General features: G+C 40.4%; 5 protein-coding genes, 1 long non-coding RNA gene and 1 pseudogene across 10 annotated transcripts; 3 read left to right on the forward strand and 4 right to left on the reverse strand.

Moving 5' to 3' along the window:
- Positions 1–605: 605 nt before the first annotated feature.
- Positions 606–6,938, reverse strand: LOC136711566 (zinc finger protein 3). The gene is made up of 2 exons (XM_066687901.1): positions 6,827–6,938; positions 606–3,049 (listed from the first exon to the last, which is right to left on the reverse strand). The coding sequence occupies exons 1-2, from the start codon at positions 6,918–6,920 to the stop codon at positions 1,626–1,628; spliced, it is 1,518 nt and encodes a 505-aa protein (XP_066543998.1). The 5' UTR covers positions 6,921–6,938; the 3' UTR covers positions 606–1,625.
- A 47-nt stretch (positions 6,939–6,985) lies between these two features.
- On the forward strand, positions 6,986–12,080 carry LOC136711570 (uncharacterized). 2 transcript variants are annotated; one of them, XR_010804746.1, is made up of 3 exons: positions 6,986–7,156; positions 7,587–7,846; positions 8,752–12,080. It is a non-coding gene; the product is annotated as an uncharacterized LOC136711570 (long non-coding RNA). The 2 variants fall into 2 exon arrangements; XR_010804745.1 differs by having other exon boundaries at positions 7,064–7,846.
- Positions 12,081–30,063: 17,983 nt separating this feature from the next.
- LOC136711569 (zinc finger protein 180-like) lies at positions 30,064–31,811 on the reverse strand. Its single transcript, XM_066687904.1, has one exon. It carries the CDS (start codon positions 31,694–31,696, stop codon positions 30,482–30,484), a length of 1,215 nt encoding a protein of 404 aa, XP_066544001.1. The 5' UTR covers positions 31,697–31,811; the 3' UTR covers positions 30,064–30,481.
- A 7,935-nt stretch (positions 31,812–39,746) lies between these two features.
- Positions 39,747–61,483, reverse strand: LOC136711564 (baculoviral IAP repeat-containing protein 1e). 2 transcript variants are annotated; one of them, XM_066687898.1, is made up of 14 exons: positions 61,362–61,483; positions 56,054–56,699; positions 55,529–55,628; positions 52,839–52,920; positions 52,095–52,152; positions 51,283–51,408; positions 50,028–50,127; positions 48,197–48,242; positions 47,555–47,612; positions 45,193–47,154; positions 44,328–44,498; positions 43,748–43,909; positions 42,426–42,590; positions 39,747–42,337 (listed from the first exon to the last, which is right to left on the reverse strand). In XM_066687898.1, the coding sequence occupies exons 2-14, from the start codon at positions 56,619–56,621 to the stop codon at positions 41,928–41,930; spliced, it is 4,008 nt and encodes a 1,335-aa protein (XP_066543995.1). In that variant the 5' UTR covers positions 56,622–56,699; positions 61,362–61,483; the 3' UTR covers positions 39,747–41,927. The 2 variants fall into 2 exon arrangements, with proteins under 2 accessions (XP_066543995.1, XP_066543996.1); XM_066687899.1 differs by having other exon boundaries at positions 42,136–42,332.
- On the forward strand, positions 58,681–59,551 carry LOC136711332 (general transcription factor II-I repeat domain-containing protein 2A-like; the record flags this gene model as incomplete). Its single annotated transcript, XM_066687495.1, is given in 2 exon segments — positions 58,681–59,179; positions 59,466–59,551. Coding segments are annotated over 2 exon segments (585 nt in total), but the record flags the coding sequence as incomplete, so codon positions are not given.
- Positions 61,484–61,516: 33 nt separating the features above from the next.
- On the forward strand, positions 61,517–90,064 carry LOC136711562 (baculoviral IAP repeat-containing protein 1). 3 transcript variants are annotated; one of them, XM_066687895.1, is made up of 15 exons: positions 61,517–61,811; positions 63,642–64,230; positions 64,758–64,857; positions 65,392–65,473; positions 67,559–67,613; positions 70,292–70,423; positions 70,850–70,967; positions 71,281–71,347; positions 73,305–73,359; positions 75,253–77,364; positions 77,609–77,773; positions 80,145–80,303; positions 82,464–82,550; positions 83,515–83,679; positions 86,132–90,064. In XM_066687895.1, the coding sequence occupies exons 1-15, from the start codon at positions 61,791–61,793 to the stop codon at positions 86,494–86,496; spliced, it is 4,272 nt and encodes a 1,423-aa protein (XP_066543992.1). In that variant the 5' UTR covers positions 61,517–61,790; the 3' UTR covers positions 86,497–90,064. The 3 variants fall into 3 exon arrangements, with proteins under 3 accessions (XP_066543992.1, XP_066543993.1, XP_066543994.1); XM_066687896.1 differs by having other exon boundaries at positions 61,530–61,811; positions 75,253–75,339; XM_066687897.1 differs by lacking the exon at positions 75,253–77,364 and having other exon boundaries at positions 61,530–61,811.
- A 46,754-nt stretch (positions 90,065–136,818) lies between these two features.
- On the reverse strand, positions 136,819–138,332 carry LOC136711334 (E3 SUMO-protein ligase KIAA1586-like; annotated as a pseudogene).
- Positions 138,333–144,179: the final 5,847 nt, after the last annotated feature.

The following is a 144,179-nucleotide window of genomic DNA, read 5'->3' on the forward strand; positions in this document are numbered from 1 at the left end:
TTCTCCATGTCTTGTTTTCGTAGTTTAGGACTACTTATTCGTATAGGCTTAAACCTAAACCCCTACTACGAAACCACAAACAAACACTGGAAAACATGACAACATGAATAAACGTTCAGTTCACAAATTGTTACATGTTATCAACAGGTTCACCACTCCATTTTGGGTACAAGGAAGTAGCCTATAACTCCATGCAAACCCTATACAATTTATATAATTGTATGATACAGTGATGATAATGATACAATTTGTCATTGCTATTCATTGTCACCTTGTATGGTAATAGGCCGCTGCCATTGGCTACTCTGGTGTGTGGAGTTGGACAAGGGTTCAAAAGACTGACTTATCAATGATGTCTTCACATTAGTTTTGCCTTGCTGTACCCAATGTACTTATACTGTATATTCTTGACAGATGGGTTTTTACTGGAGCAAACTAGGTAAAGTACCTTGCTCAAAGTGTCCTTTGTAGTGTCCCCCACCTTGGATTGAACCCACAAACCTCCAGAGCCCTAACTACTACTCCACATTCCTGCCTAATATATTGCAGTTTCAAACAACATTGTAAGACACACAAAGCCAAACAAATGAAAAAGGAGGACTATGAATGCAAAACTGCTGCTTTATTCATATACTGTAGAGTGGAATATACCTGTGTCCTGCAAAAACAAAAGAAACAGGAAAATATACCAACATATTATGCCTTAAAATATGGAGAAATAGGTCTTCTAACTATAACAAAAATGACCAGACTCTTAGTATGAAATATAACCTGTTTTTATGATATAAAAGGAACACTTAATGTCCTCCTTCAAAGCTCACAGTACAGTAAAACAAAATTACACTTTTCATAACCAATCTTCAATTATTAGTAGGTTACACTTGTATAATACAAGGGTTTAAGAAGAACATAAATCTGTCTTTCAAATTGTATTGTATTGTATTGAAATAATAGATGGGATGAATAAAACAATATAGCAATTATTATTTGTATCCCTTATATTTGGTGTCACAATTTTTTTGTATTAGGATTGTGTAGTGTCAGTGACAACAAATGAACTATATTTGCAAACCGGGAGTTCCTTAAATCAGTAGAGCATGTTTTATTTTCATTAAATGAACCCAGACTAGCAAAATAAAATATTTTATGGAAGCAAGAAGTAAACTTGTAATACAAATGGAGAGATACTAATAATATATATGCCCATAATAATAACCTAAGGACACTTCACTAGCACCCTGATCGTGCTGGCAATGGTGGAGGACCACAGCCTGCATAGAGGGGGTACAGTTCTCTCAGTAGCAGAAGCCAGAAGGAAAACAACACAAGGATATACTACATTGAGACAGGCAGTGAAATGAACAGATTTCAACAGGACTGAAATAGTTGCCTCCTCTGAATTTTTGAAGTGAAATGCTATGATAGCCATGAGGATAATGTGTAATGCAATTACAACAAAAATAGTATTCACAACAGAAGTATGACACAATCCGATGATACAATTGATATACTGAAACACCACTGAACACAACTGATCACAGTTATACTTTTTCTCTTCTAACAGTTTTCTGCTGTATTGGAATGGAAGTATCTTTTCTGATATTGATCACAGCAATATGGCTTCTCTACTGTGTGGGTATGCAGGTGTGATTCAAGGTAGATTGAATAAATGAAACATTTTCCACACTAAGCACAGCTGTCAGGTCTTCATCCTTCTCTGCTATGTGAATTCTCTGGTGTGTCTTAAGGCCCCATGCTTGGCGGAACCTTTTCCCACACTGAGCACAGCTATATGGTTTTTCTTTTGTGTGGGTGAGCAAGTGACTATTAAGCTTTGTTGAACTGAAGAAATTCTTCCCACATTTACTGCAGTTATATGGCTTCTCTCCTGTGTGAATTCTGTAATGAAGTTTCAGGTGGTGTGATCTAGTGAAACCCTTCCCACACTGATCACAACTGTGAGGTTTTTCTCCCGTGTGAATTCTCTGGTGTGAATTAAGATGTGCAGCCTGTACAAAACTCTTCCCACACTGTCCACAGCTGTACGGTTTCTCTCCTGTGTGGATGCGCACGTGTGATGTAAGGGTGGATGATCTAATGAAACTCTTCCCACACTGAATGCACTTAAATGGCTTCTCTCCTGTGTGAATTCGGTAATGCACATTCAGGTATCCTGATCCGGTGAAACTCTTCCCACATTGGTCACATGTGAAAGGTCTTTCTCCTGTGTGAATTTTCTGGTGTGATTTAAGGATGTCTGGCCTGCTGAAGCTTTTCCCACACTCAGTACAGTAGAATGGTCTCTCTCCTGTGTGGATACGCTGGTGTATTTTGAGATGCCGAGATCCTAGGAAGCTCTTTCCACACTGTGCACAGTAATTACAGCCCTCAGAGTCTCTAGTGAACTCTGTTGTGTTGTTGTTCACTGCCAGTGGACTGCAAACATGGACGCTTTTATGTGTGTGTTGTAATGATAGTCTCTCCACTCTGACCGAGCAAGGCTTCATAAACTCCTGAAGAGGAATCCTTTGATCTGGCTGTTGTCCCAAGTCCTCTCTATATTGTTCCAGCTGGGAGATATCTAGTTCAATTCCTGTGTTTTCATCTTTAATACTCTGTGGCTCATTCTCTGTCTTATAAGTGATACAATCCAATATAGTATATTGTGTATTCATGTGAAGAGATCTTAAAGAAGGATCATGCAGTTCATTATGAAAACACTGGGGTCTAATGTGGTGAGTCTGTAGGTCAGTGTGCTGTTCACTCATCTCTACTTCTATTTGCTCCAGCTTAATGACAGGTCCAATTTCATCAAGACTTTCTGCAATGTTATCTGGATCTAGATTACAGAGTCCCTCACTTGTATCCTCAAATCCTGCTGGATTCTGTATGTGTGTGCCATGCTCAGATCCTGGCTCTGCCATGTGAACAGGCTCCAATCCACTGAGCTCCTCCACACACTGACTGGAGGCCCACTCCTCCTTGCAGAGCTGATGGCCAGTGGGAATTGTTTCCCCACCTTCATGGAGATCACTGGGCCCTACATCTGCTGTAAGAGATGGAAGACAAGATACTTATAGCAGCTCCAGTACAACAGTGAAGTCCAACAAAAGTGCCAAATTACAAAAGTTCCCTGCTCTGAAGAGACTACACAAACCACATTTCACAAAAGGAGTTTGATATATCTCTCTCTCCTCCAAATAATGTGACAAACAGATTGCGTGAACAATAGATATACTGACACTTCAATAAATCTGTTAATAGTCAACTTAATTTGTGACCAGGAATGTGTAAGTTGTGCAGGGAAAAAGTATGGTATAATGGTATGTATAATAATTTACTGTGCAACATGTAATGGTAGATCCAGTAAGAGGATGATCCAGATACTGTCAACAATTCCCAACATCAGCCTAGCTGTCCATTTACATTAATTCACCCACTACTTGTCATCCTGGCTATTAGTTGTGTCCTAAATTTATATTTCCCAACAATGTTCTTATACAATACTAAGGTAGTATTGTATAATCTACTAAACTAATACAAATGTATTAATTTAGTCAACTAGACAAACACATGGTTTTAATTAACTAAATTATACTAAATGTCATTTATATAGTAATGACAATCATACAGCATATCACTACCTGACATACTTACATGACATTCCCATGGGACCAAAAAAATGCTGACTTCGAAGTGTGTACCTACAGTGCCAAGCAGGGCAGCACTGTCAACTACAGCAACAGCCCCATACAGCACAGCCCCTCACTGCTTTAACAATTAAGCTGCTTTTAAATGCTGCTGCTGCTGCTGCTTCCATTTGTCCATCTTCCTCTTCATACAATAGCAGAACAGTAGGCTGAGCCACATCGAGACCATCATTATTCTGACTGCCAGGTTACAATGATGAAACATATAGTCCCTGTAGCTCAAATAGTTTTGGGGGTATTACAGCACCTAAACTAAATTACCCAGAAACACCATTCATCCCAAAATTCAGTATTAAAAAAAATACAACTTAATTTGTACTTTCCACTCTAATTAGATATCACATGGGCAGCAACTAACACTGAATCTGACCCTCCCTCACCAAGTACTCGACTCGACAGTTCAAGACATTGACCCTCACCTACCGCTGTCTCAACCACACTGCACCAAGCTACCTGCAGTCACTCGTCTCCCCATACATCCCCTCCAGACCCCTGCGGTTTTCCGGTGCCAGAAGACTAACTCTGCCTCCTCTCCACTCTCCTTCCTCCAGAGCTGCTCCTTCTCATCCCTGGCCCCTAGGTGGTGGAACGACCTTCCCACTGAAGTCAAAACAGCAGAGTCCTTGACCCCCTTCTGGCGCTTACTCAAGACACATCTTTTCAGACAGTACTTGTAATATTAGTCCTTTACTCTCCTGTAAGATAGCACTTTGCGTTTTATCATACTTCTTGCGTTACTAGTACTCGTATTATTTTGATTTCCCCTATGCTCCCTTTCCTGTGGCCCTTGACTGTGGCCTAACATCTTGTCCACAATTAGCTTTTACAATCCAGGATGTAAGACCTCATTTATTGTATTCACTTGTGTAAATTGGAATTTGTAAAATGTATTATGCTTTGAATTGCACTTTATTATGTACATTGGAATTTGTAATGTTTTATGCCTTGTACTGAACTGTATTTTTGCACTTTGTATTGCACTTATATTTTGTAAGTCGCCCTGGATAAGGGTGTCTGCTAAGAAATAAATATTATTATTATTATTATTATTATTATTATTATTAATAATAATAATAATAATAATTGCTAGTTGTATGTTATGGCAGCATAAGCCATGCAGAGGCATCTGCAAGCTCTTCAAACAAATTGAAATTAGCAAACCATATAGCAGAATCTACAGCACATTACCACAAAGAGCTGCACAACGATGGTGGAAAGCTATTTTGTAGCTTATGCAATGAAAATAAACAGTGTCTACTGAAGAATTAGACAAGGTACATTTTTTTCCTTTTTTTTTTTACAAAAAAGATTGTGATCTGATTATTTGTGCTCCTTGTTTTTTAGTATTTTTTTGTTGTTGTGTTTTTTTATCGTTACCTTCCTGATTGTTTTGTAGTATATGTACATTAACATTGTAGCCAAATAAACCAAAAGCTGCCTCAGGTTGAATGCTGGTTAATATCTTACTCTGCTCTGTTCTAAATGCTTTTCAGTTTCCTGGCTATTTCTAGGTGCTGCATTGATTTGGATATGTTTTAAAATGTAAAGAACTTGTCCGCCATATACAAAGAGGGGCCAACAAGTGGAGAGATCAAACCCATAAGCCAAGTTACAAGACACTAGTTAGAAGACAAAACAGCTGTTGGGGTTACAGGAGTGTTTCCCATTGTTTCCTGCACAATGAAATTTGGATCTCACTGCTGATAGTCATTGATGGTCATTCTGTAGTATACATTTGGTACTGGCTGTGAACTAATCTTATTAATATACCAAGGCTAAATCAAACTACAGTAAGATAAGTCTACTGATAACGTCTATTTGGAGACAGCTGAACTAACTGATAATTAGGGGTTAACATGTTGATGTCTGCAAGTGCAAGTTAGTTGTAGCAAAAGGGATTGCACACTAACAATCAGGGGCATCATGCAGCTAAATATTTTGGGGGGCACAATCTGAAAACAAATTATTACAAATGGTTGGTATTTAATGATTTTAACTACATCTATAGGGCATCCTACATTTTTTTAAATGCAAGTGTACTTTAATGTACTGCTCTACATAGCTATTCAGTAGTATTGCTCTGCTGTTTTTGTTGTATTCTAGCCAATGGTATTTCTGATACCAGTCACTGTAAACAACTTTGCTTGGTTCCAAACAAAGTGTAAGAGCATCTAACACTGGTTGAGTGGGACCCTTTCATGGAGGGCAATTTTCTATTGCCAGTCAATCTCTTGGCATGATTAAACTTGTGTGTTTCGGATTGAAAAAATAAATAAAAAATGGTGTGCATACTGTATTGTACACACTATCAGAACAATCGGGTAAATAAATATTATTGCAAATGAGTTTTTTAGTCTCACTTGGAAGCATTAGTAAAGCATTTATTTGATCTTGTTGAAATATTTTAAAACAGTAATCACTCTTAATACCAACTCCTACCTCTCTGAACCTCACTTTATTTTTTAATAGGAAAAGGTGTAAAACAATTATGTCACATCTACTTGTATTTCCACACAGTTGCATATCACTAATTGTAAATGTACAGTGCCCTTCAGATTTATTTATACCTGAAATGTAACAAAAAGTAGATTTTAGAGAGAGAAAAAGTTTGTGCAGTCAGTTTAGATTTTTGGGGGATAAATACATGCAACTATGAAACACCAAGACGATCAGCGATAGATATCCTAAAAACATTTCGGTCCAAATATTATTGGATTTGAACGTTTAGGGTATGAAAACGTTTGAACCTCGTTTGTGAACAAATATGCAAGTATGTTAGCAAACCTATGTGTTCAAGGCCAACTCTGAATGACTGAAAATAGTTATGTGTGAATGTTTCAGGTTTGTGTGTGTGTGCAATAATAATAATTCCTAAACGGACCCTCACATTACTGGACGGTCTTGCACACAACCTGCAACATAATAACTAGCGGCGTCTGCAGGTACACAGTCTATGACGCATGCGCCGCTTAAGGGACTGTCGCTAAATTGCATAGTGTAGCTGAAGTGGCGAGGGATCATCTAAGAGAAATCAGATTTACTGAAATATTTCTACATAGGTTTGACATTTAACAATGAACAACGGCATGACGTTACTGATAACAATAACAAGTTACCAAAATCGCCTCTCCTCGGTCCTTCAAGTGGAGCCTCACAGGAAACCCGAGATTCAACACAGCGACTGTTTGCAGATTTCTCCTTTTCCTCCATGTTCGTTCGTTCGTTCGTTCTCTCTCTCTCGCCCTCCGAGATCTGCAAACAAGTCTCGCGTGGTTTTGTAGCCACGCTGGAAATGAAAACTCAAGATGCTGAGCTCAGATCTGTCTGATAGACTACAGACAGGCAGACAGACAGACAGACAAACAGACAGAGAGAGGGAGGCGGCGGTCCGGACAGCTGTGAACGACACTGCGCGGAGCGGACAAAAGCATGATGGGAGCCCCCGGGTAGCTATTCCGCGTCAATTCCACTGAAAATGTGACTGAAACTATAGAAATAAACGTAACGATTTACATCCATTTCTTTTGAAGAGAGCGGGTTAAATGTAATTGGGAAAAGTGCATTTTCAGCTTCCAGCACATTCATATCTATTAAAGGTACAAATTATGCAATAACCGTCATGTATATCATGCAACAGTGAAAAGTATTTCAAATGTAGACCGTTATAAATATAGATACAATGTTGTGATTGTGTTACTAAGGTTAGTTTGCCGATAGAATACGTAGCGTATACTATAAATACGACTGTTAAGTTATTAGAATGTGATTAATAGATTCGATCTTTTAAATGACTGAATTAATTAAAGTATTATGACTTGCATAAGATCGTCATATTATATATATATTTGTTATAAGCCCGCAGTCGTGTCTGTGCAGAATTTGGATCGTTCACGTGGCGCCGATGTCCGCAGCTCTGCGCGGGTCTGCGCTGCTCCACCAATGGGATCTGCGCACTTCTGCAGATCTGCGCAAACGTGCGCTACAAAACCTCGGCAGAGTGTGCGTGTCGTGAGCGTTGAGCTCGGCAGCGCGGCGCTGGAGAAGCATCTACTTTTCTCATGTCCGCGTTTATTTCTGATGAGATGACAACACATACGTGTCTAATCTCATTACTTTGAGTGGTGTTGTACAAAAAGGTAAAGTGAATGCTGTAAATCTAACAATAATTGTCCCAAATATATCAGTGTATTTTTGTTAGTGAATATTATCACATTTATTTATCATATAATAAAATCTGCGCTGTGTACAATCAAACTTAAGTCTTTGAAAAGTTGAAGTGGGTTACATTTATTAAAGAACCTAAATAATTAAACTGTATATTTTCTCCACACTCTGTGACCTTTTCATTTAATATATGTATTTATTTGTAAATTGTATGTAATTTTGCCCAAAAATTAAAAGTAAAAATGTTTTTAATAAATTAGAAAGACGTTTTAAATAGTGAATGACGTTAATGCATTTATTGTCTAAAGTTCTTACTACAGCAAATTGTTTAATATATATACTGTATATCTAAACTATAAAATACTTTAGGCTACTAGTACTGCACGTATTGCTCAGAAATATACCAAGCTTTAAACCATACAATTGGATGGACATGATGGGAACTTTTAGTCTCTTAATCTTAGCAAAGTGAGCTCAGTTTTGCATCTCTACACATGCACCATGAAGTTGTGTATGATTTGAATGTTAAACTCAGTTTGATGTCAGTCATAACGAGACAAAGGACGAGATCAAACCATTGCATTGACTCGCAAATTGCAGATATTTACCTGATCATGGTGTAATTTATTTTCAGAATCTACTTATTGCATTTAGCAAAATCAAAATGTGACTTTTTATAGCCGTTTGTAGTTTGCAATTCTCTGTCAGGTCAGAGTTTTGAATTGGTCTTAGCCAAGGCACTGGTGAGCTGTAAAACATATTTAAATATGTGTTGTCAAATTCCAACATGTATTCTCACTGTTTGTCCAAATGTGTTAGGTAATAAGTTCCTGGATAGCAGAAAAACTATAGAATTACCTCTCTTTCCCCTTTTCAGGCACATCAATACTTTTGGACTTTTGTCTTTTGCTTTTGTATTTGCCATAGTTGTGGTTTTGTATATTAATAACAAGAATTGCTGACAGTAATCACACTGGGAAGTAGCAGCACTGGGAAGGTGGATGGGGCTCCAGTGTGATGCAGGATAAAGTGCCCACAGCCAGGCACTGGGAAAATCAGTGAGAAGCACAGGAAGGAGGAGCCAGTCCACATGGCAGAGCCAGGACCTGAGTATGTCACACAAAGACACAATCCAACAGGATCTGAGCACAGAAGAGAGGCACTCAGTAATCTGGATCCAAGGAACGTTCCACAAAAGCTAAACAGAGCTGGATCTATCACAAAATGGGAGCACACAAAAATGCAGTTGGATGAAATGGATACTGTTTCAGAGCAGCATAATGACCTAGAGACTCTTAACATTAAACCCCAGTGCTACATTCTGAACAAAAAACACAGAAGAGTTAATTGGAGACCCTGTAGTTACTGTGCACAGTGTATAATTACTGCTCGCAATGTCAAAATACACCAGCACATCCACAGAGAAGAAAGGCTATACAGCTAAGTTCAGTGTGGAAACAAATTCAGCCAGTCAAGGAGCCTTAAGTTAAACCAGATAATTCACACAGGAGAGAGACCTTACAGCTGTGTTCAGTGTGGAAAAGGTTTCATTACATCAGGAAATCTGAGACTTACCAAACTCACACAGTCTCACCATATAGCTATACTCTGTGTAAAAAAGGTGAATTACTGCATCTGAGCTTAAGAAACACCTGCAAATTCACACATCACATGGCTGTTCTCAACTGCAAATGTATGAAACACATGTGCGGGCACATCAAAGCCCACTGACAGACCCACACAGGAGGCTGAGGATGAATAGCCAATAATGTGAATCCTAATGAAAAATGAAAGTACAAGACTGATGGACTTGTTCTCAAATTGTTAGCTTTTTGAACATGTTAATAGACATTACATAATTTAAGGTAATTAAGAAAAAAGTTTTCAGCTGTTGGTGCATTAACAAGGCAATGTCTTAAAACAAGAATATATTGGAGCAGAGATTACATTTTAATGCAATTAGTTTTTTTTAATGTTTTTAAAGACAAACTGAACTAAAGAGCAAATGTTTTATTTTCCATGTAATTGTAAGAGCAGGTAAATGTATATAGGTGAGCTGAATGATTTATTAAGCTTTGTTTAAATCTGATGGGTGAATAAGGATTGGTTGTATTATCCTTTCACTTTAAAATAGATCAGTCCTTTTGTCAAGAGAAATAAACTATTATAGAAAATATTGTGTTGTGTGGAAGGGGTACAGTTAGTTTGATCAAATGGAAAGCATAGAACTTGTGACTATTGAAAGCATATTTTTAGTAATTATTGGCAACAGTGCATTTTTGTGGGTGCCTTTTTCCACAGATTTAACTTTTTTTTTTTCAAATGTATTAAATAATCATTTTTTCCATGTTTATAAATATTTTAAAATGAATATTTAAATGTTAAATCTCAATTTAAAGAAAAAAAATGCTGTTATACTTAACTTATTCCTAATTCTGGGGTTTACACACTACATTTCTCACTTTGAAATTACTTAAATCATAAAGCTCTGATTTAATACATATTTAGCTTTTTAGAATAAGTTTAGCTTAAATCTAAATCTTAATTATGGGGTTAGCAAAATAACAATGTATCTGTTGGCTGTGCTCTTTAATTAGAGCTGGGTTGTTGAATTGTTGTGATTATGGCAGTTACTGAAAAAGTGGTTCAGAAAAGTAATCCAGTAAAAACTCTCAACTGCAGGGGTGGTGAAAGGACCAGTACAGCCATGGTGTCAATAATAAACTCCTTGAGAAATTTTTCCTCCATTGGTACCCTGGCCCCTAATTCCACCAGCCCAGTGGGAACTCCAAATAGTCCAGGCCAGGCGTTCCCAAACCTGGACCTGGAGTAACTCCTACCCTACTGGTTTTTGTTCCAACTGAGCTCTCAATTGCTTAATTGAACCTTAATTGAAGTAACACTCTACTTAGAATTAAATTTGGAAATAAACGAGTTTGTTCTTTAATAAGTGATTTATACAATTCTTTACTTAATTAAACCCCCCTACTGTTTGAAATAATGAAAAGACTGATTTAGTAAATTATAAGTTCAATTAAGCAATTGAGACCTCGGTTGGAACGAAAACCAGCAGGGCGGGGGAAACCCTGGTCCAGTCCATCACTGGTGCACTGATCCAATGAGCAGGGGTTGTGGCTGGTTCATGGCTGTACCTGAAGTATTGTGGGTACTTAAACACTAACAAATATAAAACATTTTAGACCACACAACACTGTGTATTTAATCTATGTATTTAGTCAAATTAAAGAACTCAAAAATTATAATCTTTAAAAATGACATATAGGGGGCATATGGGAAATCACAAATAAACAACACGAGTACTAGCAATGTAAAAGTAAGCAGTATAATGAAACAGTTATATAAAGTACAAAATTATAGGAGTGTGGAACCACTCAGGGAAATAAACTGCTAAATTACAAGTACAGTCTAACCAGATGTCTTGATTCATAGCCATAATAGAAAATGTTCACTTATATATAGAAGACATGCACATTTGCAGTTCATTATGAATAACCTTATGACTAAGACTTTTTTTCCCTCCAGAAGTGTTGTACAAAATATACCAAATTCCTGGATGTCACGTGTAATGCAGTTGTTTTATAAAGTCATTGAAAAAGATAATGGCTTGATAATTGTTTTGTAAAGGCGGAGTGGAACGTAAATCTCTTTCATAAAAAAAAAACTGACACTACTTTTCAGGAAGTTATACGGTAGTTGCGGTCTCTACGGCAAGATATAGGATCTTTGACCCCGTTCACACTTATTAGGCCAGCCCTGGGCCGCCTCAAATTTAGTCTGGCTTTTGTAAGAGACCCCGTTCACATTTGCGGTTTCCATTCACATGTGTGGGCGAAAAGGAGGCCTAAATTAAATGCATGCCGGGAATTAAACAAATCTGCTCAAACAAACCAGTAATGCATGACATTAGGAATGCTTACAGGTGTATGCGATGTATTTATAATCACAATGTATTAATATTGATATATATATAGTAATGGACTTTGAACCCCTTAATTGCTTGATTAAACATTGGGATAGCTGGACACGATTACTGATGTGCACTTTAAAAGGATGGGCAATGGTGAAGACAGGAGGAGTGTGGTGCTCACCTTGAGACATTGACAAGAGATTGACAAAGGGGTAGACGCTAGGGAAGCATCTCCCTTTCTTTTAAATTATTAAAGAGTAACTAGAACATTTTATATTCTTAATTGTTTATTCTTAATTGTTTATTTTAAAGCTTCTACGATTTATAGTGTGTTGAGTTGTGCGATCAGGAAGGAGCAGACACATCCAGATTGTGGTGGGGTTTGTTTCTTTTATATTGATTTGTTGTGGTTTTATTTGGTTTATCTTGCTTGGTTTGTGTGCATATTGGTTGTTTTATATGGGTGATTTATTGTATTTGTTTTATTAAGAATCTGTTGGATGACATTTGATTTAATGTTTTCTTGGTTTGGGAATGTACTTGGGTGATTTGTGTTTGCTCCTTCCTGAAGCTGAGATCTTTGCACCGGTCCGAATGCTTGGCTTTGATTTTAATACTTGATTTCTCGATGATAAATAGTTACTACGACTTGATGCTGCTGGTGTCCTGGAGTGAAATTTCCCTCCTCTCCTTTAACTATTAATTTAATTTATTCCGGACCCACTGGGTGAACAAAATTAATGCTACTTATTGCATTAATTTGTAGCCCCTTTAACAAAGGTCTGTTACTATATATACCGATCAGCCATAACATTATGACCACTGACAGGTGAAGTGAATAACACTAATAATCTCGGTCTCATGGCACCTTTCGGTGGGTGGGATATATTAGGCAGCAAGTGAACATTTTGTACTCCAAGTTGAAGTGTTAGAAGCAGGAAAAATGGGCAAAAAAAAAAAATGGGACTTTGAGAAGGGCCAAATTGTGATGGCTAGACGACTGCGTCAGAGCATCTCCAAAACTGCAGCTCTTGTGGGGTGTTCCCAGTCTGCAGTGGTCAGTACCACTCATTGATGCACGTGGGGAGCGAAGGCTGGCCCGTGTGGTCCGATCCAATAGACAAGCTACTATAGCTCTAATTGCTGAAAAGTGAATGCTGGTTCTGATAGAAAGGTGTCGGAACACACAGTGCATTGTAGTTTTTTGCATATGGGGCTGCGTAGCCGCAGAGCAGTCAGGGTGCCCATGCTAACCCCTGTCCACTGCCGAAAGCACCTACAATGGGCACGTGAGCATCAGAACTGGACCAAGGAGCATTGGAAGAAGGTGGCCTGGTCTGATGAATCATGAGTTCAAGGTGTTGACTTGGCCTCCAAATTCCCCAGATCTCAATCCAATCGAGCATCTGTGGGGTGTGCTGGACAAACAAGTCCGATCCATGGAGGCCCCACCTCGCAACTTACAGGTCTTAAAGGATCTGCTGCAAATTTCTTGGTGCCAGATCCCACAGCACACCTTCAGAGGTCTAGTGGAGTCCATGCCTCGATGGGTCAGGGCTGTTTTGGCGGCAAAAGGGGGACCTACACAATATTAAGCAGGTGGTCATAATGTTATGGCTGATCGGTGTATATAGGCTATTGATCGGTTCTATATTTTCTTTGAAAGTAATCTTTACCCTTTGCAGGCAAAGATTTCTAATATAATTTTAAAATGTGCTTGTTCAATGGGGAATCAAATATATTTCCCTTTTCAAATGTCTGTCTTTGGTTCTGCAAGACTAAAAGTGCTGTTATACAATTCACCCGAAAGCGAAGCACATTTAGTAGGACATCTACATTAAATCACACGAAATCATATCCATTAGTTATCAAGAGCCTATTGAGATTTATAATCTGAAAATGTGTATTACATACACACAAATAATATATTACAGTAGTACTTCAGAAGTGTCCGTCTCTTTGGTGCAGTTTGCTGCAGGTCGATGTGTCCCATGCAATCCAAGCTGCTGCTCAGAATTTCTTCTTAGTTCCTCGGAAAAACGTGCAACCCTTTCTCTGGACTCCACTGCATTTGTTGTCATTTTAAAAGTCTGAACTTTGCATTTTTATTTTCCTTTTAACTTGGTCAGGCGAATGATTGATAGCCGTTGAAAGAAGTCTCTGATCGCTTCTATAGTTATATACTCAGACAGCAGCGCTCATACTTCCTTTGGTTTATCTTCCATCCACGTTGTAAACAGTGCTTTAATTTCTGCATCGTCCCAGTTGTTACCTCCAATGCCGGCATTTGTGATTGTACTGCTCAGCTCAATATAATCGCATTTCGGTTTGGATAGTAAACAGCTGGTCGTTTTAAAAATGCATTGATTGGAAAGGAAACCTGCTTCGGTTAAATTTATATCATTATAATGCACAATTCAGATAATCAATAAAGTTACCTGGTCTCGTTCACAATGCAATTTTCAGGTGTGAAATGGATGCTGTAAAATGTCAGACTTCAATCATACTTAGTACAAGAAAGGAAAAAAAAAAAAAGTTTAGCAGCTACGCACACTTTTATTTTCATTGACTGAGCAGTTTGAACTCATCAGCCGGAGCTGGTGCTCGGCTTGGGAACCAGCTGAACTTTTAGCGAACCGGCCTTAAATCACCGGTTTGGGTACCGAACGCTGACGTCACTGGATGTGGGCGTTCCCAAGCATGAAATAGAAGTCGAGAAACACATGGCAATAATAATCACCACCATGGCGGACTATGTCCTTAATTTGCAAGCTTTACTGCTGTATTTGAAACCATATTTAACCATCAAAATTAAACTCATTCAGCATCTACATACAGCACAAATACATAGTAAAAACAAAACAAAAAACGCAAGATCACATGTAGACGAGCAGAAACTAAAATATAACTATACGAATATGCAAAGATAACAGCCTTTTTTGTTTATAAGCAGACACAAAATAATACGTGTTTTCCCCCTCATTCCTCCATTACGAGGATGTTAAGATGCTAGATTAAATGCTAGATTAAATTTCACATTCATAATCAAAATTTAAAAAATACAGCCTATATAAAACACAGCCCGGAAGTGCCCCGACTGTCCACAGTACAGACAGAGGTGCTGCTGGTCTCTCCTCCGTCTCTCATCGGGGGGACAGGCGCCTTCTGCCCAGCAGCATGGGCTGCATCTCACACACAGAGCTGGGTGAAGGGCTGAGGCTGGCAGGCGGAGGAGACGCAGTAGGAGTAGACCAGGTTCCCCTCGTCTTCATCAGATTGTCCAGTCTGACTGCCAGCTGGATGAGTTGCTCCACCGTGAAAGCCTGGTCTTGGCAGGCAAGCTCAGCTTGCAGGTCCTGGTCCAGTCCTCAGCAGAAAACGGTGAGCCGAGACCGGTCACACCATCCACTGCTCGCTGCCAGGGTCCGGAACATCAGGGCGTAATCTGCAGCAGACAAAGAGTCCTGACACAGTGCAAGGAGCTGTTCCCCGGCATCTCTCCCTTCTACTGGGTGACGGAAGACATCCAGGAAGTGTTTTAGCAAGGCAGCCATGGACCTTGTCAGCTCACCCTGTTGCTCCCAGACAGCAGCAGCCCATCTGAGGGCTTTCCCAGTCAGGAGGGTGACAATGAAGGCAATCTTAGCCTCTTCATTGGGGAAGGACATGGGCAGGTGGGCAAAGTACAGCTGGCACTGCAGTACAATGCCCTTGCAGTGGTCGGGGGAAGAGTCAGATTTCCCAGGGACAGCCAGCCGGACCAGCTCGATAGCAGCTGCAGGGGCGGCAGCAGGAGCCGGATCAGCCATCACCGAGGGGGCAGGCTGCTGTTCGGTCCAGAGCGGTCACAATCTGCCGGAGCATCCGCTCATGCTCCCCTAGCATGGCCCTCTGGTTGGCGAGGGTGGTCAGCATCGCTGGGTCCATTTGGAGGCGAAGTTCTGTAACATACCACGGGGCACGGGAACAGGGGGACCCAGTTATGGTGTGTGGTAGAGGTGGTCAGACAGGTGTGGGTCAGATACCGGCAGGACAGGGCAATCAAGTGCAAGTGTGACATGGTCATGGTCACAGGCAAGGTTCGGACGATCAGGCAAACCGAGCGATGAGGAAAGTCCAAAGTTGTAGTCAGTAGGTCAGGCAAGGAATCCAGGGAACAAGGCACTAATAAGACACAGGGCATAACACTCAACAATGTAGTGGTAAACTGACAAAACTTCACAGTGACTGGGAGTGAGTGAAGGGTTTAAATGTGGAGCAGAAAAACAAGATGAGAGGTGCAGGGGCGAATGGGAGCAGGGGGTGATCACAGAAATGCACAAGGGTTCCTGGAATGTTAATTGAAGGATTGAAGGGAGCTGGGAGGAGTGACTGATAAGGAAAGGTGATGGCAACATCTAGTGGGGAAAAGTGGAAGTGCTAGATGGTAGCCATGACAGATACTTTTTTTTTTAACTATCTGTGATTCTTCATTACAGAATAAACACAAATTATATACAAAAACATACAGGACTGTGTAAATACAAGACATTTCAAGTTTGGCATGTATACACATTAAATGTCGTCATACATTTTATACTTTTTTATTAAATTTTTTATTGAAATCAGACACATTTACAAAAAACAGGCAACAAAAAACAGATATTAACCATAGGCAGATACTGAGCATAACCATACAGTATAAGTGACAGTAGAAAAAAAAAAAAAAAAGTAGGATACAATAGTTCCTGGCCATACAAAACTTCCCACCCAAGATGAAAACTCTTATGAGCATACTTCATTTCCCAGCGGCAACTGCGTATTGACCTCGAAACTCTGGGAATACTTTGGAATACTGGAAGGAGACTTATAATAATATTATGTGTTAAACTAATGTTTGCACCGCAAAATAGAAGATACATTCGTTTCCCAGTGGGACTTTTCTTTTCGTGCTTTTGTACTTTTGTGTGAAAAGTACTTTTCTGAAATCTTTAATCCTATGTTCCTTAATAACATACCAAATACTGTAAAACACTGTACTATTCTATGCAGTGATATGTGGACTTTATATAAAATACAAATTTCAAAAATCGATCATATATTTATTTATACATAACTGTTTTTTTAAAACAAGGATTATGTTGCATAATACAGCATTGGAATTCATAGAAATGTGGCCAATGTAAAACAACTTTTAATCTTTTAAATAGATAGTGATACATTTAAATCGAAATAGAAAGACAGCCATTACCTAATGGCAAGAGCCTTCTGACCTGTCAATCAGTGAAAGTATGTACCAAAGCTGCCCAATAGGGGCCCTGCTTGGCAGGAGGGAGACCTGCCCCTGCCATCTGTTAAAAGTCTCCTCCTGACTGCAGCTCCCTGTCATTTCTCCATCTCCTCCACATCCGTCATAGATCAGCGCTCCCTCAGGAATCCCGTCAGGATCCTATGTACAGGATTAAGATCACCTGTGCGTTATTGGCCAGAACCGCTGAAGTTTCTGCTTTCTTCAGTATAGCGTCCATTGTTCTGCATTGTTTATTAGGGAAAAGCGGTTCTTGGCCTAATATGGCATCTGCCTGAACCAGCCTGGACACCGAGTCGCCTATTGGTGGGAAAAATCCCAGTCCCTTTTTTTCCGCCCCCACCAATTGGTACATGGCATCCGCCTGCCTAGAAGTCGTAGGAGCAGATGCCAGCTGGCTCTACGTGGATTGTACAATGTCCACGTAATCATCAAGGAGGGGAAGGATCTCCGCAGGCTTAGTGGTCTTCTCCCTCATAAGCTGGGTTTTCGAAACCTCTTCCTGGGGCACCAGGGAATGTCCACTGCCAAAGCCGCACGTCTCATCAGGGCTTTAAATTCCAAACTCGGCCCTTGAAAATGTTCCGATGCAGAACTTGCCACCTCGGTCTCCTCTGTAAAGGATGGAGGATCCAATATGTCCGAGCGCGACACCACGTGGGACAGCACTTCTTCCGGTGGAGGTGGCAGCTGAGGAAGACGGGAAACATTCTCTTCCGCCGGACGTCGCGGCGCCATAGAGTGCAGCATCTGTTGCTGGGAGTCTAGCCTGTGTGACAGTTCCCTCACTGTTTTAATCAGAGACGCAATCCCGTCCGCTTCCTGTCTCCTGCACCTTGGAGGAGTTCGCGGAGCAGACCATCTGGCAGATCTGGAGCAAGAGCGCCTTGGTCTTGGGGACCTCTCCTCCCGGGGGAGCACCTGGAATTAGGTGGAGAGGGGGAGACAGACTGCGCCCTCGCCAGTGAAGCTCTGGAGGAAGACAAGCGCTGCCTTCTTGGAGAGACACTCGCTGGGGGTCTGTGTGGAGCCGTGCCCACAGAAGAGTGGCGGGCAGAGCTTGCGCTCTGGTGGCTGGCTGATGGGGAGTTCCTGGCCCTCTTACGACACATGGCCTCCGTAAATGCTGCACAGTGCATGCAGCCCCCTTCTCCCTTCAGTGCGTTCTGGGTATGCTCCTTGCTCAGACAGCGCACGCAAGAGTCGTGTCCATCGTCCGAGGGTAGCTTGCCCTGGCACCCGGAACAACGGTGAAAAGCCCCCTTTGGCTTCATCCCGGTTAACAGATCCGTGTCTGTGTCTCCTTCATTCAGACTCTCTAAGTAGGTCGACAGCTCTTCTGGCAGATGGACTTCGCCAAACTCCTTGGCTCTGATACTGCCCCCTTCGATGTTAAAGTCGAGGTTGTCGAGGTCGAGAGGTTGACATGGGTGTCCAGAGGTCGAGAGCAGGTCGTGATGTTGTCGAGAGGTTGATGGAGCATGAAGGTCAACGAGGTTGGTCGATGTCGACAGGGGATTGACATGGGGAGGAATTCCACAGTCGATATCAACAGAAAGTTCGAGAAATCGACAGGGTAGTCTATATTGACAAGGGGGTCGAGGGATTGACAGTTCGTTGTCGACAAGGTGTTCATCGATCGTTGCTCTGGACATATCGAGTGGTTTAAAATCCGGTGACAGAGGTTGAGAGAATCTGGAGGATAGAGCAGGGCGGTCACCGACCAGCCACAGGGAGGCTGCTCCAGTGGAGTAGTCTCCGTCTCTGTCCTCTCCTACACCACTCGAATCTGTAAGAAAGAAAAATGGTACAAGAAGGTCAAATCCATGCAATAAATCTCCGTGGAGGGACTGAGGCCGGCTTCGATCGAGACTCCTACCACACACTTACGTCCCAAGAGAAGCAATTAATAATAATAATACAATAATAATAAGGAGGACTATAGTCCGGGCTCCGAAGAGACAGGAATATTATAATACACTCTGAAGAGGAAGCAGGAATTCAAACCGCACTCCGAAGAGCAGGTGAGCCCCCTATCAAGCTTTAAGTGTAAAGCACATTCACTGGCAGGTGAATGCCAGCAGGGCCCCTTTGGCAGCTTTGGTATGTACTTTCACTGATTGACAGATCAGAAGGCTCTTCCCATTTGGTAATGGCTGTCTTTCGATTTGAAAGGGAATGGCTTTTATTCCCCACTTTGCTTTTGTGACCAGTGCAGTGATATTTTGAAATTGACCTATTTCCAATGAGAAAACAGGTGAATGTGTGTCTTTTCATTCACATAAAGTCACAAAAAAACAATATATGAATCCAAATTAACATGTATTTATACTAAAGTAATGCAAAAATTACTACAAAAGATTTAGAAGATGACCCTGTTCACATTTGATTTAAGGCGGCCCTGGGCTGGCCTAAATCTCAAATGTGAACAGGGTCTTAGGGCGCATTCTTGCAGCGCAGACTTCCGCATGCCAGAACAGATCTGCAGAATTCCATCAATCCCATTGGTGGAGCTGTGCAGATCTGTGCACAACTGCGGATATCTGTGATACACGGACGCGACCTGTGTGTTTATGGCCAAGGAGAATGGAAACTCTGCTTGCATGAGAAAGGTACCATGAAATGTCCCTGTCAGGACTATCCCTGCCAGGACTCTACATAAGTTCAATCTGATTGGCAAAGAGGAATTGAATTACGATTGTTTCTCATTCTCGCCCTGCTATTGGCTGCTTGAATCACCTTCTGTTTTAAATGTGTTTGGCAGACTCTGCTACATCATTAGACTGCTAGCGGGTAGATAAAGATTATAAACTGTCGTTTTAAACAAAAGTAGTTAATTATAGCGCCAGAGCACCACGGTGCCCCCTCCCCCGCCAGACAGTGCTTGATTTGTAAATCAGAAGGTGCCGGAACACAAAGTGTATATGAGAGCGGAGGAGTGACAAGGCAGGCGCTAGTTAGAGCAAGTGGTGGTGACGGGGGTGGGGGGTGGTGTGAGAAAGAGGGGGGAGGGGGGGAGGCGACGGTCAAAAACCATGAGAGCGGGGGGGGGCATGGTCAAAAACCATGAGAGCGGGGGGGGGGGGGTGGATTGTGCCGCCACTTTAGGTACAGGATCGGCGTATATACGTACCGGAACACAGACACTCAAAAGAGAGATCCAGCAGGATCCAGCACAAATTAAGCACTGGGGATCCCCCAAGACAGGTGTCGGATCTAAATTCGGAGGTATCGGATACGGATACGGCTTGTTCCGACACAAATTAAGCCCTGTCCCCAGAACAGGGAGGTACTTATAGTAGGAGACTCGATTCTTAGAGGCGTAGATCACACAGTGTGTTCTAGTGATAAGGAGAGCCGCATGGTATCTTGCCTGCCTGGTGCTCAGGTTGCAGATATCCCTAAACTAGTAGATGGGCTACTGGCCAAAGCTGGGGGAAGTCCATTGGTCATGGTCCACATTGGAACCAATGACATAGGACAAACTGTTCGGTCTACATCTAAACAGAAGGAGGGCTAATGCATTGGGAGAGTGTATGTGCAGAGAAATTGAGAATCATTTAAACTAGGGACCAGGTGGGCAGGGAGCTCTGACAATGAGACATGTACCCTTCAGAAAAGAAAACAGGGAAACTGCTAGTAGGTAAGTCCTGAAATGTTTCTCCAGGAGTATAAGGAACAAAATGTTAGACCTAGAAGCTACAGTGCAGGTGTGTGACTATGATGTTGTAGGAGTGACAGAAACATGGCTTACAGAAAATTATGTGGATGAATAAAAGTTGAAAGGATACACACAGTTTAGGAGGGACAGGCAAAATTGAAGAGGTGATGAGGTAGCATTATACACTCACCTAAAGGATTATTAGGAACACCATACTAATACTGTGTTTGACCCCCTTTCGCCTTCAGAACTGCCTTAATTCTACGTGGCATTGATTCAACAAGGTGCTGAAAGCATTCTTTAGAAATGTTGGCCCATATTGATAGGATAGCATCTTGCAGTTGATGGAGATTTGTGGGATGCACATCCAGGGCACGAAGCTCCCGTTCCACCACATCCCAAAGATGCTCTATTGGGTTGAGATCTGGTGACTGTGGGGGCCAGTTTAGTACAGTGAACTCATTGTCATGTTCAAGAAACCAATTTGAAATGATTCGACCTTTGTGACATGGTGCATTATCCTGCTGGAAGTAGCCATCAGAGGATGGGTACATGGTGGTCATAAAGGGATGGACATGGTCAGAAACAATGCTCAGGTAGGCCGTGGCATTTAAACGATGCCCAATTGGCACTAAGGGGCCTAAAGTGTGCCAAGAAAACATCCCCCACACCATTACACCACCACCACCAGCCTGCACAGTGGTAACAAGGCATGATGGATCCATGTTCTCATTCTGTTTACGCCAAATTCTGACTCTACCATCTGAATGTCTCAACAGAAATCGAGACTCATCAGACCAGGCAACATTTTTCCAGTCTTCAACTGTCCAATTTTGGTGAGCTTGTGCAAATTGTAGCCTCTTTTTCCTATTTGTAGTGGAGATGAGTGGTACCCGGTGGGGTCTTCTGCTGTTGTAGCCCATCCGCCTCAAGGTTGTACGTGTTGTGGCTTCACAAATGCTTTGCTGCATACCTCGGTTGTAACGAGTGGTTATTTCAGTCAAAGTTGCTCTTCTATCAGCTTGAATCAGTCGGCCCATTCTCCTCTGACCTCTAGCATCAACAAGGCATTTTCGCCCACAGGACTGCCGCATACTGGATGTTTTTCCCTTTTCACACCATTCTTTGTAAACCCTAGAAATGGTTGTGCATGAAAATCCCAGTAACTGAGCAGATTGTGAAATACTCAGACCGGCCCGTCTGGCACCAACAACCATGCCACGCTCAAAATTGCTTAAATTAGCTTTCTTTCCCATTCAGACATTCAGTTTGGAGTTCAGGAGATTGTCTTGACCAGGACCACACCCCTAAATGCATTGAAGCAACTGCCATGTGATTGGTTGGTTAGATAATTGCATTCATGAGAAATTGAACAGGTGTTCCTAATAATCCTTTAGGTGAGTGTATGTCAAAAATGACATTGAGGCAGAAGAATTCAAATTAGATCCTAGTAACGAAACAGAATCTTTGTGGGTTAAACTTTTGAACAAGAGATCTGGAGGATTAGTGGTAGGAGTGTGTTACAAACCACCCAACTCAGATATTCAGCAAGATGTTGCATTGTACAGTGTAATCAGGACTGCATGTAGCAAGGATGTGGCTGTTATAATGGGGGATTTCAATTTCCCAAACATAGACTGGGAAAGCCCAGTTGGGACTCCAGAAGCAGAAATAGAAATGGTTGAGATGGTAAATGACTGCTTTCTAACTCAATTTGTCAGGGAACCAACCAGGGAGAGCGCATGCATTTATTTGATCTTTTCAAATGACCAAGATAGAGTCAGAGGGACACTAGTGAGCAAAGTGTGATCACAATATGGTTAGCTTTGAGGCATACTTCCAAAAAACAAGGACCAAGTCTGAAACAATGGTCTACAATTTTAGAAAAGCAAACCTTGAAGGTATGAGGCGGCACTTAGAAGAGGTAGACTGGAGCACATTGGATACAGAGTCAGTTGAAAATGGATGGGTATATTTTAAGAATATACTACTTGAGGCTCAGGAGAAATTTGTACCAAAACTTTGCAAATTGAGTACCAGAAAACATTGGCCAAAATGGTTTAATAGAAGTATGCAAAAAAATATCAAGACAAAGAAAATGTTCTACAGCGTGTACAAAATGGATAGAGATGAAACAAAATACAAAGAATATGTTGAACTGCAAAAAAACTAATGCAAAGAGTTTTTTTTAAATACTGCAACAGGAAGAGGTCAATAAAGGAGGAAGTGAAACAGATAAAGGGAAAAAAATGAAGTTTCTTGTAAAATGAACAAGATGTGGCAAATGTTCTAAATGAGTATTTCACAGAGGTTTTTACAAAAAAAACAGATAACATGCCACAGGTTAACAATCAGTTCAGTCAAACCCTAAAAGAGATTATGATAAATGAGGAGGAGGTACTAAAGGGACTAGCAGAATTAAAAACAAACAAATCACCTGGGCCAGATGGGATATTTCCAACAGTAATTTGGGAAATTATTTATAGGCCGCTAACTAAAATATTCCAAATGACACGGGATGTGCCAAATGATTGGAAGATGGCAAATGTCATGCCAAAACTGAGCCAGGAAATTACAGACCAATCAGTCTCACCTGCATTACTTGTAAAATGTTGGTCAGAAAATAGAGGATGATCTTAATGAAAACCATATTCTTGGAGATAGTCAACATGGGTTTAGACGAGGCAGATCATGTCTTACTAATCTATCAGAGTTCTTTGAACATGCAATTGCAGCTGTAGATCACGTGAAAGCATATGATATGATATACTTAGATTTTCAAAAAGCTTTTGATAAGGTTCCACACCAAAGACGGATCAAAATGGAAGCTGTAGGCATTCAGGGTAATGTAAGTAGATGGATTTTGAACTGGTTGATGTATAGGAAACAGAGGGTGTTGATAAGAGGTGTTGCTTCTAACTGGAGTGAGGTTGTTAGTGGAGTGCCTCTGGATCAGTATTAGGGCCTGTGCTTTTTCTAATCTACACTGCTCAAAAAAATTAAGGGAACACGTAATCATCACAGTATAACACCAAGTCAATTAAACTTCAGGGATATCAATCTGTCCAGTTAGGAAGCCTAAGCGATTGTGAATGAATGTCACCTGTTTTGGTGCAAATGAAAGTGACAACAAGTGCACTGGAGAGGCAACAGCAAGACAACCCCCAAAAAGGGGATGGTTTAGCAGGTGGTGGCCACAGACAATTGCTCTCTCCTTATCCTTCCTGACTGATTATTTTCTAATTCTGTGTTTTCCTAGTGTCCTTGTCACTACTGGTAGCATGAGGCGTTATCTGCAGCCCATTCAGGTTGCACAGGTAGTCCAGCTCCTCCAGGATAGCACATCCATACGTGCTGTCACAAGAAGGTTGCTGTGTTTCCCAGTACAGTCTCAAGAGCATGGTGGAGATACCAAGAGATGGGCCATTACATGAGGAGAGCTGGACAGGGCCGTAGAAGGGCATCAACCCAGCAGCAGGACCAGTATCTGTGTGATACTTTTGTGTGAGGAGGAACAGGAGGAGCACTGCCAGAGCCATACAAAATGATCTGCAGCGGGTTACTAGTGTGCATGTTTCTGACCAAACTGTCAAAAACAGACTCCATGAGGGTGTAATGACATCCTCCAGTGGGACCTGTGCTCACAGCCCAGCACCGTGCAGCTCAATTGGCATTAGCCAGAGAACACCAGAATTGACAGGTCTGCCATTGGCGCCCCGTTCTCTTCACAGATGAGAGCAGGTTCACACTGAGCACATGTGACAGACGGGAAAGAGTCTGGAGACGCCGTGGTGAACGTTATGCTGCCTGCAACATCATCCAGCATGACTGGTTTGGCGGTGGGTCAGTGATGGTCTGGGAAGGCATATCCTTGGAGGGTCGCACAGACCTCCATGTGCTAGCCAACGGTACCCTGACTGCTGTTAGGTACCGGGATTAAATCCTCAGACCCATCGTCAGACCTTACGCTGGTGCAGTGGGCCCTGGGTTTCTCCTGGTGCAGAACAATGCCCAGCCTCATGTCGCCAGAGTGTGTAGGCAGTTCCTGGATGACGAAGGCATTGATGCCATTGACTGGCACTCACATTCCCCAGACCTGAATCAAATTGAGAACCTTTGGGACGTTATGTATCGGTGCATCCGACACCGCCAAGTAGCGCCACACACTGTCCAGGAGCTCACTGATGCCCTGATCCAGGTCTGGGAGGAGATCCCCCAGGACACCATCCGCCGTCTCATCAGGAGCATGCCAAGACGTTGTCAGGAGTGGATAAAGGCACGTGGGGGCCATACACACTACTGAGTCACGTTATGAGTTGCCGTGATGAAATTCATGCAAGTTGGAACAGCTTGTGATTTCAATTGTTTACTTTGATTTTCGGTGTGAGTTTGAATACAGCCCTCAATCGATTTTGGTTTCCATTGACCATTGTTACGTCATTTTGTTCTCAATGAATTACACAATGTACAGTAAAGATTTTGATCTTTAATATATTTCGTTCATCGAGATCCGATGTGTGATTTAAGTATTCCCTTATTTTTTTTGAGCAGTGTATATTAATGAACTGGACTCTAGGATAGTTGGCAAATTTGTCAAATTTGCAGATGATACTAAAATAGGTGGCTCAGCAGATACAATCTTGGCAGCACAGTTTATTCAAAGGGACTTGGATAATATTCAGTTGTGGGCTGACACCTGGCAGATGAAATTCAATGTGGACAAGTGCAAGGTATTACATGCAGGTAACAAAAATGTCCACTATAATTACACTATGGGAGGAATAGAACTAGATGAAGTAACGCATGAGAAAGACCTGGGAGTCTATGTGGACTCCTCACTTTCTCCATCCAAACAATGTGGGGAAGCAATAAAAAAAGGTACACAGAATGCTAGGGTATATTGTCAAAAGTGTAGAATTGAGAACAAGGGCAGTGATGTTCAGACTTTACAATGCACTAGTTAGAGCTCATCTGGATACTGTGGACAGTTCTGGGCTCAACACTTTCAAGAAAGATATAGAGGCAGTTCAGAGGAGAGCAACCAGACTTATTCCAGGTCTGAAGGGAATGTCCTACTGAGAGACTGAGGAACTGAACCTTTTCACCCTGGAACAGAGGAGACTATGTGGGGACTTGATTCAAGTCTTCAAAATCATGAAGGGCATCGACCACATCAAACCAGAGGAGCTTTTCCAGATCAGCAGGGACACACGCACCCCGGGACACAAATGGAATTTGGGCATCCAAGACAGAAAACAGGAGACAGCTCCCCAGCGATGTGGTTGAAGCTGAACATTTGGGATCATTCAAAAACAGACTGGATAGGATCCTTGGATCACTTAGTTATTAATGGACACCAAACAAGCACGATGGGTCGAATGGCCTCCTCTCTATTGTAAACTTTCTTATGTTCTTATCGACACCCTCTGTGTCCTATACATCAACCAGTTCATAATCCATCTTCTTACATTACCCTGAATGCCTACAGCTTCCAATTTGATGATCTGTCTTTGGTGTGGAACCTTATCAAAAGCTTTCTAAAAATCTAATTATATCATATTAGTTATTAATGGACACCAAATTAGTTATTAATGGACACCAAACGAGCACGATGGGTTGCCTGTTCAAAAACTAGTAAGTAAGTAAGACAAAATTAGTAAGACATGATCGGCCTCGTCTAAACCCATGTTGAGTATCTCTAAGAATATGGTTTTCATTAAGATATTCCTCGATTTTCTGTCTAATAATGTCTTCCAAAAAGTAATGCAGGTGAGACCAATTGGTCTGTAATTTCCTGGTTTAGTTTTGTCCCCTTTCTTTTGGATTGGTATGACATTAGCAATTTTCCAATCAGTTGGCACATCCCCTGTTCTAAGTGTCAAATGCTTCTAATCAGCAGGGACTGGGAAGATTGTCAGGACTGAGGGGATGATGCAAAGTACATGCAAATTCTAGAGTAAAACTGGCCCAAGTATTTGAATATTCTAAGTGATGTTAGTATTTGACAACTTGTAGTAATTGAATTCTTGGAGTTAAAAAAAGTTTAGGCATATATATATATATATATATATATATATACACTCACCTAAAGGATTATTAGGAACACCTGTTCAATTTCTCATTAATGCAATTATCTAACCAACCAATCACATGGCAGTTGCTTCAATGCATTTAGGGGTGTGGTCCTGGTCAAGACAATCTCCTGAACTCCAAACTGAATGTCTGAATGGGAAAGAAAGGTGATTTAAGCAATTTTGAGCATGGCATGGTTGTTGGTGCCAGACGGGCCGGTCTGAGTATTTCACAATCTGCTCAGTTACTGGGATTTTCACGCACAACCATTTCTAGGGTTTACAAAGAATGGTGTGAAAAGGGAAAAACATCCAGTATGCGGCAGTCCTGTGGGCGAAAATGCCTTATTGATGGTAGAGGTCAGAGGACAATGGGCCGACTGATTCAAGCTGATAGAAGAGCAACTTTGACTGAAATAACCACTCGTTACAACCGAGGTATGCAGCAAAGCATTTGTGAAGCCACAACACGTACAACCTTGAGGCGGATGGGCTACAACAGCAGAAGACCCCACTGGGTACCACTCATCTCCACTACAAATAGGAAAAAGAGGCTACAATTTGCACAAGCTCACCAAAATTGGACAGTTGAAGACTGGAAAAATGTTGCCTGGTCTGATGAGTCTCGATTTCTGTTGAGACAGTCAGAATTTGGCATAAACAGAATGAGAACATGGATCCATCATGCCTTGTTACCACTGTGCAGGCTGGTGGTGGTGGTGTAATGGTGTGGGGGATGTTTTCTTGGCACACTTTAGGCCCCTTAGTGCCAATTGGGCATCGTTTAAATGCCACGGCCTACCTGAGCATTGTTTCTGACCATGTCCATCCCTTTATGACCACCATGTACCCATCCTCTGATGGCTACTTCCAGCAGGATAATGCACCATGTCACAAAGGTCGAATCATTTCAAATTGGTTTCTTGAACATGACAATGAGTTCACTGTACTAAACTGGCCCCCACAGTCACCAGATCTCAACCCAATAGAGCATCTTTGGGATGTGGTGGAACGGGAGCTTCGTGCCCTGGATGTGCATCCCACAAATCTCCATCAACTGCAAGATGCTATCCTATCAATATGGGCCAACATTTCTAAAGAATGCTTTCAGCACCTTGTTGAATCAATGCCACGTAGAATTAAGGCAGTTCTGAAGGCGAAAGGGGGTCAAACACAGTATTAGTATGGTGTTCCTAATAATCCTTTAGGTGAGTGTATATATATATATATATATATATATATATATATATATATAAAAAACCTGAACTTAAAAAGCCTGTCTAAATTAAATATAAAAATAATCTATTGTGGCATTTGTATATATTTCATTATAAATCAGCTCCACACTAAGGTTGCCACCTTTGAGATACGAAAATACAGGATGAACCCTCCCCCACCCGCCAGCACGCATGCTCATACTCGAACATACAGCAGTGAGTACATAAGAAAAACATCACAGTACAGTGTTTTTTACCTCAATCCCTTGTTGTGCAATAAACACACCGCTGGGTGAATTTCACTTATACAAGCACAACATGTTATATTAAATTGCTTATTGTATTTAATTACACATCCAATGAATCAGAATGCTTAGAATAAAAACAACAACCATATTCGCTAATTTTCTTGAATAAGAATGCTTAGGCATTATGCATTTGTGAATTTTCATTTTCTTACCAATACTTATTTTCAATGTAACTTAGGCTATTTATTTATTTTGCACAATAATTAATGTATTTTTCAAGGTGTGACATTTAGTTTTCATTAAGGACACTTACTGTGTTTACATTCTTTATCCTTTTTTTTTGGCAAGTTCATCTTTTTTCCTCGCATGTCCAATAAAATTATCTCTAACTTGTTTCCTTGTGTTTCACGCATGTTTTCTTTATTTAATCAACTAATAGATGAGTAACAGTTGCAATGGGCAAAAATTACAGCAAAAAAACTAACAGCAGTAATATGTGCCAAAGGTGCTCCCTCCAAATACTAACTTAAGGGGCTGAATACTTAAATCAGTACATTTCAATATACAGGGAGGTCTCACGTAACATGGTAGATGTGTTCCTGAAAATGGCCATCCAATCTGAAACTGTAAAATGAAAACCATTTCTCCATAGGAATACGTTATAAGAGAAGATCTGTTCCAATGGAAGCCAGTGAGAGATACATATTGGTAAATGAGTGTAGGAAATGGAAAAGTTAACATATTAGCCTTCTATATAATGTATGTAATAACTAAATTAATAATAAATGTTGTAAGATAATTTACTTTAAAAAATACAAGTGACTATTGTTGGTGAGGGGAAAGGGTCATCAATGTGACACAGTGCACAGTGACACTCACTCCCAAACCACATTGCTCTGAAACCTCTGAAAAGTACATTTGTTCCTTAATTATTTCAGAGTTGTTCTGAAACTGTGGTAAATTAAAACGTGTTAAGTGCAATCTCCCAGTATATATTATTTCTTAACATATTTTGATGGCATAGGGCCTCCTTAACACATAACAGTCATAAATTGCATAAAATTATAATTAATTTACAAAAAAAATTACAAGCAATTAATCAATGTGAATGTTTTGGTAGGGGGGTGAAAACTTTTGAAAGGCACGTGATATGGAGTTAATATAACATATATACGTATTGATAACCTCTTAATTGTCTTCAATAAACTCATATATTAGCACTAAACCTAAATCAGTCAATACAATATTTATTCATTGAAACTAATTAGAAAGGAACATTGGTTCAAATGAACGGTGCCAATACTTTAGTCTGCGATAATTTATGAACATATATGTTAGATTGAGAATAGTAACCTCAGCTGCGGTTAGTGCTGTTGATTTACAGCTCCAGGATTCAAATGCAGCTCACAGTCTGACTGTGTTGAGTTTACATTTTCCCCCGTGTCGACATGGGTATCCTCTAGACCAGCTGTTCCCAAACCGGTCCTGTAGGACCCCCTGTCCTGCTGGTTTTTGTTCCAACCGAGATCTTACTTGCTTAATTGATTCCTTAATTGAACTAACAATGCAATATAAGGCTCAATTATATAATTAATTGCTCGGTTGAAATAAAAACCAGCAGGACAGAGGGTTCTCCAGGATCAGTTTGGGAACCCCCTGCTCCAGGCACCCTGTTTTCCTCCCACTTCCCAAAGCCATACTGGTAGGTTAATTGCACATTCTCCATGGCCCCCTGGTGGGTGGGTGGGTGGGTGTGTGTGTGTGTGTGTGTGTGTGTGTGTGTGTGTGTGTATGTATGTATGTATGTATGTATGTATGTATGAGTATGTGTGTATGAGTGTGTGTGTGCGTGTGCATGTGTGTGTCAGTGCACGTGAGCCCTATGATGGCCTGGCAGCCTGTCTGGTGGTTCCTGTCTTGCAACCTATTCTCCAGAGATAGGCTCCAGATCCCTGGAATCATGTAAGGTTATGAAAAATTGACAGATGGATCGTGTTCAATAATTCCCAAGCTAAACAAGGTAGAGTGTGATTCCTCCCCCACTGTCCTTTAGTTTAGTGCTTTGTGATCTTGGTTAATATCAGTTTACTGGCAATTGTTCCTCAGCCTCCTGTGCAAGTTTGTCAGTGGATTTTGCAGATTTAAGGTGCTTCAGTTCATTAAAACATTTCCCACACACAGCATAACTACACAATTTATCCTGTATGGATTCGCAGATGTACATTAAGCTTGGATGATACAGTGAAACCCTTCCCACAGTGTACACAGCTGTAAGGTCTCTCCCCAGTGTGAATTCGGTAATGGTGTTTCAGTTGTCTTGATGTAATGAAATCCTTCCCACACTGATCACACCTGTATGGTTTATCCCCTGTGTGAATTTTCTGGTGTGCGATAAGATTCCCTGAGTGACTGAAACTCTTCCCACATTGGGTACAGTTATATGGTTTCTCTCCAGTGTGAATTCGGTAATGGACTTTCAGTTTCCCCGATGTAATGAATCCTTTCCCACACTGACTACAGTTATATGGCTTCTCTCCTGTGTGAATCCGGTAATGGACTTTCAGTTTCCCTGATGAAATGAATCCCTTCTCACACTGATTACAGCTGTATGGTCTCTCTCCTGTGTGAATTCGGTAATGTTTTATCAATTGTCCAGATGTACCGAAACTCTTCCCACACTGATCACAGCTGTAAGGTCTTTCTCCTGTGTGAATTTTCTGGTGTGACTTAAGGTTGTCTGGCCTGCTGAAGCTTTTCCCACACTGAGTACAGTAGAATGGTCTCTCTCCTGTGTGGATACGCTGGTGTATTTTGAGATGCCGAGATCTTTGGAAGCTCTTTCCACACTGTGCACAGTAATTACAGCCCTCAGAGTCTCTAGTGAACTCTGTTGTGTTGTTGTTCACTGCCAGTGGACTGCAAACATGGACGCTTTTATGTGTGTGTTGTAATGATAGTCTCTCCACTCTGACTGAGCAAGGCTTCATAAACTCCTGAAGAGGAATCTTTTGGTCTGGCTGTTGCCCTCTGCTTCCCAAGTCCTCGCTATATTGTTCCGGCAGCGAGTCATCTAGTTCAGTGCATGTGTTCTCCTCTTTAATTGACTGTGGCTCAAACTCTGTCTTATAAGTGATACAATCCAATATAGTATATTGTGTATTCATGTGAAGAGATCCTATTGAAGGTCCATGCAACTTATCATCAACACATTCAGGTTTATTGTGGAGAGTCTGTAGGTTCAGCTGTTCACACAGCTCTACTTCTGTTTGCTCCCGTTTAATCACTGACCCAGTTTCATTGAGCGTTTCGATAATGTTTCCTGGATGCAGATTACAGAGTCCCTCTCTTCTGTGCTCAGATCCTGCTGTATTGTGTCTTTGTGTGCCATGCTCAGATCCTGGCTCTGCCATACTGACAGGCTCCAATTCACTGAGCTCCTCCACACTGACTGGAGCCCCACTCCTCCTTGCAGAGCTGATGGCCAGTGGGAATTGTTTCCCCACCTTCACGGAGATCACTGGACCGTACAGCTGCTGGAAGAAATGGAAGACAAAATACTGTTAGCAGCTCCATTACAATAGTGAGGTGCAACAACAAGTGTTAAATTCACAAGCGTCAATTTACAAAAGTTTAAGCGGCGCGCCCTACACTTTTATATCTGAGTGCAATCACAGAAATGTTTAACATTAACCACTATATACCAGTAGAGCATGGTTTCAGCAGAGTGCCAGACTGATAGTGAAAAAAATGGTGCACTGACAGGGATCAGACAATCCATGCTGAGTAGGTTAGGACATCTATCAAATCAGGGTCAGGTGACAATGTACAATGAAGTTTGAGAATGCACATAGAGTGCAACTAAACGGAAAAATGCAACAGACTCACAAATGATTCTACAAAAACACAATGTTTTATAATTTGTCAGAGTCCTGCAGTTCACACCATAGTGCTACAACCCCAGTATATTTAGTTGTTTTAAAAACAATCCGCCTCACAAAATGAATTTTTACTAGGGATGTTATTTTTTTTTTTTTTCTTCAACTTGAAAAATTAAAGGCAAATAGCTGTAGAAACTGAAGGGTAAAAGATTGCACACTATTAACTGTTGTTGCACCCTTTATTTTCCTGTGAGATTTGTATTGGATGTGTTGATCAAAAAACAAACAAACGCTGATACAATTAGGATATGAGATGGTGTTTCCCATCACATGGATATTCATTTCCCAATATTCCACATGCTTTTAATCATGATTTGCAATGTCTACTTTGGGAGCAGGATTAAGCGACGTGTTGTCTGTGCGTATTTTGACAAGCAAGACCAAAAAGTGAAATGCAGAGCTTAGTCATAGTGGAGCACAGGAACAATGCTGAATCATATGAAAGCATCCCTTGGAAACATGTCTGTTACTACAGCTGGGGCAAGATCAAACTCAGAGAATGTGGGGCTCAGATAAACAACTATGCAACCATATGCTGGCAGGAAATGTGACAAAACTCAGGCTGAAAACATTACTTGGTTGATTGTGGTGATTACAGTTTTACTTATTTTACTTTTAAATTTTAAGCAAGAAAATGTCTATGAAAAAAGTTATCACTTTGTAAACTGTAAACTTAACAGAGAGAACTTGAAATTACAGGGAAAAATTCAAGGCAGATCCTAAAAGGAGGGAGGCAAACACACACACACACACACACACACACACACACACACACACACACACACACACATTAACTTGTTTTATTCACTAGTATTGAAAAGCAGAATGAATTGCTCTTGATGTCAGTTTTCTATTAACAAAATATTTACTACATTTTTGTTTATTGTGTGGTTTTAAAAACTATTTGTAATGAAGTATTACATTGCTATTAAACTGTCAAAAATACATTTATTTTTTGGTTTGGTCATTCATTCAGTGTGAAATGTAGTCCTTTTGTGTGACTGTATTTTTCCCTGAATAATGTAAAAAGAATAAAGAAATAAGAATCTGCAAAAAATAAAAGTGGAACAAATAGGTTTTCATGTTGTAGACTCACATGATTCATTATATTATTAGACCCAAGTCAAGACTTATGCAATACATATAGTCTACCCATTTCAATAGATCAACAGATTTCCTTAGTTTTTTCTAATGCATGTACAGTTTAATATTTCAGTGTGTGTCTGATCAAACTGCAGTTAAAATGAAATATCCACAGTTCAAACATGGATTAAGAACGCGAATTACAGCTCTAAAAATAGACATGCACAGATGAAAACCACGCAATTTCTTTTCAATTTTAAGTTTGTATTTTTCATCTGTAATAGGAGAACACCCAGCTGACACACAACGTGAATGACGCTGCTACAACGTTGTGTCAACAGCGTGTGTTAGCGGGGCAGTAGCACGTTAGCGACAATAGGAAAACGGGCAAATACTGATTCTCCCCCATCAATTTGAAATGACTTACAATCAATGCATACAATCTGGATGAAACCTATGGTTTCGCTTACCACGCGTAGTCTCACAGGAAACTTGGGTTTCAACTCTGCTGGTCTTTCCCACGCAATCTCCAGCTCAGAAAACACAACTCGCTTCAATCAGCTTTGCAAACCTGAGAGAGAGAGGGGCGAGCTTGCTGTAAAAACGACCACAGACAATAACGCAGTCCGCCATTACATCCTAAGCTATTCAGGCACCCCCTGGGCTGTGTCCCTCTTGTCCCCTCCCTCAGGGCCGGCTGTTTGTGTGGAGGCGCATCTGGAGGGGGGCTATTGCTCAGATGCTCAGGTGATCCGAGACTCAAAGAAACGCAATGCAGCAGCTTAGCTTGTATCCATTAAAAACAAGCGCACAGTACTGTACATTACATCATTTGTCATTTAGCAGACTCTCTTATCCAGGGCGACTTACATGTGTACCCATTTATACAGCTGGGCATTTTACTGGAGCAATCTAAATGAAGTACCTGCTCAGGGGTACAACAGCACTGCCCCACCCGGGATTTGAGCCCACATGAACCCAGAGCCCTAACCACTACTCCACAGAGCTGCATGTACTTAGATAGCTGACACTCCTCACATCTTTTAGCTCGGTCATTCAAATTAAATGTCTGTTCCCTGTAGCCTTTCCCTTTTGTGGTCCATCTCTCATTCAGGAACCAAGATCTCCCTCTAATCCTTTAAGTTTGAAGTATAGTCAAACCATGCAATAATTAGCATCCTGTATACACCACCACAGTTACTTCAGATCCATCAGCCCACAATGCCACCAGTCAGTCCTCAGTCCTGCCAGCTCTCCTCACCTCAGCTGTTGATCTCTGGGTTCAGCCCTGTTTACATCTGAACGTCAGAAAAGGACTGCTACAGGGACTTACAATCAGCTCTCAAAGCAGAAACAGGAGGAAGCCTGTTGCTGAGCGAGCTGTGAAGTCTCAATGCTGTACGCGCAGCCCCCTGAGAAAAGGACAACAGCCAGGATCATGTGGTATGGATAGCTCTACTGACAGGATGGACTTTGTCTTTATAGGATGGCTTGGTTGTGGGATCAGATATTTGTGAGTATGCAGACGAGGCTAACAGGGACCTCTATGGTGCTGTCTTTAGGCCAGAGTACACTGCTCAGCTATTGTAGCTGCTCCAGTACTTATGTGGGGAAAGGGGGGGTTGAAGCAGTCATTCTCTACAATCCCTATACACCTTTATACCCATGTGACATATGATTAATCCCAGAGCCATCATTTAATTCCCAAACAAACTCTTACAATAACATTACCTAAATCTATGGTATGGGAATTAACTTTGACTGCAGATCCATCAGGAACTAGTAAAGAAGAATGTAACTGCACTGTTTTATTCTAAATCTGTATTATTTTAGAACACAAACTAATTCTGTTTTTATTTTCATGTGTGTGTATTCGGTGTTCAAGGCAGAAGTTGTTATTATTGTTATTAGATGTACAGTCCATTGCGGGTACTGAGGTGCATGCTAATTCTGAATATATCCCCAACAAGCAAAAAGTGCTTTCAATACATCACAAAATTGCCCTTTCCCTCTTTCCTCTTTTTCTCTCTCTCCCCCTATCCTAAATTTCTCCCAGCATTCTTCAGTATTATTATTATTATTATTATTATTATATTATTATTATTATTTATTTGTACTTCTTGGTAGATGCCCTTATCCAGGGCGACATAAAACATAAGTGCAATACAAAGTGACAAAGTACTAGATAATACAAATTAAGTACAAATTACATTTTAATGAAATCTACTATGCTGTTTGGACATGATGCGCTTTCTGTAGTGAGATTGGATTGTGGCAGCAGGTGACTTAGAGATACTCCCTGGAGACCAGCTCAGGATCAGATCCCCTCAGCTGGACAAGCCTCCCTGGTCCAGCACCAGGAGGGATTAGATATAATTCTGTCACCTTAGCCTTTGACTACCAATTCTCACTACCCAGATCCCAGGGCAAGACAAGGTTTAATAAATCACATCAATCAATCAATCAATCAATCAATCAATCAATTTTTATTTGTATAGCACCCTTCGCAGGGTAGCCACAGAGCGCTTTACAGACAGGTAAACATACAACAAACGTATAGCAAAATAAAAAACAAATACAATAAAATCAAATGTAGACCTGTAAACATTTTACATGATCTAGAATAAAGTGAGTGAACATTTAAGTAAATAAACCATTTAGGCACGGAGGAGAGAAAAACAAAAAACTCCTATGGATGGCATGTAGGAGAAAATTAATCTCTGGGGGTCCACGGCTTAGGGCCTAGGCCTAATGGTTGCCTCCCTTCCAGGCAGTATAGTTATTACAGCAGCAAGGAGATCAGAAAGTTCTTTATCGGTGCTGCTGGCTGTGGTCTTCCCTCTGGAGGAGGCCTCTCGCTGGCCATCGGGGGTGGATGGTTTGGACCATCAACAGGCTTTGGGTTGCGATGGCTCGTCAAAACTTGGGTGTGGATGCCCCGTTGACCCTCCGTGGTGAGGTGCTTCTGGGATGGGTTGTGCCTCATCAGACTTCCATGGTGGGGGACGAGGTGCCTCGTTGGACCCTCAGAGGAGGCTGTTGCTGGAAGACAAGAGGGCAGTCGTGCTCAGATACTGGTCATGCAGTGCAGGACATTTCCAAAGACAGTTGTGCAATTGCATGTCCATGGCACACCGACGGCACTATGGGCTAGAAAAACAGAGACTAAACAGATGAGTCTTCAGCCGTGATTTAAAGGCTAAAACAGAGGGGGCATCTCTTACATTTGCTGGAAGATCTTTCCACAGCTTTGGGGCCCTATAACTGACTGCTCTAACACCTGCACTTTTCTTGTGTATTTTAGGGAGCGCTATGTAACCGGCTTCCTGTGATCTCAATGGCCGACCTGGAGTGTATTCCATAAGGAGATCTTTTAGGTAGGGAGGTGCCAGTCCCTTTAGTGCTTTAAATGTTAATAAGAGCACTTTAAAGTCTATCCTGTAGCGCACGGGCAGCCAGTGAAGAGAAGCCAATACTGGAGTGATGTGTTCATGTTTTTTTGTTTTTGTTAGGATTCTTGCAGCAGCATTTTCGACTGAAGTGCAGAAATAGCTCTGTTTGTGCTGCCTGACAGAATGGCATTGCAGTAATCCAATCTAGATGTAACAAATGCGTGGATCAATTTCTCCGTGTCCTGTAATGAGAGGAATTGTCTTAGTCTATCAATGTTTCTAAGCTGGAGGAAAGAAGATCTCGACACATTCTGAGAAGATAGATTATGATCACAGATGACACCCAGGTTTCGTGCCATCTCCTTAGGGGAGAAATTAAAGTTACCATTACTCAGTTTTGTTAGTGCATGATGAACAGTTCGATTTTTGTCTCCTAAAATTATGACTTCTGTTTTGTCAGAATTAAGCATAAGACAATTTTTTGTCTTCCAGGTTTTAATCTCAGACAGACAGCACATTAGTTTTTCTAGGTCTATGGTATTTAGGATTTACTGACAGATATAATGGTGTGTCGTCTGCGTAACTGTGAAAGTTAATATTATGTTGTCGAATGATATCATCTAAAGGGAGCATGTATAATGAAAAAGTATAGGTCCGAGGACTGAGCCCTGTGGGACTCCGTACTTAACCTCATTTAAATTTGAGTGGTTCTCGTTAATCTGTACATATTAGAGTCTGTTTGACAGATATGATTTAAACCATGAAAGCACATTGCGAGATAGGCCAATAGGGTTTTCTAAGCGGTGTAACAAGATTTTGTGGTCTATTGTGTCAAAAGCCACACTTAAGTCTAATAAAATAATAACACTGGCGTGCCCTACATCGGAGGACTGAAACACAATACTTTTAACAGGGCCGTTTCTGTACTATGGCCAGAACGGAAGCCTGATTGAAGTTCTTCATAAAGATGATTATCGGTTAAAAAAGCTTGCAGTTGGTTTGCAACTACTTTCTCTAGAACCTTAGAAAGGAAGGGAAGGTTTGACAGGTCGATAGTGTTTAAGCTGGTTAGGGTCGGCACTGGGTTTCTTAAGAAGTGGTTTAATTACAGCTATTTTAAATGAATCAGGAACAGATCCTGAGGATAAAGAGACATTAATAATATTGTGTATTCTGTGAATAATTAATGGCAGAGATTGTTTTAGCAGTTTAGTGGGTATAGGGTCTAGTGCTCAGGTTGTTGTTTTCATTTTAGTAATTAAGGAGACCAATTCCTGGTGATTTACTATGTTAAATGAGTCCAAGGTAGGCAGGGGCTGTGAAGGACTGCATGTGTCGGCTATAGTATCTGTGTATGTTTCCTTTCTATCTGTTTTCTAATGCTGTTAACTTTGCTATTGAAATGATCCATGAAGTCACTACAGGTGAAATTGGGGGGGATAACCTCTGAAGGCTTTAGCTGCTGGTTAGTAAGTGTCGCTATTGTATTAAAAAGAAAACGCGGGTTATTCTTATGCGACTCTATTAAATTGGAGTAGTAGACAGGCCTAGCAGAGGGCAGGGCCTGCTTGTATCTTATTATACTGTCATTCCATGCCATGTGGAAGACCTAGTTTTGTTTCTCTCCATTTACGCTCACATCTACGGCTCACATAATTTAATAATTTAATTTAATAATTCATCTGCAGATCCTGTTTTGATAAAGCTAGCATTTGGCAACAGGGTAATGAATTTATGAATAGCAGTGGGATTTAGGCAGCGAGTTTCTATATTCCTCTCCTGTGTGTCTGATTCTACTCTAGGCAGCTCAAATGTAATAAGGCAGTGGTCGGAAATCGTCTGGTTTTGGGGTGATATTATTAGGTTGTGAATCTGTACCCCACAGGTAATAACTAGATCTAGTGTGTGATTGTGATGATGTGTGCGTCCAGACACATGCTGAGTGAAGCCTCCAATAGGGACAAGAAACTAACAATGAGGGGGTCGTTTTTAATGTCAATATGTATGTTAAATTCCCCCCAAATAATGAGTTTATCATAATGTATGGCTAAGTCAGATAAGAGATTGCTAAATTTGGTCATAAAAAAGGAATAGGGGCCTGGTGGCCTATAAATAGCTATAAGCTGAAGAGGTGGATTAAGCCTAAATTCTACCTGGTGAATTTCAAAAGATGCGAAGCTGTCTAATGGCTTAGTAGACAGGCGCAGGTCTGTGTGGTAGATGGTGGCCAGCCCCCCCCCCACGGCCTGTTGCACGGGCCTTCTGGCAGTAAGAGAAGTCATTAGGGGAGGCTTCTACTAATGGAATAGTGTCGTCTGGTCTTAACCAGGTCTCAGTCAAGGTGAGCACATCTATGTGTGTGTCAGTTATGGTGTCATTTATTAAGGCTGCTTTGCTAGGTAGTGAGCGGATGTTTAAGACAGCCAGCTTATACATGGGAGGAGTAATGTGAGCAGGTAGTTTCTGTCTTGTAGTTTTAATTTTTATTAGATTGTTGAAACGAGGGCCCCGAGAGGAAGGAATACATCCGAGAGTATGACAAATTACTGTTTTAATAGGATAACTATTGATTGTGTTTGTATAAGATTTAATCTCAGGACTATGTACTTTATTGGATGCCCCCAGGCACGGATCTAGGATCGGGGTCAGGCTATGCTGGGAGTTACAGGCAGACTGCAGTGTAGGACTGCGAGCCTGCAGCCTGACCGGTGCTCTGAGGAGTCATGTTTTTAAACAACTAGCCATATTATCAGATAACATTAGCGCTCCTCTCCAGCTCGGATGGAGCCCATCTCTTCTGTATAAGCCAGGCCTTTCCCAAAAACAATCCCAATTGTTCACAAAAACGAAATTATTTGATGCACACCAGCTTGTCAACCAGCTATTTAGAGAGGACAGCCTGCTGAAGGCCTCATCCCCTCTGTGTAATGTTGGTAGTGGGCCAGAGACAATTATATGGCAGGTGATAATCTATGGTCCAACAAATGTTCAGTGGGATTTTCCAATGTCACACCAATGAGATTTTTTTTTCAGCGTAATGAGCAGTGTTCTGGAGAAATTTTTATTTTTAGTTCAACAAATGAGGTATCAAATATGTCAATACAATACATTAATTCACTTGAATGGAATAAAAAGCAGTGAGACAATGTGTCTCCAAGACCAGGGTTGAGAACACCAGGTACAGGGGTCAGGGTGTAACCTTAGGACTGGAGTTGGTGGGCTGGAATCTAAGCAGGTGGTAGTGCCCCTTTAATTCTGAATTAATTCTTAATTAGAGATGGTACCAGTCACAGTGGTGTCTGCCATCTTTCTGATGCAGAAGATGCTCTCTGAGTCTTCCAACCTTTAACCTGGCCACTACATATATCAATATTCAATATTAATTTGCTGAGCTGAGAAGCAATCAGACAAAATAACTATACCAAGGGGACACCAATCGAGCCTGCTTAAGTTCTTGTAACCTTGTGGTGTTGTCATTGAGAGTAATGTCTTGCTGTTGACAATTTGTCTTTTCACAATTTTGCTTTGAAGTTGCAAGTTTGGAGTTTTGGAGTTTCTCTCGAACCTCAGCCTCAATCCCCAGCACCCTGACCTGGATCAAGAGGCGATAGACTGCAGAATCACCCTCCATGGAAACACAAAAACAGTCTGCACTGGACTGGACATCTGGTTCTCATACTGCTGAGTGGAGGACATGTCTGCTACAAAGCCCTGCACACTGACCTCCACTAGCACTGACACAACCAGAGAAAGTGAGTGGGACAACAGTTAATGATACACACAAATTGACTTATGCTTACACAAACAAACACAGCGGTTATTTTAAAGAGAGAGTGAAAAAAACAACTCAAGCTAAGTTGTTGGCTGCATTCAAATGTTGTGAAAATCTCTGTTATTTAGACCAGTACAGTATTTTTCTTTTAGACCTAAAGGCTGAATTATGCTTCTGCGTCTGCATCTCTGTGAACATGCACGGGGATCATATGTGTCTGCCAACATACTTGCACGTAACGTTAACACATGCACAAGGGGGAAGTGTCACATTTACCAAATCAGAATCTACAGAAAACTAAGACAAAACAAATAAACAGAAACCTGTTTCTCAATAATAAATTTGTAGTAGTATTTTCTGTGCAGCTTGACGATTGTATAAAGATAGAGACATGGGGCTGTTGTTTCCCAAGGTACAACACACCACACTTTATTATTTTTATACCAATACTGTGTGTGGTTTACATACTTGTTGGTTTGTTTGATTTGTGTTATTGGATTCTACAGTTACATAATTAAATCTTGTTTTAAATCTTGTGTTGTTTTAAACACATGCTTGTTCAGTTACTGACTTAATTCTTAGTAGAAGTAGTACTCCTGTAGTAGCAATTTTTCCAGTAAAGGAAGAGGTTCACACTATTAGTGTTCTCAGAATTGAATTGATTTAATTCATTTTGGGTAACCACATCTCAACATGGTGTGTTTACCAGATATATTTCCCTGCTCAACCAATCAGCATTTGTTTGATGCACAGGACCGCAGACACACACGACCCGTAGTTGAGATTTTGGAGATGTGCGTGTCGGCTCCTCTGTGAGCTATGCTTACCCAGAAACCCATTCTCTGCGTCACTATACAGAGATTTATCGTTGCAGAAGCATAAATCAGGCTTGAGTCATTACAGGGCAGTGTTGATCAAATAATTTATAATAAGAAGGTGTCATTTATTTTGTTTGTACATCTTAAGTATAATGAAAGAAATATGGCTATTGATGACATGATCCTTTTGCAACGGTACCAATCATTTATTTATTGCAACAACAGGCATCTGATTACTTCTTTTTACAAAATTAAATTCCAGTTCATGCCATATCATAACTCTGAATCTCCAACTATCTGTCTTCCCAGTTCCATCCTTATTTGTTTTATTTGTCATGCCCACAGCCCACTTTGGCTGCATTTATAGACTGGTTAGCACAGGTTCTGTAACATCCTGCTACAAGGAACAAGAGACATAGACAAACACACAGGTAACTCAGCTGCTTAACTCACTGCAGTGCACCATTTAATATTTGATTTAATCCAGTATAACTGTCCAGTCCATTTATAGGCCAGGAATGTATCCACTGTTCCTCACCATGGGATGAGCCAGCGTCATAATAATATCATAGAAACATACTTTTTTTACTATATATAAAAATGGTTAACAACATATAAAGATCCTGAAGGTGCATCTTTTATGTAAATGTAGAATCGAAAACAGATCTGATTCCCTTTAATATTAAGATCTTAATCTGATCTGGGGGCTGAAAATCAACGACATGCAGATCAATGCCAACCAGAGAGGAGTGGCTTTCCTCCAGGGCTCTGACCAGCTTTGTGTCCTCCTCCTTTGAAAACCATCCAACCAGGGAGAGGAAGCGAAGGCAAGGCATCCGAGACACAGCCCTCACCAGAACCTGGATTGTCTCCTCCCCAGGATCCACAGGAGACACTGAGTTCCTCCGGGACAGAGACAAGCTGCTCAGCTGTCCTAGGTTGTCGAGCCCTTCAAAGAACCGCCTCCAGCCCAAATCAGTGACGGTGTAGTTGTCGTTGAGAAGCAGCTTGCGGAGCCGAAGCAAGTGGCCGGCCTTCGCTGCCTGTGCTGAGGATGAGAGGGAAGGAGGCTAAGCATCATTCTCAAGGTTCAATCACACCAAGTGTATCAGAGCTCAAGAACTGCTAAGGCCTACCTAGGATGTGCAGAGAGTCATTATTGAGACAGGAGTCCATCTGCAGAGTGTGCAGGCTGGGGAAGCTGGGAAGCAGCTGCACAATGAGGTCGCCCCTCTGGGTCATCTCACTGCCTCCAGACAGCTTCAGACACTCAAGATGTGACAGAGACTTCAAAGACTGGGCTGCATGGGGAGAAGGGGCAGACATTCAAGAGTGACCTTTCACATGGAACATGGAGATATCAAACCCATTAGTAAAGGTTCAAGAAAACATTGGGGAAAACTAGGCCTGCATCACTTTTTGCAATTGTGACTTCTTGTATCTCGTACCTTGACCAATGGGTCTGATATCTCCACACAGGCAAAGTTTATCCTAATTATTTTTTACTAATTTACTAAACAAATTGTTAAATGTCTCGACATGAAACTCCGGAGTTGTAGATTTGATTCCTGCTTTTCTTTTTTCTTATATTATTTTGTTTGCCAACACATTTTCTATTTTAAAACTACTTTTACATATCATGTAGCAAGTCAAAATGTGTCTGTTTCCTGGTAAATTTTCTTATTGTCAAATAAGTACAATGCCAGTTGCTTTTCTATTTATTTAGATCTACCACTCCAAAAGTCCTTGGAAATAATCCATCTATCCATCCATCCATCCATTTTCAAAACCGCTTATCCATGTGTGTCACGGGGCCTTGCAAATAATAACATTCTGAAATAGTTTTGTATTTAAAGGCAAATGGCCTATTTTAAAACAGAAATAAATGACTTGAAAACATGCCAGGCAGCGACATAGGTGCTGGAAAGGTGCTTTTATTTACAGTGCTATACATTCACTGACACAGGTTTACTGTGGAAAATCCAATTGGAAATACAATCAGCAAATTCAACTAATACTTCCGCAACAGTATTAATTTAATAAGAAGCTGGACGAGGCAAAATCCAAGGTAAAATGCCCCAAGAACAAGCAGGAACTAAAGACAGCTGCAGTGCAGGCCTAGCAGAGCATCACCAGGGAAGAAACCCAGCATCTGGTGATGTCTATGGGTTCCAGACTTCAGGCAGTCATTGACTGCAAAGGTTTTGCAACCAAGTATTGAAACTCACAATTTAATTCATGATTATGTAAGTTTGTCCAAATACTTTTGAGCCCCTAAAATTAGGGGGACCACATATACAAATGGGTATAATTCCTACACCCTTCAGCCAATTTGGATGTAACTAACTTGATTGTTTCCTTTCAAATCCATTGTGGTGGCGTGCAGAGCCAAAATGATGACAATTGTGTCACTGTCCAAATATTTATGGACTAACTGTGCATATAACAGAATACTTACTCAAAGTGATGATTTGCTCTGTGTTTAGTTTGAAGATCTCCAGACTTAACTCCTGTAATTCTTTGCAACAAGACAGTGCCTTCACCAGGTCTTCAAAACCAGGACAGGATATACATTTTAGGTGGAACACAGCCAGACTGCTGAAGTGTTTGATAAACCAAGCTGTAGACAAAAAAATCCTTAAAGTCTATGTCCGTATAAATAATCACAGATTATTCTTTTATCCCCTCACTATGGAATCCGCCATTGTTAATATGCTCAGCCCACCTGTTCCCAATGAGATGCATATAGTCAAAACACTTTTTCTGGTCTATGACAGAAAAAAACCGAGCTGGGGTCAATTCCATTTCAATTCAAGTTCACTTCTGAATTTGGACTTGGAACTGGAATTGAAAAATGCCATAGGTACAGAATGGGAAATGGAATTGATCAAAAGAAATTCACCCCAAATCTGCACTAAAATACTAGATTAGAGTACTACATTACCAAAATATATAACTATTTCTGTGTTAGGCACTGTATTTATCAAAGGATTGAATACACATTGGTATGTATCATAGGAAAGGGTAAGTCACCTTACCTAAACTGGAAGAATCTTCTGAGAGGTCAATATTGTACAGTTTGATACTTTTCATGTTGACCAGCTTCCTGAATCCAAGTACTATATTTTCAACAATCTGTGATGCAGGACTGACAGACACGCACAGCTCCTCCAGGCTGGTAAACTTGCCCAAGCTGCACAGAACATATTCTGGAAAAACAGTGAATTATTTAATTTAACAAATATGCTGCTTTACGGAGACACCGTTACCACAATAGTAGCCACACTTATGGCTTCTGCTTGTTTTTGGAACTAAAGCTACTAGCAGTAATTTCCTTCTCCTCTTTGGACATATAAGATCCAGGCTTTAGCAAATTGCTTAAGGGTTGTCATATGTGTAGGAAGTTAATTCAGAGCATTTTTGTTATATTCCCAAAATATATTGTTTACAACTTTTTTCTAAAATATATTTTGACATAATTATTAATACTGGGGTTATGGATAGACAACATTTCTGCCCACAAAATAGTTATGTTAAGAATTGCACTAGGTTTGTTAATTTTGTTTAATTTATTTCATCTTACAATTCAGTGAAGCCACTTTTATCTTTGGATTTAGATATCCCAAAAAGAAAAAAACACATATTTCAGCAGGGTAATTGTATTTTCAGCCATCTTTGCCATTTAAAAGAGTGAATAGGCTTGTGAATCAGCCCTGTTGTCATTATTTGTTGTTGTTATTTTGTAGTATTTTAAGTACATTTTAATGGAATTTGAATGTTGCAAAACTAAGAGCAATCTGGAAGTATTTCAGAGGATGTGATGTATTATCTCTTTTTGTGCAGTAAATTTAATGTGCTGTTTATATCATTCCACAAAATAAGTTTGAACTGAGGAAGGATTACCAGGCATTCCTTCAAGTTCCAAAACTTTAAGTGCTGAGTTCGAACACAGAAAGTGCCTGTCCTTCAATGTCAGGTCAGACCCAACTATTTGGCACCTCTCCCAGTTTTCTTTGTACTTTTCAAGGGCGCTCTCTATGGCTGAGAGGAAACCTGGGCTGTTGTGCACTTCCACTTCAATCCTCCTGAACAGAGAAAACAGAACAGACAGATAGAAGATGTCGTTCCTTTCCAGTGTGGAGACATTCTGTGCAACCAGCTGCAGTGTTTGCCCGGTGATGTTCTGCCGCTGTGCTGGCTGGAAGGCAGCAATGAACTCCTTGGGAATCTGCACAAACGTCCATGAATAAGGCTGGGAAGGATCTGTCTCCACACATTCCAAGCAGTCGGAGAGGGACACACGAACACATCGCAGCTCTGACAGGCATTCTGGACAGTCTGCCATGAACCGCAGCACAGATACACCCTGTGGAAGAGGAGGGTCGAACTGCAAGGTCTTCCCTGCCAGGTGCTCCCGAACGAGTGTCAAGCCCACTGCAGTGCTGTGGCTTTCATAGATGAGTTTGAGCACCCACTCCACGCTGGTCAAATGGAATGTCTGTCTGTCCACCACCCAGGTCCTCAGCTCAGGGTTCCCTTTAACAAGCTGGTCCCAAATTTTAACAAATTTACTTAAAACAGAACTGCCTACAGTAAGAGAGCTGAACTGTGCATCTATTCCCTTGTCTGCATCAGTGGAGGTCCAAGTTTCTATATGGCTGTACTGTGCCAGCAACTGGGGGATGATGACTGCTGCAGCTCTGGCAGAGAGGTGGCAACAGTGAACGAGCAATAAATAGTGGAGCCCTATTGCTTTAGGAAAAGGCATGATTTGGCTCAGACATGCCATAGCAGTCTCTGGGTTGTCCGCATTGAAACGTGTTGCTAAATATCTCCCTGCCAAGTACTCCTGGAAGGTCTCATCTACAAAGCGCAAGAGGGGAGGCCCCCCTTTCCCCTTCACCAGTAATCCCTGATCGGTCAGATGACTGGGGTTTAATCCGGCTTGAGCCAAGTCCTGTTCAGAAAACTCAGACCGATTACTCATCAGCCCTTCCCAAGCCAACATTTCTGTTAAAAGCAGCTCCTCATCCTTAGCCTGACCCTGCCTGAGATGCCTCAGGTAGGTGCTGTAGAATGAGGAGCCTGGGGTCAGAGCCTGCCCAGGTTTTTGCACCAGTGAAACACAGAGAGCCAGTGCACAAAACGGTATTTTCAAACTCTTCTTGAATGAAGGGCTGCATATTTTAAACAAAGACTTTTTCATCAGTTTTAAGTGTGGTGCCATCACCCTTTTAACCAGGTATGCCACCCTGGAGGTAGGTAAATTATGTAAAGTGATTTTGTGCCCGGGGAAGCCAAGACTCGCCATCAACAAAGGACGTAAGGCAACGACAGCAGAGAAGCAACGAGATCCTTCTTGGGGCTTGGCTCTCTCAGCCAGAGTCTCCAGTAGATGGTGATCTTCCTGTTCAAAGTCATCCAGGAGAAACAAGGATGTCTCCGCATGCATCCTCATCATCCCTGCAAGCTGTGCTCTCAGGGAAGGGTCTGCGTTGATCTCGGACAGAGAGGCATAAAACACAAACTGGAAGCGGCTTAGGACAGGGCAGTGCTCAGATGCCCAGAGGATGGCAATCTTCTTCAGCAGGGCCGTCTTCCCCATGCCTCTCTCTCCTTCCACAAAAGTCAGGCCACTCAAGCTCTTCAGTATGTCAGGCAGGGTCACCATCTTTATCAAATTCCCCTCGGCATCGGCCAGAGTCATGGCAAGGTCCATGAATGTTAATTTCAAGTCAACGGCGAAGTGACTGATGTCTCCTGCCACAGGTGTTTTTCGGAACTCAGGACTGTTGTAAACGGTTTTCAGGAAGGTAGACAGTCTCTCCTCATATTCTTTCAAGTCCTCGTTCATATATTTAGTTTCTGAAGGGGAAACAGATAGAAATACAAGGAAAATAATTCTAGCTAAACATTCTTCATGAATGGGAGCCTACAATATGAGACAACAAAGAAGGATCATTATGTTACTTCATAAATTTAAGCAATACATTTATTATTTTTGCTGTCATTTCAATGTTTTGATCTTTGTGTAACACAACAGCATTTAAACAGTCATGTACAAAATACATTCAAGAGCAGAGGTCCTCAGTCCTGGTCAAGGAGTGCAGTAAATGTTCCAGCTCTTTAAAACCCAGCAATATTACAGTTGGGAAGACTGAGTTGCATTAGCTCTATTAATACAACAATTAGTGTAATAAGGTAATTAGATGTTCAGGTGTAATTAATCCCATGATCCATGAACCAGAGTACCTGAAACATATACCTGGAAATACTGCCTGCTTGGTGATTGGGATTTCCTTCTTGGATGCTGATTCTGATTTCTGGAAACACAGGATTTTCATCATGAAGTCAATGAATGAGTTTTACCAACTTGCTCTGATGTCTTGGACTGTATGTTTGGTTTACCTGTGGGTGACTTTCTTATAAGCACTTCACTTATTTCCTGCTCCTAAAGTTGACAGGGCAAATCATAAATAAAAGCATGTGGGATATTGGGAAATTAATATCCATGTGATGGAAGTATACAATTTTAAAACACCCTTCCATGCCCTAATTGTATCAGCATTTTTTTTTTTTTTTTTGAGAGACATATCAATTCAAATCCCACCGGAAATAGTGTGAATGAAAGTCCAAACATAGTAAGAAAACTTTTTTACTCATCAGTTGCTACGTTTATTGTACTTATTATTTTTCTTTCAATATTAAGCAAAAGTGTATGTTATAAGAAAAAAACGTATCAATTTGTTAACATTTAAACGTTTAATCTGTAAACTATTAACATCCCTAATATCTACCACAATTTCATACTCTGAAGCTGCCTCACCAGTTATTTTGTATATTATATAAAAATGTTTTTTTTTGTTTGTGTGTTATAAATAAAAACAGTTTAGCTTTTCCTACCTACCAGAGTGTTTTCTGGATGTTGCAGCATCTGTAGAACATATGAACACCTAAAATGATATAAAAAAACTATTTTGATAATTACTTATTTCTGCACCTCTCATAATAGTCATACGTACATACATACATACATACATACAGACATAAATACATACAGTGAGGGGAAAAAGTATTTGATCCCCTGCTGATTTTGTACATTTGCCCACTGACAAAGAAATGATCAGTCTATACTTTTAATGGTAGGTGTATTTTTACAGTGAGAGACAGAATAACAACAAAAGAATCCAGAAAAATGCATTTAAAAAAAGTTATAAATTGATTTGCATGTTAATGACGGAAGTAAGTATTTGATCCCCTATCAATCAGCAAGATGTCCGGCTCCCAGGTGTCTTTTATACAGGTAACGAGCTGAGATTAGGAGCACTCTCTTAAAGGGAGTGCTCCTAATCCCAGCTCGTTACCTGTATAAAAGACACCTGTCCACAGAAGCACTCAATCAATCAGATTCCAAACTCTCCACCATGGCCAAGACCAAAGAGCTGTCCAAGGATGTCAGGGACAAGATTGTAGACCTACACAATGCTGGAATGGGCTACAAGACCATGGCCAAGCAGCTTGGTGAGAAGGAGACAACAGTTGATGCGATTATTCGCAAATGGAAGAAACACAAAATAACTGTCAGTCTCCCTCAGTCTGGGGCTCCATGCAAGATCTCACCTCGTGGAGTTTCAATGATCATGAGAATGGTGAGGAATCAGCCCAGAACTACACGGGAGGATCTTGTTAATGATATCAAGGCAGCTGGGACCATAGTCACCAAGAAAATAATTGGTAACACATTATGCCGTGAAGGACTGAAATCCTGCATCGCCCGCAAGGACCCCCTGCTCAAGAAAGCACATGTACAGGCCCGTCTGAAGTTTGCCAATGAACATCTGAATGATTCAGAGGAGATCTGGGTGAAAGTGTTGTGGTCTGATGAGACCAAAATCGAGCTCTTTGGCATCAACTCAACTCACCGCTTTGGGGGTGTTTTTCTGCTAAGGGGACAGGACTACTGCACCGCAACAAAGGGACGATGGATGGGGCCATGTACCATCAAATCTTGGGTGAGAACCTCCTTCCCTCAGCCAGGGCATTGAAAATGGGTCGTGGATGAGTATTCCAGCATGACAATGACCCAAAACACACAGCCAAGGCAACAAAGGTGTGGCTCAAGAAGAAGCACATTAAGGTCCTGGAGTGGCCTAGCCAGTCTCCAGACCTTAATCCCATAGAAAATCTGTGGAGGGAGCTGAAGGTTTAAATTGCCAAAGAGTGAAGAGAGAATGAAAAGACATGGGAACAGTGGTGACCTCTAAAGGGGAAGGAGGGTGAGGGCTAGGGAACCGTGACAAGTAGTAAGGTGCACAGAAAGAGCAAGATGGAGAGACAACATGCTAAACAGTTTTTGCTTCAGGGCTGGCAGATAAGCCAGAGCTGACATTCAACTGAGCTCACACTTCAGCATCTTAATGCATTTTCCTGAGATTTTGAATATCAGTAGTGCTAAAAACAAAAACAGACCATGACATGACGTTGGTGTCCTCATAGCCAAGAAGAGATCACAATTAATCTGAATGTATTTTGCTTTCTCTGTGATGGGAACAGCTGAGCTTAAGGGGGAATGCAAGTTAAATTGGGTTGAATGTGAATTCTAGGCTTCTGACATGGTTTAGCATATGGGTAAAGGTGGCGTGATGCCGTGAATTACATTTCCCCATCAGCTTTCAGCCCTTACCATTAATTAAAATAATGTATAAATAAACAACAACAATAATTAAGAAGTAACTCACTTTGGAGAATATTTCCTGTGGTATTCAGAAGGAACGTCTCCCTCTTTTAACTGCAGGTCCTCAATGCCACAGATGAAGCACTTCACCATGTCCTGTGTGCCTGGAAAGAGCAATCACACAACATCTATGGGACCAGCACGTGAGTGTAAGAAACTTTTTCACGCATTGCAAACTCACAATTTCCACAATATGAAGTCCTTTGCATATGTTTATAAATACAACTCACCCCATGTACAGTGGATCATTATTTACTACGCTTTTAAAACAATGTCCAACTAACAATGATGAATAATAGATGTGCTGATCTGAGTAATTATTATAATATAGGGGTGAGACGATACATTGTGTATTGATGAAAACAATACAAACACCATTTGTGTTTTGTGCATTGTGATATGTCTAAAATCAGTTTACTATAATATTTAAAAACTGCCAAACATGATAAGTGGAAGGTATACGGCACCACCCAGAATCTGCTTAGAGCAGTCGTCCTCCCTAACTGAGCAGCCAGGCAAGAAGGGCATTGATCAGAGAAACCACCCAGAGGCCAATGACAACTCAGAGACCTACAGCATTCCATGGCTGATATGTGAGAAACTGTTCATGCTCAAATACCACACAAGTCTGGACTGTATCGAAGAGTGTCAAAAGGAAGCCATTTCTGGAAAAAGGTCATATAAAATATCGCTTGGAAATTACATGGTGATGGCAGCATCATGTTATCGGGATGTTTTGTAGTGGCAGGGACTGGAAAGCTGGTCAGGGTAGAGGGCAAAATGGATGGTGCTAAATATAGGCAAATCCTAGAGGAAAACCTGTTTTAGTCTGCAAAAGACTTAAGGAATATTATTATTATTATTATTATTATTATTATTATTATTAATAATAATAATAATAATAATAATAATAATAATAATAATAATAATAATTAGTATTAGCAGAATTGCCACAAGATATACACATTGCACAAAACATACAAGAATATTTTTACAAAAATTAATAAGTGCAATTAATAAATTAATGGATTGACTGATCAGTCATGCTGATTGACTGCTGCTATCCAAAATCATTTCAAAATGCCAAACTATTATACTGTATATTCTGACTATTGATTTACTGTAGCAGGTTGTAAAACATCTTTGCATTTCTCAGAAGGTGGGTGATTAAATATCTCTTCATGGCGTTCTGACATGTGCAAACGGTAGGCATGGCAGATGGAGGGTTAAAGTGCACATCCCTCATGAACTGTGTTTACCAGTATAGAAAAATCCAGCTCTGCTGAGGTCTTTTGGGTCTGTCGGGGAGTCTGCTGGCCAGTGCAGGAAGGACTCCAGACGAAGACGCTCATCTTCAAATATATTCTGCTTTTCCCCCAAAAGAGCTAAAACACAGAATACATGTTACTCAGCCCAGAGAGGAACTCAAACGGTTTTGTGGCTTCTTTTTGTGCCAGAGTCAGAGGGGGGTTATATAGAGAACATTGGACACCTTAAAAACATTGGGGGGAATTTTCAATGCCGTATTTCCAATTTTAAATGTACCTCCCTTTGACCTCCTATTTTCATAGGAATTAATAGTGTAAATGCTAGAAACTGAGAAACATGGAAGTTGAATTTTTATTTTTATTTATTTTGTAGTTGGCAGATTAATTAAAATTGGAGGGAATGTTTGGAAACTATATGAATGTCATCTGTATTGACTAAGGCACCCTTTTCCCTAAAATATTGACTTAAGGTAGTAAGGTAGGTGTGAGCAACGTTCATGTAGGTAAAAGGGAGAAGCTCAGTGAAAATGTCTGGACTATACTACCCAGATTTGATACATTGCTGTCTGAACTATACAGCTCAGGTTGTGCTCACAGTGCTTTTACCTGCTGTGAGAATTGTCATAGAGGCAGCAGCCTGACCTGTATGGCATCTGAATTCTTAAAACTGGTTGCATTGGACTCATAATTCCTTTGAGTAAGGACCTTTATTGATATGAAGAACTTAAACAGTATACAACATTACATTTTTTGAAATATTTAGCTCTATAAGATGACAATATCAATTTCATATTCAGACTTACTTGGGAAAATGAACTCTCTTCCCACTGGAGTGTTTATTACATTATTATAATTAGAACCCTGTCAAGACAAAAATAAAGCATTCAGATATTTAATCCTAAACCTTCAGTGAACAGGCTAGGACAAAAGGAAACATTGGCATTGAATTACATTTGGTATGTTGGGAGATTGTAATCATGAACAACCAAACATTCAGACAAACAATTAAATTAATTAGACAAAATCTATACCAGCTTAATAATAACTTCTCTGGAAGTGCAGTTAAATACAGTGTATGTCAATCACTGTCATGTCAATAAACTGGGCTGGCCTGAGATCTCCTTGAAACTGAATCTTGCCTTAAAAAGGACAAAGGAGTAGTAGCCTAATAACAACCTATCCCTTAATGCAATATATACTGAAACAACACATTGCAAATTTCAAATATTTTATACCTGTAATCTCAAATTTAGTTTTTTCAGAGGATAAATCCATTTGACTTAATAGGCCACCTGGGACACTTTGATCACATCTTAGTTCTTGATGAATTAATCAAGTACAATTACTGATTAAATTAATACTCTGTTCCTTCTGGACTGAAGGCTATAATTGTGTTTTTTCCAAATGTTCTCTTTGGTACTTTATTTACCAAAATAACATCTACTACAGAAATCAGTGATACATGTTTCCAAATACATGATTTAAAGGTGACCTACTGAAGAGGGCTCGCCAAGACCAGAGACCCCTGCTTTTTTCAGGATCTTTACCTTTACTCCTTTGAACATATCATATGTGTTGATGTAGTCCTGGATTTCTTCTCTTGTTTTCTCATTCTGAAGGTATTCACACCTTCATAAAGCAGCAACATAAACATTTAAATGACAGATAAAAAATAAACCATAATTTACATGAATTTGAATCCTCTATCTACAGTTTTAAATTTCTCAAATATATATATATATATAACTCCGTTTAAATCAGTGGTTGGGAAGCCGGGTACTGGAGGGCCATTCCTGCACATAACCTGTAAACGAATCTTAACTGATTTATTTGAACAAATAAATAGTTGTGTTTATTTCCCTCAGGATCGGGAAACCCCGATGGTCACCCCAAGTCCCAGACAAGAGCTCTGCAGGTTTTAACAAGAACTTCAAACAGTGGTGATTTATCACGATAAAGAACTTTCTGATCTCCTTGCTGCTGTAATAACTATACTGCCTGGAGGGGAGGCAACCATTAGGCCTAGGCCCTAAGCCGTGGACCCCCAGATATAAATTTTCTCTTACATGCCATCCATAGGAGTTTTTTGTGTCTAAATGGTTTATTTACTTAAATGTTCACTCACTTTATTCTAGATCATGTAAAATGTTTACAGGTCTATATTTTATTTCATTGTATTGATGTATTTTATTTTGCTATACGTTTGTTGTATGTTTTCCAGTCTGTAAAGCACTCCGTGGCTACCCTGCGATGGGCGCTATACAAATAAAAATTGATTGATTGATTGAACTGATTTAGAGCTGTGTTTTTAAATCCTGTTCCTGGAGCCCCACTTCCTACTGGTTTTTGCTCTCAATTACATAATTAAATAAATCTTTAATTGCACAAATTTAACAATAATGTTGGACATTTCATTTCACATCATTGTCAGCTAAACAATATAAACAATCAAATTAAGTTTAAATTATTAGTTCAAACACCATATCAATTAAGCAGTTAAGTGATTCTCTGGAACAAAACCCAGCATTACATTACATTCCCAGCATTGAAAATCACTGATTTTGATTATTAAAGTTTCTATTAAGTCCCTACAATCTTAGATGGAACAGAATCCAGTATCACTGCATCCCCATCTGGATGAGCGTCAATAAAATACATTCAATATTTATAAAGTTTAGTCATGGAATGACCTCAAGGCAATGCGTGTAGAAGCCAACTCAAATAGATATGTTTTGAATTAAAAAATTGGAGACTCTCAAACCCATTAACAGGGATCCTGATAATTTAAAACACCTTCCATCTTCATGCAGACGCTGATATTGTTGCTGGATCCAAGAGTCCCTTTACATTGAACTATTAACTTTGTGAGTTTTGCAATTAAGTGCTGGGTTACTGTACTATTTCAGTGACCAACTGTCTGGAATTCAAGCAATTAACGAGACAGTGGTCTTATCTTATCATGACAGTGTTCAATATGGTCTATGTCCTTCCTGTGCTGAACAACATTAACTGGAAACCTATGTACAGTTCTGTAGAAGAGAGTTTCTCAGTTCTTGTCCTGTTGGACCCCTGTATCTTTTGTTTTTCATTTCAACCAAATATGTTATTGTGTGTAATTATGTAGCCTTTATTTTTTTTCTTAATTATCCCTATTTTACCTTTTGTCAGACAAATACAATTATGTAAAATTGTGTCCTATTTGTTTTTATAAACTTATCTCTCTCAAACCCATTTAATAATAATAATTCAGAAGCAGAGTACTTACTCTTTCAATAATCTGAAAATTGTTTCTCACACACAAAATAATATTATATTAGGTAAATCCATGTGTATCTTACCTCAAGAAAACCAACTATACAGTAAAAATGTCCATAGTTATACTTAAATATTTGTATACTTGTAAAAATTGAGTGTATAATAAAGAAGGACCTCTGTGAACCACAGACCCACGCAGTAGTGACTCCATAGCCACTGCTGCCATGCCTACCTAACACTTATGCCAATATATCTTGCGCAATGTGCTCAGAAAATGGGACGAGGAAGGGGGTGCTATGGTGTGAGAGTGTGATTTGTTGTTATGGTAACAATCTGAAACCTTAAAGAACAACTATGGAAGTTTGTAAACATTTTTATGATGTCCTCATGTGCAGGTAGAAAATAATAATTAACTGTTCACTTCTACTATATAAGCAACTTATAACGCTAACAAGTTTTACACTCAGCAAACAACTGCGGCTTTCAAACAGACTAAAGGAGTGTGGTTTCCAGGTTTCAGGAAGTGTGATGTCATCATCTCCAAATAGTGAAAAAACTGTTCTATGAAACACTTGTTTGTGTGATTTATTTTAATGACGCTCAACAATATGCTACATGGAACAGTAATTAATCTCTGTTGAGTTCCTTTAACAAATCTCTACTTTTTGTCTTTCCTTTGTGCACCTGATCGTGTTGTTTCCTGGCAGGTAAGCCTGTAAGTGTGCTTAATGCAAATGGACCATGCAATAACTCACCATTATACACCTGTTGGTTTTCAATTTGAAACATGGTGCCAATCAGGCAACACAGATCTGGGGAATAATACTCAGCATTTCAACACCTGGGTAATAAAATAACCCATAGTAATGTGGCTGATTGAAAATTAAAGGCTTCCACTTAAAATTAAGTTGTCTGTTCAGTTTTCACAAAGCCCTAGTCTTCACCTTTACTCCCACATGACCCCATATTTATCATGACTTACTCAGGAAACCACTTGGCGTGCTCTCTCCAGGGATCATCATCCACTTCCCAGTGACCCAAACACCCTCCACAAGAGAAGCACAGCACATTGTCTTTCTGTCCTGCAAAGTTGATGTGGAAATTGTTGAACTTGTTGGATTTCTGGTTTCATACTTTTAACATCTCAGCTACTAAAGACTGTTTAGTAATGTACAATATTTGTGTTCATCTCTATAATTTGTTATTAGAATAATAATGACTGTTTCATTCTACAGCCCCATTTGCCTATGTTGACTAAGCAATTTATTTATTTTTGTTTTATGGAAGTAGTATTTCAAAAATATTTGGACAAAGTTCAATGTTTGCATTCACGTTTACAATTGGAAATTGTAACTGCTGTAAGGCCTAGACTGAATGCCTTTAACTTCAAGCCTGCTGGAATACTGCTTTTGAAAGTTACCATACTGTCAGTTGAGCACTTAACTTAGGCTTAGACACTCCTGTATTTCAGCATGGCCAGGTATTCCAGCACACAACACGGCCATACCTGTATAGACAAATCCAGCATCTGCAAACAAGACAGTATCAATCTGGGTGTAGAAAGGCCAGTTACTGAAGGACTCCAGTCGCTTCTCTTTGGTGTCAAAGGTATCTGGGCTCATGTAGTCAGATGCCTGCACACGTGTGTCATATTTGGGTATATTCCTGACATCCTTTCCTGTGATAAAGCCACATCCTGGCTCCCGTTCCTCATGCACATCCAAAGGTGACCTCTGCGGTGGCACATAGCACACTAGTATGCCACAGCAGAAGCACTGCATCGCTTTGTGTTCTGCAATGGAGTAAAACCCGGCCTCCGCCAGTTCTGATGGGCTTCCCCACACATCCTCCCATTGGAACGATCTCAACCGTTCCAGCTCGCTCCTCATCCTGGGGTTGTACCGCCGTGGTGTCTGTCTCCTGAGCATCTGGAAAGAGTTTTCCATGTCTTCTATAGTTTTCACTGCTCGGAGGTTGAAAAGGGGTAAGGGGTAGTCGTAGATACTGATCTCTTTACGATTATAGTAAAATTCATCCTTGGGGTCTTGTGTTGCACTGGACTGTTCCACCGCCATGCTGAATTACACAGGCCAGTTGCACCCTCAGTTTGAGACGATTAGTCTTTTTTCGTTACCCAAGATAGATCAAAACATCTGTGGAAATCATGGTGCACAGCTGGTTAGTATTTCAGTGAAGCTAGTTCAATATATAACTGCAAGAAATGTAACTGCAAAAAATCTACATAGAAAAACAAAGGGGTGTTCAGCACAAACTACCTCCAACTGCTCATAATCCCAATTGCACCACCCGGAGACCTAAGTGTTAATAACAGTAAATCTATAGCAAAAGAGTCTCCTGCTCCAGCCTTTCTTATTTTCTGGGTTGCTATTTGAGGAAGAGCACTCCTCTCCTCTCCTTCCTTGATATTGTTAAATATGTAGATCCGCCTCCAGAACCCAGACCTCCTTTCATCAAAATCATCATCGAAGTGAAATATTCAGTTAATATGATAATGTCAATTTGCTTTTACACCAAGAGCTTTTTGCCATTTGCAATAATGTATCTAATGTATGGTGAACTTTGTAATTGTAGCTAATTGTTTATCGTATATAGCCTATATGTATAGACAGTGTTAGCTTTCTTTTGTTGAATTATCGAGCCACCCCCTGTAAGTTACAACCTAGAAGTTTTAGACTTGCAGAACTGAAGATAGACATTTGACAAGGGAAATATATTAATTCAATTCCCCATTGAACCAGCATTTAATATATATATATATATATATATATATATATATATATATATATATATATTAGAAAGCTTCGGCTGCAAAGGGTTAAGAGTACTTTCAATGAAAATATAGAACTGATATATATCTATATCAATATTAATAAGTTGCGATTATAAATACATCAAATACACCTGTAAGCAGACCTTACAGAGTGTGAAGGAGCCTAATTGCCCTGTTTGTCCTTCAATGTCCCGGAGTGAACAGAAGAGCGCACTGACGAAGAAGAGTTTTAGCGCTGAAGTCACACAACTCTTTGCGTTAAAGGCGGAGACAAGTCAACTGGGAAAATATAGCAGCGACGGGTGGATATAAATCTAATGTAATGCTACCTAGACAGCTGTAGAAATTGTTAAATTATGTATCAAGGAAATTATAATACACAGATAGATAATACCAAATTATGATATAATCATGATTCAAATTTATGATTTGAAAGTTCAGCCAAAAAACCTTTTGGCACCTATCAATTAATTAATTACTGAAGCAGTAGCCTATAAAATTAGGAGGTGATATTAACGAACAATGTATTTCAAAATTATTATTATTATTATTTTGAATCAATACAGAGACAGATGACACGAAAATATGGCGTAGGTACTTTTTCAGTCAAATGCAAAGGCGCTGAATGCTGATTTAAAAAAGAATGGACAGAAAAATATTTTTTTGCAGATGTAGAAGGTAAAGCAACTTGCCTAATATGTAAAGCTAACGTCGCAGTTTTTAAAGAGTACAACTTGCAGAGGCACTTCCCGAGTAAGCATGCGGCCAAATATGAAAAACTGTCACCCGATGCTAAAAGTAAGCACTCACAGGATCTGTCTGCAAAAGTCTGCAAAAAGAGCAGGTTTATTCCACAAATGATGGAATTACAAGAACAAGTTAGGTGATTGCACACAAAATTGCCAAAAACAGCAAACCATTCAGTGAAGGGGAATTTTTTAAAGAATGTTTAGTCTACTTCGCTGCAATACTATGTCCGGAAAAAAAGACACAGTTCGAAAAGTTGTCACAATCACGAAGAACAGTTACAAGACGTGTGGAAGAGGTAGCTGACTTGTGACGTACAAGACACAGCCCAGTTGTTGGTGTTTTTAAGAGGCATTGACACAGATTTTACTATCACTGAAGAACTGGCTTCAGTGCAATCAATGAAGAGCACAACAACAGGAAAGGATTTACTAGCAGAGGTGAATGAGTGCCTCTCCAAACTGGGACTTAAATGGGAAAAGTTGGCGAGTGTGCCAATGAATGGGTGCCCCAACTTGACAGGCAAAAATGTGGGGCTTATGAAGACCAAATAAAAGCAGCAAACCCAGAGCAGGAAATAATTTGTATTGCACTGCATAATTCACCAAGAGGTTCTCTGCAAAACTGTTTTGAAACTCACTCATGTTGTAGATATAGTTACAAAAGTGGTGAATTTTATCAGAGGAAAGGCACTAAATCACAGACAATTTGTTACACTGTTAGAATTCGAGTAAGAATACACAGATCTCCCCTATCATTCAAACGTTAGGTGGCTTAGTTTGGGTAAAGTGCTAAAAAGGGCGTGGGATCTAAAATCAGAGATTGATGCATTTCTGGAAACAAAAGGGAGAGACGGGGACTTTCCTCAACTGAAAGACGCAGACTGGCTGCCAGATTTTGCGTTTGCTGTTGATGTAATGGGTTTCATGAATGAGTTGAATTGCAAACTACAAGGAAAAGGCCAGTTTGCCAATGAGATGTACTCCCTTGTCAAGGCCTTCATGACCAAGCTTCTGCTGTTTTCTTGTCAACTGGAAAGCGGGAACATCGCACATCTGCCCACCCTGCAACAACAGTCGCCCCCTGCTGACAAGGGTTACCCTAACCCTAACCCTAACCCTAACCCTAACCCTACTGCGTGCATTGCATGGGGAATTTTTTAGACGCTTTGAGGACTTTAGGAGGTTGGAAAATGACATGGCTGTGGTTTCATCTCCATTCACATGCAGTGTAGACACCACTTCCGATGACCTCCAACTTGAGTCGATTGCAGATCAGTTCAAAACAGTGTCCTTCCTTCAGTTCTATGCCTCTTTGAATGCACAGACCTTCCCCAGGTTCAGGGCACATGCTCAGAAAATGCTTGTGCTCTTTGGGTCAGCCTATATATGTGAACAGACATTTTCAATGATGAAATTCAACAAGTCCAAGCACAGATCCAGCTTCACCGACGGAAATGACTCCTGACTTCACCTCACTTGTCAACGCCCATACGAAACTCTCCTGTTCACATTGAGTGAGTCGCCCTAAAAGTTGATTTCATGGGTCTGGGCTGCCAGAATAGCTGTTGTAAACAGCTTATAGTACAAAAAATATATTGTATAAAGTTAGATTATAACAAAGTCAATTATACCAAAATTTGCATTGAGTAAAAATCTTCAAAAGTGATTTCATAGACCTAATAACTGTTGTTAACAATATACCTTATGTAATATACTGTGTTAAGTTAAAACAATTAGTTAAATTATAAGGCAAATATGTGTTGAAAAGGAATTTCTTAGGCCTTCGTCTGCCATAATAACAATTGTTAATAAAGTATAATACAAAAAACATTGTTAAATAGTTAAGTTAGATTATGAAAATGGAGTTGCATGGAAAATAAATATGTATAAATATAATATGCAAGTTAACAGAGTTAGCTATTTTGTGTGTTTTTTAAGCGTGTTGGTTAAAAAAAGTAAAGTGGCCCACGATGCTCGCTAACATTATCAATGTGGCCCTGCAGTGAAAAATTTTGCCCACCCCTGCCCTACACCCTCCTCACTCAAGTGCACACTCTGTGACGTCAGCATAACGTCATGCAAAGTGTACACTTGTCAAAGGGTGTAGGAGCCAGTGTGCTACACCTGCCTAATAAGTGTGGGTCCTAGATTTACTTCTTGTCCCGCCCATCGAGAATGATCGATGCCTGTAAGAAATATAGGGATAGACAGGTTGTGTCAAAATTTTTAAAATAAATAAGAAAATAACTAAATAAATATCTAAATAAAAGGTATTCATGTATATCTATATCTATATAATTTATTCTGCCATTTATGTATGAAGTATTATTCTTTTAATTATCATTTATTTCTTAGCAGACACCTTTGTCCAGGACGACTTACAAAATATAAGAGCAATATATTTATGTATCTATTTATTTAGTTATTTATTAATTTTGGTTCAAATTGTCCTCCATAGAAAATTAAGCAACCTTAGAATATAGTCTTGCGTTTTTTGTAGCGGGTTGTCAAAGTTAATTAAGCCCTTAATATAAAACGAATTTAATGAGTTTTCCTTTCTTAATCCGCATGGTTTAATGTATGTGCTTACATATCCCAAAGAAAGGAAGCCAAATACACGATTTGAACAAAAACGTGATAATTGTCACCACAACACAATTGTAACCCTAGATTTCATATCAAGTGTTATTTTTTCAATTTCACCAGTTGTGCGAACCATTGCAAATATGTAAAAAAAAAAAAAAAAAACGGGTAAGAGCAGAAAATGAGAAACGAAATTGATTGAAGGAGTTGCGTAATTTACTTCAAGGAACCAATATAATTAGCATAATGCAGGTTCCCCACTGCTCCAATAGGTTTTATACTATTATTATTATTATTATTAGTAGTAGTAGTAGTAGTAGTAGTAGTATTGTATTATTAAGCTATTAGTAAAAATAAAAAAGAATCGGTAGTATGAAATCTGCTCGATTTAATCTGACACGGTTTAAATTATTTAGTTTTGTCGACAAAAGCCTTAATGGGTGAGAGCTGACAAGCATTAATACAATTATAAATAATAGTACTTTTTGCTTTAAACAAATGTGTATATTAAAGTAACTGGATATAGCCTACAAGTAAAAGTATTAGTTTAAATAATAATAACGTGTGAAATCAGTATTCTGTAAGATGCTTTGAATAAACCTGACCCACGAATAACCTAAACATTAAGACGTTTCGTATCCAAAGACCATTATAACTGCATAGAAAAACAAAGGGTGTTCAGCACAAATTACCTCCAGCTGCGCACAATCCACATTGCACCACCCGGAGACCTGAGTGTAACTAACAGCAGATCTATATATATATATTGCAAAAGAGCCTCCTGCTCCAGCCTCTTTTATTTTCCGGGTCGCTATAGAGGAAGAGGTGTCTCCACACAATGTCTCCTTCCTTGAATTGTGAAACATGTAGATCCGCCTCCAGCACCCAGACCTCCTTTCACTCTCAGATGAACTTCGTAATTATTGCCAACTGTTTAACGTATGTAGCCTATGCGTATAGACAGTGATGGCTTTCCTGTGTTGATTTATTATTGATCCACCCAGTGGAAGTTACAACCTAACAGTTTTGTTATCGCTTTTCGAAATGAAATACATATTCAGTTAATATGATTATAGCACATTGCTTTTGCACCAAGAGCTATTTGCCTTTTGCAGTCATGCATGTACATTGAATACAGACAGGTAAGGGCACGGTTTCGCTGTTCGTGTGAGGCGATGTGTGTGAAGGACCGCGTCGCAGATGTCGGCCAGTTTGTAGGTCGTGTGAATGTATAGGTTACAACTGATCTTTAACCAGCGGCCCACGTACAGACTGCGACTGCTGTTTCATACACGTCACCACACATTTCAGCTAGGAAATTAACGACGGGCAATATTTCGTTCACCTTTTTATTGTATTATTAATAAGTGCACCAGAATAAATAATTGAGTGGTAACTCGCTACATTGCTGTCAAATGTATCCACACTATTGATCTGAAACCAGCTTATTCTGTGATTCTTATGTCTGTGCATAATTCACTAATTAAATGTGGCGTGCTCCAAGCCTCAATTAAACTGTACCATACTTATCTGGTGTAATGTCCCAGAATATAATTGCACTACGCCACCCTTATTGGAGGTTATATATAAGGGAAAATGTATTTAACACATACTAAAACCACCCCACACAGGATGATATAAACGTAGTAAAAAATGTGCTCAATGCTTTATTCACACAAAAAAAAAAAACAATTAATAAATAGAGCAAATAAAACGGCCAGACAACATTTAAAACAATGTAACAAACACACTGGGTTGGTAAGATATAGATTAGTAATTTACATTCAGCAAGGCGATGATATACCAAGTTCAAGGTAAAGTGCAAATGCAGAAATAGTAAGATATAGATTCGTTATTTACATCCAACCAAACTATGATCTAATTTCAATGTAGTAAAGTGCAAATGCAAGAATAGCAAGCTATAGATTCGTCATTTACATCCAACGAGGCAACTAGAAAAATAAGTTCAAAATAGTAAAGTGCAAATGCAAGAATGTATCAATTAGAAACGACTTGCACACTGCGTCATATCCAAAGGTCTTGTTAAGAGTTTGCAAGTTCTCCTTTTGTAATTGCGCAGCTAGCAGCAATCTTCATCAAACCAAGAGAATCATCGAAAATAGGAGTTTAAACAGAACAAACTAATCTCAATGTAAAACCGAAAGATATACACATAAGTGAAATCAAACGCCAGTACAAATACAAAAGAATAACAAGCAACTAAACGGTGCAAATTAAAATAAAGAAGACCAATAATGAAAACAACTCGTTAGGATAAAAACACATTCAATTACCAATTGAATGCATTCAGATTTCTAAAATGCAACTGCTTAACATCACAAAAAGAGAATAATAACATTTACTTTGGGCAACCACAGCCAGGATGCGAAATGCACCACCCAATCTTGCCTTATAAATGGACAACATTACGATACTAGTATATAGATGTGATTTAACAGAATATAATACAATACTTAGGCGATGCAGCCAGGCTTACTAACAACAGCACAAACCAGCACTGCTAACTGGCCCCGTGTCTAAGATAACAACCAGTTTAAATAGCAACAACCTGACAATCATTCAATTACAAAACTGGTTGTAATTAGGCAGCAATGCATACAACTCTGAGAGAATCTATTAGTTTTAGATTGTAGCCACCTTCTACATTAACTTGAGTTATGTTTCAATGTTTCAACTTAGTTCAGTCAACTTCAATGTTTAAAGTTGAAGCAAAATCAGTGTTTGACAAAGTCTGAAATTATATAATTAATAAATAGGTAGGGTTTCATAAACAACAAACTGTATTTCTTTATTCTGCTACAATCCAGAGAATGAAAGTTTGTTTTTAGGTAGACCATCCTGGAATAATGAGGTCAGAACATAGGGACACTTAAAATGATTTCTTCTTTTTCTTCTTCTTCTTCTTCTTCTCCTCCTCCTCCTCCTCCTCCTCCTCCTCCTCCTCCAATTAGATCATGGATGTACAGAACATGGAACCTGCAAGTCCTGCAAGCCAGGATCCCGACAAGTCCTTTGAATATGACCCAAAGGACTGGGCTCTACAATGCCACCCCTTTCTGAATTTCTCGGCAAAAGTAGTTACCCAGAACTACGAACACTGTCTGAGAAGAATGGTCAAAGGTGGACAACAGGGGTACAACTGCAAGATGAGAAGTGAGCTGACCAGGCTGAAGTCGTTCCAGGGATTCTCTGGCCTCTCCCCCTTCACCACAGAGGAACTGGCCAATGCTGGCTTCTTCTCCCTGCAACAAACAGCAGTGGTGCAGTGTTTCAATTGCGGACTGATCATAGGCCTCGGCAGCTTCCAGCCCCCCCGAGAGCTGCATCTCAAGTACAGGGAGGACTGTGGCTTCCAGAAAGGGCTGGACGTGGGAAACATTGACAAGTATAGCGTGCGGGTCAAAGTGCTGGATTCGGAGGTGAAAGAAGTCTCGGTGAACTGTAAAGTAGAGAGAGGCAGGTTTGAGAGCTTTGCATCCTGGCCCTTCTATTGTGACACGGAGCCTCTAATCCTCGCTGAATGTGGCTTTTTCTACACAGGTAAGCTATTTCTCCTGAGTTGTTAGTATGACAGTATACTAGCTGACCGTATAGCCAAGAGATCACTGGCCTTTCCAAATTGTGACATCCAATTGTAAAGTGCTTAAAGCTTTGGCTTCATTTTCTTCCTGCTCATCCCACATTAAAAGAACATGGTAAATCAGTGAGTTAATGTACAAGGTTGATGTAGTCAGACTACTGGCAGGACTTATAGTACATTTTTTCTTGTCCTTGTTTCTCTGCAATGTTTTACAGTATGGATGTCCTGGTAGGGAGATTCTCAAAGCTATATATATTTCCCCTAAAATGTGAGGGAATGATATGTTGCTGTCCATGTTGAACACTGAAGTAATTAAATGGGATTTATATTTTGTCAACAATGGGAAAATATGTTTAACTGCGGAATTGAAATACAAAATACTCCCAGGAAAATACTTTATGACAGTACAAAAAAAAGATACTTCTTTACTCAATCATCGACTCTTCATTTGTTCCTGTTGTATGCATTCATGCTGCTCTTCTTCCAGGTGTTAAGGATTATGTGCAGTGTTTCTCCTGTAGGGGTGTGCTGGGAGACTGGGAGGTGGGCAGTGACCCTTGGAAGGAGCATGCAAAGTGGTTTCCACAGTGAGTAACAGCAGCTGTATAAATACAGTGAAAACGCAAAAAAAAGCTGAGAACACTAAAATCGATAGAGGACACAAAAAATTTGGATTTGAAAGAAAATGTGTTCTTGGTTCTTTTTGGTCTGGGCAACCATAGTTTTGCAATAGAATTTGGTCATTTTAGAGTAGGGTTGGGTGAGTGGGAGAACTGCAATGGCATAAATGGTATAAATGCAAGTGGGCTTTCTGTTCTGCAATCTGACAGTTTATACAGTTTAAAAGCAGTTTAGTACCAAATGTCATTCCAGCTCAGTATAGATGTTTTATTTCTTAGAAAAGCCTAAAGTCTTTCTCACAGTAATATAAAAATTGATGTTCTTATTCTATTGTGATCTTACTCTAAAAACAAGTGAAACCGAGACAGGCCATGTTAACAGTTTTACCATATTAATAAATTACATGCACAAGGTGAATGGGCTTTTCCTGTTGTGTTTGTGATCTTGAAAAGCAAATTCAGTTGCACATGCATTTCAATACTAAAGATTTTCGTTTTTAGGTGTGACTACATCCGCACCAGGCTGTCAGACAGTACGATCTCTGAAATTGGACGTTCTTACATTGGTTTTCATGGACTAACAGTATGTTTTTTTTTTACTTTTAACCAATTGTAACTGTAGTGGTTTTAGTCAATCTCAGGATACACCGCTGAAGAAGTTTCAAGTTTATTACAGAAAACATAAATACAGGTTAACCCGGAGCCCTCCTCTCACATGAAGTGAGGAAAAGAACTCAGGATGTGAGTTAGAGAAGTCTTTTTGCATCCTCAGATAGACAATAGGTTGCAGTCTTATCTTTCAAAAGTGATTGCCTCTCATTAAAATACAGTTGTACAAAATAGTTTACCACATACATAATAATTAACACAGACCTAAGTTTGATACTGTTGAAGAGTTTGAGTTGATTGGTGATGATCAGCGTTCTTCAGGCAGCAGCTGTTTATCAAATACATTGTTTTAAGTCCTTAATCATATACCTGTTCCCCAAAACACACAACTTTCATACTGTTTAACTGTTTGAGCTGATTGAATATCCTAGAAGGCAGTGGCTGAATTAATTAACGTTAAGGCCTTAGATGATTGAATAATTCTAAAGACAGTAGTTCATTGAAATAATGAAAATACACGAGCTGATTGAAGTAATGTCTCGGACAGTAATGCATTAAGAACTAATAATTAAAGTAGCCCCCACAACAGAGTAAGTACAAATGAATGGCTGCTTTGTAGACAAAACTGAATGAGCATCATAAAACTATTAATAATATAAAGAATATACATAATAAAATTTCATTTTCCCACTACATAGCCAATTTAAATTAATCTAAATCTAGTTTAATACAACATTTTGTGGAAGCAAAATATTTTGTATATACTGTGAAGTATTTATAAATCATTAAAATATTAAGAAGCTCGTAGATTATACTGAAATGTAATCATACTTTGTTGTAGTAATGTTTTATATGCCACAATGCCAAATTAAATAATTTGGGCACAGAAACTAATTAATGAATACATATGCATTCATATAATGAGGATGTTGTGTGTTTTGAGAACTTCTTTTTGTAGTGCTGCTCTTAATTATTCATGTTTCTTTTTCCAATATTTATTTTTTTGGAGCTTAATTTATAAGTTATGTTTTTATTTATTGGCTTTTTATAATCCTCCTTGTTTGAAGTGCTGTGTTTTTTTTTTTATAAACATAGCTTTAGACAAACAAATGTGTTCTCATCTTTCTTATGTTGTTTCAAGGTAAACAATTGATTTGGTCATATGTACTACCGGTCAAAAGTTTTAGAATACCCCCACTTTTCCAGTTTTTATTGATATTTAAGCAGTTCAAGTCCAGTGAATAACCTGAAATGGTACAAAGGTAAGCGGTAAACTGCCAGAGATTAAAAAACAAAGTTTAGGTTACCAAAAACTGAAAAATAATATACATTTCAGACTTATAAACTGTGTTACTACACCCTCTTAAACATTATTTGGCAGTGTTATGCGCAGCCTCTGTGGATAGAAGTTACACTATATTCCTACAATGCACACATCATTTGAAACCTTATTCTCTTGGCTACTTTCATTCTCAAACACATTCGATTTACAGTTTCCGTGTCACCCACCATCATTCAGAGCCCAGGGGGTAAACGCGGACTCTGCTCCGGGGGCGAGTCTCATTCAGACGAACACAGATCACTTGGTTTCGATCGGATTTCTTTGCAAATAGAAAAAACATTATATATAATAAAACACATTTTTCATATCAGAGAATGCTTCACATTGTTAGAAAGCTGAGTCTCAGCTTTCATGGGATACCAAACACTTGGCAAACAACATAACAGTGAGGAGTACACATGGGATTAAAGAGAAGCACATGGATATGGTGCCTTTTTAAGGGTACCAGAGGAGTTTGTCAGCTAAGGGATTAAATTTTCTTAAAACGATTCCATGATTTATTTTTTATCTCTAATTGTTTATTTGTTCTATGCTTTAATTTCAGAGTATATTGAGACACTAAACTGCGTACATTTCAATGTGTGTTCTAAAACTTTTGACCAGTAGTGTATATGTTATAAAATAATGATTAAATTAAAATATATTTGTGTAGAGTGGTATTCTTTATAAACACTTCAGTCAAACATAACTGATTTCCCCCCTTCAATGTTGTTTCAGGGTGAACATTACATTTCCTGCATTGGTAAGAATGGAGAGACTCAGTGCATAGAAGGTGAGTTTAGACCTTATACGATTCGATCAGATCTCACCTATTCTACTGCAACTCCATATTTACTGCTATACATTACACTAAACTGAAAATGTTACTAGTTCTCGTTCAATTTGACAAAAGCCTTCAATGCATTATCAGACATTGCCATCATGCATACAGGATTCAGCTTGTTGTGTCAAACCTATAGTACTGTACCAGTTAACTAAGCAGTTTGTGCTGGAAATCCTTGTCTGATAATTTGCATATCTTATTATGTTATTGTGCCCATCTTTTAATTCCATGCAACATTCTTCTTATTGTTATTATTCTGTTACTATTATTATCTAAACACAAATGTGATACAATGACAGCTTTCAAGGAGAGAGCAGCCATCTAAAGATAAGATATCAAACCCATGATTTAAGTTATAAGAAACAATTGGGAAAAACTTGGTGTCAAGACCATGAAGCTAGGAGGGACAGGGATGTGGAGGACCCAAGTGCGGTGAGAGGTGGAGGTAGTCAGAGACCGGCTTGAGGTCAAGTACCAGCAAGACAGGGCAAACAAAGGTATGGCAAGAGGCGTAGTCATGGTCAAAGGCAAGGGTTCAGTGGATCAGGCAAACAGGTAGTTAAAGTGAAATCCAAAAGATGAAAACATGAGGAACTGGCAAAGGTAGGAAACACAGGAGATCAGTAGCAGAGGTAAATACTCTGAAATGTAGCTGCAAGGCAAACAAGGATTTGTACTGAATGCAAGCTGGAAAGAGATGTGTACATATACAGGAGCTGATACACGGGTAAAGACAAACAGGTTTGGTAGGTATTCTAAATGATTGAAGTGATAATTAAACTAGCAGGAAAGCAGAGACCTGAGAAAAGGAGTCTGGCAAGGTTATCGCAATGGCAACCTCAGGGGAACTCCACCGAAAATCCATAATTTCTCAGGTTATTCTATAAGTAAATCAGAGATCGAAAAATAGGCTGTGGCGTCACGTGGGTTCTGGAGCTGCTTTGCTGGAAGGCAATGGGGAAATTCAGAAAACTCAAAAAAATCATGATTATTTTATTCAAGAGACTGCAGTGTAGGCTACAGCTCTCTTTCAAGAACACGTATGCTCAGTTCGCACTCTGCTTTAGCCTTCACGGCAATTCCTTGAATAAAATAATAATGTAAAATAATAGTGACAGTTCTGGGTGGTGAAATAAACTTTTTATTGGGGCCATCGAATGTGCATAAAATGTTTGTTTTTAATGATTTTCTTGACTTTTCTGAATTTCTCCATTGACTTCCAGCAAAGCAGCTCCAGAGTTAACACCCACGTGACATGATGGCCTAGTTTTCAGGTACATAGAATAAGCTGGACATAATAAGCTCACTCCACAGAATATGTTTCTACAATAACCAGGATTGGAGTTCCCCTTTAAATGTATTCAGGGGCCAAGCTTGTTTCTTGTGACTTGACCAATGGGTTTGAAATCTTCATGGGGGCAACATATATCTTTAATGAAACTGAACATTCTGTTTTCCATTAGCACAACTGTACCTATGTAGTATAAATTAAAAACATGAAATAGTAAAGTAACTTGTTAAATATTTTACTAAATGTTTTGTATTTATGTTTATACCAAAATGATTGAATAATGGGAATTAATGTTTTCATGTTTCTGTATCTTATACAATACCAAATGCATTCTTATGAAGTTTCCTTCATGCAGAGAAGAAGCCAAATGGCATTGAGAAAACATTCCTTGTTTAAAAAATAAACTGTCAGTCGCTCTTTCTATACTATCATGCCAGTATAATGAACCCAGAAAGCTCAGAGGTATCCCACTTACCTAGGTTTCCAATAGAAAGAGACAGGTCACTGTGTATTTGAACACACCTATATTCATAAAGGCTGCATAACATGACTCTGATGGAGGACAGTGCCCTGTCTAGATGCCTAATATATTCCATTTGCACCACTTTTACAACAAGATTGTGTAAGCCATGTATGAAGTTCGGCTTTGTGTATTGCCCCGGAGAGGCCAGGTGTAGTAGTTTGTGGCTGATTTTAAATGTTTTAACCAAGTCCATATAGAGTATAGATGACAAAGAAGTCTTTGAGAAAGTTAGGGTGTCTCATTGATGTCAATGTAGTTGCCTAGCAACGAAGAGATTAACCTTCTATATGATATAGTATGTTCTTTACGAAATCTTTAGACAAGTCTTCCCGACTGTCTGTCTCCAGAGTGATTCGTGATATTTGTATAAAGTGATTTGGTATAATTGCAATGAAGTCAGGTACTGTCTCCCTATCTATTGTGATCATTTCCCCCAATCAACACAACAACTACATTCATAATCCCTCAGAACATTTTTCTTAATGACATAACAGGCACATCAGTACTCATTACACTGCTTATAGCATTCCGTTAGGATTACGGGATGGGGGTAGGTTAATTTAACATTTTCTTTAGTATATTTTAGTTCATATTGTCTCAATCAGTAATTGTACATATTATGAACAATATTAGGCTTTATAAATAGTTATATTGTGTGTAGCTTTTATATACGTGTTATGAAGGCTACATAGCTGTGTTTGTTACAAGATGACTCTTCACGCCTGTCCATTGCTCAATACATACATTGTGTATCATTAATTGCTTGTTTAATTTTTCCTTAAAATCTGAGCTCAAATCTCACTATCTATACAGCCACCTTGTCAGAAGACACTGGTCTGAATTTTTTTGCAAATAAAGATTTGCGAATGGAGACCTTCACTCAGTGGCCAAGTGATTCACCTGTATCTCCATCAAAACTGGTCCAGGCTGGATTCTTCTTAACAGGTAAACATTTTAAGAAGTCTTGAATTGTGATACTTCTTCTTTGTGCAAGGACTGGCCTAATATTTATGTTATATATTATATATTTCTCCTTGTGACTTCAGAAATTGCAAGCTGCTGTTGGTCAGACCACACTTCCTCCACAAAGCAAAATATATCTATATGTTGCTACCGATGAGTGTCTTGAATTGAAATAATCATAATAATTCTGTAATTTACAACTCCAATCTAGTGTTTGTGTGGGTGATTGGTTATTTGAAGCATTTGGGTTTACTCGCTTGACTGATGGAAATGACACCATGACAGAATAGGCAAGACCATTGGACCCTCCCCTTCTAAGAGGGTTGAACGAAGGATCTGCTGCATGGGCAGTGACTGGGGAGAAGGTGGATGGGATTTCCTAGTAACCCAATGAATTGTGGTCCACAGAATGTGTTAGTGATGATGGCTATGAGGAGGTGATCCAGTGTTTCTGCTGTGGGGGCCGAATCTCGCAGTGGGTGGAAGGGGCAGACCCAGTACAGGAACACTGCAAGCTGTTCCCACAGTAAGTCCCACAGTTCACTTTCTGACCTCACTACAGCTCAGAGAGGACCTAATTTAGTATCTCAACTAAATTGTCACTGAATGTATAATTGTATTAAGCAAGTGTATTCAGTGCTATTGCTCAGTTTTAAGAGATTGAGTTGGTTGATAGATGGGGGTTGGGAGGAGGCATTATAAGGTGGAAGGTAACAAGACATTTTAAATAAAGCGCCAGCTGGGCAGTTTTAGGAGGTAAATGTAGGAACTGGCATCTTGGAACTGCTGAAACATTGCCTATTCTTATGTGAGAATCATATCTCTTTGTTTTCTTCCAGATGCCAGTTTATCGCAAATCTAAACCGAACCCCACAGCAAAGTTTTACAGATCCAGATGTCACAAAGGTTAAGCTTTTTATCTGCCAGTTGACATTTAATACTTTTGAAATGTTTGTTCTTTCATTGTTTCACTCTTTTTCTATCTCTTGCTAGTTATTTTTTTATCTGTAAATGTACAGAATAAGCGGTAAATGTGTAGATTTACCAGCTTTTAATGATTGATTCATGCAAATCAAATAATACATAAAAAAACCCAAGTAACATTTCACATAAAAAAAACAAATACAAAATGTACTATTCAAAATAACTGATTTGGCTGTTCATTCAAATATACTATTAGCTAATCTTCGTTCGAGCATGCATTCTGAACCTTTTAATTTGTAGGTTAAAATGTACCATTTAGGACAGTTCTAGAATGCAGATGCCTCCAAACAGGTGTACTGCATGATACAATTAAGCATTAAAATCCTATCATGCTCTGTGGCATGTATACAAATGCTAAGCAGGCCCAGTTGACCTTGATTTTGGATCAAGATGGCAAGAGGAAATTATCTAAGTGACTTTGAAAGAGGGGTCACTATTGGGGAATGAATGGCATGAGCTTCAGTCACAAAGACTGCTCAACTGGCTAGTGTTTCAGTGGGAACAGTGACTGAAGTTACATTTGCCTTTAGATCTATGGGGAAGACATCAGTAAATAGGGTTGGAAATTGTGGTCGAAAGCACACATTCGATGACCTTGATGCTCGTGAATTACTGCGATCTGTAAGGAAAAACAAAAGAGCAATCTTTCTCAGGTGACTAAGAATGTCAATGCAGGACGTGATCAGACTGTGTCAGCCACAATAGTTAGTTGAGAACTACACAGAGAGGGATATTATAGTAGGGTTGCAGTGCATAAACCCCTCATTACAAAGACAAATGCACATCTGAGAGTTCAGTGCTGCACAAACCATAGGCACTGTTTTACAGAGATGTGGAAAAAAGTGATATGGTCCGATGAGTCATCCTTCACTCATGGATGAGTGCATGTGTGGTAACACGAAGAGAATGGTACAGGCCTGACTGCTTGACCCCTACAGTCCGCGGGTCCAGAGGCTCTGTTATGCTGTGGGGGGCATTTTCCTGGCATGGTTTGGGTCCGCTTGTATCCTTAGAGGGAAGGGTCACTGCAAAGTTATTCTGAGTTGATCACCTTTATCCTGTGGTGAAACATTTCTATCCCGATGGGAGTGGTCTCTTCCAGGATGACAATGCTCCCATCCACAGGGCATGAGGGTCACTGAATGGTCTGATGAGTGTGAAAATGATGTGAATCATATGCTATGGCCTTCGCAGTCACCAGTTCTCAACCCAGTTGAACACCTATGGGAGATTTTGGACTGACGTGTTAGATAGCACTCTCAACCACCATCATCAAAACCCCAAATGAGGGAATATCTTTTGGAAGAATGGTGTTCATCCCTCATAGCAACTCATAGAATCTGTGCCAAGGTGCATTGAAGCTGTTCTGGCGGCTTGTGGTGGTCCAACACCTTACTGAGACACTCTACAATATGTTGGTTTTTCCTTTAATTTGTCACCCATCTGTATATGTAGTTCTATAGTTATTTTATATTGTTTTGACAACATCATCTGAAGCCTACAAATATGTATTGCTATAGTGTCATTATTATGTGGTCCCTTTTTTTAAGTTGGTATTGGCTGGAATGGTATTATGTGACATTGCTACCAGCCATATGGAATTCTCTCTGAGCTTTATAGAACAATGCTGCCAAATGCCCCCTTTGTGAGCTTGGTGTGAGACAAATCATAATTATGGAACAACAATGCATCAGTTCACGTGAAGTAAACCGAACCCAGATCCTCTCTACTGCCTGTGGGTGGAGGCGCCATTCTGAAGCAAGGGGGTTATCTGCTCCTGCACCACAGCACTAGAGCATAGTGAATAACTATCATACATTAGATATATGTTTTAATGAATAACACAGTTTTTGTAACCTCCTCTCCCTCCCTTCCCCAGGAATTAAACCTGCATCCTGAAACCCCTGTGGAAGAATTGCTATTCCCTTCATCAGGTGATCAAATTAATCTGTTTTGGGTTTCTCATATACTTACATCTTCTACACAAGGTTCTACATTACAAAGTGCTGCTACAGGTGTTTCATTAATGGTTTTTCAATGTTTATGCCCTGATGAGCTTTAAATAAGTTCAGGAATTCACAGGCAATTTGCAGTATTTCACAAACCTTAAATATACAGTGAGGGAAAAAAGTATTTGATCCCCTGTTGATTTTGTACGTTTGCCCACTGACAAATAAATGATCAGTCTATAATTTAAATGGTAGGTGTATTTTAACAGTGAGAGACAGAATAACAGCAAAAAAATCCAGAAAAACACATAATTGATAAATTGATTTGCATGTTAATGAGGGAAATAAGTATTTGATCCCCTATCAATCAGCAAGATTTCTGGCTCCCAGGTGTCTTTTACACAGGTAACGAGCTGAGATTAGGAGCACTCCCTTTAAGAGAGTGCTCCTAATCTCAGCTCGTTACCTGTATAAAAGACACCTGTCCCCAGGAGCAATTAATCAATCAGATTCCAAACTCTCCTCCATGACCAAGACCAAAGAGCTGTCCAAGGATGTCAGGGACAAGATTGTAGACCTACACAAGGCTGGAATGGGCTACAAGACTATGGCCAAGCAGCTTGGTGAGAAGGAGACAACAGTTGGTGTGATTATTCGCAAATGGAAGAAACACAAAATAACTGTCAGTCTCCCTCAGTCTGGGGCTCCATGCAAGATCTCACCTCGTGGAGTTTCAATGATCATGAGAACGGTGAGGAATCAGCCCAGAACTACACGGGAGGATCTTGTTAATGATATCAAGGCAGCTGGGACCATAGTCACCAAGAAAATAATTGGTAACACATTATGCCGTGAAGGACTGAAATCCTGCATCGCCCGCAAGGACCCCCTGCTCAAGAAAGCACATGTACAGGCCCGTCTGAAGTTTGCCAATGAACATCTGAATGATTCAGAGGAGAAATGGGTGAAAGTGTTGTGGTCAGATGAGACCAAAATCGAGCTCTTTGGCATCAACTCAACTCGCCGTGTTTGGAGGAGGAGGAATGACCCCAAGAACACCATCCCCACCGTCAAACATGGAGGTGGAAACATTATGCTTTGGGGCGTTTTTCTGCTAAGGGAACAGGACAACTGCAACGCATCAAAGGGACGATGGACGGGGCCATGTACCGTCAAATCTTGGGTGAGAACCTCCTTCCCTCAGCCAGGGCATTGAAAATGGGTCGTGGATGGGTATTCCAGCATGACAATGACCCAAAACACACAGCCAAGGCAACAAAGGAGTGGCTCAAGAAGAAGCACATTGAGGTCCTGGAGTGGCCTAGCCAGTCTCCAGACCTTTATCCCATAGAAAATCTGTGGAGGTAGCTTAAGGTTAGAGTTGCCAAACGTCACCCTCGAAACCTTAATGACTTGGAGAGGATCTGCAAAGAGGATCTCCTGAGATGTGTGCAAACCTGGTGGCCAACTACAAGAAACATCTGACCTCTGTGATTGCCAACAAGGGTTTTGCCACCAACTACTAAGTCGAAGGGGTCAAATACTTACTTCCGTCATTAACATGCAAATCAATTTATAACTTTTTTGAAATGCATTTTTCTGGATTGTTTTGTTGTTATTCTGTCTCTCACTGTTAAAATACACCTACCATTAAAATTATAGACTGATCATTTCTTTGTCAGTGGGCAAACGTACAAACTCAGTAGGGGATCAAATACTTTTTCCCCCACTGTATATATTTTCACTCAAGACACTGTGCAAAATTAAATGCTGGTCCATGAGGCCATTCTACTTCACTTGTGATTTTCATAGGTTGCCATTCAATAGCAATGATTCTTATCAACTGATCTTTCAGTTTATTCTGTTTTATTATACTAGGGATCTGTTCTGGTCTGGAGACTCTGGAAGAAAAGACCAGTTGCCTGCAGTCCATCCTCAAGAAAGCCTATTTAAGACAGGAGTTCAGTAGGTCATTTCCATGCGCTGATATCCACATTCCTTTTGATATCCGGTTGGTGTATACCCAGCTAGCAATGGTTACAAAGAACATCAGCAATGCTCCTGTGTCTCAGATAACCCTGACTGATCTGTTGAGGGAACTCCGAAACATCACCGTGATCGATGGGGAGGCAGGGAGTGGGAAAACTACCTGTCTGAAAAAGATTGCCATGCTTTGGGCTGAAGGAACCTGCCCTCTTCTGAGCAGATTTAAGTTGGTTTTTTATACCCCCTTGTGTTCCAGCCTTGAGAGCCCGAGTGAGAGGGTGATCGAAATACTCAGAGATCAGCTTGGCATGAAGGAGCTTCAAATGACCGAGTCAACCTTGCAAAGCTTGATCCAGCATAACCATGATAGTGTCCTCTTCCTCCTCGATGATTTTGGAAAGCACTCAAGTCCTCTCCCAGCCCTGGTAGAGAAGGACCTGATTCAGCAGAACCACTTTTGGAACATCCCAGTCATTGTTGCTGTAAGAACCCAAAGCCTCCACCTCATTCGGAAACATGCTCAACTCCAGGTCACTATCCAGGACTTTCCCTTGTATGGCACCATTCACATCTGTCGGGAAATGCTGTCTTACAACATGAGCCTGGTGGAGGATGTGTACAAAAGACTGCATACACACATCATTCTCCAAATCATATTCAAGACCCCACTAATGGGACTAGCTGCTTGCATTTCAAGAATCAAGTTTCCCAAAAGGGTTTTTGATGCTGTCTGCATTCTCGACTGCTACCTGCAACTTGTTCAGAAGAGTCTAACAGGTCGAACAGAGCGCTTCAACACCACAGTGTCCAGCATCGGGAAGCTCTGCCTTAGAGGGCAGTTTGAAGGCAAATTTGAATTCTCAGGAGAGGATCTTCTCCATGCTGATGTGAAGGAATCTGAGGCCCTGGAGTTGGGCCTGCTCAACAAGTTCAGCACCCAGAGGTTGCGGCCCGTCTATCGCATCATTCATGTCTTTTTCCAGGAGTACCTAGCAGCAGTGCGCATGAATGAGCTCTTGACCTCTGATGTATCTGAAGACCAGGAGCAAAGTCAGAAGTACCTTGGGCAGATTGATTCTGTTGTGAAATTCATGTGCTTTGAGTCCTTCCTGTGTTTCACTAGCAAAATGTCAAAGACATCAGCAACAGTCATCACAGACTTTGTACTTAATGGATTAAACAGAGATACTGCTTTCAACAGTGATGAGGTCGTTAAAAACTTCTGTGTTCAACACCCTCAAGTTAAAGAAGCAATCTATTATTTAAGTTATATGGAGAGCACTTCTACTACATTTACAGATACGTATCTCATAGACCATGTTGGATTGATGCTGTTCGAATCCCCGTATCTCTCCACGTGTGCACCCCTACTGACAGATTTCATGAAGGGGAAAATGCTTGTTATCAGCCCATGTCCTTACTGGGGATTATCGTATTTCATAAATCAGTATCCTGAGAGTGTCACAGGGGTCAAGGGCTTCCATCTGAGCATTTCTCAAGGATTTAGCAACTGGACTGAGGAGATCGAGAAGCCCTTGTCTGCAGGGGAGCTACCAGTGGTCGACGAGCAGTATGCCATTGCATTCAGTGACCCCGAGGACTTAAAGATGCAGAAAGCATCACTTACAGATAATCTGAATTTTGCTATCAGTTTGTTTTCCTCTTTAATTCCCAAGGTCCTCGTCCAGGTATTGTGTTCTGTCCGCAACGCCTACAAAATACCACTGATGGACATTACTATCATTGACACGAGGAAAGTGAAAGAATCTGACCTTGTGAATATGGGTATTCTTTTTTCAATGTCAGAATCTGTAACTCTGGACATATTGCATAGTCCAGGGGTAGTGGAAAAACTGTGGACAGCCCTGGAAGGGAACATGTCCATGGTGAAGAAGCTGAGTGTTGTGGATTTTGCCCTAAATGAAAAAGAGCAGGCCACTCTCCTCTCATTGACCAATCTAACTGAATTAAAAGTGCAGATTTTGAAAAAAGGGGAAGTACCAGGTAATACATAAATATACATATCTCCACCCTTAACCCAACCCCATAAAAAATAAAGAACAAATATTTTTATTTTTATCACTATTATTGAACAAGAAAATAGAGCAGGGCCTGTTTAGCAGTGTTCAGAAACATGTGCACTATGTTTACCACATTCAAACAGACATTTCCTGCATGTGTGATTTAGCTACCATGTTTTAGCACACACCAAGCAAGTTATGTAAACTGCTGTTTTCTCCTTTTGCAGAATTACTGCTTGGGCAATTACATAAATTTAGAAATCTTCAGTCTGTGCAACTGGGACTATGTAAAGAACACATTTTTGATATGCTACCCATTGGGTTCAGCAAGATGAGAACACTCAGGAAACTGCACTTGAGCATTGATGAGAGAGCAAATTATACCATGCTGGGTAAGACTGTGAATGCATCTTATGTGTCCAGCCATTACATTAAAGTATGATATTCATCCATCCAGCACTGATCGGTGTCTTTGGTGTAGGGATACCAAACTAATCAGATTATACTAACTTAATCCACAGGTAGTCTACAATTTAGTATGCTTGATGTGTACACAGTCTAATTGTTTGCTGCAATTCTCCCATTGTCTTCATTTGTATTGTTCTTGTGGTGAACTGAGCTGATTTAATAATGGATATTCTAAAATGAGAGTATCTAAAGAGTTTTCTAAAGTGGGGGGGTAGGACATTCAAATATTAGCACATTTATAATATAAACCATTAATCCATATAAACCAAACAATAACAACCATTAAACATAATCGTTGGCAAGCAATGTCTTCCCATATAGAATAAACCTATATTTTTAATATATGGTATATATATATACAGTGAGGGAAAAAGGTATTTGATCCCCTGCTGATTTTGTAAGTTTGCCCACTGACAAAGAAATGATCAGTCTATAATTTTAATGGTAGGTGTATTTTAACAGTGAGAGACAGAATAACAACAAAACAATCCAGAAAAACGCATTTCAAAAAAGTTATAAATTGATTTGCATGTTAATGAGTGGAATAAGTATTTGATCCCCTATCAATCAGCAAGATTTCTGGCTCCCAGGTGTCTTTTATACAGGTAACGAGCTGAGATTAGGAGCACTCTCTTAAAGGGAGTGCTCCTAATCTCAGCTCGGTACCTGTATAAAAGACACCTGTCCACAGAAGCAATCAATCAATCAGATTCCAAACTCTCCACCATGGCCAAGACCAAAGAGCAGTCCAAGGATGTCAGGGACAAGATTGTAGACCTTCACAAGGCTGGAATGGGATACAAGACCATCGCCAAGCAGCTTGGTGAGAAGGTGACAACAGTTGGTGCGATTATTCGCAAATGGAAGAAACAAAAAATAACTGTCAGTCTCCCTCAGTCTGGGGCTCCATGCAAGATCTCACCTCGTGGAGTTTCAATGATCATGAGAACGGTGAGGAATCAGCCCAGAACTACACGGGAGTATCTTGTTAATGATATCAAGGCAGCTGGGACCATAGTCACCAAAAAAACAATTGGTAACACACTATGCCGTGAAGGACTGAAATCCTGCAGCGCCCGCAAGGTCCCCCTGCTCAAGAAAGCACATGTACAGGCCTGTCTGAAGTTTGCCAACATCTGAATGATTCAGAGGAGAACTAGGTGAAAGTGTTGTGGTCAGATGAGACCAAAATCGAGCTCTTTGGCATCAACTCAACTCGCCATGGAGGAGGAAGAATGACCCCAAGAACACCATCCCCACCGTCAAACATGGAGGTGGAACATTATGCTTTGGGGGGGGTTTTCTGCTAAGGGGACAGGACAACTGCACCGCATCAAAGGGACAATGGATGGGGCCATGTACCATCAAATCTTGGGTGAGAACCTCCTTCCCTCAGCCAGGGCATTGTAAATGGGTCGTTGATGGGTATTCCAGCATGTCAATGAGCCAAAACACACAGCCAAGGCAACAAAGGAGTGGCTCAAGAAGAAGCACATTAAGGTCCTGGAGTGGCCTAGCCAGTCTCCAGACCTTAATCCCATAGAAAATCTGTGGAGGGAGCTGAAGGTTCGAGTTGCCAAACGTCAGCCTTGAAACCTTAATGACTTGGAGAGGATCTACAAAGAGGAGTGGGACAAAATCCCTCCTGAGATGTGTGCAAACCTGGTGGCCAACTACAAGAAACGTCTGACCTCTGTGATTGCCAACAAGGGTTTTGCCACCAAGTACTAAGTTGTAGGGGTCAAATACTTACTTCCCTCATTAACATGCAAATCAATTTATAACTTTTTTGAAATGCGTTTTTCTGGATTTTTTTGTTGTTATTGTTTCTCTCACTGTTAAAATACACCTACCATTAAAATTATAGACTGATCATTTCTTTGTCAGTGGGCAACTGAACAAAATCAGCAGGGGATCAAATACTTTTTTCCCTCACTGTATATATATATATATATATATATATATATAGGTCAAAATGATTTCATTTTTGTAGATTTCCAATATAAGGAATCTATATTAAATATATTTGTATAAATACATCTGTAATTCATATATTTATTGAATATTTTGAAAATATATTGTAGAAATTAAAATTGGCATATATAAATTAAATCAATACATTGTAATGTTTATTAAAATGTTTGTTCCATATGGGTTCTGTTAAGTTCTCCATTGCATAAATGCCCAAAAGTGGAATTGATAATCACAGTTCTTAGTATAATTCTTTGAATAAGCATGCGGCTTTATGATGACTGTGAGAGATCTCTGTTTGTTCTTGTTTTTACACTCCTGCAGCTTGGCTTTTGAAACATTTCACACAGCTTTCCAGCTTTACATTGTATTGCCCCTCCTGTCCTGCTTTACTGGACATTCTGGACTCACTGCCCCATAACAGTCTACAAGAACTGGAGCTGGGTATTATCGAGTTGACTGATGCACAGCTCCAGCACTGTAGTAAGTATTTCCTCTTTTTTTTTTAAGAGCAATGTCACCCTAATGTAGACATCTCCCTATGCTGAAATATACACTTGTTTTTACCTATATGCCAAATCTCATTGATGTCATCAGGTATATATCTATCAGACCTGCGTCAAATACCATTACATATTTGTATTTCTGTATTTTTAATTACATCAAATATTGTTTCAATTATGTATTTGTAAAATTACAAATTGTATGCTGTTTGACAATTACCAATTTACTGTATCTGTATTAATATGTACTGTAAAATACTTTAAAAAAGTATTAATACGTATTAATGTCAGGCTCACAATATGACAGTTCCTCAGATTACCACCAGAGGTCTCCATCACACCAGTTCTAATCTCCCCTTCCCTGATTCTTTGATTCCCCAAACCTCATTATTGAATAATTGCCTGATCCCCTCTAATCATTTAATTAACACCTGTCCTTCAGTGTATATACACCTCTGTTTTTAGTTGTTTTCATGAAGTCTTGTCTGCAATCATAGCAACATTTCAGAGAATTTAGCGATTTATTAGCCAGCTAGTTACTGACCTTTGCTGCCCTTTCTTTGAACCTTTGATATAGTGTTTACCGGCCCCAGACCTTCTGCCTGTTCTTTGATATCACCCATAGTCCTGCACTTGGATCCATCATCCCTGCCCCCATGATCGTAACAATTTGCAAATACCTAAATTTTGTATTTTCACTAGTATTTGATATTCTCTATTTTTAATAATTTGTAGTTGAATCAATGGATTGTATTCGAAAATATAACTTGATTTGTACATCACAACAATGTAAATGTAAATGTACCATTAACAAAGAAGTTAAGGAGTACCTCTCCACCTTCTACCATCTTCTGACCTTCTTCAGTTCTGGAAGACAAATGCTGGGCTGTATCCAACTTTGAGTAAAAGTACTGTTGAATACATGTGTGTTAGCTATGGAGGCCTTTTCAGTAGAGTGCGTGTCTTCATGCCAGAGAGCTGTTCACTGTCAAAGGAACTGTTGGAAACCCTAATGAATTAAAAGTGTAATAATGCAATAGGTTATTTGAATATTTTCATTAAAACATTATAAGGCCTATTATTGTGCAGGTTGGTTATTGAAAGTTGAACTACCTCGTGTAATGCTGGAAAATATCTACCTTGAATACAACACATATAGTCAGTGTTAATCAAAATACTGTTAAAAGTTTACAACAGTTTTTTAAAACTACAACACAAATCTGGCCATAATATGACAGAGTAGAGACTTCTGCAACTCATTTACTTTCAATTGGAGTCTGGATGTGTTGGTAATTATAGACCATATTTGTTGTTGTGATACAGATGAGATTGTATTTTCAAATATTTTTGATATTTTAAATATTTGAATTTCAAATTTGGAAATACATATTTAAAATATTAGCAAATTACATGCCAATACTTTAAAAAAGTATTTAAAATACATCCATCCATCTTCAAAACCACTTAACCTGGTGAGGGTCACCAGAGACGATCCTGGCAGGCATAGGGCACAAGGCAGGAATACACCCAGTATGGGATGCCAGGCCATCTCTGGGCAACACACACAGGGCAATTTAGCATGGCCAATTAACTTACCCTGCATGTCTTTGAACGATGGGAGGAAACTAGAGCACACGGAGGAAACCCACACAGACAGGCACCCCAAGCTGGGACTGGAACCTGGGATCCCTAGAGCTGTGAGGCAGCAGCGCTAACCACCGTGCCACTGTACTACCCGTTTCAAATACATTAAATTAGTAATTGTGAAACAGGATACAATTTATACTTTTTTAATAAGATTTAGGATAGTCTGATATCTATATTGGAGCTATTTTCTACAGTAAGGTTTGGAGGATGTCACCCTTACCCTGTGGAAACAACCTTTGGATTTTATCAGAAATTTGTGACACCCACTTTTGGCTACAGACATTTACTTGATACTGGTTATGTTACTGAGTAGAATATAGAAGCATCTGACACAAATTAAGCTACTAGTGAGAACAGGATTGTAGCTTTCTATAAATGGGAGGGTCAAAGTTTTGTTTTAATCTGTCTCAGGACCCCTGGTGGTACAGGGTCTACATATGTACTTATATAATTAAATAATTCTGTTAAATCACTGTTCACTCTTTTATTTCAGTTCCCAAACTTGGAACATTTAGCAATTTGAAAGTATTGCAGATCTCACATGAAAAGTTTGACAATATGGAAATAATGACAAGCTTTGGTAAGTGAAGCTTAGTGGATAACATGTAGGTCAGTGGTCATGTTCATTTGTTATACTGTCCAAACATAGCTTTGACAAATACAGGTTAAAGAATTGGTGTAACTGATAAATGGTGCAGTGTTTTTAATGATGAACTGGAAGCACAACTTATTCAGAAGGATGATTTTATTTATTTGAGCATGCCTGGGACGGAGTTATTGGGAAACCCCTCAAACAGTCTCTAAGAACACAGGGGGAATTCCCCTGACACTTCATTGGTTACAGCTTGTAATAACTTTTCACAGTGGCCAACAGTAATAATTGGAGGCAGTGTAATACCTTTCTATTGTAATGCAATATTCAGGAAGTTAAATCCTAATATAGTCCATCATTCTGTCTACCATAATCTAGAACACATGGCATAAGCACGTCTTCAAAACCAACAAGAATATCAGCTTGAAATGTACTGTAAATAAACAGGCCTTAGCCCCCATGTCACACTCAATGTGTGTACTGAGACATTTATATTTATATTCTAACCATTTAGAACCATTTAGGGTTGTATCTGGTGAATTATGGATGAATTATGGTGGGACAAACCAGGTAACCAGGAGCAACTGACAAGGGTGAACTTTCACAGTGGGAAACTGACATGGACCAGTTCTTAGATTACACCTGTAGAGCATTCTGATCTTCTCTACTTTATTCTGTGCATTACCTCTCTAAATTAATATTCTCTGTGATGTGTGGATGATTTTTTATAGTGATGTAGTATTTTAGTGTTTCAAAAAATAGAATACTTGCCTTGGATAAAGTAATAATAATAATGATAATAGCAACAATAATAATACAAAAATAATAATATCTGCTATTGATTTCCCAATTTCCATTCCTTGGTCGCTCTGTTGTGGTCTGTATATTGCACACATCAGTTTTGCAAAATGTAATGAGGACAATAAAAGATGTTGATCCTTTCTGTTTGCAGGAAGTGTGCTCAGAGAGCTTAGAAACCTTGAAGTTCTGCATCTGCCTCATGGAAAAGGGACGGAGGCTGTGGTCGAATCTCTTATCACAGCCTGCCAGACTCTGCAGGGATTGAGGTCTCTGCGAATACACTCATGTTTAAATGATGAGAACCTGGTTAGAATTGGTAAGCAGTGGTCCCTCTTGCCTGGTTTCAAGGTTTGATGCACAGTCAGGTGAAAAATACATTTATCAATTTGTTTACAAGAACTGATTTAGTTAACAACACAGTATACATAATCTTACAGCAGCAGGTAATTTAAACATTAGATTGAGCAAACAGACTAGAAGGAAGATCAGACTCAGGGCAGAACTCGTTACTTTAAAATGTAGCTCATGATTCTCTTTGACTTTGGTTGTTTATTTATTTATTTGAAGATATTATTTCCTCCATACCCCATGCACCCCTCCCTATCCAGTTTGTGCTAACCATCAACCTACTCTGTGTCCCATGCCCTTTGACTTTGCTTGACACAGGCTTTCTTGAACTGTAGTAATCTTAGTAGTAACTGTAGTGTTCCCCTGACCCTTGGATTTAATCATGGGGAATGACACATCGTAACACAAAAATAGGCCACTAGATAACCAAATATCTAAACCCCAAATTGTACTCTATTTTACTTTAATATTTAATATTGCTTTATTATTACTACTAGAGTACAGGGACAACATAACTGAAGGATCTTTCACACATCTGACATATCATTTTATAAACAAATATAAATTTAAAATGGCTGATTTAAATTTATTATCAGATCTTTATGTGTGAATTTTCACAATCAAGGTGATTTCACCACAAAGGTTACTACTATTATTTAAATCTGAATGATACTTTGGAGTGATTTAGTTTAGTGATAATCCCCTCCGGATCCCCCAAATCTGTGGTAATATCCTCAGAACCTCCCACACTATAGCAGTCTATATTTGTTAATATCAGCAACATTTGAACATGTTAATTCCGCAGTATAGTAGTCAATTTGCAAGTTGCAATAAGTCTGTTACCAATTTAGTAACTACTTTAGTAAAGTAATTCTACAGTACCTTCATGTAATTTGTATATTATGTACAGTGAGGGAAAAAAGTATTTGATCCCCTGCTGATTTTGTACGTTTGCCCACTGACAAAGAAATGATCAGTCTATAATTGTAATGGTCGGTGTATTTTAACAGTGAGAGACACAATAACAAAAAATCCAGAAAAACGCATTTCAAAAAAGTTATAAATTGATTTGCATGTTATTGAGGGAAATAAGTATTTGATCCCCTATCAATCAGCAAGATTTCTGGCTCCCAGGTGTCTTTTATACAGGTAACGAGCTGAGATTAGGAGCACTCTCTTAAAGGGAGTGCTCCTAATCTCAGCTCGTTACCTGTATAAAAGACACCGGTCCACAGAAGCAATCAATCAATCAGATTCCAAACTCTCCACCATGGCCACGACCAAAGAGCTGTCCAAGGATGTCAGGGACAAGATTGTAGACCTACACAAGCCTGGAATGGGCTACAAGACCATCACCAAGCAGCTTGGTGAGAAGGTGACAACAGTTGGTGCGATTATTCGCAAATGGAAGAAACACAAAATAACTGTCAGTCTTCTTCGGTCTGGGGCTCCATGCAAGATCTCACCTCGTGGAGTTTCAATGATCATGAGAACGGTGAGGAATCAGCTCAGAACTACACGGGAGGATCTTGTTAATGATCTCAAGGCAGCTGGGACCATAGTCACCAAGAAAACAATTGGTAACACACTATGCCGTGAAGGACTGAAATCCTGCATCGCCCGCAAGGTCCCCCTGCTCGAGAAAGCACATGTACAGGCGCGTCTCAAGTGTGCCAATGAACATCTGAATGATTCAGAGGAGAACTGGGTGAAAGTGTTGTGGTCAGATGAGACCAAAATCGAGCTCTTTGGCATCAATTCAACTCGCCATGTTTGGAGGAGGAGGAATGACCCCAAGAACACCATCAAATAATTTTTTCTTTCACTGTACCATAGTGACTTCAGTCTCCTTATCCATATTGTGGCACTGTGTGGGAATGGACAAGATAATGGGGTTTGATATATAGGCAGGGTCTAGGAACATGTTCACACAAAGGCAGGAACATAATGAAACTTTGTACCCGATCAACTGATATTTATAGCTCATTCATATTTATTTATTTATTTATTTATTTATTTATTCCTTTCCAACTTGCATATCTGTGTTCTGTGTTCTTTCTCTGTCCGCAGTCATAGCATGTCGGGTAGATTTTCCCTTCTCAACAGGTCTTGGGAGGCTAAGCCATTGTCTGTGACAGAGAGTTCAGTTTTAATGATGGCATGGTCAGTAGAGTACACTATGTAACATTGGTACGCAGAATAGCTCAACCACCATTATTATTCCAACCGCCCTGAGGTGCAGTCAATGAATTTATAACCCAAATGAGAATCATAAAATGACAGGAGAATTTTAATGACAGATGGACACACACATGTATATCGTGGTTTTGACTGTGCACTTGGTTTGCATAAAGTGGCATACAATATTGTTGTATCATCAAGAGAAATGTTAATGAGAGGAAAACATTTTTTTCTTTCAGCAAAAGCAACTCTGGAAGGCAGCTTCATCAAACTTAGAGAACTGCTGTTGGATTGGAACATCTGCACGACGGACCGAGGCTGGTGGGAGTTTTTCAACACACTGGGGAGTCTGAAGGAACTAGAGAAGCTTAGTGTTTCCATGCCACTGGAGCACCTGCTAAAGCCTTCCTCCTCTACAGTCATCGCCTTTGTGAGAGCCATCTCCCAGCTCCCCAGAGTCAGGCACATCATCGTAGCAGGGTGGCTGCTGGACCAGATGGACCTGGATATGTTTAATGCCATGAAGAAGAAGCATCCCCAGTCACAGAACATGATACTGACTTCCAAAATCTGTGTTAACCCACACATTCTGGTAGACGATTAGCACCTCCACACTCGACTCCCTACGCATTTATAACAGGGATAAATCACTTCAGTCCTCCAGGGCCCCCGTGTCCTCTGGTATTTGTTCCACCAAAGATCTTAATTACTTATTTGGATTAATTATTTCCAAATCCCCCATTATTTCCAGGTATTAACCAGTTGCTAATAGAAAGGTACATTGAGAACCTGCAGGAATCCGACCCTCGAGGACAGGAGCTGCCCTTCTCTGATTTATAATGTCAGTTAGATCAGGACTTTCCATTCCTGGTCCCGAGACACATTACATAAACAAGATTCTGATCAGTCAGTCCTCAATGTTTTTAGTAAATTGTTGCTCTTTTAAACCTGTCTTTACCTGGCTGGGGGACTCTAATCCAGTTCCTGGGGAGCCACTATACCTTCTGTGTTTGTTCTTAAGCTTAATTAATCAATTACACATTTATGATATGATTTATAGATCTTTTAGAGTTCATGGCTTAAAAGTGTATGATTTGAGACACACTACCTGTAAAATGCAGCTTAGTATTAATTTAGTCCAGTTAATCAGCTAATCAGACTGATTGATTTAGTGGGAGTAAGGTGTTAACCTAATCAAATTCAAAATAGGGCTGAGTGCAACATTTTTAATGCCATTGTAATCAAAAGTATGCTCCCTCTATGTTATTTTCAAGAGCCATGATTTTAAGCTTAACTTTTAAAAACTGTACTGCTGTCCACCACCCTTGACTGAAGCAGGTTTTCCTCTAGGATTTTCCTATATTTGGCTCCATCCATCTTGCCCTCAATCCTCAGTCCCTGAAAATGAAAAGCAAGCCCATAACTTGATGCTGTCACCACCATGCTTTATCGGGGGGATGGTGTTCTCAGGGAGACTAGCATTGTTGGCTTAACACCACACATAATGTTTTGCATTTTGGGCAAAAAGTTAATTTTGTCTCATCCAACCAGAGAACCTTTTGTCACCTGTGCTCCTGTCTTCCACATGCATTATAACAAAATTTAATGTGACAGATGTTCAGTGCCACTCTTCCATATAGCCCAGCGTTGTGAAGCACTGAAGTACTCCGGGCACCAGTTTCTCCCATCCTGGCAATGGAATGCTGTAGCTCTTTCAGAGTTACCATTGGCCTCTTGGTGGTTTCTCTGACCATCAACCTCCTTGCCCGATCACTCGGTTTCAATGGACAGCCTGCTCTAGGCAGACAAATGATTGTGACATATTCTTTATTTTTTTGTAATAGATTTCAATGTACTCCAGGGGATGTTCAAAGTTTGGGATATTTTTGTATAGCCCAACCCTGACTGGTGCTTTTCCAGAACTTTTCTCTCTGACTTGCTTTGAAAACTCCTTCATGCTGTGGTGGTTGCTTGAATATGCTCTCTGACATACTCAGAGGCCTTCCAGAAACAGATGTATTTAATCTGAGATAATGTGACACTTTAATATGCACACAGGTGAACTCTATTAAACTAATTATGTGACTTTTGAAGGCAATTGGCTGCACCACAAATTATTTAAGTGTGTCATTGCAAAGGGGGTGAATACTTATGCAATCAATACTTTTTGGTTTTTATTTGTAGTTAATTTAGAAAAGATAATAGATTTTATTTCCAACATCAACATTATGTAATACTTTGTTTAGACCAGTGACCGAAAATCCCAATTAAATCCTTTTTAGTTCCAGAATGTAACACTACAAAATGTCCAAAACTCCTTGGGGGTGAATACTTATGCATTGCACTGAATATATACAGAAGTCAAATGAAGTAGCACCTCCACTTTTACACAGTACCTGTCCAACCCTGCCCATTGAATTGGAATTTTGCCAGTTTTTCTTCAGTATACTTGAGTACTTGAGTATACTTGAACAAAATCATCTTGGAAATTAGATCAGGGCTTCATTCATACTTACGGCTATTAACATATATTAACACATATGCAAGGAATAAATAAAGACATGGAATAATGTATTCTTATTGAAAACATTGTATCCAATCACAACAGCAATGTATTTATCCTATATGATAATTAATAATAATAATAACAACAACAACAATATTAATAATAATAAATACCTACAGTTTAAAACTTAACAACAAAATTGAAACTTGGCCAATTTATGGGGGAGTACACCTAATCAGGTATTCATCTTTAACAATGCCTTAACTTTTTCTAAGAACACTAAGGTTTACTATTTGTATAGATACAAATAATTACAAATTCAATTAAATTCAAATTCTAAACCCAGTTCACTCATACTAACAATATGCCCAGTGCACTGTAATCAATCAATCAACTTAAGCTTTCAACTGGGCTCTCAGATGCTGCAAACACAGGCACGTCCCCAGGGTTTGTTTATATGGTATCAATATCAGAAGAAATAATAATTGCTGAATAAAGTCTTGTTGTCTCGTGAGCCCCATACATATAACCCACTGTGGTCAAGTCCTCTGAAAATGAGACCGGGTTGTTACGCAAATTACCTCAATACTTTACTAATATGAACTCATATTAGCGGTGAAGTTGATCTGCATGAATTCACCAAGATATAGGTTTATTAAAAATGTAATGGCAAACATAGCATAGAGAAAAGCAGAGTGGGTAAGATTAAAAGAGAGAGTGAGAGAGAGATCTATCTATAATACTTGAGTTTTTACTTGACTTTAGTCCTGCTTTTGTATCCCTGCTGTGCCAATTTTTCAGTGAGGAAGGGTCTTCCAGCAAGGAATGTTATGTGTCATGCTTTGGTGAACACAGGCCTGTTTTTGTGAAACACAGAACTTCAAAGCTGTCTTCTTGTCACAGTTAACTCCTTTACCACAAGCCTACATTTCTCAATTAGGAAGGTATATGAATTTGTGTATATATTTGCCAAAATAAGGATGTATGATTTACAGATGGCTGCAGTCTACAGTCAGTTTCATGACTAGATGAAACATATAGTTACTGGCATTGTAGGACTGTTACGTGTGAAATGTATACTTGTGGACACATTTATAAGTAAATTGATGAATGTTTGGGTCCAGATTCTAAAGTGGATATTTGGGTTAAAGAAAGAGTTATAGGCATTGTGGATAAGAATATTAAACCTAATGAGAATGGGTGCATTGTGTCAGCAATGATTCTGGAATGCCACATTTCACAATTCAAAGCTTTTCACTGTACAAATGCTGTACATGTGGTCTCTCTGGGTGTAACTGTCCTACATGCACCTTGCCATTCTGAAAGAACACCTAATGCATGTGTAACCCAGGTTATTTTGTGCTTGTGAGACGATCGCTAAGTAACCAGAGTTTTCATTGCAGTCCGTACTTTATTGATGATCCCTTACAGAAAGAAACGTCTTTCCTCACTTCCATTCCTTAGTGTGTGGTGAGCAGAAAGGACAAGAAGGCGGCCTAGAGATTAAAATAACAAGGAAAATATTGAAAAATATTGAGTAATTCTTCAAGATTATAGAAAATAGAGTACCAGAGAGATCGGGGATACTGAAACTGAGCCAAGTTCGAATGGTTTTTCGTCTGATAAAAGAATATAGAGAATCCTGGCTGTTTTTTTTTGTTTTTTTAGAAGTAAGAAGATCCCAGTAGATTGACTGGTACAACTTTGGTCAACTTCAACTATCTTCAGCATGATTCCTGCTTTATGAGCAAGGACAAACCTTGAAAACCAACACTGCTCCAACTTGGCGGGTGATAGGAATAGTTGAATAAGTTTTTTCCCTTGAGCATTGAGCCCATAGGGTACAACTGGAATAGATAACCAGCCTCCTTTGAACCTAAGATTCAGATAAAGATTTGATACCTTTATTATAACCGTTACTTACCTTTATTTAAAAAAGATTAAGAACTGTGTTACACATGGAAAACTAGTTTTTGGAGAAGGCAATATCAGGATCTTGCATAAAAGGTATTTTTAAAACGGTTTGTAGTTATTAGTAATCATCCCTCATGTATTGTGATTTAATAAATGGTACATTGATTGAACTTGGTTTCCTGTTGGTGTGCTGAGATCCAAACGCCCTGAGCAGGGAGGGTGCGGAGGGTGAGTTCTCTGACTCCGTACAAATAAGAGTGGCGTAGTCGGATTTTAAAATGTAGGTGGTTTTCCCCGTGCCAATACACCCATGGCATGGGACATTTGCACAGGATAAGTAAACAAGGGTAACAACAGGGGAATGTGAGACCCATTTAGACACTATTAAACAACCCAACAACTTCATGGAACTATATGCTATCCACACAAGATGTGGAATGGGACTAATGGTGTCATGATACAAACATTGTTGCCTGCATTTTTAATAGAAGCCAGGGAATGAGGATAAACCTTCAAACTCAATTCACAATAATTCTACTCTTTGTACCAAATACCTTATTGGAAACTCTTGATCCTTCTGTCCATTACCCACCAGACAACAGGTACATGAGCGCCCATAACTCAAATTGATGTGACAGACTGGGAACTGGTTCATGGCGTGCAGTTCTTTTATGATGGCACTGCAGTCTCATTGTACTGTAACACAGTTACATGCAACTGATTTGAAGAACTGACAAGTTAAAACAGTAACTTCTTTTTGAATGCATGGGTTAAACTCTCTGACACATCAATGTGCAACAAAATAGCCAAAACAGTGGATAGAATAGGTCCTAAAACACATGCATTGGTCGACGATGACACATAATCAATAGATAACTTACCATGGATGCTCAGGAGTTTTTCACGATTGAGGATTATAGTATTCAAAAGATACTGCAAAGAATGCTTGGGAACTCGATGCCCGATGACAAATTCTAACTCTTACACTGTGATTGAAAAACATCACAGATCTGTGCCTGGGGTTACCAACACAACATTGCTGAGGGGATAATGAGGGCAGCGCTCTATAGCACACAGACCCTGGCCGCTGTAACAGTTCAGGTTCTGGTTACATGTGTCAGCATATAAATATTTAGATTTTCTGTGTGTAAACGTGTGTTGCTATACCAGGACCTCCTGCTGCTGCTTCTCACACCTCACTGTGTATCTCTTGCTACTGGGACTGCTGCTTTCCTCTCTCCCTGCACATGCTCAGACTTCTTAACCCCCCTCTTTCTCTGCTGCTGTCAGAATCTGTAACACATAATAGTGGACTGTTTCCGAGTTCACCTCCAGAGGTCACCCACATCACACTCTCCACTGATTCTGTTCCCTGATCATTGTGGGTAATCGTTCAATAATCATCCCAGCCTAATTGACTCTGCATCGCACCTGAACCACGCCTTCCCCATCATGAGCCTTATTATATAAACCCCTCTATCCACCTCACTTTTGTGAAATTTTCTGACTTTTCTGACCTTTGTTTAGCACTCTCTGGATTGCCCTGTCTGTTTGGTTTGCCTGATCGATTGACCAGTTTCCTTGACTATGCCTCTCGCCTCAGCCCCTTTGTTAAGTCCGCTATTGGATTCCACCTTCTCTGTCCCTTTCGGGTGTCAGAACCTGACAGAATCATAATCCATAGAGGGGGTGGCGCACCTGTCAAAACACAAATAGATGGGAGCTGCACAACTTCATATTACTGTTACTTCGATGTCCCTCGCTCTCTGACAGTTCCCTTCCATGGTGAGCTGCAACAGCCGAGTTAGACCGTTTCATTTTATATACCTGTGAGTTAATTGTGTAATTGCAGAATACAAATAATGACACAGGAGACGCCTTGAAATTAGTATTAATGGCAATACCTAAATCAGTGAAAACAACTTGGGTACGATCAGCAGGATGTGCGTATTAATGTAATCCTTTAAACATAATTTGCATAATTTTGGTTAACAGATCCACTTCTGTTCTTTATTCTATTATTTATTCGTAAGAAATATTAAACGTGTGTGGCAGATATTTACATGAGCTACATCGTTATAAGACTACACCGGCTCAAGGACCTCAAGTTATATTCAGGCTTCCCACACAAGTCAGTCTGAATAATGTCAGTCATACACCAACACAAGCTGAAAACATTTAATAATTTATTATGAAGTACACACTCATAATTCCCAGGGAATGTGGGCAGAAGACAATTAACTATTTAAAGCTGTGTAAAAAGTTCACAAGTGTAGATAAATTACAAACGTATAGAAAAACACCATTTAGGATCATTTAAAGTGATAATAGTAAAAATAATAGTGTGACCTTTGCTGCAAGCACAATGTTGGACACCAGATTCAAGAATCTTGTATTATATCACAATAGACTTACTAACAACATTAAAGGTCTACTCATCAAATGCATTGAAAAATATCTTAAGGCATGACTGCAAACAAGCAAAAACATATACAGTGTTGTACATTAAATAAGGTTTATTTTGATCTTGTTGTTTTATTATTATTTATTTATAAAGCTTGCAATAAATGATGTCTTCACTATATAAACGTGGTTGTTTATTATATCATTTGCTGTTACAGAGGTTATTAATTATAAAGAATAACCTGACCTGGATTAAATCATAGCATGTGCCTTTATATCTGCCCTCTGAACATAATATGGAAGTCATTTAAATTTAAACTTGAAATAAAGTGATACATATTCCAATACCAATGATCAGTTTAACTGTAAAAGAGCTACCAAGACTAATTCTTGACTTAAATTTTGCCTTGTGATTAAGAAATAAGAATGAAGAATTAAAAACAGGATTTATTACTCTACCAGGCTGCACATTTCTAGAACTGACAGATAACACCTTTTCTCCGTCTGAATCATGACGCTGAAGTGTGTTCCAATTGAAACGTTTTTGGGCCCCCTACACCATACTCCCATTCTAATTTGAAGTGGAATAGGGTGTAGGCAGCAGGAATTGTGTTGGAATATAGCCATTGTCTATTTAGATGTGTTACTAACTCTTAATTTGCAAAAACAAAACTTCCAACACTGCAATCATAATGGCATTTGGTTCCAGAACTTGGCTCAGCACCTCTTGTTAACTTGTTGTAGCACAATGAAGTGTATAAATGCTAAAACCTATCAAACCTATACTAGGAGAAAATACGTCAGTACGTTGATTGGTGCTTCTTAAAAGTGGACACGGGGAACCTTGTACAATGCATATTAGCATATTGTTAAGCATGAAAAACCCACCTAAAATGCTGCATTGTGTTAAAATGTGTAAATATCAGGACTTCTGTGGCTCCAAAAAATGTGGTGTATGTCACAAATAGTGTTAACCTGGCATTTTGCAAACGTTAAAGTGTTCAGCCATAGCCAAATATTTAAATGATTATAAAATGAAGTCAAATGAGAAAAACAAAGCAGTGCCGCTAGAATAATGAGATGTTATTTTTTTATAATTGTTCCTTAAAAAAGACTATGCACAGTTCTCATGGCTTTTACTAATGTCTGACAAATCATTCCTTTGGCATGTGAAAAACATTCGTAATTTTAGAACATCTGGTGTATTCGTTACTTATATTTTATTAAGTTAGTATACATATTACCAACATAACTTTAAGTACAGATACATATATATTTTTTAACAATAGGATAGTCATGGCTATAGAATACTGTAAATATATAACTAAATAGAGAAATCAGAGGATTCACTGTTATATGGTAGTCTATTATTTATATAAATATAAAGATAAATGGACTAAGCTGTAATTTATATATATATGATATAATGTAATATTGTTCTGATGTTGTTGCAATGTGTTCTGCTGTTATTCTCATGTTTCTTTTCACCAGTAGTTTTTCTTCAGTCACACAGCAACAGTATAATGTAAAATGCAGCCATACATTCAGAACAACAAATGGAAATCATTAGACATCCTACATCCCACTCTGAACTTTAGGCATGTTCCTCATTATGATAGTGGAGATTGCTCAGCTCCTGGATGTTGCAGGTTTTTCCGAAGGGGTATCTCATCCATTGGCCAAGATGGTACATTGCCTGTGGGTACCAGTGTATGCCCTCCTGTACGCCCCCTGCCAACTGGGGGAGGTAGGAGCTCAGGCTGAACAATGCCCTGTAGGGAGCGAAGGAGAGGTGTGCCAGGGGCTGATTGCACATTAGGGCATAGCATGAGACGACTATCCCATCCACCAAGTGTGCCTTCTTTGGTGAGTGGGGCATAGACCCCCTGGCGGACCGAGCGGTACACCCTCCTCACGGGGAAAGGCTGCAAGGTGCCATCGGGTCGCAGGGTGTAAAGCAGGAGGCCAGTGCGCACATCCTTTGCCAGGACAGACATGCGCTGCCCGGCACTAGGACTGGAGGAGTTGGCGGGGGCAATGAAATGCACATGATCTTCCGAGACACACAGCATCTTGACACCAGCCCCAGCGTCCCCCTGTCCCTCTCTACTGGACATTGCCTGGGCCTCTCCCTGTCCTCCCATCTCTAGCTGCAGGTAGCTGTCGAGTACGGGGCTGCCTGTCCAGCCACAGGATGACCTCGCTGTAGACCAGCCTGCCATGGGGGTCGACAGTCAGCACACGCTCTCCCAGCTGCAGCTCGTTCATGGGCTTGACAGTGCCGGCTGCAGTCAGCACGGTGGCATCACCTGGGAAGCACTTCTCTCCTTCATTTATGTTTTTTGGCTCCACCTTGCAATGGGATGGCATGTGATTGAACATTGAAGCCAAAGTCTTCTTTGCCTGCCCCACTGTCACGAGGTTGAGAATGGCTACTGTGTCTCGGTTCTTGGTGGGGGAGCCGCTTGCTTCCAGGCTGCAGCCTGACTCTTCCCACAGCCGAGCCAAGCAGGTGGGGGAATGAGGACCAGGCATCTCATCGGGCCCACACTCTCCTGATTCTGTTGGTAGAGATTAAGAGATTAAGACTTCGGACTTAGATTTACTGTTGTGCACAAATATACATTAATAACACTGGGTTTCCAGATGTGCTGTCCGAGGTCTTTTGGAGAAACACAAAGAAGCGGGCAACGTTGAGGACCGTAGATGCAGTGGTCGGCCAAGGAAACTTGTACAGATGAAAGACACATCATGCTTACTTCGCTTCGCAATCGCAGGTCCTATTTCTTAGAATCCATTCAATAGTTTCCTTTGTTCATATTTGATCTGTTCTGGCAATGTGTCTGGCTCTGGCCCATTGCCATTTTAACATTTTCACCCATTCAATGATGTCATAAATTTCATAAGTATTCCATATTTCTTTGTGCTGTCAACAGATCCTGTAGTATTTTACATTCAGTGACCAAGTCTCGGAGACAAATGTGAGCACTGGTAGTATGCATTAATCAAACACTTCTACTCAGGCAATTGGTTAGATTTCCTTTCAAGAGCGTGCTGATTCTTCCAAATGTATTCATCCCATTTTCACTCTTCTTTTGATTTCTCCATCTGCGCTGATTTACATTCCAAGGTAGACATAACTTTTGACTTCATCAAGAATCCATGATCTAATTATCTTAGATTTAACAAAGCAGTTAAATATGACTTTGGTTTTAGTCATTCATTTTAAGTTAAATTTATTGATTGCATCCAAGAGTTCTTGAATTTGAAGCTGTAAGTCTTCAGGTGTTTTTGCAAAGATAACATAGTAATCTGGGAATTGTATATTGTTCAAATAAGCTCAGTTTATCCTGATTACTTTTTTCTTCCCAGTACAGTCGTGTACACTTCTTCAAGAGTTGCTATAAAGAGTTTTGAAGAGATTGTGTTTCCTTAACATACTCTTTTGTAGATCTTGATCTTGTCATTGCATTGATGATGTGGGATTGTTGATGTGGCATGTGGTAGATATATTTAATCAGAGTTAAGCTTTGGTGTTTTTATTTCCTAGAGCCCTGATGACTATTGATGTTGACTGATATGTTGTGTACATACATTGTGTTGGTATTTCAAAATATATAGCAAATACATATTTTATGGACAATCGGTTGCTCCTTTGCCAATACTGAGGGCAGCATCTAAAATATAGCATTTGTTTCCTAATTTATAAGCATCAAAGTATGCATACTCCTTTTCTTTTGGCTAACAGAACAATACATTGAATGATCACATGAACTATCCTCAAATGTCCTTTCAAACTTGTGAGAATCTAAAAGCAAGGCTCGTTATAGAAAATACTTTACAGTGTGACCTAATTGTAATTGCTTGTCAAACTTTAGACTTACTTAAACAGTACGGAAAACTTTCACCGATCCATTGACTCTTGGAACACTGTAGGGATGAAGGACCCTTATATTCATATCCAGAAGGACAGCTTGGGCTGCAGGTGTCTTCTTCAAGCTGCCACTGCAATTAGGGAAGCCATTTGGAACAGGGAGGGTGCCACATTGCAGTCGGCAGCTCAGTATAGATGAACACTGCTGCTTACTTTTCTGAGCAGAGCAGGACAAGTTGGGACATGTGATCCAAACCTGACTGCTGTATTTACTTGGAGCTTCCCTGAGTGAAGAGGTCCAGGTAGAGAAGCACACATTATTATTATTATTATTATTATTATTATTATTATTATTATTATTATTATTTCTTAGCCATTGTCACAAGATATACACATTGTACAATACTTGTACAAAAGTGAAATTAATAGCTAGACTAATACACAGCCCAATAAAAATAAGCAGAGACGTGCTGAATACATGAGTGCTGCACATAACTGGGTCAGAGCAGGTGAGGTAGAGAAGTAGGAATGAGCAGAACAATTTTAAAACACACTGCTAAGTGCAGATAAAAGAAGCAATATTAATAATGAGAAACAAGATATGAAGAAGTGCAAGTGTTTGGAAAGTATAACAAAGTTGTCTTGTTTAGATGGGGATGGATGAGGTTTTAATAAATTCCTTAACCCCAACATCAAATTTAGGATGATATCTGTATAATTTATTACATGCCATTATTAATTTATTTGGCTGATGATTTTATAGCAAAGGTCTTACTGTAATATATACCATTCGACTGTCCCCGAGTTCACCACCAGAGGTTGCCCGCACTACACTGTCGACTGACTCTGTTCCCTGATTGCCGGCAATCATCTATAATCATCCCAGCCTAAATTGACTCTGCCTCACACCTGAATCATGCTTTCCCGATCATGAGCTATTGCATATAAACCCTTCTGCCCCACTCACTTATGCAAAGTTTTGTTTTGCCTTACCAGCAGCAACGCCAAGCCTTTCTTGTTTACAACCTCCTGAATTACCGTGTTCAGACCCAAGCCTGATCTTCGTTTTCCTGTTTTATGGATTGTCTTGTCTGTTTGGTTTGCCCAAACGATTGACCAGTTTCTTGGAATATGCCTTTTGCCTCAACCCCTTTGTTTAATCCACTATTGGATCCTACCTACCCTGTCCCTTCCGGGTGTCTGATCCTGACACTTACATAGGAAACCATTTATAAAGACCTGGGCTTTCACTGGAAAAGTTTGGGTAAAGTACTGTATTTTGTCGAAGTGTAAAACAGAAGTGAACCCATAAACTGATTTAATGCAACATATCATGTATGTTTGCTGTTCTGCATTGGGGGATCTAGTCAGAACTGCATCCTGTACAGCACTAGGTGTCCGCGTTCATAATCCAGGAATTCCTTTATTAAACACTAGTAGTGGATCTACTTCACAGGGGTTCAAATAAAGAAGACAAATATTTGGCATGTATCAGGCTGGGCTGAACAGGGACAGTCAGAGTTTCTGGTGACCCAAGTGCTGTGGGTAAAGGGAGGTCAAATGGGTGTAGTCAGGAAAATGTCAAAAGTATCTCAAAGACTAGGCAATGGGATGGTCAGGGACACAGGCGAAATCCAGAAGACGAGATGAAATGTTGGCAGGGGTCAAAAACACCAAAGATCAACAATAAAGCACTTGGTTTAAATGCTCAGAATTGCAGTAGTACACTAACAAGACTTTGCGACTTCTGTGGGAAACAAGCGGGATATATATACATGGGTAGATGAATGGATGGCTCAAATGCAGGTGTTATGAGTGATTGATTAACCAGGGAAGATTATTCAATTATTGGATGAGGTTAGTCTGAAAGAGATGGGAAAAAGCATGGTGCAAGAGCGACCTCTGGTGGTGAACATGAGAACTGACTGACAGTGAGCATCACTGCATGAAAATATCTCCACTACTTGTGCAGCTCCAAGTGAATAAAATGTACTCCTCAGGAGCCTAACTAAATACTGAAACAATAGCAGCCGATCCAAACTGCAAATATGTATTCAAAGACCACATCTGTTACCAAGATCCAAAACCTGATTTCACTTGCTCTCTCTCTCTCTCTCTCTCTCTCTCTCTCTCTCTCCTCACAAAATGTTTAGTTTGTTATGTGACTTACCTAATCCAAGGATTCTGCAGAGAGGTAATGTTGATGTGGACTGAAAACAGGATGCTTCCCATCTTAAATTCTCTTCATTGTAATACTCAACTTGTCTTTCATAAAGTGTTGCAGTATTAACCAGCCTTAGCTTTTGGCAAATCACAATGTTAATGTCAAATTCCATTCCCTCATTCTGGCAGGCTATTTTACCTAAACTCTCAAAGTCATTTTGGGAAAGAGGAAATCGCCCACCACAATTACCAAATGTTTCCACGCAGACAGAGGTATGCCATGAACCATTTGAGAAGACTTCAAGATTTGCTTTCAATGAGAAAAAACTTTCCATGGAGGTTAACCTCACATTAGGAATACATGCTCCCTGTTCGCCAACCCACTTGCCATTGTCACATATGAGGTCTTCGTCTGTGGATGCATGATAGTACCTATTGCATCTTAAGAACACTATATCATATTGAAAGAAGCCTTCTATTAAATTGACTGGTTGCACAGAATCTATAATCATGGTCTTTTCTCTTTCCTGGAAATGTCCATTGGGGACATGCGGTAAAGGGGTACATGGAATTGGAACACATTTTGTGTCAATTTGGAGTTCTGGAATCCAGTTTGACATTTCTGTTGCAGCACAATGGCGTTGTGAAGGCCCCTCCAGTTTAGAGCCATGTAAGCAACTGTATTGTACTTTGAATCCATTCAAGATATCCTGAAATAATCTTGTGTCCATTTGAAAGAAAAGGAATGTCTTCACAACAGAAAGGAATTGGAGGGATCCAATTTCCCAAAGTGCATGTGCTTACTGTTGCAATTCCAAAGCACACTGTTCTTCTTGACAACCCATGCTTTGTGAAAGAAGAGTCGTATGAACAAGGTAGGGGCTCACATGAATCCAGGGAAACTACTTCTTTCGGACAAAGGACTTCCTTTTCATTACGGAGCGCATAACCAGAGTAACAATCTATAACAGCAACTAGTCCTGCGGCTGTCATTTTGATCTCTTCAATAAATCCATTTTCCACAGTTATGTTACATCTGTGTTCTGTTCTTGCATAAATCTGGTCTGAAAAAGTGCCGTTTACTCCTTTTAAAGATGACATAATGGCTATCACATATGAAGTGTTCCCCTTTAAATTGGCAATCCTTGTTTCTGTGATATTTGGACCTACTTCTGTAGTGTATTCCTTGTCTAGCCCATTTAATCTTACTGTGTAGTTATATTGTTCCCAGTTTGGATTTGTCTCTGGCTGCGGGGGTGACCACCTTAGGTGTATGCTCTCAAATGACACTGCCACTACAGTTAGGTTAAGAGGCGGCTGAGGCATTGTTCTCACTGCAATACTTGGGGAGGCAGTGACTGGGACCCCACATTTTAATACATTGAGAGCAACAGTATACAGCACCCCTGACTGAAAATCTGTTAGCACAATGTGTTTCCCTGTAGTGATGTTGGAAGAAATCTCTACATTTTTATTTTCATCTGCAAGGACCAGAATAATGTTGTACATCTGTGAAAAGGGGTTGTTCTGACTATTTGAGGCAAATGTTATGTTTAAACTTGTTTCGTTTATGCTGTTAAATATTAGGTCATCATCTGTGGAATTGAAGTAGCTTTCTCAAATATTGTTTCATTAATCTGGGTTTCATTTCCAAATTCAAATTGTAAATGCCTCGAAGTGGTGTTCCTTTGCCAGTTTTCAATTACTACAAGCAGCTGGTCTTGATCAGAAAGAACAAGCAAAGGGTCAGAATGTCTCACTTTTACATGTAAAAAACCTTCCATGAGAAAGAAGCAGGTGTCCTCCCACAAGGCACTGTTGATGAGAACAGTATCAACAATGAGATCAAGGGCAAAGTTTCTAATTATGACAATCCCGCTATTAAAATCCAATACGTAGGTATCCTGACCTGGCCCTCCAACCAAGAGATCTTGACCTCCATCTCTTGTGATTAGTATGTCATCTCCAAAGTGTCCATACAGCTCATTGTTGTGCACATCTCCAATCAAGATATCATCAAATTCAGTTCCCTTAACAGCCTCAATGTTGGTGTAAGTGTCTCCTTCAGCATCACAGTACAATCCGATTCCCATGGACAGGTCAACATATACACCTGTGCCAGATCTGCTGTCCCCACTGAAAAGCAATGTGTCCATCCACAATGTCCATTCCATTTCTGGGAAAAATTAGGTCATCCCCATCACTTGCACTGATGAGGTCATTTCCATCTCCTCCCAGAATGATGTCATTATCAGCGCCTCCGACAATCTCGTCGTCTCCCCCAAGACCTTCGATACGGTGCCTTTTCCCAGTGCCTATTAAGGTATCTTTCTGAGTTCCACCAATTATGTGAGTGGCATCTGTTGAGCTGTTGATCAGATTGGGAAACATCAGAGACCCATACACAGAACGCAGGGCTGAGAACTCTTTTGTTTGAGCCAATAGAAGCTTCTGGCTGACCTGAGATGCGGATAAATTGATTTCTGTAACATTTTTATGGGGAGCCTCCATCAAATCGATGGTAAACACGTAACTGTCAGATGAATGGATTTCAAGATGTCTGTACTCTTCTCCCTTCAGGTAATTGGAGAGAACAACCTTAAGTAAAGAGGATTTTGAGTCACACTGGTCTCAGACACTGAAATGTCAATTTCACTGTATAAGACATGTAAGAGCAATCTATCAATTTTTGCATCCAAAGCAAAATTGTTAATTGTTAACATGCCATACTTCAAAACATAGGTATCTGATCCTGGACCACCTTCCAATGTTTGTAGTGTCTGACCATAGCTGGGACCTGGATCTATGTAGCTGTCCAGACTATTCCCTTTAATTGCATAAGAATATGAATCTGACCTTCCCTGGAAGCGAATTACGTTCTTCCATTGCTCATCGTTCAGGTTTTAAGTGATGATAGGTTTTCGACAGTTTTCGTTTGTGCTAACAGCTATTTCAATGGTTTTAGGTTTGCCCATGGTTTGACTTTGAGTCTTGTTGTCAGGTAAATATGCTGTGATGCCATCAACAGTTTTAATAAGCATGTGCCTGGAATGGTCGCTGGCATCCCATTGTAAAAGATGTATAACTGGATGGTTGCTCTCAGAAGTAATTTTAAGTACATTGGACTCAAATACTACATTTAAACTGCTGTAAGGAAACGGCAAAAAAAGCATGTCAGTGTTCTGGTCCTCTGCAGTGTTGCCCTGGAGATAGTCTGCACCACCACTGCAGCTGAGAAAATTGCCTATATTGTTCCCAACAATAGAGTCATTGAAGGGACTGTCTATCACTGTAATTATGGACTCAAAGCTTTTGTTAAAGGACAGATCTATTTTGACTCCCGTATTCTCACTGCTGTAGTCTATCAAGAATGGTTCAACCATAAGAGTCGCAGCTGAAGTTTTGAGGTTTATGGAGAACTGTATGTGGTCACTAGATATAAATGTAGCATGCTTGTGCTCATCACTTTGGAGCCACTCTTCGCATAAAGAAACACGTTTGTGAGTCTTGAGCATCAAACATGTGAATATGATTCCCTTCTGTGGTGACCCTGATCCTACTGAATGGGATATGAAACAGCACCATATCGGTGATGCCATCTTTAGCAAAATTGTAAATCCAGTCACAGCCCTGTTCACTGTGAATCTCATACAAGTCTGCACCAAGTCCTCCAATAAGGACATCAAGACCTGATCCACCATTAATCACATTATCTCTATCATTTCCTTCTATGTGGTCACTGAAATTGGACCCTAGCACCTGCAAAACATCTGGGTAAATATCCTTCAACACAACTGTAATCCCTTGATTGTATGTAGAGTAATCCAATGAACGTGCTGAGCATTCTGTCACATGTTCAGTGCTGTTAAATCCTTTCTCTTTTGGAACAAAGCCAACACCATCCTTAGTCTGGAATGAGAGATGCTGGAAGTAATCAGCATTACTGGATGCAAACCAGTTTTTGACTCTGAATTTATGGCTGTCTGCATACATAAGGACCAAATCATTAGCCATTCTGCTGCAAATGATGGAGTCGAATGGAGTGTATAATTTTAGTACGTCATCTTTCTTGTCATGGGAAAAATTGTCAATAGTCACCTGGCCACTATCCTCAGGAAGAATGTAAAAGTCACTCCCATCACCACCGCTTACATGAGCCTCTTGAGGTCCCAGGAAAAATGAGTCCTGCCCACTTTGGCCTTCAATGAAGTAATGGTAGTTGGAGAAAATGTTTTCTGAATTGGATCGTACCATAACAACAGAGCAATCTTCTCCTTTGTTCTGCCTCAAAGAAGGCACAGGAGGATTTTTAACCGATACTGGTCTTTGCACACAATAAAATGTATTGTCCTGAGAATTTCCATAGTATGTCCCATACAGGGAAAAGTCATCTTCAGCTCTTCCACAAATTATTTTTTTACTTTCCACTGGTATTATCCACCAGAGGTATGTATATTCTTCTTTATAGAGGAATCTACCAGACTTTCCCAAACCAAGTATCACATCTTTTATTTCAGGGTGAAACAGTGTTTTCATTACGGTATTGAAACCTCCATTCCCATCAGGAACTCCTCCAATCTGAACTTTGATATAACCATCCTCCTCCAATTTAAGTGTGATGAAGCCATTATAACTGGAGAGGTCTCCCCCAGTAAGGTCAATTATCTTCCCATCTATGTTATAGTAATGTGCAGCATTTGACAGGTTTCTTAAAAGTTCGAGATTCTGGTCATATTTCTTTTCCAATGACTTCATGTTCCTAAATAAGCCTCCTGTGGCAGCGTCAAGTAATCCTTCCTCCAAACCATAGCCATTTGGGCATACTTGGTTACAACTTTTGATATGGCTTTATTTACCCTTGACAGAGAGCCAATTGAATGAATACTCTGAGATAAAGAAATACAGCCTCTGGTTATACCTCCTTCAGAGAAATACCACTTTGCTCCCATGAAGCCCATCACCACACCGTAAACAGCCAGTCCGTGACCCACACCTTCCAAGCCCATGCTATGGGACTCCTCAGTGTAGTAGTGAGCAAACTTCTCCATGGAGGCAGTGTAGTACAATTTGGAGTTGTCAATGGGGATGGAAATCTCTCTCTCCACACCATTGCGCACCAGCTTAAATTGAATTTTTCCATCCACTTCCTTGAGTCTATTGAGTCTTCCTGTATTTGATATTCCTTCTCCAGTAAAACATTCAATGAACATTCTCCTGTAGACAGTCCTTTTTGCAGTCTGCTATATCTTCAGCTTTTTTACCACCAGCAAACCTGTCATTTTTATCCAGCTTTTCTTCCGAGTGAAACTCCAGAACTACCTTCTCTGCATTGAAAATCCGATCTTGGATCTCTGACAATCGGTTGTTATCTATCTGAACTTCCCATTTTGTTTCAGCATATGCCAGATAATCCCATTTGCCATTATTGTATTGAACAGGGATCTGTAACACATCATTCTGATATCCATTTGCTTTAAAAATGTTGTGCAGTTCACTCACAACTTCCGCACTGTCTCCCACAACAGCATGAAGTCTCACTGTTGGGACTGAGCAGGTGTGGTGGACAAATTGGAGAAAAACAGACTACAAAAGCCATTGCATTTCTAGAGCAGTCATGATCTATGGATTGTGGTCTCCCTGAAACCTGCAACAACAAAAAAAGTGAGCTAAAACTGAATTAAATAATAAACAATTGTTATGGAACCAGTAAGATTCAGTTAAAATCTGTAAACGGTTGTTGCAAAATATACAGCACAGGTGCCAAATACTTCCAGCAGACTGTTAATCTGGCGTATTAGAGTCTTAAGGGCCAGATATTAATTTGCGCACTGTGTAGAAGGGTTCACGTGGGGCAAATGGCTATCTGAAAAAAATGCACAATATTTGCCAAATTCAAAACCCTGTTTTGCTTGATGCAATCCATTCTGCACCATTCTGCACTGCACCCTTTCATTGTATGCATGGTGCAAAATGGGGGGAGTAGCTGAAAAATAGTCCCCCATGCAGGTTCGGAAAAATCATATACCATGGACACAAGGCAGTCAATAAAACAAGTGTTTTATTCTAATTTGTTAAATGATATCCACAATACACGATCACAGCAGGGGCAACTAGCAGGGCACGAAGTCTGTTAGTCCCATAAGTATTTTTCCAACAGTTAAAATTGCCTTTAATTGGTCTGGGCAAATAAAAATATTAAAACCAATACAAAAGCTAAAAATAGAAAAATAAACTATACTAAAACCCTAACTAAAACTAAGCCCAATACCATACCCCCTAATCCCAGAGTTCACTAGCAGCAATATACAAGGAGAAGAAGAGGAAAGAGAATAAATAGTCCCGATGCACAGTCCTATATACGGTGATTGCCACCAGTCCCAATCCGGCCCAGAACACGGCTCCCGTCCCAGACTGGGGATGAAGATCCTCTCAATGGCACTCTACTCCAAGCAGACCCACTCGTCCACGCAACCAGCACCAATTTAGAAAAGAGGGAGAGAGAAAGAATGGAACTCGCTCAGGAAAAGGACACGCTCACTCAAAGTGCTGCAATCACATACACTTGCGGATGATATTAAACACATCCCTTTCTCACCCTTTACTGTGGTTCTCTCCCTCTGTGCTGCTCAGGGGCGTCACTAGGATTTGAACACATTCGGGGCTAAGCCTCCAACTGCGTGATTTTTGATCATCATCACAAATGTAAAAAAAAAAAAAAAAAGCATTGTCAGATAATTAACGGCGTCTTTTAAACGTTTTTAGTAATATGTTACAAAAGTGATATATCGTGTTTCTATGACAACACAGCCTGTTACTAAATAAAGACAGTTCTAACTTAACTTAAGCCATTATTAGAAAAAAAGTTTGTTACATTTTTTTTGGCTTATCAATGTCCTATACTGCATGCTTTGCAATCCCGTTGTCTGTGTTAATTATACAGCTTGTCATTTTGGTAAAGTAGTTAGTTGTCTAAATTGTTCTGCACATTAGTTTTAAATGTGCTTTTAAACTGACTAACTCAGTAGTGTTTTCGTTCCTCCCCGTAGCCATCACCCACATTCTCTTCTTAAAAGGCCTATACTAACCTAAACTTAAATTACCTATTGTAAAAGACACCATTAACATTTTAAACCAAAATTAATGGACTTTCATTAGTAACTCTTGTATGCAAAGACTCAAGCATACAATACAGTTTTAAATTTTAAATAATAAACTGACAAATAATGTAATATAAACATTTACTTCCATGTATCACGTCATGCGTCTCTGATATGATTGAACGCTCCATGAGTTGTAATGGGTTTTGCGGTTATCCTTCAAGTCGAGAAACCGCCCAGAGGGGGAGGGGCTATGCAGTTACTCATGGGAACTCTGTGAATGTAAGTATATCAAAGCTGCCTACCGGACCGGGGGGGTGTGTGCCCCCCCAGCAGACCCCCTCTTCCGGCTGCTATAATTAGTGGGACACACACCCCCATTCTTCCTCTTTTGCCATTCACGACTGGGACTCGATCCACGGATCTGTGAGCATTAAAAGACAATTTACATATAGACTTTCATTGTCTTATTAAATTGTATTGCTGTGTCTAACCCCCCTTTATCAGCAGGGTTTCTTTCCACAGCAATCTATTTCTTCTCAGGCAATTGAGCACGGGTAAAAAAAAAAAAAAAAATCCGCTAGGCCTTCCCGGTTCCCGGACTCCCGCCGATCCCGAGCCGGGAAGGCGGCACCTTCCCCGGCTACACCATCTACTGTAGCCCGCGGCTGCGGCTAAAGATTGGGATCGCATTTCCCTTCCTCCTAGGGCTCTAGGAGCGTTTTTGTTTCCAGGGAAATTGCTCTTGCCTGCACACTGAGTGCTTGAGTGCATCTCCGCTGCGTCCAGTGTGACTTTATTCAGCCTCAGTGTGTTTAAACGCCACGTACCTGTGGGCCCCGGCGGTCTTCAGCCTGGTACGCCTCGGTGCGTCCGCGTCTCGGCGCCGCTGCACTGCAAGTCCTGAAGTCTGAGTACACCTCTGCTGTATCCAGTGTGATCTTCACATCAACCTTGACTTTGCAAAAGTGTGTTCAGCTACCTGCCGGCCCCGGTGATCTTCTGCCTGGTGTGCCTCGGTGCGTCTGCGTCTCATCACCGCTCCACTGCAAGTAAGTCTGAGTACATCTCCGCTGTATCCAGTGTGATCTTAACATCGACTTTGACTTTGCACAGTGTGCTCCGCTATCTGCGGGCCCTGGCGCTTGTGCGTTCGGTGCGCCCCGGTGCGTTGAGCCCGGCGCTGTCTCAGCTGGCAGCTGGTGTCGTCAGAGGCTGCAGTGCCTGCACTCGCGGCCAACCCTGAGTTGCTGGTGACGCGTCTAGGTTGCACAGTGCCTGTTACACAGCCACAGGTGCTCGCACCGGCCGGTGTTTCATTGTCACCTGCCTGCTTGCACCATGCTGCTGCTGCTCTGTTGATAGAGATTAGTACATGTTTGCTGTTTTCCACCAGTGACTGCTTCACTGTCTGGATATTTACTCTCTATTGACCTGGTTGCATATAATGACTATTATTTTTGGCTACCAATAGTGTGTTTATAAGTGTATATCCACCTATTGTGTATATCATATCTTTTGAGCAGCCCCCCATCCCTGCTAGGATGGAGTGCAGCGCCGCAACCACCCCATGCCTCTGCACCTCCTGCGCCGCTGCTATGCCCAGCGCTGACGCTCATGAGCACTGCGTGGCCTGCTTAGGTCCTGAGCACGCCCGCAGAGCCCTGGAGGAGGCGCAGTTTTGCCCTATCTGCGCATAGTTTGGTATTCAACCCCTGCGTGACAGACTACTCAGGGCATCTGGCCAGAGGTCACTTACGGCCTCTCAGGCCAGTGCCTCTCAGGCCTCAGGCTCGGTGTCTTTGCTCCGGCTCTCGCCCAGCCTGTCCCCGCTATCGCCTACTGCTATTCCTTCCGCACAGCCGCCCCCACGGGGGCGCCCTGTGCACAAGCGTCCTCACCAGCCGTCCTCCCCTGCTTCGGGCTCCCCCCCTAGCAGGAGACAACGACGTTCCGCCCGGCCTCAGAGCTGCCATGCTGATGTCCAAGCGCTCAATGACCGCCTCGACCAGCTGTGGGACGTCCTGCGGCTTCAAATTGCACCACAACAGGCTCACACTGTGGCTCCTCAACCCTCTGAGCCAGCTTCGCCCTCTGGGCACAGGGAGCCCCCACCACTGATGGCACCATCCTCACTGAAGGGAGCTTGGAGGCCTCGTGGGCAGCAGACAGCTTGTCCTACCTGGTCTCCAACTCGGAGGACCTGGATGGGGACTTGTGGAGCCAGGAGGAGGTCAGCCCCTCCGCAGCCCCGTTCACCGCCACAGCTGAGGTGGTCCCCCCCACCCGCCACCACCGCCGGACTATTGATATAGTCCAGTGCGCAGCCCAGCACCTGCAGGTCCCATGGCCGGAGGATCCAGCGCCCCTGTATTCCCGTGGTGGGGAGACCTTTAGCCAAGTCGAAGGCAATCAGGAAGCCTTACCCTTGGTGGATTCAACCATTGCTGCCCTAGTGTCACTCCCGCCGGTGTCAGCTGAACCCCAGGACTTTGCCTGCCCTAACAGGCAGTGCAGGGCTAGAGAGTGCCTTGAGAGGGCCACTAGTTCTGACCCCCAAGTTACAAAGAGGACCTGCACTGAAATAGTTTGGAGGTTTTGAGGGTATTACCACAGCAGGACTGCCATGCCCTGTCTCTAGCACCAAATTCCAATTGAAGTCACGACTGCAATATTTTTGTGAAACACAGACATTCAAGGTACTTAATATATTCTATAAACCAGGGTAACAAACCTCCATGAAGTTGGCACCCCATGTGTTCAGAATATGAATTATCATTTGTGCCGGTATGGTTCCCGAGATATTAAAGATTATATTTTATGACCTGTGACGTCACTCAGCACCCCATCAACGCCCAAATCGCACCAAAATAGTCTCTTTCGTTTGTGCTACATTAGTGCCGATTTGTGCCATATTTGTTTTAATCAGTGCAGTAGATATTCATTTTTTAATTATCAGCGATGACGTCACCTAGCACCCCATCAAACTCCAAATTGATCTGAAGTGGTGTCAGTCGTTTATGCTACGTTTGTGCTGATTTGTGCAGGAAAAATAATTGTTTGTACCAACATGATTCTTGAGATATTACACATTATATTTTTATCACTTAACAGTGGTCTCTGTTCTTTATGCTACGATTGTGCCAATTTGTGCTGTAAAATGCACAGGCTATTTTGGCCGTATCCAGCTTCAAACGTGTATCTTGCTTCAATATAATTCTGCTCGTACGTTGCAGTGCAATTGCACAACAGGGTCTTTATTCGGCTGCCTACAGCATAGCAGGAGATTCGTTTTTGGACTGCCGACAACACCAATCAAACAATGTTTTGGTTTAATACTAATTAAACACGTCATCAGTGCATACACTTCTCCATGTCTTGTAATCCTAGTTTAGGACTACATCATTGTGTATAGGCTTCAGCCTAAACCCCTACCACGAAACTGCAAACAAACATTGGAAGCCATGACAGGTCACAAATTATTACCTGTTATCAGCAGGTTCACCACTCCATTCTGACAAGGTTAGTAGCCTATAACTCTGAACCCTATACAATTGAAAAGGTATTTTGTTTTGCACCAGACATCAGTTATCCAGGGCAACTTCTTACTAGACGGTCGATGCTATTCACGCATTGTAAGTTATTTCAATCGCATTGCATTAAAATCCGTCTCCTTTATTTAATAAAAAGTTGAGCCATGTACCCTAATAAAACAGTGGTCAGCATAGCGTGTAGACGTGATAATGAAAGAAGCTGATTTAGACATTCCAGAATTAGGAATGATTCGATTGAAACTGATGTTTTTTACTAAAATAAATATAATAGACTTTCTGTTGTTGTTGAAATCTTTACTCATATATATATATATATATATATATATATATATATATATATATATATATATATATATATATATATATATACAGGGATGGGCAAAGATACATCAAAATGTATTTTAAAATAAGATACCAAATACCTTAATTTTAAGTGTATCAAAATAAACTACAAAATACAGCAGCCACACTATGTATCAAAATAAACTACTGTATTTTTGTATTTTAAAAACACTAAAAATACTTTTACAAGGGTGCATGAAATCACTTTGCAAACCTTCCTTCTATTGGCCTATTTGATCTATCCCTTCACCAGTAAAAGTAGACAATGTTTGATAGCAACAGCTTTCCTCTGCCTAACAAGTCATGCGATAAATCTGACATATGCAACCAGTTAACAGATCAAATATTCACATATCCCTGTGATCACCCAGATGAAGATTAGTTTTAAAGTAACCAACAGTTTAATATTTAACTAACAGTTTGCTAATGACTCATAATTGTATCCTAATTTAGTTACTTGGTGTTTGGTAATGAAGGGCCTACTTTTCATCAGCAACACTGACGCAATGGCACCTTTATTCATAGCAACTAGTTTCTAAGTAATGAATCATTTGATTGTTAATCATAAATATAATAAATTACGTGTCAGGCAGTCATTCATGCAATGGTATGCAAAATCATGATCCTTTTAAACAACTACTTCAATTATGGTACAATCATTTAGCATTCAATTATTTATTTATCAATCATTGGACACCTATTTGGAGGTTGAAAACAAACATTTTAGCATTTTGTCAACAATTATTAAATGATCAATATGTTTTGATTTTAAATGTAGCCAGAAACGTAATCAGAAAGTAGCAACAGAGCTTGCCAAGGAGTGGTGGATGGGTTGACAACCTGCTCTTTAATGGCGTTGCAGCACAACATTGTTAATGACAATAAGGCACACATGTACACGTGCCACGATACACCATATCGTGGCATTATAATGTAATATTGTACAACACTGAAACGCTTTTATTTTTTTCGTGTACAACCAACGAAAACTTAACATAGGCTGAAAGTAGCAAGCTAATGTTAACTGTGAGGGCTGCTACTCGGGTCAAATAGTTAGCGTAAATTGGTAAACGATTTAGCCTAGGTTACTAAAACGAACACCAAAACTTAACATTAACTATTTAAAATTTTAGCAATTTATACAAAAAATCGATGGAAAGCTGGCAACCTACACGTTTCTCACCTTGACCTTCTTCTTTGGGTTTGGATCAATTTTCTGTTCTGATCTCAACAAGTCTGGTCAAGTAGGCACCAATCAGAGGCAGCATTTTTATGATGTCATCATGTAGACTTCTCACAAAGTATTTTACAGTATTTTTAAACTACAAAATTAAAAACACTAAAGTATTTTGATACAAAATATGAAGCCATTTCCATCAACCCTATCAAATATAACTTATAAAATCCTATTTTGTATTTGAAATACGTATTTTAAATACATGTATCATAAATACTGCCCATCCCTGTATATATATATATATATATATATACACACTCACCTAAAGGATTATTAGGAACACCATACTAATACTGTGTTTGACCCCCTTTCACCTTCATAACTGCCTTAATTCTACGTGGCATTGATTCAACAAGGTGCTGAAAGCATTCTTTAGAAATGTTGGACCATATTGATAGGATAGCATCTTGCAGTTGATGGAGATTTGTGGGATGCACATCCAGGGCACGAAGCTCCCGTTCCACCACATCCCAAAGATGCTCTATTGGGTTGAGATCTGGTGACTGTGGGGGCCAGTTTAGTACAGTGAACTCATTGTCATGTTCAAGATTTGAAATTTGAAATGATTCGACCTTTGTGACATGGTGCATTATCCTGCTGGAAGTAGCCATCAGAGGATGCGTACATGGTGGTCATAAAGGGATGGACATGGTCAGAAACAATGCTCAGGTAGGCCGTGGCATTTAAACGATGCCCAATTGGCACTAAGGGGCCTAAAGTGTGCCAAGAAAACATCCCCCACACCATTACACCACCACCACCAGCCTGCACAGTGGTAACAAGGCATGATGGATCCATGTTCTCATTCTGTTTACGCCAAATTCTGACTCTACCATCTGAATGTCTCAACAGAAATCGAGACTCATCAGACCAGGCAACATTTTTCCAGTCTTCAACTGTCCAATTTTGGTGAGCTTGTGCAAATTGTAGCCTCTTTTTCCTATTTGTAGTGGAGATGAGTGGTACCCGGTGGGGTCTTCTGCTGTTGTAGCCCATCCGCCTCAAGGTTGTACGTGTTGTGGCTTCACAAATGCTTTGCTGCATACCTCGGTTGTAACGAGTGGTTATTTCAGTCAAAGTTGCTCTTCTATCAACTTGAATCAGTCGGCCCATTCTCCTCTGACCTCTAGCATCAACGAGGCATTTTCACCCACAGGACTGCCGCATACTGGATGTTTTTCCCTTTTCACACCATTCTTTGTAAACCCTAGAAATGGTTGTGCGTGAAAATCTCAGTAACTGAGCAGATTGTGAAATACTCAGACCGGCCCGTCTGGCACCAACAACCATGCCACGCTCAAAATTGCTTAAATCACCTTTCTTTCCCATTCAGACATTCAGTTTGGAGTTCAGGAGATTGTCTTGACCAGGACCACACCCCTAAATGCATTGAAGCAACTTCCATGTGATTGGTTGGTTAGATAATTGCATTAATGAGAAATTGAACAGGTGTCCCTAATAATCCTTTAGGTGAGTGTATATATGTTGACAAATAAGTAGCCCCACGTAGTTTAATTCGTAACTCAATGTTTAAAAAAATAAGAAAATGCGGTATGTATGTGCAGACCGTCAAACCTTAATGGCCATGAAGACTCACTGACAGGCATCTTCCGTTTTCACAGAGGTCCGTTCAAAGACAGATGTTATGGAAATTTGTTAAGCAGTAATTTACTGAGCTCACCTCAGTGTGCATTAGATGGGTACATTGCCGTTTTGAATTCTCCGTTACATATGAGCCAATCTGTACCCAAAACATTCCCCTACAGCCTACAGCGTGACACCACAGCTCATACAATATAATGTTGTATAAAACAAATAGCGAAAATGAAAGCCGTAACGTATGTGTTACGGAATATCCACATACAACAAAACTGAAAGCAGACGTTTGATACACTAAAAAACAACAACAATAGAAAGTCTTTTATATTTATTTTAGTAAAAAACATCAATTTCAATCAAATCATTCCTAATTCTGGAATGTCTAAATCAGCTTCTTTCATTATCACGTCTACACGCTATGCTGACCACTGTTTTATTAGGGTACATGGCTCAACTTTTTATTAAATAAAGGAGACGGATTTTAATGCAATGCGATTGAAATAACTTACAATGCGTGAATAGCATCGACCGTCTAGCAAGGAGTTGCCCTGGATAACTGATGTCTGGTGCAAAACAAAATACCTTTTCAATTGTATAGGGTTCGGAGTTATAGGCTTCTAACTTGTACCCAGAATGGAGTGGTGAACCTGTTGATAACAGGTAATAATTTGTGACCTGTCATGGCTTCCAGTGTTTGTTTGCGGTTTTGTGGTAGGGGTTTAGGCTGAAGCATATACACAATGATGTAGTCCTAAACTAGGAAAACGAGACATGGAGAAGTGTATGCACTGATGACGTGTTTAATTAGTATTAAACCAAAACATTGTTTGATTGGTGTTGTCGGCAGTCCAAAAACGAATCTCCTGCTATGCTGTAGGCAGCCGAATAAAGACCCTGTTGTGCAATTGCACTGCAACGTACGAGCAGAATTATATTGAAGCAAGATACACGTTTGAAGCTGGATACGGCCAAAATAGCCTGTGCATTTTACAGCACAAATTGGCACAATCGTAGCATAAAGAACAGAGACCACTGTTAAGTGATAAAAATATAATGTGTAATATCTCAAGAATCATGTTGGTACAAACAATTATTTTTCCTGCACAAATCAGCACAAACGTAGCATAAACGACTGACACCACTTCAGATCAATTTGGAGTTTGATGGGGTGCTAGGTGACGTCATCGCTGATAATTAAAAAATGAATATCTACTGCACTGATTAAAACAAATATGGCACAAATCGGCACTAATGTAGCACAAACGAAAGAGACTATTTTGGTGCGATTTGGGCGTTGATGGGGTGCTGAGTGACGTCACAGGTCATAAAATATAATCTTTAATATCTCGGGAACCATACCGGCACAAATGATAATTCATATTCTGAACACATGGGGTGCCAACTTCATGGAGGTTTGTTACCCTGGTTTATAGAATATATTAAGTACCTTGAATGTCTGTGTTTCACAAAAATATTGCAGTCGTGACTTCAATTGGAATTTGGTGCTAGAGACAGGGCATGGCAGTCCTGCTGTGGTAATACCCTCAAAACCTCCAAACTATTTCAGTGCAGGTCCTCTTTGTAACTTGGGGGTCAGAACTAGTGGCCCTCTCAAGGCACTCTCTAGCCCTGCAGGAAGCGTTTACACTTGGAAGGTTCATTTAAAAATGAAATGTTGTGTGTGTGTGTATAAAAGTGTTTTATTAACAATATTACAGTTTTTAAAGAAACATTTAAGAAACAGTTTATTTACAGAGGCTTCTCTGTTTTACATTTATTATCAAGTCCTAATAAATATATTGTCTGTAAATAATAAGGCGTTGTAGTGAATGTCTAAGCCTATTTTCAAAGGTCTAAAAAAGCTAAAGGTTTTGAAGGTCCTGGACATGTTGTTTTAAGTTTGATTTCTGTCGCCGTTTAAAGATGTAAATGTAATGTATATTTTTATTCTTCCCAAGACTCTTGGGATAGTCATTCTGTGGATGAGCTATTGAGGACAATTACCCCGTCTAAGTGGGATCAAACATCTTCCCCGGCGAGATCACCGAGAGGATCCCCCACGGTGGTCTTGGAGACCCCCCAACATCTACTCAGGCCACAGCCTTCTGGGGGTAATTCAACACCCCAGATTCAGCCCGCCGCATTGTCGGGCGGAACAAATACAGGCAACCAACAACCTCAGGGGTCGCCGTCAGTCAGGGCTGACACACCCCCCAACGACGGACTGGTTTCAACATCGTCCCCCCAGCCCCGTTTCTTGGCTACAGAAACGCAGAACAGTACCCCGCGCTTGGCCAGGGTGTCACCGCAAAGGCCTTCTTGGTCTCCGTCCGTGAGTATAAGCTCGCTCCCTGCCTCCTTCGACCGAGATTTACCGGAGCGACCATCCTTTGAAGCTGAGCCAGGCCACCAGCCCCCGGAGCTACTTCCTGAAGGTCGGCATGAGTTGCTACATACTTTGTTACAAAATCAAAGACTTGTGTTAGTGGGGCAAAACCTTGTGATAGAGAGCCAAAACACCCTTATTAACACCCTTACTAACGAATTGTACCGTATTTAATGTTTTAATAGATACAAAACGCCTTACTATTGTGGGTTGTTGGAAAAATAAAAAATAAATAAAAAAATTTCCGGACTTGGTAAAAGAACTCACAAACTAAAGGATTATGAACAAGCTAGGGCCCCAAAAAGACCTTCCCGAGAGAACATCCCCGGCCCTGTTGTGAACTCCTCTGATGTCCCAATGAACCAGGAACTATTACAAATGATAAATGATTTAAATAACCCCCAATCACCACCGATAGAATGTGAATTAACAGACTTACCGGTGAACCCCGACCTGTTACAGATGGTCAATGATCTAAATAACCACCTCCCACCAGTAGCGCTTATAGAGGTTCAACCCCTAGTTCACCCCGATTTGTTTGAAATGGTGGAGGCTTTGGAGGCGCTACCCCGACCAAATTCTGCCCCTATTATAAATGATTTGAGACAATTAGAACACAGTATGGCGGCAGAAGCAGCCGTCACTATAGAGGAGGGTCTTGACATTAACTGGTTGGATATCTTTGAAGGACTTTTACAGGCTTTAAATGAGCCTCCTCAAAAAGGGGGTTTTGTAGATGTCAGCAGTGGGGGTGTTCGGAATGTGGAGGGTTCTGAGACTGATAAGGCTGTGGAGGACATGCTCTGTGAGAATGTAGGGGGTGAAGGCTTTGTTCAAAATGATGATGTGTCCAAGAGTAACAGTGATCCCGTGATTATAGATAGACCGGCCTATAACAATTTTGAAATGATTCAGCGCTTTAATTTTGCAGAACTTTTAAATTGTGACAATTATGCAGAAATATTTGTCAACATACACGAGGCCTTGCAAAACATGCTTGAACAGGTTGCTGAAAGGGTCAGACCTCGAGATGTTGTACAGTTAGAACTCAGAGGGGATGATTTGTTTAGCAACCTATCTGTAATGCTGAGTGGAGATAATTTAGATGTTGATGAATTTCTGGCTAAAATCGAAGCGTTATTGCAAAGTAACGCAGCCATCTTAGCTGATGAAAGTCTGTCTCTGGTAATGAATGTGGTTCGTAACCCTGAGGGTGGGGCGCTTAGAAGACTGTCGAAATGCTTGAAGAACGACATAATTAGGAACAAGCTCAGGCAATTAGTGGTGAGTTCCAATGGGGACAATAAGCTCTGTTTTGCTTACAGTTTAATAAAACTACTCACCCCCGACATGCCGGAACCCCAAGCTATGCAAGAGGCTTTAATGCTTCATCAGAGGGCCGGCTTAAACTCTCAACAGATGGTTGCCTTTTCAGACATTACCATGTTTGAGGAGTTGTTGTCTTTAAAAATTGTTGTGTGGTACCGTTGTGAGGTAAAGGAAGTATTTGTGAAATTTCAGACACATCCTGAAACCCATACACAGACACTGTTTCTCTTCCTAAGTGATAGTCATTACTTTGGAATAAAGAGTTTGACGGCTTTTTTGGGTTGTTCGTATGTTTGTCATTGGTGTTATAAGGCCTTCAATGATAAGCTTAAGCACCGTTGTGACGGTTACTGTAACGTCTGTTTCAATCCGCAATGTCGTAAGGGTTAGGCCCCTACCATCCGATCTAAAAATTGCTTAAGGATTTGTCTCTCAGTGTTCTGTTTTTCCGAACATAAGGTACAGAGGGCCGCTGCTGAGGGGGTTAAAAAACGGAGTTATTGTGATCAAACTAAATATTGCCCGCAGTGTTGCATCCAGTACCGTTTTCATGAGGTTAAACCACACAAATGTCTGGAGCCGAGATGTAGGATCTGTAATGCTGATTTAACCCCGGGGTCTGAACACCAGTGCTTTATTCAGCCGGTTAAAAAGGAGCAGCCGCACAACCGATATGTCTTTTTTGATTTTGAATGCCGGCAAGAAAACGGGGTCCACGTTGCTAATTATATACACTGTATTGACATGTTGGATCGTGAGTGGTCAGCTAGCCGTGAGAGTTGTGTCAGGGATTTCTTTACGCGGTATCGCGGTCCAAAATACCTCAATTACACATTTATTGCCCACAATGCTAAGGGTTATGATTCTTACATTTTGATGAAGTATCTGGTGGAAAATGGGGTGACCCCAAAAATAATAGCTCAGGGTAGCAAGATCATGTGTTTCACCGACGAAGCTTTCAACCAACGTTATATAGACTCGTTAAATTTCCTCCCCATGAAATTGAGCGCTTTGCCTAAAGCTCTGGGTTTTGAGGCTCAGAAGAAAGGTTGGTTCTGCCATTTTTTTAATACTAAGGACACTCAAAATTATCGAGGGTCCTACCCGCCCGCCTCTTATTATGGGGTTGATACTATGATGTCTCATGAGAGGGAGGAATTCTTTAAATGGTACAATACGGTTAAGGGAGGTGTTTTTGATTTCCGAGAAGAGATGGCCGCTTATTGTAAAAATGATGTGGTGATCCTTAAAGAAGCCTGTGTGCGTTTCCGCGCCGAGGTTATCAACACATCGGGTCTCGACCCTTTGCAAAGTGTGACCATAGCCTCTCTCTGCATGAAAATGTATCGGTCCAATTTCTTGCAGAAAAACACTATAGCGGTCACCACTTCTGACAACTATCGTGCTAGACAAAAGAGCTTTTCGACTGTCTCCATACAGTGGCTGGAATATCTGAGTCCCCGGGATAACATCTTCATCAGACATGCTTTAAATCAAGGGGAAGTCAAAATGGGGCCTTACTACTTAGACGGTTTTAGCGACGTGTCCGGGCGTCGTACCGCTTATGAGTTTGCTGGTTGTATTTACCATGGCTGTCCTCAGTGCTTCGACCCAAACACCTTTAACCCCGTAACACAAAAACTCTGCGGTGATATGTACTATGATTTCCAGGACCAATTTGAAACTTTAAAAAACACCTATGGTTTGAACGTGCTGGTGATTTGGGAACACGAGTGGACGACCCTGAAGCAACAGGATGCGGGGGTACAACGGTTTATGGAAACCTTGGACTTTCCTGAACGTCTAGAGCCCAGGGATGCGTTATTTGGGGGTTGTACCAACGCCCTCTGTTTACATTATGAGGTAAAGGAGGGTGAGAGAGTAGATTACTATGATTTCACCAGTCTGTACCCTTATGTCAACAAGACCAAAATGTACCGGGTGGGGCATCCAACCATTGTTTATCGTGACTTTCTCGAAATCGGACAGTACTTTGGTTTGATCAAAGTCACCATGTACCCTCCTCGCGAGCTGTTCTTACCCGTGTTGCCTTACAGGTGTTCGGGAAAATTGATGTTCCCTCTGTGTAGAACGTGTGTGGAAACTGAAAATCAAAATACCTCTTGTCTGCACAGTGATGAAGAGAGAGCGCTGACGGGTGTCTGGTGTAGCATTGAGCTTGACAAGGCGGTGGAGAAAGGTTACAGAGTCGGTAAGGTGTATGAGGTTTGGCATTTTTCTGAAAAATCTGATACTCTTTTTGCTGATTACATTATGACCCATCTGAAAGGGAAACAGGAGGCATCGGGCTATCCCTCATGGTGTGTTGACTCCGCGGCCAAAGAGCGGTACGTTCAGCAATATTTTGAAAAGGAAGGGATCCGTCTAGAGCCGGGGAACATAACTGTAAACCCCGCCAAGAGACAAATGTCCAAACTGATTTTAAACAGTCTGTGGGGTAAGTTTGGGGAAAGAAATAACCGTCTAAACACAACCTTGATTAAAACCCCTGAACAGTTTATAGAATTTATGTTTTCCAAACAACATGCAGTATCACACTTTCAATTCTTAAATGACCACGTGGCACAGGTCCAGTGGAGGGCCCCTAAAGATTTCCCCACCAAACAGGGGAACGTTAATGTTTTCATAGCGGTTTTTACCACGGCTTACGCCCGGCTTGAACTGTACAACTTAATGGATCAGTTGCAGGAACGCACGCTCTATCATGATACTGACTCTGTAATCTTTGTCACCAGGCCAGGGGATTGGGTCCCTCCCCTCGGGGACTACCTTGGGGAGTTAACGAGCGAGCTAGATCCTCAGGACCACATAGTGGAGTTTGTTTCAGGGGGTCCTAAGACTTACGCATACAGAACGGCTGTAAGACCTGTATGAAAGTTAAGGGTTTCACTCTGAACCATTGTAACAACAAGCTCATTAACATCAAGTCTCTGACGACCCTGGTACAAAGTTTTGTAACCGAGAAAGACGCGCCTCCTCGCGAGATTATTACAGCCGGAAATCAGATCTATCGCAATAAAAAGGGGTACACATTGGAAAATAGATCACTAAACAAACGGTTCAGGGTGGTGTACAATAAAAGAATGTTGAAGACTGATTATACCACTCTGCCTTATGGATATTAGCGGTGGTTTTGATAACAGACTTCAACACCCTTTCTCCTGTATTATAGCCGGTCCCTCCAATTCGGGTAAGAGCTATCTTATAAAGAACATCATAGAAGATGTGGACGCAACCGTGTCCCAAGCTCTTGACAACATAGTGTGGTGTTACTCTTGCTGGCAACCTCTCTACGATGATTTGGCTTCGAAAAAAAATAATCTGAAATTTGTGCAAGGTCTCCCCGCCTCGTTGTGTGACGATGACTTGTTCCCGCCCGGACAAACTAATCTAGTGATCCTTGATGACCTGATGGAGCAGGCCAGTGACAACAGTGAAGTGGAAAAAGCTTTCACAAAGTACACTCATCATAGGAATTTAAGTATTATTTATTTAGTTCAAAATCTATTTTTTCAAGGTAAAAAAAGCCACACTATTAATTTAAATGCCAATTATATAATTCTTTTTAAAAACCTCAGAGATAAACTACAGGTCACCGTCTTGGCTCGTCAAATGTACCCTAACCAGACCAAGTTCTTTTTGGGGGCATTTGAGGATGCCACCAAAAAACCCTACGGGTACTTGATTGCGGACTTAAAAGCACAAACCCCAGAAGACTTTCGCCTCAGAACAGGTTTGTGCCTGCCCGATTGGCCGGCAGTGTATGTGCTAAAGAAAAGGAAATAAATAAGAATGTCTGTTCGGATTAAAAGAAATCTGCCGCTTTTGCAAATGTTATTTGAGGGGAGCCCGCGCCATAGGAAAGCTGTGCTAGCTGGGGCCCCCTCGGATTTGATCGAGACCCTGTGTGAAATAGCTTTTAACATCTTACGCGGTAATATACCCCTAACCCCTTCTCAACATTCTAAACTCAAAAAACAAAAAGCGGTTATCAAGATCATCGCTAATAAGAAGTATTCTATTAAAAGAAAAAGAAAGAAGATTAATCAAACCGGAGGTTTTATAGGACCGCTGTTGAGCATAGCTGTGCCTTTCCTAACCAGTCTTCTAGCTTCCAGAGTGGGTTAATAATGGAATATGCTCAGAAAATGTTTTTGATCCCTCAGGAGCAGCTTGAGAAACTGAGAAAAAATGTTGTCGGGCCAGAGCCCATTAGACAAACGGCCGAAAACAACCTGGACTCTGAAATGAAAGCTATACAGGCCAGGGCCGATTTAAATCAGTATTCTAAAGCCCAGATGTATAGCAACACGTTACAGCGCTACCTCCGTCTGGTTAGACAGGGTGAAAAAGATCAAAACATTTTAACTTTAACCATGGCCTCTCAAGAAAATGGTTCTGGGGCTGATGCGGGGGGTACGGTTGATAAAGATGTTGCGGTGGCCGAACCTGTTGAGAGTTCAGAGGGAGATGTTGTAACGGATGTTTTGAGAAACATGCCGGCCAGAAGCAAAAGACATGCAGAATATATTCTGCACAAAATGGTTCAGAAACCGCGGGTAACGGCTTGGAATGAACAGGGTGAATTTGTTTTTAAAGGACAACTGATCAAAGGTTCACACATGTTTGATTTGTTGAAGAGTGTCACTAGCACTAATAAGGTACCCGATAGTCGCCGACCTGTAGGCTGGAATGCTTTCCTACAGGCGATGGCCTGTCTGAACATGCCCCAATCAACAGTTCCTAACCAGGAAACGCGACAAAAAATCCGTCTGTGTAAAGAGGTGGTGACTGATCTGACTCCGATATCTCATTACTCTGACCGTGCTGAGCAACCATCCTCAGGATCTATCCATCGTTGGGAAGCTTATTAATCTCATGTTTTTATTTGTCTCCCCTGTAAATAAGGACCCGACAAACAATTTTTTTTTATTTATTTTTTATTTTCAAATGTTGTACATTTATTTATAACATAACCCCTGCTTTGTATAAGATTTGTGTTGAATAAAAACAAAACTAATGATTCAAAGGCTGTTTTCATTATTTTTTCACTTTAACACGCATGACATCTTTTAAAATCCTCACAAGAACACCCCATCTGTATACATGGCTGGCTAGGGTCGTAAGTCATTGTGTTATAAGGGGGGGTCCACAGTGTCCTGACAAACTCTGCCACTTTTTTATCATTTTGGCCTATCCTCACTGTACAAGGCCATAATATCGGGGTATGACCTTCCTTTAGATCTATGATATAAGAAAAACACACAGTGTTGACCACAAGTGAAGGTCTGAAGACTTTGTACTTGATGACCACTGTAAATGGTTTCTTGACAGTTGTTGAGCAGAAAGTCCTCCCTTAGATAAATAGCCAGCCAATGTTCTCCGGGCATATTTTTAGGGTGTGTGTTGATTATGTACATTGCAGGTAAATTCTTGATCTTAAATTTAGGCAGCTGGTCGCAGGCGTAGACTCCTTGAAACAGTTTCCGTGAGCCGGCCAGGGCATTCATGATGTGGTTGAGCTCTCTGGTGTTCATTTTAATAATAATCATACAGAACGTTTCTCCTCTGATTCACCTCAATAATGTTGTCAAACACAGCATACACGACCATATTTACAGTGCGGGGTAGAGGCTGCTTGAAACGCATCTCCAAACGCATATTGCCCGTCTTCATCAGTGAAAAATGTTGTCCACACTCTTCGTCAGGGGTCAGGTTGAAACCGTATTCCCGGCGATCGATCAGCAGAGGTTGATCCTTGAGATGGCGACCCGTAGCCAGTACTAGACTGTAATATTCACGAACCGCATTACCGTTTTCAAAGTCAGGTTGAAAAGGTCTGGATGGAACCTGCACACCATCGACGTACAACGCTATAAATTCCACGTTATAATGTTTAAAGTTAAAGGGGTTCTTGTTGTAAACCCCCGTAAATGCATCATTATTCACGAGACCTATAATAACCTGTTTTGGGAGCTGTCCTAGAAACAGATTTTCCTGGTTCATCACCAGTGTCCCTGCGGGGATACTGTGGACTTTCATATAGACTCTTTCGATCGGGTACTTGGCGTTTGCCGTCATTAACGCCTGCGCATGTCCTAGTTTAACCGCCGGGGAGACGGACACTTTTTTCACAAACAGCGAGGCCGATAATATGGTCAGTTTATATTTTTCAGTATCAGGGGTCATCAGACAAAAAGCACTTTTACTACGGATCATTTTAATTTTAATGTCTACCCCGTTGAGCATGAGTTTTTCTTGGAAAAATATGTCTGCATGGATATGTCCCATTAGCTCAAAGGTCCTCCCTTCTGTTGAAAAGGCCGTTCTTTTTTGCAAACCCTTATTGAGTCCCTCTGGATCCTTGTCGTCCATAGCTTCCGGGGTGTCTTTGAATAAAAGGCCGGGGCTGAACTGTTTGCTTAGGGTCTCCTCACTATAATTAAGGATACACTCCATCATGGCCCTATAGGGGTAAGTATTGCTGCTTTGACTAATGAGCCGATCTCCCAGGGTCACATCCACCTGTGAAAACATGGTGGCCACCGGGTAATTGATGACCCCAGCGTTGGCCGTCTTCTCGATTGCATCGCCATCCTCATCAGTCACTTTACAGTTCATTAAAATAAATGTGTTATTCAAATCAATATAATCCTCGCCATTGCCAGCTATAAAAAACTCCAGAGGGGCCGTGTCTGAAATTGCGGAAAGAGGGGGAATCTCTACATATATGCTCTTATCTATACTCGTTTGAGTGTATGGAACTGTAAACAGATCCAGTTCTGATTTGACGCATTCTTCCGATAGACTGTGGACAAAAGACATGTTTAAAAGATGTATCCTGAGGCTCTATTTGTCTTTCTTTGAGACTTTCTTTTTGCAGGTTTTTTCTTGTGCTGCTTCCTTCTCCAAGTGTTTCCATGATATGTTGGAGAATGAGAGATTCTTCGTTTTTTGTTAGCCACGGATCTTCGTCGCCCTGGTGGACACATGCTGTTTCTTCTTTTACCCCCCCTCCTCGCCATTACCATGAGACCCGAACCCTCCTGATGCTCATGGCTAGCTGCCCGGTTCATAACATTGGTGAACACGTACAATATTTTTAGCGTCTGATTTCATGTGGGGTCTGGCTATAGCAAAGCCTCTCTTAATCAGGGGTACGGCCATTCTAAAGAGACTACGAAAGAGTCCTCCTAGACCGGCGCCATACATTGTGGGGGCTCCTACAAAACCGGGCAAGCCGTTCCCGGCTTGCATCTTGTAATAATCCACATAGGCGCTAGGATCTACATAACCCCTCGAGGTAGCCATTTTAATAATGTACACACTGTTTCAGGGGTCGAAAACGTAGTTTGACAATAACTTTACCGAAGCGGAAGGGTACGTTGATATTCTCATCCAATTTTACTTCGATCGTGATGTTGTCAAAGTGGGTCTTTGAGACTGGTACGTAGTGTGGCTTGTCATAAGTAATTGTGACCATGTCATTGCTTTTACCTTTAATAAGTACATTTCTCAAAAGGTGGACATAACTATCCCCGACCCTCTGGTGGGTTATGATATCCGTATACACATAAAGAGTGTAAAAGCCACCCCTGATGTCAGCCGGGAAGGGGGCCACCACTTCTGAGAACCTGCTCTCTGTGTCAGAATAGAACCCTAATATACGCCCCAGTTGGCCGCTGGTTTGAATGCTAATACCAGGTTTTGACACCTTGTACACTCTGTTTTTAATAGGGTTGTAATATAGCTTGATGTTGGGGGTGCCTTCTGAGAACTGTTTATGCATCTCATCTAATATTTTATCCACATTGTCATAATAACCTCCTTGTATCGTGAATGTCCATTGACTCTTTTTAACATCATCAAAAAAAAAGGTGGCATCCTTATCTTGTAAAACAGCCCAAGTGTAAGGATACTGTATTTCCGCCAACCCCACTTCCCACGACCCCCTTAGATCTATAGATTTTCCAAATTGTACCGTGTAACTGGATATTTCATTTTTAGGGTATATAGCGAGAGAGGCGTTACTGGGTAGAGTCACGTAGAAGCCTCCTGATTCCATCTTGAGTATCGAAAGTAATGCCCCCAACACACCCGCGGACATGTTGTTATAAGGCTTGAATATCACAAACCTGTTGTTCCGGGACCCAACTATTGAACTTATCAGGCCATCCAAGCCATTTCACCAACACATATTTTTTCCGGTTCTGGGTTTTTTCAGCTAATATCTTTTCAACTCTGTATACACTGTCTTTACCCACAATAATTTTTTGTAACTCGGCTTCGTAAAACGTTCCTTCTATATCCTCCCCGTCATAGTCTTTTAACCGGTACACGGGGGGGTCTCTAGCCAACTGTTCGGTAACTGTAAAATATTCGTCAGAAAATGTTTGTTCATAACCTTTGGCAAAAGTACTCCTTAGCTTTGAAACGCGAACCACATCACCGATGTTGAACTTATAAGTAGTTTTTCCCTTCTTAATAAATGGGCCGTATAATTTTTTATAGACCTTAAAAGAATTACTTTGATCAACATCTATAGGCTTCATTTTAATACTGGTGTGATACCCTTGGTTGTAAGCATCGATAAAATCCTGAACTTTATCAAAATACTTGAACGTGTTGACCGCTGTAAAATATCTCCACATTTTGGTCTTTATGGTGCGGTTAAACCTCTCCACCACCGATGCCTTAAGCTCATTACCGGTGGTGAAATGATGTATTTTGTGTCTCTTCAGTAGATTCTGAAATTCTCTGTTGAGAAACTCTTTTCCTTTATCAGTCTGCAGTTTTTTAGGACATCGACCCTGGGACAATATATCTTCAAAGGCCCTTGTCACCGCCCGACCTGTTTTATTATGTAGAATGTGAGCCCAGGCATATTTTGATAACACATCGATACACATCAACATAAATTTATGACCATTGTTATGTTTTGATAAATTTGACATATCGACTAGATCCATTTGCCATTGTGAGTCTATGTCAGTTGCATATACGCGGTTTCTTTTAAAGTTAATCCTGAGAGGTTTATGTAAGGTATAGGCGTCTTGTTCCCGTAATCATTCTGAAACAACCACATCATTAACCTTCACACCGGCCTCAGCGAGTCCTCTTTGAAAACCCTTCTTACCCGCCAAACCCCCAATCTTGGATGGGTTGTAGTATAGTTCATGCATTTGGGGAGCTTGCCGAGTCATTCTGTCAAATAAACACACAGACCCACACTATGCGCAAAGTTTTTATACAAGGTTTTTTATTCAACTTCAGGAGAGCAGACATTTGAGAAAAGTATAACATACACAACAATTTTTTCTACGGTCCAGACAAAAAGAAATCAGATGATTGGTTACTTGATCTATATCAACAAATACCTGTTTCTTTATCTTGTAGGCACACACCTCGGTTACATATGTAAATAAAACAACAATATGACCTATTTTAAAAGTAAACAGAGGGGTATTAAACATGCTCAGTAAAAGGTCATACAGATGTTGATGAAATGGCCTAATATCATTCTTGGCCCCCTTGAGCGCTTCATCCCAGTGTTCGTACCCCCCGGTCTTTGTTACAGCAACCATTAACTTTTCCAGGTTTGAAAGTTGATCCTCATCGATGGTTAAATCTGTAGAGAAAAGGCTCGCGTTGGCTACTTTTCTGTCAAGCACATGGTGTAATAGCGCTCTCAGGTTAGCTGCAGAGTGTTGATGACAGAACCAGTTGCAGAAGCAGTCCAGAACATTCCCCATGTTCAAAGTCCCTTAGTTCAGGTCAGAGTCTGAATCAGTGGCGTAGATGTCGAATTCTTCGTCGCTGCCCCCAGCTTTAACTTCTTTACAGAAGAAATAAGCTTTTAGCTTGCCAGCGGTTTTTCTACTCGGCTCATCCAGGTCATTGAGCAGCTGCCCAAGTTTCTCTATTATAAACGGCTCCTTTTTCAGCTCCAGCAAAAGCTCATCTATGATTTTCTGGACTTGTCCCACAGTGACATGTATGTGGGAGTAAGACAGCGCCTTGATTAGTGCCGGTTTCAGCCACGGTTTGTTCAGTCTTCTGTAAAACACGTTGAAATAGAACAGGAAATAGTAACGGTCTGGTTCAAACAAACAACTGTGTCTCAACTGACTGGGGTGATTCACTTCACACCCCCGACAGACTTCTTTCAGAGCTCGGTCGATGAGAGCACTCAGAATATACACCATGGTGCTTTTAACCACTCTGCTTACTTGGTCACATACCCCGGGCATAAATCCTGCGTCTTCATCACGCCCCCGGGACAGTCCGATGCTCATTGGGTCGCCTGGTGGTTTGTGGGGTGTTTCTACATCCATTGGACTGACCCCCTCCTGAGACGCCCAGACGGTAGACAGTTCGGCAAAATCGAGGCCCTCCATGAGCTCCAGAGGCTGGGGATCCCCGAGACTCATTTGGACATCCATCGCACCGCATGTTGTTTCGTCCTGAGGGACCGGGGTCTGAGGTCTTGGAGGGTAACCGCAGTCAGAGGGTTCCGGAGTGTATACAAAATCTGGGGAATAGAACCAGGGGTGATCTCGGGTTTGAAGAGGCCTGTAGAGCCTGTCGACGTCCGCAGCTTTCGGGTAAGACATTCTCTTTAATTTTAAACCATGAATGAATTGTTGCGCCTTTTATCCTATCTCTTCACTACGTCACGACACACCGCCCTCTTAGAAGAGAGTAGCCCCTGAGCCGTCAGCCCCCTCCAAAACCCCACACGTCGTCTGTTTTATCATCGTCGTCGTCATTCAAGGGGGATATATAATCCATAATCCAGCATATTCTCCTTCTAACCGAATCCAGTTGCGAACATTTGGTCAAGATGTCAAAACCATCATTTATACAGTTTATGACCTCTTTCAAGAACGGCCAGTCCACGGCGTCAAACATAATTTCAGTAACCTGTTTTTCTGGATCCTCCACAACCCCTTCAATAGGGTTTGTAATCAGGGTACTGCTAAACAAAACCTTACGATCTGTAGTTAGAGATAGACTCTTCACCACTCTACCGTAGTTCTGCAAGCTTTCCCATTCACACCTTTCAAAACCCTGAGTCAGAGACTCCGTTTCGCATTCTCTTGGACCCTCTTGCAAGCCTTCTAGAGTCTTATCCACAAGCCCCAGGTCTCTCCAGGCCATCACCTTCAACCAGTCCTCATAAGAGTATTCAATCACCGTCTCAAAAGGTTCCAACGTACCCTCCTTCTCTCCCAAAGCAAAAAGCTCCACTCCAACATAGCTGGGATCCCTTTTAAAGTGGTAACCCTGTCGAGCCCCCCAGAACAACACCCATAAGCGTTCAATCTTCAAATTGGTGAGTACAGGAACCCTTGCCCGGGATTGTTTCTTGCGGGGTTTTATGTTGATGTCGCTGGACATGTTGAAGAAGCGGGATGTTTCAGATGCTGAGAATTAAAGAGGTATTGCCTAAAAGCAGCGCGGGTTCTTAAATAGAGAGGAGAGTTTCGGGGCGTTGCCTTCAGAGGGGTGGGGGTATTTATGGGTGGCCTTGTTGTTCAGGGTTTTATGGGTGTACACTTTCTGATGGATATGACGTAGGAATAATTAAGGAAATAACTCTACCTAAAATCACGCCCCCCAATTATGACGTAGGAATATTAATAAGCTTAGGGCATATGTCATAACAAAATAGGCCGCGCCCAAAAAACCCTACTATCTACTGGCCATGTTTGGTCTTAAAAGAAGGACCATTAGCTAAAACAAGCATTGGACCATTTACATTACATATGTAATACTAAATTAACATTTGGTAAGGGAATTATTCATGCATCCAAATTGATCCTCCAATGACATGGGCATCAGACCAGCCCCCCCTGGAATTCCAGGAAAGATAACATTACTGTGAAATAACACCTGACTTGTTTGGTATCAAATGTAAGATCAAGCTTTGAGAGACTTGACAATGTAATTGAAATAAGTGAAACTTGAACATATAGAGAGTTATAAACTGTAGGTAACATTTGTACCATTTTCACATTCCTCAAAGCCATTACACCCCCAATACACATTCTGCAGCGATCAAGGGAGAGCAATGGCAGAGAACTTGACTATTGTGGGCTGTATGTATGGGGGTCACTAGACAGCAGGACTTTATTCAGCAATTATTATTTCCCCTGATATCGACACAAGGTAAACAAGCCACACTCCAGTTTAAAAACAATTTGTACTTGCCACATTTTGCCTGCATCTTACCAGATCAGCATATCCCTTCACACATCCTTTTAAACAACATTATTTACAAAACAGTAGGTCAAATTTGAAAAAATAGTTCCCATAACTCTAATACAGTTAGTGTACTAAATCACCAAACTAAGGGAAATGTATTTTTCTTCTTCTTTTTATGCAGAGGTGAATGCTCTGTTTTAAAACATACATTTGTTTACTGTAATTGACTTCAATGTGACAATGGCTGTAATCTTCTGTATTTTAAAAGATACAATAACACATGGAATTAATATATAATATAATAATCTGTGATGAGATATGCTTTTACAAAAATGATTGAATTTGCACTCTTTCAATGTCACATTCTATTGTGTGCAATGCTGTTTGAAACAATACATCTAAGTAACAGAAAAGGCATTACAATAAATAAAATAAGGCCTTGAACATCCCTTGGAGCACTGCCAAGATGATTATTAATAAGTCCCTCCAAATTGGATGACTGAGTAAGAAGAAGACTAATCACAGAGGCTACCCAGAGACCAATGGCAAGTTTACAAGAGCTACAGGCTTTTATAGCTGAGAATGGTCAAAGTGTGTGTGACAACAATATCCCAAACACTGCGCACATCTGGCCTGTAAGGTACTCAAGAATGCCCACCTTGAATCCATTTGAAGTATGCAAAAATACACTCTGGAGATTCTGTATCCATGTGGCAAAATGTTGTGTGGTCTGATAAACCTTTTGGTCTTAATGCAATTTGTACATTGATAGTGTTTCTTGTATAGATGTATACATAAAGTTAAGAAGACATCAATTGAGTATGATCAAGCAACTATTACCATTCTAGAGCAGCACAAGTATTAGAAATGAATGATTAATGTACAGTCAGCATCCCACCAGCTTGTAATAATTGCAATTCAACCTGGAATATAACTTCTGTTAAGAAATATCATCATCATCATTATTATTGTTATAATTATTAATAATTATATACTCACTGGAGCTGCTGAGCCCTCTTCCAGAGCTCAGAAAAAGAAGATGTTCAAGTTGGCCTTGTCTGCCAGTGTCGTTCAAATTTCAAAGTCCTGTATTTGAAGGTTTAGCCTACTTCCAAATTCCAGCTGCCCCACCCCTCCCATTGGGACACACAATGATTCATCAATGCTCAATTAGCCAACACCTTTAAACATTGCAAGTAGTAATATAGGGCACTTTTTCGAAAGGGGGGGCTGTAGGGGATTTGACCTTTGACCTGAACTTGAGTTGAACTCGGGGGGCCCCTTCCTAGGGGGTGGGGGGGCCCTTTCTAGGGGGGTTAAGACGGATTTGACCTTTTGACCTTGAACTTGAGTTTAACTCAGGGGGTCCCTTCGTAGGGGGTGGGGGGGCCCTTCCTAGGGGGTGGGGGGTGCTTGTACCATATTGATGGATTCCGAAGGAATGTGCAGGGTGGTGGGGGTCTTCAGCTGTTTTTCAAACCCTCCAAAAGATTTGTCTTTAAGCCAGACTGATTCTTTAGTAAAATAGCAAATTTTCTCTATACGTGTGAAGCTCCAAAAGAGCGCTATGTATACCCTTCAGATTCTTTAGAAAACATAGATATTTTTCCCTATGCTAGTGTAGCGTAACGTACACTTATAAAATTCAATTAAAGAAGTGAATTTATAGTATCACCTTATCACGAATCCTGGAATCTTGTAGAACTCAATTTCTGTAATAATTGGACGCAGACACCAATTCCAAAGATATAAATTGTCAAATTTATTCAAAACAAAGACTAAATGTAGCACTACACTAATTATACAAAAGGGAAAAACTAATTAAAATTCAACTCTAGATCAACAAATCAAAGACAAATCACTTCCGTGACCAAATCAAAGACCATGGGATCGCATATGATAACACACAAATCGTTCAACAAAAAAGGTTATAAACACATTGACTACAATACCGGTTAGTAAGACGAAGGTGAGTCTCTCATTAGTATTGTTAGTCAGACATTAAATAACTACGCAGGTCAGTATTTATGTCAGGTAACTTCTCGTTATATATATATCAGTCTCATTTATGTTTAGGTGCCGAGAAAGATCCTATCATTACTTGTTACCACAATTTCCCTTAACTGATTATTATTCAATGATTAAGGATAGGCAGGGCCACCAATAATCTAATGTCTATTAACTTGTGTCAATTTCAGACTAAACAGTTAAACAGGAATGAGAAGATATTTCTCGGCGTTGACAGATTTTATTTCTAAAATTATCAACAAAACAGTTTATATTTAAGAAAACTAAATGATATTACACATTCTAGAGTTATGAATCACAGATTAACATTTCTAATTGATTTCTCAAATGTCATGAATCATGAACTCCAAACTGTTAAACTTATCTGAACTTCGTCGCAGAGAGGCCTCTCTGTCTTCGGGCTCAGATAACAGCACACGGCACGAGGTCCGTGTGGTTTGGAACAAAGGCAGTCGGGTTCGGCTTGGTCCAAGAACTTCCACTCAGTCGATGCACCTGGAAGTTGGGGTTTCGCGAATGTAGAGTCTTTTCCAAACAGATTTTCCACTGGTTTGAAGGCTCCAAGGTTGTGCACAAAATCTTCTTTGTAAGCAGGGTTCCACCATAGTTACTTGAAGACGAATTCTTTGAGGAAAGCAGGGCCCTGTTTGTTCCAAGGGTCAAGTTTCTTAAGACTCAAATAGCTATTTAAATGACTGAACACTTTCGTATACAGTCGACTTAGTCAATTGTCCAGCTGTAAAACTCCACTGATCAGGTGGGCACTCAGTTAGAGTTTGGTTTGAAGAATTTAAATATTTGGGGGCGGAGCTAGCAGGGCACTGATGACAGGTGGGGTCTGTTTTCAATTTAAGAAGCGGCTCTGTTGACATTTGAGGCGATGGGCCCCCCTAGCCCCGGATAATGGAATGTGGCGAGAGATAGCGATCTGTAGAAGAGGTGGGGGCTGTGGGCAGCTTGAGAAACACAAGATGGACTGAACTTTAGAAAATCCTGAATATGAGCAAAATTAAAAGAAATGTAATACAGAAAATGTAAATTAAAACTTTCAGTAATCAGCATTATCTCAGTAAATACTACACCAACCCAAGACAAATATTTTCTTGCATTTCAGAATATATCAAACGTATTATTTAAAGAACAGATACAATGTAAAGATTGAATAAATACAATTATGAAGTTTTAAAGTTGTGTGTGTGTGTATGTGTGTGTGTATTCACAACAGCGTGCAATGTAAATTAAATGTAACGTTACTAAATTAAGAAATCCTTAAATATAGAAGAGTTATAGAATATATAAGAAGCATAGACTATATATGTAGAAACTGGGAAATTTCAATACAACTCAATAAAATCAGCATTTGTAATAATATTAGTAACCAAACATCAAATTATTTAAAATAAATATCAGTAAATACCACTCCTTCCCAAGACCTATATTATCCGGTATTGTAGAATATATCAAACGTGTTATTTAAAGAAAAAGTAAATGTAAAGCTTGAATAAATACAAATATAATGTTTTAAATGTGTGTGTGTGTGTGTGTGTGTGTATTCACAACACCCGGTGATGTAAATGAAATGTAACGTTACTAAGTTAACTTAAGAAATCCTTAGAAGAACCATAGAATATGTAGAAACTGTGAAATTTCAATAAAACTCAATAAAAGCAGCATTTGTAATAATATTAGTAACAAAACATCAAATTATTTTAAATTAATATCTAATGTAATCCATTCATGCAATAAGATTAAGTAAATACACAATATGTGTGTATGTATATTTATATAATTTACACATTACAATAGCTTGGGGGTGCAGTCTGAAGACCTTAATGGTCTTGGTTGTATTGACAGTAAGACATTTGAACAGATTTCAGTACAACAAACTAGTAACTTATGTACATAAAGAATGAAAACACAATTTAATAACGATAGAAAGTAAATGAAACTAAACCACACTTATTTAACTTAAGAAATACAGTATATAACCGACATTTAACTGAACACAGCTCTCTTTGCTAGTTAGATAACTCTCCAAGGTCAAACAGAAGCCTTATAGTAGTAACCTTCTTACAGAAATAAAGAATGCACCCCATGATGTTAAGAAAAAAATAAATTAAAAAAGACTAAAGTAACTTTAGACATATTAAATATGTATCATTCATTAAGTATGTGTCTATTAAAACAGTAGATTTATACTTTTTCTAGAAAAATAATCTCCAGTCTCACCATCTCAGGGAGCGAGATCTACCCAGCAGCATATAAACACAATACAGACAGAGGCCAGAAGGAGCAGCAACCTTAGAGACCACAGCGAAAGAAAAACACAGGGAGACACAGTCACTCTAGAGTCACACCGGATCATGCGTGAATCCAGCAGGTCTGTAGTGAGATAGGGTTAACACACTACAATCAGGCGCAGAAAAAGAAAGATTGGCTAGAAATAGAGAAAACCGATAAAAAATAAAAAATAAAATACATACATAAATAAATAAATAACCATAATAACAGGGTGAGTTATAAAGACCAAACCGACACAGTTGAATATTTGAACGTTTTATTAAGAATTTGCTTCACCAAAACAGTTTACACAGTCATTCCACTGATGCCCTGACAGGATCACACTGCAGTGGAGGGGCTTCACAAGCAGCACGTCCTGCTCTCAGCACCGCGGTGGGGGTTTGCAGGAGCGGCAACAACACAAAACAGACCCCCTAATGACTGAGAATTTATCACCAGAAGACCTGTACAAATCCAGCGGTCAGGCATTTCTACCCTGTCTGAGTAACGTGATTCAGTAACATCTCTAAATGATATTCTGTATAAATTCTATGTAGTTCTTATCTGGGTGTCTGATTTTAAGTCTTCCTTTTAATTGTTAAAACCATTTTTGCAATTAAGTGATATTGTACAGATATGTGAGACACCAGATGTATTTCACTAGTTTTGCAAACTGCTTTATGAGACTCATTGTCTGTATCTAAGTAACGTACAATTGTGTTGAAACATGCACAGTGTACTGAAATACATGACATACTGATGTGATAGAATTTACTATTTCTCTACAAATGTTGAAATTTGGGAAATGCTTTATTATTATTATTATTATTATTATTATTATTATTATTATTATTAATAATAATATCATTATTTGTATTTCTTGGCAGACGCCCTTATCCAGGGCGACTTACAACATAAGTGCAAACAAAGTGCAATAATACAGAGAAGTACAAGGCATCAATTATTACAAATTCAATGTGACTAAAACAGCAATTCAAAATATATTTTACAAATTCCAATTTACAATTTACATAAGTACAGTAAGTGACTTCCTACATCCTGGACGGTGAAAGCTAAGTGTTACAGATGAGGGCTACGGGAAAAGGAGCAAGGAGGAAAAAATTCAAGAACGCGAGGAGCATAGTAAAGCTGAAGTGCTAACTAGCAGGGATAGAGGACTAATATTACAAGTGCTGTCGGAAGAGATGCGTCTTGAGTAAGCGCCGGAATGAGGTCAAGGACTCTGCTGTTTTGACTTCAGTGGGCAGGTCGTTCCACCACTTAGGGGCCAGGGATGAGAAGGAGCGGCTCTGGAGGAAGGAGAGTGGAGAGGAGGTAGAGTTAGCCTTCTGGCACTGGAGGAGCACAGTGGTCTGGAGGGGATGTATGGAGAGACGAGTGTCTGAAGGTAGCTTGGTGCAGTGTGGTCAAGACAGCGGTAGGTGAGGGTCAAAGTCTTGAACTGAATGCGTGCCGCTATCGGGAGCCAGTGGAGGAAGCGGAGCAGTGGAGTAGCGTGTGCAAATCGTGGAAGAGAGAATACCAGACGAGCCGCAGAGTTCTGGATGAGCTGAAGTGGCGGGTAGTGGATGCAGGCAGGCCGGCCAGGAGGGAGTTGCAGTAGTCCAGGCGGGAGAGGACCAGTGACTGGACGAGTAGCTGGGTCGAGTAGTCGGTGAGGAAGGGACGCATCCGGCGTATGTTGCTCAGGAAGAATCTGCAGGTGCGTGTCAGCGTGGTGATGTGCTGGGAGTAGGAGAGCGCAGGATCGAGGGTCACTCCTAGGTTTTTAGCGGAATGTAGTATGTAGTAATTGAATAAACACATTAGGTTTATGTAAAAGTTTGCATTAATTAAATGTAATCAAATCTGACAAGGTTATTTAATTTATTCACATAAACTCAACATGATAGAAAAACATTGCATTTAATTTGACCCTTTACATTTAACTTATGTAATACAGTTAGATGGAAGATTTACATGTAATTGACATACTTAAAGTTAACGTTTTAGTCATAATAATTTTTTTGAGTGCATAAAGTAATATTATTATTGCTGGTAGTAGTAGTAGTAGCAGAAGTTTGTGTGTTTGTGGGTGTAATATGTGTTGTTCCACACACACTCTTAAAGGGAGTGCTCCTAATCGCAGCTTGTTACCTGTTAAAAGACACCTGTCCACAGAAGGAATCAAACAATCAGATTCCAAACTCTCCACCATGGCCAAGACCAAAGAGCTGTCCAAGGATGTCAGGGACAAGATTGTAGACCTACACAAGGCTGGAATGGGCTACAAGACCATCGCCAAGCAGCTTGGTGAGAAGGTGACAACAGTTGGTGCGATTTTTCGCAAATGGAAGAAACAAAAAATAACTGTCAGTCTCCCTCAGTCTGGGGCTCCATGCAAGATCTCACCTGGTGGAGTTTCAATGATCATGAGAACGGTGAGGAATCAGCCCAGAACTACACGGGAGGATCTTGTTAATGATCTCAAGGCAGCTGGGACCCTAGTCACCAAGAAAACAATTGGTTACACACTACGCCGTGAAGCACTGAAATCCTGCAGCGCCCGCAAGGCCCCCCTGTTCAAGAAAGCACATGTACAGGCCCGTCTGAAGTTTGCCAACATCTGAATGATTCAGAGGAAAACTAGGTGAAAGTGTTGTGGTCAGATGAGACCAAAATCGAGCTCTTTGGCATCAACTCAACTCGCCGTGTTTGGAGGAGGAGGAATGACCCCAAGAACACCATCCCCACCGTCAAACATGAAGGTGGAAACATTATGCTTTGGGGGTGTTTTTCTGCTAAGGGGACAGGACAACTGCACTGCATCAAAGGGACGATGGACGGGGCCATGTACCGTCAAATCTTGGGTGAGAACCTCCTTCCCTCAGCCAGGGCATTAAAAATGGGTCGTGGATGGGTATTCCAGCATGACAATAACCCAAAACACACAGCCAAGGCAACAAAGGAGTGGCTCAAGAAGAAGCACATTAAGGTCCTGGAGTGGCCTAGCCAGTCTCCAGACCTTAATCCCATAGAAAATCTGTGGAGGGAGCTGAAGGTTCGAGTTGCCAAACGTCAGCCTTGAAACCTTAATGACTTGGAGAGGATCTACAAAGAGGAGTGGGACAAAATCCCTCCTGAGATGTCTGCAAACCTGGTGGCCAACTACAAGAAACGTCTGACCTCTGTGATTGCCAACAAGGGTTTTGCCACCAAGTACTAAGTCGAAGGGGTCAAATACTTATTTCCCTCATTAACATGCAAATCAATGTATAACTTTTTTTAAATGCATTTTTCTGGATTTTTTTGTTGTTATTCTGTCTCTCACTGTTAAAATACACCTACCATTAAAATTATAGACTGATCATTTCATTGTCAGTGGGCAAACATACAAAATCAGCAGGGGATCAAATACTTTTTTCCCCCACTGTATGTAGCGCTCTACTAATTGGAGGATGCACCATAAACCCAATAATACAAAACAAACAAGCAGCAGTCAATACAGAGTCTAATACAGTAGTAGACTACAACCAGTGCAAGAGCCCATGGATTATACAGTGCATCATGTAAACCAGCCGTTGTTCAACAATTTTCATTCACCACATAACACAATACTCTTAGGCTAGTAAACAGTAAAGGCTGTTCTCTTACCATTATGCGGAAAAAATAGACCAAAGCGGTCTGTTTTCTGGAGGCTGCGGTCGCGGTCCTGGAACCCATGATGCTGAAGTTCGATGTCCTTTTTTAGCCAAGATTGTACGAAAGGGAGAGGGTCATATTGGTTGATGGGAGGCCCATTTAGATCCACAAACAACAATGCGTAGGCTCTTGGCTCGCAACCGGTTCCTGGTTTTGCAGTCAGTGTCATTACATGCAGAAAAGCCCCTCTCACACTCTGCAGAAGTTGGGAGAACAGTGTTGCTCGCCACTATCAGTCTTTTCAAGGTTTTACCCTGATGGTCCTGGCCTTGTAATTTCCAGTCTCAGAACTCACTGACAGCTTCTTTGGCGGACTCTCCGAGGAGTTGAAATTCACGTAACACATCTTTCATTATCGCTAAATTAGCGAGGAATCCAGTGGATGTCAGATGCTTATGTAAACCAATGTACTTGGCTGTCTCTACACTGGAATGGGAGCCATCCTCACTTGCAGACTTAAAGTGATGTGCTAATACTGGGAAATCCTTCAGCACAGCTTTGACAGTGTTGAAGCTGCTGGACATCCATCTTATTGTAAACACTTATCAGATTTTCAGAATCTGTAGGTTCAGTTCTGTAGACATTTCTTCTAACTCCCTTGCATTTTTGGGGAATGGTGGTAAAGGGAACAGAGTTTTGAGAGAAAAATCTCTAAATGATTAAACCCTTGCACCACCTTCAATGAGTCATTTACCGCTAATTCTAAGCGATGCTCAAGACAATGAGCTGCCTGAAGTCGAGGGAAATCCTGTTTCAGTCTAGCTATGAGTCCGGTCTGTCTACCGGTTAGCACGGCTGCCCAATCCGTGGATATGCTGATCAGGTTTTTTCAGAGAAACTCCTTGTCTATTCCTGCTGCCTGAAGGCTGTTTTTCAGTCCAGTACACAGCGACTCTGAATCTGTGCCCTGGTCCAGTTCAACAATGTAAAAAAAAACATTGTCCACATCTGCATTCGCAGTGACATCGCACCTGACATAAATTATCATGTAGGAGTGTCCATGAATTGTGCTTTCATCTAGTGTTATGCTAATATGGGAATCAAGTGATTTGACAGTGGAAATACATTTATTTTTCATCTCTTGTGCAATGTGCTCTACAATCTGGGTACATGAATGATTGAATCTGTGAGCAGGACCAACTGTTGCACCATTCATTTTAAGTTTCATAATGGGATTTAATTTTGCATAAGGCATCCTTTCTTTAGCGACAGTATAGGCTGCCCTGAACAAACTAGCTGTCTCCTTAAACATAATGGAGTCGAGTTCTGCAACTTTCCTTGGAAGCACGTCTTTTTGTTTGATCTCTGCTATTTCAACAGCTCTTTTGTGAGAAATGCTGTCACAGTGTATGTAAATCTTTTTGCGCAACTGCTTTTGAACAGGGCTACTTACAGTCTCATTGATCCAGGCATCCACCAAATGCCCTCCAAGCCTTTTCTCAGAGAGTAAAAGTGTCTTGGCTTCCTTACACACAAGGCATCCAACACCATCCTCCTTTGCAAACAGCCAGGTGTTTCTTTCCTTCCAGGATTGCCACTGATTGTGCCTCCAGTTCTGTGGCAGTCGTTCCGTTGTAGCAACCTGTACCTCCTCATCCTGCTCCTGATCCAAGTGTTTGGTGGTCCCACATTCAGCAGGTCTGGAAACATCCTCTGCAGCAACAAAGCTAGTGCTTGCTTTAACACTAGCAGGTGAATGTGTGTAAGAGTGTGTTGTGGTGGTCCCACAGGCAGCAACATCAGGTCCGGTGGCAGAGCTATCATCCTCCAAAGCAGCCGAGATTGTGCTGGCTGTCATGCTAGCAGGTGAAGCTGTTTTTTATTTCTTATGCTGGGGTCACACTACACGATTTCTACAATCCGACCTGATTTAGTGAACAGTGGGCAGCTCACACTACATGACTATTTTGCACCGAATTTGTGTCTTTTGTGTCGTGAAGGAGCGCACACTACACAATCACTTAAGTACAGGAGACACACACTGCACCACTGATCTGAAATCCTTGTCGTGGCGATCTGCGTCAAAGCCTCCAAATCTCGCAGAAACACGCGTGATCCACACAGAGAAAAGGTCAACAAACACTTGTTCAGTGGATTTCTGCAGATCTGCACAAAACTGCGGAAACAACACGACCACAAGCCGCTGCTGCTGTTTGTGTTCGTCTGTGTGGACAAACACAAAAAGCAAATAGTATTTTAAAATAACATGCCCCGAAACAACCATTGGTATTTGAAGTAGTTTAATAAATACGTATGACAATCTTATTCTCCTATCATGTTTATTCTTGCTGTTTCTTTTCTCTTCTTCAGTCAGCTCGGCTCTAATTGGCTGCTGATCACGTCACTCTCCACGATCAGCGCCGATCGAGTCGTAAATATTAAACATGTTTAATAAAAGCTCCGACGAGCTTACGATCGGATTGAAGGGCAAGCGATTGCATCGCAGCCCGTCTCACACTACACAACCATAGGCAGCGGGGACGTGCCCTGACCAGGCTGCCTGTCATGACGATCAGTGCCGATCTGTCGTGAGGGCCAAATCGGGCTCAAATCGGGCTTAAAATCATGTAGTGTGAGGCATTAGCGAAGAAACCGAAGCTAGCCAGGCTTGTAGACCCCGTTGGCAGTGGCTGCCTTTTTTTCAGTGGCATGGTAACTCACCTAGTCTAAAACTATCACTTTCTATTCAATATAAGATAATGTTGGCGGGTAGTGGCTTCTTCCAACTAAGTTCATGTTCGCGGGTCGCACGGTCTCAACCTGCATTATAGTTAGGTCAATATTGTACTGCGCATCATAGTGGCTACCTGGTCATAATGACTGTCATAATGACAGTCATGCCGTGCACAGCATAGTTAATTTGAATAACATGCTTATCTTGTTAATGTAAATAATACTAATTACAATGAAAAATACATTATTTGTGATTTAGAATTATGGTTGATGTTAAATGAATTAGTGACCCCCACAGATGCATGATTTTACTGCTTCCATGGGAGCTCATACCCCTCCTTATGGGAGCTGATCTCCCACTGGCTTCCACGTAACTCGAACCTTAATTGATTATAGGTTTTAATAACATTTCACAGTGGCCAGTTCAGAACAGCAGACCTTAACCCCCATGTCACACTATATAGAGAGATAAATGTCTCAGTATACACAAATCGTTACTGTATTATTATAAAGCAGTGAGTCATAACCATAACACCACAGCAATTTGTATCTGGTACTGTAAGTGAATTATTATGGATGAATTATGGTGTGACAAACTCTTTCTGGGGCTAATCTTTATAGGATCAAATTGTAACCAGGAGCAATTGACAGGGGTGAACTTTCACAGGACAAATTAACAATGGGAAACTGACATGGACCAGTTCTTAAATTACACCTATAGAGTATTCTGATCTTCTCTACTTTATTCTGTGCATTACCTCTCTAATTTAACATTATTCACTGTGATGTGTAGATGATTTTTTATAGTGATGTAGAATTCCTCTATTTATCATAGCATGTCTGGTACATTTTTCCTTCTCAAGAGGCCCGGGGGGGCAATGCCATTGTCTGTGGCAGAGAGTTCAGTTTAAATGATGGCATGCTCAATAGAGTACGGTACACTTCACTATGTAACATTTGTACACAGAATAGATCATTATTATTTACTGAGTTGCAGTAAATTCATTTATAACCCAGCTGAGAATCATAAAATGACAGAAATGAATTCCCTCCAGCCGTGCGCTTTGGTTTGGATGTTGGTTGAGTGTCCTACACCCTGTATCTCTGCTCCATGTGCTCAGAAGTAGGTTGCACCTTGACTGACAGTGTCTCTGGGTTTAAATACTGGCAATAGAGGTAGGGGTACAGTTAAAGGCAATTAACAAGTCCATCTGAGAATGCGATCCGGTGGCGTGCATTTAGCAATAGAAGCAATCAATCAATAAACCAATAAATAACCCAATAACCAATAAACGACAAAGAAATAAACAATAAGAAAGTAAAAATATATACTTCATAAATAAAACAACCGTGAAAATCAATGAGTGCACGCATCCAATAAATAAGTGAAAATATATCATAATAAATCAATTAAGAGTGATCAATTAACTGCTAACTGCCCGTCACGCCCCGCCCGTGACACTCTCATCCCTGGAACGATGGTCAGTAGTCTAGATGGCGGCATCACTTATTTTGACAGCTGGAAGTCTCACCCTACATATTACCTTTGAACCGGAATTTCTCTCTCCTTCCCAGCACCCCCCTCGGTTATCCTTTGACCCTCCCTTGTCAGTCATCTTGGATGATATCGGCCATCTTGGATGTCAGCCATCTTGAGTGATATCGGCCATCTTGGATGATATCGGCCATTTGTAAGGTCATAGGTCATCTGGTAAGATGGTAGCCATTTTGTTATGGTGACATCCATCATGGTGAGGGTCCAGGTGTAATGTTTAATAGCATAAACTGTGTTTTTTTTAAGGTTATATTGTTTTATGATACTGTTTTAGTAAATTAAAAAATAAGACAAGTTTTAAATATACACATATATATTAGGTTATAATGTTTTATGAAACTGTTTAAGTAAATAAAAAAAATTAAAACAAGACTCAGTAAAATATGTGTCAATGTCAGTATTTTATTGTGACCAATTTAAACAACGACAACAGCACGACAATGACAACATGGTATCAGGTCAGAAGTAGACAGTGAACTTAGATACTGACACAGGTGACCAGTGATCTCCCATGCCCAGCTCCTACAGCAGACAGGAAGAAACAGCTGAACTGTACTGCACAAGCAACACCCTCAACATGTTTATTTGCAAAGGCAGCGACACAGATCATTGCTATTTTGTCTAGCACAGTGTAGATATTGGACTTAGTGTTTCCAAAATAACTCTGGAGAACATTTTGAACAGCTGTAAAAGCAGGTACACCAGGCCGTGGATCTTTATACAGCATTCTCTTGAGCATACTGAGGAGGGCATCCACTATTTTCACAATATCCTCAACTAGCAATGTCACATTAGGATTACCAGTATCATACAAATCACCAAACTTGTGAGCTATTAGAGTGAGGATGACATCTTCAAGCAGAGATTCCTCAAACATATGTATACGTAAACCCAGGAGTTTTCTTTCTCTGAAAAAAATATATAGAATGTCTTATTGCACATAAAATGTACAGCATACACAAACAGGATTTTATGCATGTTTGTAAAACATCTTATAAGGCTTGTTATTTATAACCTTCTCAACTAATTGTATCACTTGCTCATCTACACTTTAAAACAAGTCACTAAACCATCTCGAAGGTAGAGTGCATGTTTCTAAGCTATGCAAAAGAGATTTCACTTCTTTCTCAGTCTATCTGGTGATGCATAGCCCACATAGGGCACATGCAACACATAACACAACATTTAGCAAATGGGTGACACTTATTTTGTCACATATAATAGCGACACTACTCCAGACACTCCCTTGCTCGTGATCTAAAGTTAGACAGAGATGCTGTGCTTGGCTGGGGTAACCTATCAGACAGGCCTCACACTTATCAACTAATTCATGGCCTATACAATGTTTTAACACTTGTGCAATACTGCCCTTAATGGTATGTATCATCACTAGTGTTACATGATCATCATAGTTTTTACAATTATATCTCACAACTTCCCTGTCTGAATCAAAACTCTTGTGGGTTCTAGCAAGGCAAGAACAGAAGCATGCAATGTTCAATCTTGTTCGGGGTCTTAAAGAGCTGACAGAGGAATTAATATCACTGGTGTCGGGTACTCCATTATTCTAATGAAGAGAAAAGAAAATAACACTTAAAACTGTAATGAGTGTTGGTAAGTAAAGAAGTACACGACTATACACAGTTGTAGGACCTCTATATTTACCTCTCTTTCCACTGATGGTCCAACTCCACCATCAGTGTCTGAGGTTTTATCCTCACTGCCATGTTCATGGTCCTTGTCATCATCTTCAGACTCATCACCTTCGTCTTCATCAGACATTGGGAGAGCATCCCTGGGGCTTGGAGGAGAAGCGCTGACACCACTCTTTTGATAAACATACAAAGAAGAAACATGCATTTAAATTCACTTTGCATTGAAATTCATATATACACATATACGGCCTAACATGTAAACGCGTGGTGGTAAGTTTTTGTAAAAAATCTAAACACGTTTTTAAAGTCAAATAAAGTGTTACCTCTTTTGGGTCCATGTCTTCCATCCATCTTAATTTTGTATTAGGCGCGCCCGCATCTTCATCAGCAGCGTGGTCCCTAGGGGGTGTCTTCTTAGCAGGTGTAGCCATAGTGTGCTATGGGGGTTTCCACCGGTTACCGCAGACCTGTTCTGTCCCGAACGGGTGACATGTTTTCTGCGTTTACCAGCGGGTCTCTTTATACTGTAAATGGTGGGCGCGGGCTCTACAGAGGAGGCGGGGTGTGGGCGGAGTTGGGTGCGTGTATGGGGCCATGTGGGTACAGTCATCATTTGTACCCATTAGGCTCGTGTCCCGAACAAATATGTGATAACAATTTTATCTCTCCAAACGGTCACCTCACCCAGTGTGTACACGTTGTTTTGAACGTGAGACCATGACCATAGCACGCATAGGTACAGATGTCTGTGGGAGATAAACTTTATCGGAGTGAAATAGACACCCCAACATACCGCCCCAACTGAATTCTGTAATGAGAACAACATTTTTGGCGGTTTCCTGGTATGTTATGTGGAATACAATTTTGTGTGATTCTTAGAATAAATATTAAATACCATTTTGCCCCCCCCCCCCCATAAATAAGCCACTCCAAGCAGTTAATTTTACACATCCAACATAATATATGAAGGGACACACTCTTCATAATGGCATCTGACTGGGGTATATTTGATGAGGAAGAGCTAGTAAATGTGTTATCATGTATTGATGGTAAGAATGGTTTTTTATAGTAATAGAGTTGGGTTTAAAAGTGTTAGTATATCATCCATAGTTCATGTATAGGTGTTTGTATAATTTAAGGTGAAACACCGTCCTTGGAGAGAACCGAGATACTACAACACAGAATAACAGACCCGAGACTGTCAGGCCGAGCACCCCGCAGGGCACCACGGAGAGTTGAACTCACAACCCCCAACGCCTACATCCCGAACAGCGCCTTCCAAACTGCAGGAGACACTTGTTCTGAAGGTGGGCCAAAGCAATGTGTTTAATGCCCTGTTTTATTCAGATTTCATGGTATGCCATAGAACAAGTTGTTACATATTATGAATTAATTACATCTTCTAAAACATAATAATGTGTAAATTTACGGTACCAATGTTTGTTTTTTGATTTGACAGCTGTCAACGAGACCGTGTTTAACCCACCCCAAGTCACAGAGCAAACTTTGAATGGAAGTATGTAACATTCACTGTTTTTTACCAATGTTATTATTATTATTATTATTGTTATATTTTTTATTTTTTCGAAATGTAGTGAAAAGTCACTGTATAAAGTGTAATTACCATGTTTGTTTTATTATAGCTAAAAATGCTGCACAGCCTGCATTGCCCTGCATGAGAGGCATGTCAAGTCGTAAACAGTTGAAGAAACCTGATCGTGCTGATAAGGGGAGGTCTGTTCTACAGCGGGGGAGACAGCCA

The sequence above is a fragment of the Amia ocellicauda genome, chromosome 16 (genome assembly GCF_036373705.1).
Source record: "Amia ocellicauda isolate fAmiCal2 chromosome 16, fAmiCal2.hap1, whole genome shotgun sequence".
Classification (NCBI taxonomy): Eukaryota; Metazoa; Chordata; class Actinopteri; order Amiiformes; family Amiidae; genus Amia; species Amia ocellicauda.

What these genes read in the sequence shown, in the direction of transcription:
- LOC136711566 (XM_066687901.1), bottom strand. Translation starts at nt 6,920, where the DNA reads ATGGAGGAAAAGGAGAAATCTGCAAACAGTCGCTGTGTTGAATCTCGG. An exon ending in ACCGAGGAGAGGCGATTTTG is followed by an intron (nt 3,050 to 6,826) that starts GTAACTTGTTAT and finishes CATCTCTTACAG; the next exon opens with CAGATGTAGGGCCCAGTGAT.
- LOC136711569 (XM_066687904.1), bottom strand. Translation starts at nt 31,696, where the DNA reads ATGGCAGAGCCAGGATCTGAGCATGGCACACAAAGACACAATACAGCA.
- LOC136711564 (XM_066687898.1), bottom strand. Translation starts at nt 56,621, where the DNA reads ATGGCGGTGGAACAGTCCAGTGCAACACAAGACCCCAAGGATGAATTT. An exon ending in AAGAGAGTTCATTTTCCCAA is followed by an intron (nt 51,409 to 52,094) that starts GTAAGTCTGAAT and finishes TCTGTGTTTTAG; the next exon opens with CTCTTTTGGGGGAAAAGCAG. An exon ending in CAAGCAGGCAGTATTTCCAG is followed by an intron (nt 47,155 to 47,554) that starts GTATATGTTTCA and finishes TTTCCCCTTCAG; the next exon opens with AAACTAAATATATGAACGAG.
- LOC136711562 (XM_066687895.1), top strand. Translation starts at nt 61,791, where the DNA reads ATGTACATTGAATACAGACAG. An exon ending in ATGTGGCTTTTTCTACACAG is followed by an intron (nt 64,231 to 64,757) that starts GTAAGCTATTTC and finishes CTCTTCTTCCAG; the next exon opens with GTGTTAAGGATTATGTGCAG. An exon ending in ATTGCTATTCCCTTCATCAG is followed by an intron (nt 73,360 to 75,252) that starts GTGATCAAATTA and finishes TTATTATACTAG; the next exon opens with GGATCTGTTCTGGTCTGGAG.